The 144,179-nt window shown below is 41.0% G+C and overlaps 2 protein-coding genes across 4 annotated transcripts; one reads left to right on the forward strand and one right to left on the reverse strand.

The window, feature by feature from the left end:
- Nucleotides 1-5,371: 5,371 nt before the first annotated feature.
- Nucleotides 5,372-79,769, reverse strand: LOC122558716 (solute carrier family 66 member 2). Of its 3 annotated transcripts, none has more exons than XM_087995751.1 (5): nucleotides 79,467-79,769; nucleotides 78,518-78,958; nucleotides 67,552-67,685; nucleotides 38,591-38,807; nucleotides 5,372-10,797 (listed from the first exon to the last, which is right to left on the reverse strand). In XM_087995751.1, the coding sequence occupies exons 2-5, from the start codon at nucleotides 78,733-78,735 to the stop codon at nucleotides 10,623-10,625; spliced, it is 744 nt and encodes a 247-aa protein (XP_087851877.1). In that variant the 5' UTR covers nucleotides 78,736-78,958; nucleotides 79,467-79,769; the 3' UTR covers nucleotides 5,372-10,622. The 3 variants fall into 3 exon arrangements, with proteins under 3 accessions (XP_087851877.1, XP_087851876.1, XP_087851874.1); XM_087995750.1 differs by having other exon boundaries at nucleotides 79,261-79,769; XM_087995748.1 differs by having other exon boundaries at nucleotides 79,192-79,769.
- Nucleotides 79,770-91,374: 11,605 nt separating this feature from the next.
- hsbp1b (heat shock factor binding protein 1b) lies at nucleotides 91,375-113,565 on the forward strand. The gene is made up of 4 exons (XM_087995752.1): nucleotides 91,375-91,507; nucleotides 103,534-103,600; nucleotides 109,661-109,758; nucleotides 112,504-113,565. Exons 1-4 carry the CDS (start codon nucleotides 91,463-91,465, stop codon nucleotides 112,513-112,515), a joined length of 222 nt encoding a protein of 73 aa, XP_087851878.1. The 5' UTR covers nucleotides 91,375-91,462; the 3' UTR covers nucleotides 112,516-113,565.
- The last annotated feature ends 30,614 nt before the right edge of the window (nucleotides 113,566-144,179 follow it).

Below are 144,179 nucleotides of genomic sequence, written 5' to 3' on the forward strand. Positions count from 1 at the left end.
GTGTCACTCTGGACTTAATTGAGAATTACTTCCCTTCGACTTGGCGACATGGCTGTTTACTTAAGGCACATGCAGGCCATTTTCTGCATAAGTTGCTGGCACATGGTGTAGGTGTGAGATTGATTTCATATTGTGCGGTACAGCAGCATGCCCACCTGCTTGACTGATGACTGCTAATAAGTGTGACAAGCTGCCTGGCTTTGTGCGTGTGATAAACTTCCAATCAAGACAGAAGTAGTGATCCTTTAAAGTCAAGCTGAGGTGCTAAAACACAAAGAGGCAAGGCAACTCGATGCCAATGGAACATCCAGCTGAGTGCAAAGTGAGTAGCTCTAAGACAGCAAGCCAGCAACTCTGAGGTGCAGACTGTCAGATTTATGAACTAGATGCCTGACGTTGTGCTCTAAAGTGCAGCATGGATGCATAAAAGCTACTGTTAATTGTTTGGAAATGTGGCATGAGGGCAGTGAGGCTAGTACACATCAGATGCCAACAATATGCATGTAGAGTACATACAGGCACTGCCTAGTGGTATTATTGCTGGACTGTTAATCCAGAAACCTGGATTCAAATCCTGCTACGGTAGATGGGGCATTGTGAATTCTGTATAAAATTAATAAAAAGGAATCAAGAGTCTACTGATGACCATGAATCTATTGTTGATTGTCAGGAAGAGTCCACCCGGTTCATTAAAATTCTTTCGGGAAGGAAACTGCCACCCTACTTGTGACTCCAGACCCACAGCAATGTGGTTGGATGTTAACAGCCCTTTGGGCAATTAGGGATGGACAATTGCAACATTTAAGAGGCATTTGGATGGGTATATGAATAGGAATGGTTTGGAGGGATATGGTCCGGGTGCTGGTAGGTGGGACTAGATTGGGTTGGGATATCTGGTCGGCATGGATAGGTAGGAGTTTTTTTGGGATTAATGGGATTATACATTTACTATATGCTTCAAACCTTTGAATTTGTATTAGAAATAGTTTTGATAATTCTATTCCATGATTGTTTCTTTTGGAATAAACTTCCTTTTTGATGTTGAAGTAAAAGCTGCAGCATTGCATGGATTTACTTGAGCGAGAGACCATTTTGTTAAAAACAAAACAGATAAAATTCTGCTCCATCAGGGTGGGCTCTTGACTGGGATATGACTTCTCTGATAATGGCATCAGCTAGGGTCATAACAAAATTTTGTTCCAGAAGAAACTACCCCATACACCCAGAAGAAGGAGCTTACTGGCACAACAATATTCAAACGTAAAAATAATTGAGACATTTTGAGGACAGTGCTAACAATTTCAAGGAGCTATGCATTTTGGAAAAGAGCTGTGGAGGCTAGTGCTGAGATCAGTCAACCAGCGATAGCTGTGAGATTTACTTTTACATATTGTTTATTCCTTTAATTCTGTTCTTTCATCTCAGCACCACACGTATTACATATTTATTCAGTACTTGGTATCTCACTGCAAGCAAATCCTGGCTTGCTCCTACCAGTTGGTAACAGAATGTTCTCTATTAAAATCAGAAACACTGTGGGGTATGTTTATACAACTGGTTGAGAATAATTCAATTACAGGGTCTCATGCTGGAGCTGTCCTTGGATTTGAACTTAAGTAGCTTCAATTATACACATGTCCTGCCTGCATGTGAGTGATATAATAATTCATATTAAAAATAGGTCCTGTCAGGTTAACAGAATTACCATTTGGAAAAGTTATAATGGAATACATTTAGCACACACCAGTACAATGTTTGATTTGTGGCTCCACTCAAGCTTGATTTTTCTCAGTTCTGTGGAAATGGGTTTGTCAGCAAGCTACCTGTAAAATTGGGAGGATTGGCATCCTGACGGAATCCCGCTGATGGGAAATTTCCCATGGTTAGGTGGGTAAGAGAGTTGGAGACAGCAGAATTGCTTCCTACAAAGATATTAATCCTGTAGAAGCATTCTGTAAAATGTATGTATGCAGTATAGGGTTAATGGTCACATTAATGAGAGTTACCATGCATATCATTTGGTGCAATCATTGCCTACTAAGTAATCTTATGTTATAGTAAAGGTCTTAAAACTTTAAATCTTGCCATGCATTGAGCAGCTTGAGAAGTTGTTGGAATGATAGGTAAGAAATGCTATATAAATATGCATTCACCAAACTTAAAAATTACACAACACTAGGTTATAGTCCAAAAGGTTTAATTGGAAGCACTAGCTTTCGGAGCGACGCTCCTTTATCAGGTGATGAAGCTAGTGCTTCCAATTAAACCTGTTGGACTATAACCTGGTGTTGTGTGATTTTTAACTTTGTACACCCCAGTCCAACACCAGTATCTCTAAATCTTCACCAAACTTGACCACCTATGCAAGCTCATTAGACTTATTATATTAGAGTTGCCAGGACCTCACTTCTACTTCCGAGGAATTGACCTTACTGGCCACCTGTCTCTAATCTCTTTTGAATTCATTGTGATTTCCTAGCCTACAGTGGAATTATAGTATTTCTCTTCTTGTTGACCTCCACTATTAAAACCTCCTTTTCGTTGTTTTGAATCATTGCAATAATAGTTAGTAAAAGTTAGTTTTATAGTTTAAGTTACAGTTCACTACCTCTGGGGCAGACTGTATTTAAGAACAGAGGCTGGATACATAATTTATTAAAAAGTTTAGGCCTTTATTCATTAGTGTTGAGAAGAATGAGTGGTGATCTTATCGAAACATGTAAGATTATGAGGGAGCTTGACAGGAGAGATGTTGAGAACATTTTCTCATTTGTCTGGGAATCTTGAACTCTGGCACATAGGTTCAGAATGTAGAGATTCTGTTTTAAAACTGAAATGAAAAGTCTGGAATTTTTTATCCTTGAGAGTGGAGACTAGATCACTGAAAGGATTTAGAAAGGAGATGATAGATGTTTGAAATATCAGGGATTTGATGGGCTAAGCAGAGCTGGTGCACGAGAAGTTGAGACTTGCGGCAGATCAGCCATGATCTTGTTGAAAGGTGGGCTAGGCTTCAGGGGCTGAATGGCCTAATCCTGCTCCTTATGTCATAGCGTTATTATTAATTCAGATGGCACAAAGAGGCAGCCAGTCAACGCAGCAGATACTTGACCCTTAAATACTTTATCTTAAATCAAATCATGGGATAGGAGCACCAAATGTATGAGCTGCCAATCTCCACAACAACCAGCAGGTTGCAATTTTAAAAAAGTTTTATTTCATTCCCTATGTTTAATGCATCAAGACCAAACTGAATGCATTCTTAGTTCTGTTTCAATTCAAAGCATTATTAACTTAAATTTAACTCATATTAGGGTTAAATTACTTTTGAAGTAGAATGGTGCTGGAAAAGCACAGCAGTTCAGGCAGCATCCAAGGAGCAGGGAAATCGACGTTTCGGGCAAAAGCCCTTCATCAGGAATACAGGCAGAGTGCCTGAAGGATGGAGAGACAAATGAGAGGAGGGTGGGGAGAAAGTAGCATAGAGTACAATAGGTGAGAGGGGGTGGGGATGAAGGTGATAGGTCGGGGGGGGAGGGTGGAGTGGATAGGTGGAAAAGAAAATAGGGCGGTAGGACAGGTCATGGGGACGATGCTGAGCTGGAAGTTTGGAACTGGGGTGAGGTGAGGGAAGGGGAAATGAGGAAACTGGTGAAGTCCACATTGATGCCCTGGGGTTGAAGTGTTCCGAGGCAGAAGGTGAGGCATTCTTCCTCCAGGCGTCGGGTGGTGAGGGAGTGGCGGTGAAGGAGGCTCAGGACCTCCATATCCTCGGCAGAGTGGGAGGGGGAGTTGAAATGTTGAGCCACAAGGCGGTGTGGTTGATTGGTGCGGGTGTCCCAGAGATGTTCCCTAAAATGCTCTGCTAGGAAGCGTCCAGTCTCCCCAATGTAGAGGAGACCGCATTGGGAGCAACAGATACAATAAATGATATTGGTGGATGTGCAGATAAAACTTTGATGGATGTGGAAGGCTCCTTTAGGGACTTGAATGGAGGTGAGGGAGGAGGCATGGGCGCAGGTTTTGCAATTCCTGCGGTGGCAGGGGAAGGTGCTAGGATGGGAAGGTGGGTTGTTGGGCGGGGGGAAGCATGGACCTGACTAGGTGTCATGGAAGGAATGGTCTTTGCGGAAGGCAGAAATGGGTGGGGAGGGAAATATATCCCTGGTGGTGGGGTCTGTTTGGAGGTGGCGGAAATGTCGGCGGATGATTTGGTTTATGCGAAGGTTGGTAGGGTGGAAGGTGAGCACCGGGGGGGTTCTGTCCTTGTTACAGTTGGAGGGGTGGGGCCTGAGAGCGAAGGTGCGGGATGTGGACGCGATGCGTTGGAGGGCATCTTTAACCATGTGGGAAGGGAAATTGCGGTCTCTAAAGAAGAAGGAGGCCATCTGGTGCGTTCTGTGGTGGAACTGGTCCTCCTGGGAGCAGATACGGCGGAGGCGGCGGAATTGGGAATATGGAATGGCATTTTTGCAGGAGGTAAGGTGGGAAGTGGTATAATCCAGGTAGCTGTGGGAGTCGGTGGGTTTGTAAAAAATGTCGATGTCAAGTTGGTCGTCATTAATGGAGATGGAGAGGTCCAGGAAGGGGAGGGAGGTGTCAGAGATGGTCCAGGTAAATTTAAGGTCAGGGTGGAATGTGTTGGTAAAGTTGATGAATTACTCAACCACATCGCGGGAGCACGAGGTAGCGCCAATGCAGTCATCAATGTAGCGGAGGAAGAGGTGGGGAGTGGTTCCGTTGTAACTACAGAAGATGGACTGTTCTACGTAGCCAATAAAGAGACAGGCATAGCTGGGGCCCATACGGGTGCCCATGGCTACCCCTTTGGTCTGGAGGAAGTGGGAGGATTCGAAGGAGAAATTGTTAAGGGTGAGGACCAGTTCAGCCAAACGAATGAGAGTGTCGGTGGAAGGGTACTGTTGGGGACATCGGGAGAGGAAGAAACTGAGGGCTTGGAGGCCCTGGTCATGGCGGATGGAGGTGTAGAGGGATTGGATATCCATGGTGAAGATGAGGCGTTGGGGGCCGGGGAAACAGAAGTCTTGGAGGAGGTAGAGGGCATGGGTGGTGTCTCGAACATATGTGAGGAGTTCCTGGACTAGGGGGAATAGGACATGATGCTGCCGATTTTGCCTGTCCTCGGATGCTGCCTGAATTGCTGTGCTCTTCCAGCACCACTGATCCGGAATAGGACAGTGTCAAGGTAGGTAGAAATGAGTTCAGTGGGTCAGGAACATGCTGAGACAATGGGTCGGCCAGGGTGGGCAGGCTTGTGAATCTTGGGACGGAGGTAGAACCGGGCAGTGCGGGGTTCCAAATTGCTTTTGGAAAATCCACAATTAATGATTCACTGATATGACCAAAGATCAATATTTTTACAAAGTGCTTTAATACAGCAATCTGATACTGTTATCCATATTAACAATGGAATATTAAGCATGACATCAAATGCAGCATTCTCCTGCTATTTTGCACAATGACATTTACTTGTCTGAACAAATTTCTTTCTTCTTTACAAACCAGTACTTGAAGATAAACAGGATAGTTTATATAAACATTATCAAAAGTTATGTTGACCCACAGGATTCAAAAGAAACAAAGATACTTATTTGCATAGATTGATATAAACTCATCTGCAATGTTTGAGCACACATCTGAAGAAATTCTGAGAATCTTAGCTTGGGCTTCAACAGATAGGATTGATAACATTGTAGCTCAATAACATGATCAGCTCATCTGACAAGGTTAGCAAAGTTGGCATCTTCACAAAACCACCTCCTGCATTCTTCTGAGTAACACTTACTGAACTGTGAGACATAACTCTAGGGAAAAGCTCATTGGTTCTGTTGTATACAACAGGTGGTATTATAGAATCCAACCAGAGAAATCTAGAAATGTCATAGATATCTCACAGATTAGACTCCAGTGATACTGGCAGCATACAAAGCAAAACTGGACATCATCAAGGAAGTCTCAGATTTTTCACTGCCAACTGTTTGTTCTGGCAATCCTGTTTCAGCCAGTGATAATTAGCTAAGTAGCTGAAATTCTCTACAACATGTTCCAAGTAATAAAATGACAGAGAATTTCATCAGTGGAAACTAGATGTGAAGCACCACCACTTGGAGATAATGTAGATTCACGCAGCTGAGATTAAGTTTTAGTTGTGCAAGATATTTCTCTTGGCATAAATCAGATGTTAGCTTAACTTTGTCTTGTGTTGTTTCTGTCAGTATAACCTAAAATCTGAGAGTAGCCACTGCCTGAAATTCACTGCGGTATCCAGTAGAAATATGTACAAACTTGTTCAGTCACCGTAAGTTGTACATTGTATCAGGAATGCCTTCAAAGAATACTTGTTCTGTATTAAAGCATCTTTAATTATTATCAAGCTGAATGTAAAAGTCTATCATGCATAAATGAATGAATAGCTGAACTAAAATGCTACATTGTTATATTAAAGCTAGTCATTTTACATGATTTTTTTTTTAAGCGCCTGGCTACAATTTCAGAATGGGTCGTGAAATCAATCCTGCAGTGATGGCAGATATTTATTTATGATAACAACATTTAAAAGGATAGAACCAACATGTTTCAGATTATACTGACAGGAACTACACAAGAAAACTGTTTCTGCATATTGCAAGAATCTGTACATTAAAACAGCCAAAGAGGATCAACATCCTTAAATTATTAAAAGGCTTTGGCAAAAGAAATGATGGATTAATGTCAATCAATGACAAAGCACATCAATATATAACATTCTTTCAGTTGTTAATGTAATATCATCTTTACTTATAGATGCATGTATTAGGTAACAGTCCAAAGTCAATCTGTAAAACAATAATTGGCATTGGCATCTTAGGTAAATTCACTGTCAGTGTATGACTCATGTTCACAAAACATAATTAATTATGTAATAGAAAGTCGCCCAGCCCTGCTGGATTTCAGTGAAGCTGAACCTGAGAATCACTGACAGGACATTCTGTAACAGCATAAACTAAGAAATCAAACCTTTCTGAATGGTGAGGAAAAAAAATTCACCATCTATAATTGCCTATGCACAAACCATCTAACTAACTTTTGCATTGCACTAGTAGATTCTACTTTATTCATGTAACATAAATATATATTGGAAGCATACTTTTAAAAAAATATTTGTGCAAAATGTTATAGATGAAAATAAATGAAAAGCCGACGTAAGAACCCCCAAATTATAAATGTTTCAATTGCAAAAATTACTCTGGTATTTCACCATTGACACAGTGTAGCACTAACACTCTCACAGTTGCAGTGGTAGGCTGGTGCTTGGTTAAGTTAGGGAGCATGAGCTTGACTATAGGCACCTGCCAAGTTCAACTGATTTCCATCTGGAAGGTCAGAAGAGGGGATGGTTATGAAGCCCAGGACCAAACTTCATTCAGAAATGATGGTGTTGCTCTTCAGAGACCCATGCAATTCTATCAGTTTCATCGATCCCTTGGGGCTAGTTCCTCTGGTAATCCTCATCTCTGGCAAACTGAAGGTTCTTATGCCTCATATAACGGGCTACTCACATCCAAATTTGCACTGGTGAAATCTGGAATGAGGAACTCACAACACATTGACTTCCCATTCACAAATGAACCTGCTTAGAAATACTGGTTGGGAAGGGTCTAGCCTTAAAAAGGATAAATGGGATTTCCCCAAATGTTTAGGCATTTTTCAAATGGATCCATCAGACTCTTCCCAAAGGAATAATGATAATTTGGTGAAGCAGCTGAGAATATCCTGCATTTCATATCCTGATGTAAAGGAACTAATCAGTTATGGAAAGAAGTTTAAAACAAATGTTATATTTTCAAATTGATACCATGACATCAAACAGCACCAGGGAAATGGGTAAAATTGATGTGGATTCTCAAACAGTAAAATGTTGCAATTACAATTTTAGGATTTCACAATTAGAATTAACTTCTTATTAATAGTTTGATCAGATAATAGAACTCCACATAATGTACTCTGGTCTGTTAAAAGTTAAGGCAAAGGGAAATATGCTGATACTGATAAATTAAAGTAGTAACAGTCTTTTAGTTAATAAAAAAGCAAAATACTGTGGAGTCTGAGTTCTGATGAATGGTCATTGGCCTGAAAAGTTAACTATATTTTTCTCTCTGCAGCTACTGGCTGACAAACTGAATATTTCTATTTAATTCATTCATTGGATGTGGGCATTGCTGGCTAGGTCAGCATTTATTACTATCCCTAGTTGCCACTGAGCAGGTAGGAATGAGTTACCTCTTGAACTGCTGCAGTTCATGTGGAGTAGGTATACCCACAGCAATAGTATTCAGGAAGTTCCAGGATTTTGACCCAGTGACAGTGAAGGAACATGATAAAGTTCCAAGCTAGCATGGCATCCAAGTGTCCAAGTTGGCAGATGGTGGTGCAGATGATGGTTTTCCCATGTATCTGCTTCCTCTATCCTTCTAGGTAGTAGAGATCATGTGTTGGAGCATGCTAGCTAAAGATCTGAGTGAATTGCTACCATGCATCTTGTAGATGCTACGCACCACTACCACTCTGCTTTGGTGGTAGAGGGAGAAAATGTTGATGATTGGACTGCTTTGTCTAAATGGTGAAGAGCTAGTTGAATGCTGTTGGTGCTGCACTCTTCCAGGTAAAAGGGGGATGTCTCATCACACACTGAACTTGTGCCTTGCATAAGCTTTGGTAAGTAAGGCAGTGAGTTCCTTGCTGTACGTTTGCAGCATCTAACCTGCTCCCATTGCCACAGTATTCATGTGCTACTGTAGTCCCAGTGTTTTATTAGACTTCTTTTTTGTTATTTCTTTCCAATTTTTGCTCACAGCTTAAAGTGAGTGTTAGAAGCAAAATAAAAAAAAACAATGCTCATACATAACTCTGAAAGTCGTTGAAGGCTGATGAAGGGCTTATGCCCAAAATGTCAACTTTCCTACTCCTTGGATGTTGCCTGACCTGCTGTGCTTTTCCAGCACCACACTTATGACTCTGAGAGCCCTTGTTCTGAAATATTGAGGGCGAATCTCAATTGTTGGCTGTCCTTTCTTTGCTGGAAAAAGAAATGGCCAGCAATTGAAAATCAGTTTGATGGGTGGGAGTGGGAGTTGGCTGGGAGTGATCCAATGGAATTTTCAGGCAGCCCACCTATTGTGTGAATATGCTGCCCACCTGAAACAGGCAGGAGAATGTGTGAGTATGAGAAATGGCTGGCTCTGGGACTCAATGGTAACTTTTAGGTATGCACCACTGGTAGGGGGTGCTATGAAGCCTAATCAGTGCAGTTCTTAGGAGACCCCTGGTAGCAGTTTACAAAACAATCCAACAAACCAGAGTGACGTCCACACAGTATTCCTTGTGAATCTACCATCAGCTGCCCTCCTGCCCCATTTGAGACCCACCTTTGAATCAAGAATCCACCTCGTCTCACCAAACTGACCTAATCTGATATGCTACCTCAGCTCATAAGTCAATCTATAGCCATTCTGTGCCTAACAAGCATCGCATTTTAATGAGGCTAAGGCTTGCATTGACCTGGTTCTCACATTGGCAAATGCAGGAAGGCAGCACAGTCACACATACATCTTTTCTGCAAACTGGAGGCAGACAGTCACCTCTGAACATAAAAGAAAAAAAATCCCTAAATTCCATCTCAGACAGACAAGAAATATTTCAAAAGAAAACAAGCTTTGGATCTAATGACTGAAGTATTGTTCGAGGCACAATGTGTAGAGTATTTTTGAGCCAGAAGTGGTACAATGAGTGTATTTATGTTGAACTGTTAAATTAGTATCTAAATAAGAGTTAGTTTTTTATAACAGAATGTTCTTTTTGTTGTCTTAACAGTTTGACAAAAAGGAGGCTTTATTTTCCTTTAGGGTACTTAAAAAAATATCTGACTAAGCTGGAAATATCTTTTAAAACACTTTTCCAATAAAAATAGGTTTTAGAATCTGAACTGTTTTCAGCAATGATGCCCATTTTTATGACACTCGTTATTCAAGGTTACTATTCCAATTATTCACTCAAAGGCTTCACTGCGCATTTATATTATACCAAATTAAATTTCATGTTTAGTTGCTGTACCAAATGGCTGATTACTAACCAATATACTGCTTGGGGAATGGCCAAGTATAAAGCTGCATAATTGATTTTTTTAAAAGAAGACAATGAAATACAAAGAGAAAGTAGAAATGGAATAAAACAGTGGAGAGGTCATCAAACAAGACTATTTTCAGTATTTCAAATAAACATGCGACAATCATCATGTCAGACCTTAATGCATCATTTACAATGGTGAATACTTCTCTGTTCTTGTTGCTGCTGTTCTCATTGGCTGATAGCTAAGTGATGAGACATTTAAAGACATCTTCATACATGTTGGAAGTATGATTTGGTTTATGTTTGGAAAGTTTGGACAGCAACAGGAAATAAATTATGGCAGAAGTTGTTTTTTGGTTAAGGCACTTTGGATACTTTCAATACTGTGATAGCACAAGATATTCTTCCATAGAAATGGCAAGAAAAACATATTAAAGCCACACTGTGCATCATATTTTGCTACCCAGGCAGCCATTCTCTGTCACTATGCAATCTTGTTACATATATTTTTCATGATCTCCTTGTCCATAGATGAACACCTGAAAGAAAATTGCAATGTCAATGCAAATCTGAACAGTTCCACAAATCCAGAATTGTACTGGAGTTGCATTAATAATGAAGTAGGTTGTCTTAAAGATATCACCCAGGGTCCACAACAACACCATCTTCACACTGAAAAGAAAAGATTTGAAAGAAGTGAAAATTAATATGCTGCATTCAAGTAATGTGATTTGTCAAATACTAATTTAATATAATATTAAATGGCAATTACAGCAATTTGTAAATTATGTAGTACTGTTAACATAAGAAAATTATTAAGACACTTCAGGAATTAAAAACAGATATGAGTTTCTTTTAAAAAAATCCTATCTTAATCAAACCCACTCCATTTTTGCGATTAAAAAACTTATCCCCATAGAACCTCGCAACACAAAGGAGGTCATTCAGTCTATTGTGCTTATGTTTGCTCTTTGAAAGAGGTATTCAATTAGACATACTCCTATGCTCTTTTCCTATAACCTGGAAATTGGCTTTATAGGTATATATTCAATTATTTTCTTTGAAATATATGACTAAATCTGCTCCCAATTTACTTTCAGGCTGTGCATTCTCGATTATAACATCTCACTGTGTAAAACAAATCCTGCTTATCTTATCTCCCTCCTCTGGTTCTTTTGTCAATTATCTTGACATCCCATTGATAATACATTACATATGTCATACTAGGATTTCTGCATTGTACCAGAGTAATAAAACTGACCTTTACATCTCTGTTTTTCTAACCTTTTCAGATTTCATGTCCTTCTAATAATAATACATCATCCTCAATGGTTCTTGACCCTATTGCCCTGCCATTTTTTTTTATTTTGAGGTATTAGTTGAGGAAATGGAACTTCAAACAAGATGCAGAATCAGTGCTTCTTCACTATCATGCACTTACATCCCCCACTCTCCTAGTAGTAATTAAATTCACTCCCAAAAGCTTTAATGCAAAGTGTTAAAAACAAAATATATGATGCAGGAGACAAAATAAGTTTTTCAAGAATTCCTCTTCGATATTCTGAGGGCTATTTTTTGATTTTCCAGGGCTACGTTTTCATTCTCACCTAATTGATGAGGTGATGCAATGAGTTAGTAACAATACTACCATATTTGTCTTGACATATGCAGTAATTGGATTCACAGAAAAGCAGAACTATGGATGATGTTTGTTCACTGAGCTGGAAAGTTCATTTTCAGACATTTTGTTACCATACTCGGTAACATCATCAGTAAGCCTCCGATGAAGCACTGGTGTTATGACCTGCTCTCTATTTATGTGTTTAGGTTTCCTTGGGTTGGTGATACTATTTCCTGTGGTAACATCATTTTCTGTGGTGATATTATTTCCTTTTCTTTTTCTCAGAGAGTGGCAAACAGGGTCCAAGTTGATGTGTTTGTTGATAGAGTTCCAGTTGGAATGCCATGCTTCTAGGAGCTAGACCTAGAAGCATGGCATTCCAACTAGAACTCTATCAACAAATACATCAACTTGGACCCCATTTACTATCCTCTGAGAAAAATAACATGAAATGACATCACCACAGGAAATTACATCACCACAGGAAATGGTATCACCAACCCAAGGAAACCTAAACACATAAATAGAAAGTGGGTCGTAACACCAGTGCTTCAGCAGAGGCTCACTGATGATGTTACCTTGTATGGTGATGAAATGTTTGAAAACGAACCTTCCAGCTCAGTGAGCAAGCTTACATACAGACCTGAGCTACAAATCTTCTCAAAGCTCACTAACAGAATTATAGTGATTCATCAATATTCTTATTAATAACCAGCTCCTCATTAAATTTAATGCCACAATACAAGGAAAGCATTAACTTCCCAAACAGAACAATCTTTAAATCAATATAAGGCAACAGGTTTAGCACAGAAATTTTATTTTCAAAAGAACTCCCACACACACACTTCTGCATACAAAAAACTATCACCTGAAAGACATTTTCTTAAGATCACAACTAATGCAATTCCATCAAATGTGCACAAAACTGCAAATTTTTTTTCCAGGCACTTACAACCTTTATATTGCATCTCCGATCTTAATCCCAGATTTAAATTTAGTAATTAACCATGTTCAATTCAATAGGATACAGTATAATTTTCCCAAGTCCAGTAGCTCCTGAACATAACGTAGTATTAAACTGGAGATTCCACATTTATTTGCAAAGAATTCACGGTCTCATTGATTTAAAGTTAAATTGGATTTGAGTTAGCTGAGTATCTCATTGATGACAAGTTCACTCTCCTCTGCAGGCTACCTGCTACCCCTCTTGTGACCTCCATCTCCCCCATAACATTCTTGCAGATTGCCTCTCCTCTCTGGTCTCCTCTTGTAGCCTCCTTCTCCCTCCCTAAACTTCTTAGCAACTGCCTTCTACCTTCCACCTACACTCGTCCTGACCAGACTTACCATCATTACTTACCTAACTGATCGCTGCTCCTTCATGGACAGGTTGCTTCTGTCCCATGCCCTCTGATGAGCTTATCATCAGCATGCATTGGAGAGAACCACCCTGTAACTATGGAAGCAGTATCTCACCACTTCCATTCCATTTGAGGCAGCGGATTTTCCCAATTAATCATCCCATGTGTGAATTCGTTTTGTGGACTTTCAAATTCTCCCACTGTCCCCATGTTTTTTCATCTCTGATATAAATCAATAAACTGCAGAATCTGGGCTAATGTCAGATTACACAAAGACTTACCATTCAGTTCAAATATTAAACTCTCTGACTTTGCTTTTTTTATGCATTGTCTGTCACCAACATCAGAGATTTAATATTACAATGAAAAATAAATGTTTCTCTATAGTTCATTACGACAATAATCAAGTGCAACTGCAGTATCAAAAGAAAATCCTACATCGCTGCTCACTACCTTTTTCGATAGTTCTGGAGATTTAATTCATCAGAAAGGCACATGGGGGGGTTGAGCACAACCCTGGTTATTTCTCAGTCACAATGGTCAATCACTCTTGCAACACAAGACACATTATTCTCTTTGGATCAAATCGGTTCACTATTACTTTTCAAATTTAGCTCAGCCTAAAATTGCTGTTGTTTGTGACAGCTACGACTGTAACTATACAGTGCTGTTAACACAGTCAAACATCACAAAGTGCTTCACAGGAGCAGAATCAAACACTGAGCCACCTAAGAAATATGAGGATAGGTACCAAAACCTAGTCAAAGATTGATTTAGACAAAATTCCAGAGCTCAAAGCCTTGGCAGCTATGGGCGTGGCCACCAATGGTGCAGCAATTAAAACTGAGGGTGCACAACAGACCAAAATTGGAGGAAGAAGTTAGAGGATTGTGAACTCGAGAAGATTACAGAGATAAGATCAGCTAATTCATTCATTGAAGGAATTGAAACAAGGATGAGAAATTTAAAATCAAGATTTGTTTAACTGGGAACTGAGAGCAACAATGATAAGGAACAACTGCAATTTTAAATTGAAATTTCACAGGTCCTCTTGTACTATTAAATGACGTTTACATAGCAAGATCCAGTATGGATTCAATCACTGTCAAAAGAATGATTAGCTTCTGATCATCTTGGGGCAGATATATTGTTGACTCATTTATCTGGCTCTAGCCCAGTTAAACTTTAAATTTTTACTGAATTAGAATCTGCAACATTAGTGACCTTGAGAATGAATGAGTTTCACAAGAGCTCAATTTGCCATACACCATACCTGTGTAGAACGATAAAAATCCCAGGAAAATAAAGTTTCTGCAAATGTGTGTGAGAGCACCTCAGAAACAGATGCTTTTGATGGCAGTGACAATCTTCTCCACATTAATTTCTCCTGAACTTGCCCAGAGATGTGTATTGCTCTTCGCTATACCTTCTGCACAATCTAATTTCTTGTGAAGAGTTTTTGACCTTCATAAACATGTAACCAAATCATACTTTCATAATTTTGATTGGTAACATACATAAAATCCTTAGAATGGATGCACTTTCAGCTGTGATAAATGTAGGTGGACTTTACAAGGATCTTGATTTATTGCCTAGTTGATATTAAATGTCACCAGAATTACTACACCAGATAAAGCATTTCAAACTATACGTAATTACCTTTACAAATGCAGTAGCAAACTACTAGATGAAATGGATAAATTATAAAGGGTTACACAAAACATACAGATTTTCATGCTATCTAAAGTAATATGCGCCCTGAACAATTTTTCTTCACAAAATTTATATCCTATTATCCACTCCTAAAAGCACTGAGACCCTGCAAGGGAAAAGTGTTTTTCCAAAACAATACTTAATGTTAGATCAGATTCTCTACAGCATGGAAACAGGCCCTTCGGCCCAACAAGTCCACTTTGACCCTCTGAAGAGTAACCCACCTAGACCCATTCCCCTACCTTATTTACCCTGAATAATGCACCTAACACTATGGGCAATTTAGCATGGCCAATTCACCTGAACTATACATCTTTGGATTGTGGGAGGAAACCCATGCAGACATGGGGAGAATGTGCAAACTCCACATAGACAGTCACCCAAGGCAGGAATTGAATCCAGGTCCCTGGTGCTGTGAGGCAGCAATGTTAACCACTCAGCCACTGTGCTGCCCAATGTATTTTAGTATGACAGATAATATTACTGAATCCAATGTTCCTTCTCACACATGCACACTTCCTACAGAGAACACTGAAAGACTGGCATATTTTCCATTTGTAAGTAGTGCATGCAGAGACCAATGAAAGTGGCCTAACATCATCCGGGTTGTGATGAATTAACTCATCAGATACCAGGAATCAATACAGACCTTTTGACTTAGCTGCTGACTGGAAGATCCAACAAAGAAGCCAGCAAAACTTTCAATGAATGTTTCAATTGAATTATGGAACACAACAATGTTAAGGCTGCAAACCCATGTAGATCTAATATTGAAATCATCTCCCACTTGTTCATCGAAGGATTGTGGTATTTCTAAGGTGCCTGTATGGCATTGAAAACACTGTCATGAAGGCAAAACGCTGTCAACATTAGAAATCTGAATGAAGGGCCTTATTTTGTTGCTGCATGCAATAAAGTTTAAATTATTGTTGCAATACTTGATTGATAGTGAAATGTCTTATTAAGTAGCCGACTCAAAGGTAACTTGTGATGTCTTACCCACAACAGAACAAAAACACAAAACAGCACAGCAATAACAGGCATGACTTCAAGATTTATAGTATTTACAATGTAGTTAAAGACTCATTTACATCAGTGATGGATAATAGATTCAATAGCTTAATTTTACCTCCAGGCCAGATGTAATTAGTGACTCAACTGCTGTACAAGAAATGCAGCATGAATTGTTTCAGCCCAAGTTTCATTTAAATCCACTAGTGTCTAGATTAGAGTGGTGCTGGAAAAGCATAGTTCAGGCAGCATCTGAGGAGCAGTAAAATCGACATTTCGGGCAAAAGCCCTTCATCAGGAATAAGAAAAGCATAGGCTTTTGCTGCTGTGCATCTGCTCACCCTTTCCACTCCACCTCCTCACACATTTTCCTGGGACATTATTGAACTGGATCGGTTGCCATTTTTGTCACCTCCCCAGTCTCAGTAAGCAGTCTCCTGATGAAGGACTTTTGCCCGAAATGTCGATTTTTCTGCTCAAATGTTGCCTGAACTGCTGTGCTTTTCCAGCACCACTCTAATCTAGACTCTGGTTTCCAGCATCTGCAGTCATTGTTTTTACCTAAATCCCACTAGTGACTTCCAAGCCTATTCTGGCTGTGAAAACACTGGGAAGTCGCAAGAGAAAAAAAAAATCACATGATCAGGAGACTGCTTACTGAGACTGGGGAGGTGACAAAAATGGCAACCGATCCAGTCCAATAATGTTCCAGGAAAATGTGTGAGGAGGTGGAGTGGAAAGGGTGAGCAGATGCACAGCAGCAAAAGCCTACACTTTTCTTATCAGAAACTGTGGAATATCTGCCTGGGACTCACAAGGGAAATGAAGAAAAAACTGCTTTGATTACATTTTTGACCTCTCTTGGGTTCTAATCTTCCCTGCTATTTTCACTTGGCAGGAAATTTACTTTGACTTCTTACCTCCAAATTAAAATTAAAATTGTGCCCTGACAATGTCAACTGAGTGACTCCTTGAAGCATATAATATTTCTTAATTCACTTACAAGATGCGGGCAACACTGGCCAGACCCATTCCTGTTTATCCTCAACAAGGTATTTTTTAAGCCACCTTACCAACTGTCAACACATTTCGACTTGCTAAAGAAATCTTGGTTTACTTTTGCAATATTTATGAAAGTCAAAGGCCATAAAAGTTTGAAAATAATTATCATTTAAGTGCAACAGGGTTTTCAAAGTTTTGGAAATGATTGCTGCACTTGCTGTCTCATAGGATGTATGGAAAAACCTGACTTGTAGATACAAGTCCTTCTGTATAAGGGCACAGAAAAAGAAAGAAAAAATCTGTTTAAAGTATTCTTGATAAAGTGCTACTGATAATGTATGATCCTTGCCAGTAATATTCTAGCAAAGTTGTAATTTGAAGAATTGGACACATTACACAACGCACTTGTTTTACTTCAGGCTCCAGAAATGAGGAAATACATGGAAAGTATTGATGTTTCATCTGTAGTACTTTAGAAGCAACTTAATATTCCTTTAGGCTCCTTGCACTTCCAAGTAGGTCATTAGTCATGGTTAGATAAGTAGAAATTTAGCACCTTCAGTTTACATCTAATGAAAAAATGTCAGGCTAATTTAGAGTTTGTATTTCTACTCCCTTTAAAATTCTAAATTAAAGAGCTGAGAGGAATTTTAACTTGGAAGAACTGCATGGTTTGAGTGTAAATGGGTGAGGGGGATTAAAAGTGGGAAAAATATAAGTCTGTCAGGAAGCAGGTAGGTCTAAACTCTTGCCTTCCACATGCATTGGGCCATTTGTGTTCAACTTTCTTCAGGGAGGTAGGTTTTCTTTTAATTATACATGAAGTACAGAATTGGAGAAATATTTCACCAAAATTCAGATTTAAGGCTGCATTCCTGGCTTTCCCAGTTTTCCTGAAACCCAACTGTAAAAGCAAAATGGAAACACAACAGCAACCAATTAAAACATTTGGAGATGCTGCAATAAATACTCAGTACTCCCGAGATTTTACTTGCTACGCTTTGGACACTTTTTCAAATACTTTTTCAGAATGGGTGTCCTCCCAATTGCCTTTGATTGGAGGTCAGACAGTGAACAATATGATCAGCACAAGCTGCATCAGGAGCTTGTCATTCAGAGAACTGTAAATGGACAGAGTGGGACTGCAGCTTGCAGGAGGTACTGCATACAACTCAGAATATACTGGTAGAAGCTGAATTTTGTTGACCTGTTAGAACAGGGGCACTTCAGGGGACTCAGGGTGTTGTCTTGATTGGCAATCTGCAGTTTCCCAGACATAGATGTGCTCACTACTTGACTTAGGGCCATATTGTCTAGTGCCTGTTAATGTCATCACTACATTCAACCAACTTACCTCTGAATCCTTCCAGCTCTCTACAGTTGACATATCCAATATATGTTTTCTCCCTACTTCTAGCTTTGTTAATATATCAGGCATACAATCCATCTAGTTCATGTTGCCACCCACACTAAAACCCACACCTCCATCTTCCTTATCCTCACCAAGCTCAGTTGGCTTCCTATGATCAAAAGAAATCATGTAAAGATTATAGTGTTCACTTTAAAATTCTTCCCTACCACTGCTGATTTCCTCTAGTTCTGTGTGACGCTGGAATCCTGGTGTCCTCCTATACAAACCTGTTTCTCATCTCACTACTCCATCACTGGGTTCCCCTCTTCAGGTCCCCTTTCCATTCTCTGAAATATTTTCTTTCACCATCTCGACTACTAGCCTTTGCAATGTTCCCAGAATTGTCCTTAATACCGTCATCTTCCACTCTTGCAACCTTCCTGACACTTGCCTCTTTCTTCCTCCACTATTCCAAATGAGGATGTACTTACTTCTGCCATTCTATAATACACTCTGCAATATCTCTCTGTACGTACTGACCGTTGTTTAAGTAGCCACTGTTTTCAAACTTCTTGGCCTGTAAAATTCAGAAATGATAGCATGAATAAGTTTGAGCTCCAATTCTGAAACAGAAGCCATCACTATGCTACATGAAAATTAGGCAAAAGTGAGGACTGCAGATGCTGGAGATCAGAGTCTAGATTAGAGTGGTGCTGGAAGGGCTTTTGGCCGAAACATCGATTTTCCTGCTCATCGGATGCTGCCTGACCTGCTGTGTTTTTCCAGCACCACTCTAACCTAGACTACATGAAAATTAGGCAGATCTTCACCATTTTCCATTGCATTCAAGACTCATATATAAAATTGCCCATTTTGGAAAATAGAGTTGCTGGTGTTTCTGGACATTAGCTGCTGGTTTGGAAAGATATTGTCACTGTTCTGAGATTAATGGTGTTCAACTGAGATTAAGGGTAAGCACCTTGGCTCTGACAGTGTACGTTTATTTGACATCAAACCTTTTACCAGCATGTTAGACCCTGAGCTGTAAATGATTGATTTGAGCACTGTATATACAAATGCTCCATTTCCCAACACTGAAGAACATCGAAATCTCAACTTCCATAATAAAATTACACTGAGTTGGGAGTTTTCGGTCAGTCGTGAATTAAGGGTACTCGCAACTGATTTCAAAGAAAGCCATCTACAATGATCAAATGATCTCTGTACCTGATTAACATCTATCCTAATTACCTTTCAGGGAAGGAAAACAGCTGCCCTTACCATGTCTGGAGTACATGTGACTCCGGATCCACTCTTAATTGCCTTCTCAAATGACCTAGTAAGTCATGCAACTGTGTCAAACTGCTACAAAGTCTATAAAAAGGGAGTGAAGACAGATGAACCATGCAGCATTGGCTTAAGCATTGGACACAACAATGGCAAATCCAGTCCTGTTGACTGTGCAGTGTCCCCCTTACTCATATCTGTGGGGTTTTCTCAAAATTTGGAGACCTGTATCACAGATTATTCAAGTAACAGCCTTATATGGTTATGCTCATTGATTCATACCTTACAATGTTCCAGACACTCTCGTTCAAAACCCTGAAAGTACTGCTCACACCCCCAGCAGAGACCAACCAGAGTTAGAGGCACAGTGGTATTGCCTTAAGAGTCATCAACATGGATTCCAGATCCCATGATATCTTATGGCATCAGATTAAGCATGAGAACGAAATATCCTGCTGATTACCACTTACAACTAATCTCCAATCCCCTCAGCTGATTACTCAGTGCTGCTCCTCCTCATTTAACATCACTTCGAGGAAGTAATGAGTGCGGCAAAGTCATAGCATGTGCTCAGGGTGGGGAACTTCAACATCCATTACTGAGACTACTTCTATACACAGCACCACTAGTGATTGAGCTGGCTGAGTGCAAAAGGACTTGGATTCAAGACTGGGTCTGGAGGAGGTGAGGAAACCAACAACAGAGAAAAACATACCTGATCTCATCCTCATCAAAATGCCTGTTACAGTAGTCTCTGTCCATGACAGTGTATGTAGGAGTGACTATTTCACAGTCGTTACAGTCATTGTGGAGACAAAGTCAATCTTCACAATGAGGATACTCTTCATCGTGTTGTGTGACTTTGATCAAATTCACCAACTCTAAAAAAACAAAAGCAGAAATTGCTGGAGAAACTCAGCAGGTCTGGCAGCCTGTGAAGAGAAACCCAGTTCTGAAGAATGGCCAATGGACTCGAAACATTAACTCTGCTTTCTCTTTACAAATGCGGCTAAACCTGCTGAGGTTCTCTAGCAATTATTGCTTTTGTTTGTTTCAGATCTCCAATGTCCACAATTCTTTGTTTTGTTCTAGCAACTCTCAAATGGGCATCATTGAAACACTATAGGCCATCAGCAGCAGCAGAATTACGTTCATGTACAATTTGTAACCTCATGGCTTGGCACCACTATCACCATCAATCCAAGAAATTACTCTGTTTCAATGAAAAATGTAGAGTAGCATGCCAGGTGTATCATCAGACATCAGTAAAATGAGGTGACAACCTGGTGAAGCTACAATACAGGATTACAAGGGGTACAAACGATGGAAACAGCAATAAGTCGACAAGGCAAAGCAATCTCACCACCAATGGATCATATTCTAAGTTCTACAGTCCTGCCATGTCCAGATGTGAATGATTGTGGACAATTAAACAACTAACATGAAGACTTCATAAATATCCTCATTCTTAATGATGGGGTATCCAGAACATCAGTGTAAAAGACAAAGCATTTGCATCTATTTTCAGCTTGAAGTGCTAACTGGTTGATCAGTCTTGGTTTCCTTCTCATACCCCCAGCATGACAGATGCCAGTCTATAAGAGCATAAGAAACAAGAACAGGAGTAGACTGTTCCATCCCTCAAGCCTAGTTCACCACACAATAGATCAAGGCAGAGCTGACATTCCTCAAATCCACTTTCCTTTCCTTTCTCCAAAACCCGTGATTCCCATACTGAACAAGAATCTGTCAAGAATTAACCTTAAGGTTGAGATAGACAGATTCAAGGACTCTACCCTTTGTGTGGCGTTTGTGTGGAGCCACAGAAAATGGGGGAGATACTAAATGAATATTTTGCATCAGTATTTACTATGGAAAAGGTTATGGAAGATATAGATTGGAGGGAAATAGATGGTGACATCTTGCAAAATGTCCAGGTTACAGAGGAAGAAGTACTGGATGACTTGAAATGGTTAAAGGTGGATATATCCCCTGATCAGGTGTACCCGAGAACTCTGTGGGAATCTAGAGTAGTGATTCCCAAGCCTCTTGCTGAGATATTTGTATCATTGATAGTCACAGGTGAGGTGCCGGAAGACTGGAGGTTGGCAAACGTGGTGCCACTGTTTAAGAAGGACGGTAAAGACAAGCCACGGAACTATAGACCGGTGAGCCTGACCTCGGTGGTGGGCAAGTTGTTGAAGGGAATCCTGAGAGACCGAATGTACATATATTTGGAAAGGCAAGGACTGATTAGGGATAGCCAACATGGCTTTGTGCGTGGGAAATCATGACTCACAAACTTGATTGAGTTTTTTGAAGAAGTAACAAAGAAGATTGATGAGGGCAGAGCAGTAGATGTGATCTATATGGACGTCAGTAAGGCGTTCGACAAGGTTCCCCATGGGAGACTGATTAGCAAGGTTAGATCTCATGGAATACAGGGAGAACTAGCCATTTGGATACAGAACTGGCTCAAAGGTAGAAGACAGAGGGTGGTGGTGGAGGGTTGTTTTTCAGACTGGAGGCCTGTGACCAGTGGAATGCCACAAGGATTGGTGCTGAGCCCTCTACTTTTTGTCATTTACATAAATGATTTGGATGCGAGCATAAGAGGTACAGTTAGTAAGTTTGCATATGACACCAAAATTGGAGGTGTAGTGGACAGCGAAGAGGGTTACCTCAGATTACAACAGGATCTGGACTAGATGGGTCAATGGGCTGAGAAGTGGCAGATGGAGTTTAATTCAGATAAATGCGAGGTGGTGCATTTTGGGAAAGCAAATCTTAGCAGGACTTATACACTTAATGGTAAGGTCCTAGAGAGTGTTGCTGAACAAAGAGACCTTGGAGTGCAGGTTCATAGCTCCTTGAAAGTGGAGTCGCAGGTAGATAGGATAGTGAAGAAGGCGTTTGGTATGTTTTCCTTTATTGGTCAGAATATTGAGTACAGGAGTTGGGGGGTCATGTTGTGGCTGTACAGGACATTGGTTAGGCCACTGTTGGAATATTGCGTGCAAGTCTGATCTCCTTCCTATCGGAAAGATGTTGTGAAACTTGAAAGAGTTCAGAAAAGATTTACAAGGATGTTGCCAGGGTTGGAGTATCTGAACTACAGGGAGAGGATGAACAGGGTGGGGCTGTTTTCCCTGGAGCGTCGGAGGCCGAGGGGTGACCTTATAGAGGTTTACAAAATTATGAGGAATATGGATAGGATAAATAGACAAAATCTTTTCTCTGGGGTCGGGGAGTCCAGAACTAGAGGGCATAGGTTTAGGGTGAGAGGGGAAAGATATAAAAGAGACCTAAGGGGCAACATTTTTACGCAGAGGGTGGTACGTGTATTGAATGAGCTGCCAGAGGATGTGATGGAGGTTGGTACAATAGCAACATTTAAGAGGCATTTGGATGGGTATATGAATAGGAAGGGTTTGGAGGGATATGGGCCAGGTGCTGGCAGGTGGGACTAGATTGGGTTGGGATATCTGGTCGGCATAGACGGGTTGGACCGAAGGGTCTGTTTCCATGCTGTAGACCTCTATGACTCTACCCCCACAGCTCTCTTTGGCAAGGAGTGCCAAAGATTCACAACCCTCTGAGAGAAGAAATTCCTCCTCATTTTATTCTTAAATTGGTGCTACTTTATTCTGAGACTGTGCCCTCTAATCCTAGACTCCCCCATGAAGGGAAACATCCTCTCAGCATTTATCCTGTCAAGCCCCTGAAGAATCTCTGTATGTTTCAATGAGATCCCCTCTCATTCTTCTAAACTCCAGTGAGTAGGGTCTCAACCTGTTTAGCCTTTGCTCCTAAGACAATCCCTTCATACCAGGGATCATCCCAGTGAACCTTTTCTGAAATGCCTTCAATAAAATTATAGAATTCCTTAAATAAGGTGACCAAAACTGCCCACAATACTCCAGATGTGGTCTTACCAGCACCTTATACAGTTGGAGTGAGACTTCCCTAATCTTATACTCCAACCCCCTGGAGATAAGGGCCAACATTCCATTAGCCTTCCTTATTATCTGCTGTAGCTGTTTATAAGTTTTCTATATTTTGAGCACAAATACCCCCAAGTCCATTTGTGCTGCAGCTTTTTGTGGTTTCTCCCCATTTAAATAATCTGTTCTCCCTTCCAAAATGAACAAAAGTGCATTTTCCCACATTATACTCTATTTGCCTATTTTTTGCTATCTTGCTTAACCTATAAATAGTGCTCTGTAAATTGCCTGTATCTGCTTTTCTATATAGTTTAATGTTGTCTGCAAATTTGGGTACAGTACATTCACTTTCTTCTCCCAAGTCATTAATATAGTTTACACGTTTGATCCACTTCATGATATTAAGGCAGTGGATGCTGCAGAGCTTATGAGCCTCAAAAGCTTTTCGGCAATAATTATCAAAGGTCAGCTCCAGAACTAGCTGTTCCAGTACAGCTTAAGGTATTGGCATCTGCCAGGCCATATGGAAACTTAAATACTGCAGATGCTGGAATAAACACAGGGAATCCTTGGAAACTCAGCACTTCTGCCAGCATCTGTGGAGAGAGAGAGAGAATTAATATTTTGAGTCTGGTGTGACTCTGTCAGAACACTTTGTTCAATATGGGAACTCGCCCAGCTATCTCAATACCACAAAAGTGTGTGACAAATGCAAGGCAGTTACCGCTCTATCTACCTGCTCTCAATCATCAACAGTGCTGTCAAGCAAAACTTACAAAGGAATAACCTGCAGACTGACACTGAGTCTGAGTTCTGCTAGGGCCATTCAGTCCTGATTTAGTTACAGCCATGGTCCAAACATGGACAAAAGAGCTGTATTCTGGAGGTGCAGTGAGGGTGAATGCCCTTGATGTCAAGGCAGCAAATGATTCAGCGTGGCATCATGAAGCCCTGGAAAAAGCTAAAGTCAACAGGAATCAGGGGGAAAACTCTCCACTGGCTGAAGTCATACCTAGCACAAACAGGATTTATTCACACTTGGAAGTGAATTGACTTGTAAGTGATAGGTAGCATGGGTTTGTGCAGGGAAGGTCATGTCTCACCAGCTTGTTTGACTTTTCTGAGGAGGTGACAAGAATGATTGATGAGGGAAGGGCAGTGGATGTTGTGTACATGGACATAAGTAAGGCATTTGATAAGGTACCATGGCAGGCTTATACAGAAGGTAGAGTCTCATACGATCTGGGGTGAGCTGGCTGGATGGATTCAACACTGGCTTGGTCATAGAAGACACAGAGTAGCTATGGAAGTGTGCTTTTTGGAAAGGAGGTCAGTAACTAGTGGTGTTCCACAGGGTTCAGTGCTCGGACCTTTTTTGTTTGTAATACATATACATGATCTGGAGGAAAATATAGGTGGTCTGATTAGTAAGTTTGCAGATGACACCAAAATTGGTAGATTTGCAGATAGTGAGGAGGATTGCCAAAGAATACAGTGGGATATATAGATAGATTGCAGGTTTGGGCACAGAAATGGCAGATGGAGTTGGATCTTGACAAATGCGAGGTGATGCATTTTGGAACATTGTGTTCACTATATATTATGCAATAAATACCAGAACCCTTAGGAGCACTGACATACATAGGGATCTGGCTGTACATGTCCCCAGATACCTGTAAGTTGCAATACAGGTGGATAAGGTGGTCAGGAAGGCATACAGCATGCTTGCCTTCACCGGCCAGGGCATGGAATATAAAAGTTGGCAAGTTATATTCCAGCTGTAGAACTTTAGTTAGGCCACATTTGGAACATTGCATGCATTTGTGGCTGCCACACCGATAGAAGTATGAGGATGCTTTGGAGAGTGTGCAGAGAAGGTTACCAGGATGTTGCCTGGTCTTGAGGGTTTTAGTTATGAGCAGAGGTTGGATAAATTCAGATAGTTTTCACTGGAAAGGTGGAGGCTAAGGGGTGACCTCATAGAGGTCCACAAAACTAAGAGAGGCATAGATGGAATGGATATTCAGAGACTGTTTCCCAGGGTGGAAAGTATAACTATAAGATGGCACAAAATCAAGTTGAGAGGAGGAAGGTTTAGGGGAGAAGTGAGGGAGAAATTTTTCACACACATGGTGGTGGGTGCCTGGAACATGCTGCCAGTGGAGATGGTGGACACAGGTATATTAGCAACTTTTAAGCTGGGAGGCGAGCAGAGGGATGGAAACAGCATAAAGTCAGTAAGTAGCAGGTCTAAATAAGGATTAGGAACTGGTACAGGATTGGTTGGCCAAAGAGCCTGTTCCTGTGCTGTATTGTAGTATATTGTATAAAGGAAGATGGTTGTGAACTTGGAGGCTAATCATCGTCAAGAATGATTGAGAACAAAGATATCTCTGCAGGAGTTCCTCGGGGTATTGTCCTTGACCCAACTACCGTCAGTTGCTTGATCAATGACTTTCCATCAATCATAATGTCAGAAGTGGAAATATTTGCTGATGATTGCACAATATTCAAAATCATTTGTGACTCCTCAGATACCAATGCAGTCTGTGTTCATATACAGCAAGTTGTGAACAAAGTTTGAGTGTGGGCTGTTAGGTAGCAAGTAACATTTGTTGTCCTGCCACAACATGCCAGGAGATAACAGCTTGATCAAGAGAGAATTGAACCATTTCCCCTTGTTTTTCAATGGCATAATTATTGCTGAATCTTTTGCTATTAACATCCTGGGGTAACCATTGACTGAAAACTGAACTAGGCTAACATACAAATACAGTAGCTACTATAGCAGGTCGATGATCTGAATCCTGCAAAAAGTAATTCACCTCCTGTCTCCCCTGTCCTATCCATCATCTATAAACTATAAGTCAGCTGTCAGATGGAATGTTCTCCATCTGCCTGGATAGCCGCAGACCAAACAATATTCATGAAGTTCAATACTATTCAGGATAAAGCAGAACATTTGCTTGGCATCCAATCCACCATCACATTCACTCCTTTAACCAATAACACACAATGGCAGCAATTTGCACCAGGAGTCATTTCTTTTCCCCCTCTGAGGTCTGCTCTTGAGATTTTCTCAAGCATTACATTTTGATTTTCAGAGGACAATTTTCATTCTCACTCACTGCTTTGTTTGATGATGCAGTCATTACCAACATTACCTCCGACACCTATGTTGATAAATGGGGTATTTGAATTTGCATAAAATCAGGCTTATAGAATTCAACATTGTCCACAATAAACATCACTGCTCCCTTAAACATACAGCTACAAAACATAAAGAAAGTGTTAATTTCAAGGCAAGTAGTAATTAAATTAGTACATGACCAGAGACAAAGGTTAGCAACAAATTCCTTTTTTCAAGAGATGAATAGCTAACAAACACAGCAATACCGAGGGAAAACAAAACACTATGAACATACATTATAAAGACTGGGCAGGTCAGAACTAAGCAGTTCCATGTTTGTCTCTAACACAGTCATTGTACATCAAGTAATTTTATGATAGCTTCTTTGAGATAATCATAACACATAAACATTAATCTTGAGGACATAAACTGTTCAGTAATAAATTATCCAATTGACAGAATTCATTATGATAGTAATGATCATAGAAGACATTATTCCTTCACTGAAAAAGTTCAAAACTGTTCTCTTCCATTTTCAGCCAGACTCGACTCTTTAGCTGCCATCACTTACATTGTCTCTGCATTTCAATTCAGTTTGCCCCTGTCCTGCATTTGCTGTTAGAACATAGAAGAATACAGTGCAGTATAGGCCCTTAGGCCCTCGATGTTGCGCCAATCCAAGCCCACCTAACCTACACTAGCCCACTATCCTCCATATGCCGATCCAATGCCCGCTTAAATGCCCATAAAGAGGGAGAGTCCACCACTGCTACTGGCAGGGCATTCCATGAACTCACGACTCGCTGAGTAAAGAACCTACCCCTAACATCTGTCCTATACCTACCACCCCTTAATTTAAAGCTATGCCCCATTGTAATAGCTGACTCCATACGTGGAAAAAGGTTCTCATGATCAACCCTATCTAAACCCCTAATCATCTTGTACACCTCTATCAAGTCACCCCTAAACCTTCTTTTCTCCAATGAAAACAACCTCAAGTGCCTCAGCCTTTCCTCATACGATCTTTCTACCATACCAGGCAACATCCTGGTAAACCTCCTCTGCACCCGTTCCAGTGCCTCCACATCCTTCCTATAGTATGGCGACCAAAACTGCACACAATACTCCAGATGCGGCCGCACCAGAGTCTTATACAACTGCAACATGACCTCAGGACTCCGGAACTCAATTCCTCTACCAATAAAAGCCAGTACGCCATATGCCTTCTTCACCGCACTATTTACCTGTGTGGCAACTTTCAAAGATCTGTGTACATGGACACCAAGATCCCTCTGCTCATCCACACTACCAAGTATCCGACCATTAGCCCAGTACCCCATCTTTTTGTTACTCTTACCAAAGTGAATCACCTCACACTTAGCTACATTGAACTCCATTTGCCACCTTTCTGCCCAGTTCTGCAGCTTATCTATATCCCGCTGTAACCTGCCACATCCTTCCTCACTGTCAACAACTCCTCCGACTTTCGTATCATCGGCAAACTTGCTCACCCAACCTTCTCGCCCCTCCTCCAGGTCATTTATAAAAATGACAAACAGCAATGGTTCCAAATCAGATCCTTGCGGAACACCGCTAGTAACGGCACTCCAAGTTGAACCTTTACCATCAACTACTACCCTCTGTCTTCTTCCAGCCAGCCAATTCCTAATCCAAACCTTCAACTCACCCTCAATGCCATACCTCCATATTTTTTGAAGTAGCCTACCATGGGGAACCTTATCAAACGCCTTATTAAAATCCATATACACCACATCTACCGTTTCCCCTCGTCCACCTCCTTAGTCTCCTTCTCAAAGAATTCAATAAGGTTTGTGAGGCACGACCTGCCCTTCACAAAACCATGCTATCGTTGATCACATTATTCCTATCCAGATGTTCATAAATCCTATCCCTTACAATTCTCTCTAAGACTTTGCCCACAACAGAAGTGAGACTCACCGGCCTATAGTTACTAGGGTTATTCCTACTCACCTTCTTGAACAAGGGAACCACATTTGCTAGCCTCCAGTCTTCTGGCACTACTCCTGTAGACAACGAGGACATAAAAATCAAGGCCAATGGCTCTGCAATCTCCTCCCTTGCTTCCCAGAGAATCCTAGGATAAATGCCATCAGGCCCAGGGGACTTATCTATTTTCACCCTTTCCAGAATTTTCAACACCTCTTCCCTACATACCTCAAAGCCATTCATTCTACTTAATTGTAACTCAGTATTCACATCGGCAACAATGTCCTGTTCCTGAGTGAATACTGACGAAAAGTATTCATTCAGTGTCTCCCCAATCTCTTCAGCCTCCACACGCAACTTCCCACTACTATCCTTGATTGGACCTATTCCTACCCTAGTCATTCTTTTATTCCTGACATACCTATAGAAAGCCTTAGGGTTTTCCCTAATCCTACCAACTAAGGACCTTTCATGTCCCCTCCTTGCTGCTCCTAGCTCTCTCTTCTGGTCCTTCCTGGCTACCTTATAACTCTCAATCGCCCCAATTGAACCTTCATGCCTCATCTTTACATAGGCCGCCCTCTTCCATTTAACAAGGGATTCCAATTCATTCTTAAACCAACCTACTGTTGGTAGGTATTAGCAGTAAGCAAGAGAGAGAGCCACCCCCTTATTGAAATAACAGGTTCTGAGTATTCCATTTATGGGGGTGACTTTTCATTAAATGTTTTCCACTGTGATTTCAAAGTTTTTGGCAGCTGGATCCTCATGCCACCCCATGTATTTTGAGCGTTGGTATATACCATGAACAGATGCACTGCAGTAACTCACCAAGACTCCTCAGCACCACCTTTTGAATGGTGACCCACACCATCTAGAAGGACAAGGGCAGCAGATACAAGGAACACCACCATCTCCCCAAGCTCCCCACCCAGAATCACACCATCTTGACTTGGAACTATATTACTATTCCTTCCTTGACGCTGGGTCAAAGTCGTGGAAGTCTCTTCTGAACAGCACTGTGGGTGTCCCTACACCACATGGACTGCAGTAGTTCAAGAAGACAGCTCTTCACCACTTTCTCAACTGGGCAAAGGGAAAGTTGGGGATTGGCAATAAATTATAGTATTGTTAACAACACCCAAATCCCAGGAATTTGTTCTTTAAAAAGGGAAACTTTTGGCATGCAATGATATCAGCAAACAATTATACAAACCAATTATATCGATGTATTCATACAAAGCAAACCAGGAAGATAAATGCATTTAATACTTTTCACTTCCAATTTAAAATTTCAGATAGAAAAATAAATATTTCTGATTGAATTAAGTCAAAAATTAAAACAAGTTTTAAAAAGTTTCAAAATGAAAAAAAAACTTTTAAAAGAAGCAAAAATTATGGACTCTTTAAAATTTAAGAGAAATTTGATGTTCGACAAATATAAAATGAACTTTTCAGGGTCAGGGAGAGTGTTTAATAACAGTTATGAAGTTAGTATGCTGTTAAAAATTCAGTTACAATATATTTAACAAGGTGCAACTGTTTCAAGAGGTTCTGCAGTGTGTCTAACAGACAGAAGGGGAAATTTCTTCAAATCATGCTTGCTATGGAGACCACAGATTCCCAATGCAGCTGTCATTCTCAGTAGAGCAATGACAGCAAACAGTGACAGTTTCACTATCATTATCACTTCAACAATCAGGCCCACTATACTTGTCATCAATATGTGTCTAAAACACAGACAAAAGAATCTACATAATTGGAGATAATCTATAAACATTTGAATGTCTTAGAAAATCTAGAACAGCACAATTATTTAGGAAAAATAATATTGATAGAGTGGAGGAGAAAGTTCTCCAAAAATATTGGGTAGGATACAAGAAACACTTCTTAGTCTCTTTGGTCTGTCTTGTATTTTTATCAGCCAAAGGAACAAACAGAATCTAAATTCAATATTTCACTCAGAGGACTGTGTCTCTATAATGATATGTCATAGAGTTACAATAAGGCATTAGGCAGGGGTCCACTGGCAGGAGGAAACTTTCTAAACCAGGGACACAAACATTTGTTACTATTTTGACAAGAAATTAGCTTGTGTTTAGGGTTCACTTTTTTATTTGATCATGAATGATTTTCAATAAAAATAATTAAGCAAAAATATTAATCTTTTAGTATTTTCCCTCATTGATTCAATAGGTCAGATCTGTGCCTCATGAATAAAGCACAATGTGCAAAATAAAATTAGAATATGCCTTATTTAATTCGTTGAGGTACAAATGTTGTTATTCAACCGTAAAGGAATAAAGCAGATTGCAATTAAAAGATAAAGAATCTCCCAAATATTCATATTTAAGTTAAAAGCAAACTAAGCATGTCAATTCTGGATTGTCACAGGTGAGGTGCCGGAAGACTGGAGGTTGGCAAACGTGGTGCCACTGTTTAAGAAGGGCGGTAAAGACAAGCCAGGGAACTATAGACCAGTGAGCCTGACCTCGGTGGTGGGCAAATTGTTGGAGGGAATCCTGAGGGACAGGATGTACATGTATTTGGAAAGGCAAGGACTGATTAGGGATAGTCAACACGGCTTTGTGCATGGGAAACCATATTTCACAAACTTGATTGAGTTTTTTGAAGAAATAACAAAGAGGATTGATGAGGGCAGAGCAGTAGATGTGATCTACATGGACTGCAGTAAGGCGTTCGACAAGGTTCCCTATGGGAGACTGATTAGCAAGGTTAGATCTCATGGAATACAGGGAGAACTAGCCATTTTGGATACAGAACTGGCTCAAAGGTTGAAGACAGAGGGTGGTGGTGGAAGGTTGTTTTTCAGACTGGAGGCCTGTGACCAGTGAAGTGCCACAAGGATCGGTGCTGGGCCCTCTACTTTTTGTCATTTACATAAATGATTTGGATGCGAGCATAAGAGGTACAGTTAGTAAGTTTGCATATGACACCGAAATTGGAGGTGTAGTGGATAGCGAAAAGGGTTACCTCAGATTACAACAGGATCTTGACCAGATGGGCCAATGGGCTGAGAAGTGGCAGATGGAGTTTAATTCAGATAAATGCAAGGTGCTGCATTTTGGAAAGCAAATCTTAGCAGGACTTATACACTTAATGGTAAGGTCCTAGGGAGTGTTGCTGAACAAAGAGACCTTGGAGTGTCGGTTCATAGTTCCTTGAAAGTTGAGTCGCAGGTAGATAGGATAGTGAAGAAGGTGTTTGGTGTGCTTTCCTTTATTGGTCAGAGTATTGAGTACAGGAGTCGGGAGGTCATGTTGTGGCTGTACAGGACATTGGTTAGGCCACTGTTGGAATATTGCATGCAATTCTGGTCTCCTTCCTATCGGAAAGATTTTGCAAAACTTGAAAGGATTCAGAAAAGATTTACAAAGATGTTGCCAGGGTTGGAGAATTTGAGCTATAGGGAGAAGCTGAACAGGCTGGGGCTGTTTTCACTGGAATGTCGGATGCTGAGGGGTAACCTTATAGAGGTTTACAAAATTATGAGGGGCATGGATAGAGTAAATATGCAAAGTCTTTTCCCTGGGATGGGCGAGTCCAGAATTAGAGGGCATAGTCTAGATTAGAGTGGTGCTGGAAAAGCACAGCAGTTCAGGCAGCATCCGAGGAGCAGTAAAATCGATGTTTTGTGCAAAAGCACTTCATCAGGAGAGCGTAGAGGGCATAGGTTTAGAGTGAGAGGGAAAAGATATAAAGGAGACCTAAGGGGCAACTTTTTCACGCAGAGGGTGGTACGTGTATGGAATGAGCTGCCAGAGGAAGTGGTGGAGGCTGGTACAATTACAGCATTTAAGAGGCATTTGGATGGGTATATGAATAGGAAGGGTTTGGAGGGATATGGGCCGGGTGCTGGCAGGTGGGACTAGATTGGGTTGGGATATCTGGTCAGCATGGACGGATTGGACCGAAGGGTCTGTTTCCATGCTGTACATCTCTATGACTCTATTTGGCAAAAATGTATTTCTTGAAGTTTTCTGATACAACTTCACACATAGAAGAGATATAGATTGTGTTTGAAGATTTTGATAAGTAAGGCATTTTAACAAGTATTAATGTATTGTACTTGATTCCAATTATGATTTGTATCTTTGGAAGGTAATCTACTCTAGAAGTAAATACCTTGAACTTCATAATTTGAGAAAGTTGCAAGAAAGAATAAACTTGATTTGCATACTTTCAATTGAATTTCCTCTGTTTTTTATAAGGAGGAAACACTGTACCATCATAAGCTATTACATGTTAAAAACAAGATGAGATTGGTCTACTGACAGCTATGACTGAACTACATTTAGAAGGAGATTTTTAAAATTACTGAATGGCACTGGAACTAGGTGCAGACATAAGGAAGTATAAGAGAGCTGTCTCACATTGACCAAACTCATGGCTCAGTATGTACATGTAAAGAAGTCTAGACAAGACACCAAGAGATAGCTCATAATGTGCACTTCAGTAACTTGGTCTTATCAGAAGGATGTTAATTGCGCATTTGAAATTCATACAAAAAGTTGTATAGCTGCTATCTAATGTAGAATGGTACAGTGCAGTAATAATAGTGTTCCTGTCATTATTGCTACACTATACCATTCCCCCCACCACCCTCCCCACTCCGGTTCTAACCTTCCACCTCACTCATATCCAGATACAGCAAATTATACTCCACCATTTATGCCACCTACAATCAGACCCCAGCACCACAGATATAATTCCCTCCCCACCCCTGTCAGTGTTCCGCAGAGACTATTCCGTCTGTGACTCCCTGGTTAGGTCCATGCCCCACACCAACCCACCCTCCATTCCTGGCACCTTTCCTTGCCTCCGCAACAGGTGTAAAACCTGCACCCATACCTCTTCCCTCACCACCATCTAAGGCCCTAAAGGATCCTATCATATCCAGCAGAGATTTTCCTACACATCAAAACACCTCATCTACTGTGTCCATTGCTCTCAATGTGGTCTCTATATCGGGGAGACAGGACGCTAACTCACGAACGTTTCAGGGAACATCTTGGGACACATGCACCAAACAGCCCCACTGCCCTGTGGCCAGTCACTTCAACTCCCCCTCCCACTCCCTCAAGGACATGCAAGTCCTGGGCCTCCTCCACTGCCAAATCCAAGCCACCCAAAGACTGGGGGAAGAATGCCTCATCTTCTGCCTTGCGACTCTCCAACCACACACCATCAACATCAACTTCACCAGTTTCCTTATCTTTCCTTCCCCCTCCTCATCCCAGATCCAACCATCCAACTTGGCACCACCCCTTGAACTGTCCTACCTGTCCATCTTCCTTCCCATCTATCCGCTCCATCTTCCCTTCTGACCTATCACTATCACTCTTTATCTGCATCTACCTATTGCCTTCCCAGCTACCTTACCTCCAACCTCCTATTTATCTCTCAGCCCCCTTCCCCCTCCAAATTCCTGATGAAGGGCTTATGCTCAAAATATCAAATCTCCTGCTCCTCAGATGCTGCCTGACCTGCTGTGTTTTTCCAGCGTCACACTTTTTGACTCTGATTTCTCTGGCATCTGCAGTCTTTCATTAACATAATTGCCTGGTTAATGCATTGTTTGCAATTCCAATCTGATGGATTGTTCAATCATAAATCTGCAAGTTTTTACAAAGTGAAACTTGGCACAATGTAGATAAAATCCCAAATGTGTGAGTTGTAACTAGCTCAGAATCAAAAGATTTGTCTATTTGTTGAATGCAGTCTAGCCAAGAGAACTACAATATTTCATCAATATGCAGATGCAGTTTTGCTGAAACCCTCATGTTGGTATCTGTCCCATTACATATCCTCGAATAAAGACAAAATACTGCTGATCCTGGAAATATGAAACAAACACATATGCTTGCAAAACTCAATAGGTCTGACAGCATCTGTGAAGAGAGAAATTGAAATAATGTTTCAAGTCTGATATGACTCCTTCAGAACTGTTCTCAAAACATTAACTCTGTTTCTCTCTCCACAGATGTTGTTAAACCTGCCAAGTTTCTCCAGTATTCTCTGATTTTGTTTTGTTACATATCCTGCCTGGTTTACCTTTATATTGGTTTCAATGGAAAGCAAAATTGAGTGGAGTATCTGGTTGGTGGCTGAACCAGAATGCTGGGTTTACCACCAGTAGCTAAAGTACAACTTTGCCCAATGTATTGTTATTTATTTTTATGCTACCTCATTCCACTTCACTGGAAATAGCAGTACAGATATGTAGTCCAATATCCACATTGAAAACCCCAACTTGCCAATTATCTTCCAAAATTTTCATAACTGAAATCAATGTGCAAGTTCGTAAAGACCATTAATCCATTTATTTGTTTGTTCCCCTCATGAAATTCATACCAAGTGCATGCTTACAAATTTGGGAGAGGTAAGAATCCTCAAGATTTTTATGAGCTATTTAGACGAACACTTGAAATGCCGTTGCATGCAAGATTATAAGTTATTGGAAAACTGGATGAGAGTCTCTTTCCATGCTATAGCTCTACATTATATTTATCACAAATTTATCACTGTTGTCTTGGTATAAGGTCAAGAATGGGGGATGCTCAATTATTTACCAGTTTTGTAAGGCACTGGGAGCTTTCCTTCATCATAATGAATAAGAAGAGTTCCTCTACATATCACAGCTAACTACACACAATATATAGCTTGGAATGAGGTCATACAACCCGAACAATGTCATAGTTTATGTTCTACTCTTGCCTTCTCCTATTCTTCTTAATCTAACTATGATCATTATTCTTCATTTCCTTCTTCCTACTGTTATGATCACAAATGATGTTATTACTGAAGATGTTAGATCCCAGACTGAAATCTAGTTTTATGATTGACATTTTATTTTGTTGGTTTTAAGCAGGCACTGAAACATGAACATGCTATGTTGCAGACCATCAAATAGGAGCTCATTGAAGCAAAAGAAATGGAAGTGAAATAGAATAAACCAAACTATTTACCTATAACATAAACAGTGACATATTATCTATTTGTAACTTTTCACATGCGAACTTCTGTAGAACTTACTCATAATTCAAATTAAGACTGAAAAGATCTCTCTTTTTAAGCTGAGTGTTTCATCTATGCTTAAAAAATAAGCAAATTGAGAAAAATCTAACTCAAAAATTGAGACAGTTATTTACCTTGCTAATTCATTAAATTCCTACAATAAATAAAAACTCATTAGTTCTGAGGACTTGCTCTCACAAACTATTGATTAAAAATTACCATGGCTATAGAAAGACTCAGGTTAATTATTAATTCCCGCAGACACCAGAAAAATCCATATGTCATTTCTTCAAAATCCAAACTTTCAAACTTAACTCAATTGATACTCATAAAAATATATATATTATTCACAGTCAACATCATGCCATGCTATCGAGTTGCCCTTTAGATGCATCAGCATTATTTGTCTCACTACAACCTATGGTAGCGAGGTTCACATTTATATAAGTTATGGGAGTTTCCTTTGAAGTTCTTAACTGATATCTTGGTTGCTAAGTCATATTGATGCCTCTAGTTTCTGTCTCCCACAAGTGTAAACATTCTCAATATCTTTAATCCATGAAAGCCTTTCATAATTTCAGACCTCTATTCAAAGGTCGATAAGACGATCCCTTATGCTTGTCTTTTCAAGATAAAATTGCCCCATATCTTCCATAATGGGTATACATTTGGTATTATTCTTGGAAATCTTTATTTCACCATCTCTTTCTATATACTTTACATAATAAACAGAGTTACAACAAATTTAATACAACTTCTGCACTTTTATGCTTCATTCCTCTAGAAAACAGTCTGACACCGGAATTATTAGTGAAAATGGTAGTCCCAACCCCTCCTGAAAAGATGAGGGACAGCCTATTTTCAAATCTATGGGATGTCCCAAATTACTTTACAGCTGATAGTTTATTAATTAGCTCAGACTGAGACTTTTGCCCATGTCCAGGATGCAATTCTGCCTCTGGGAGTTGCCTGACAATCAGTTAGCCACCAAGGCAGTAAGTCCTTTGAAACTAGTCCAGTTCCACCTAAGTATCATCACTGAAAGTAGGTGGGGTGGTCTCTGGCCCCAGGGAGGGTGTTTGGGGCATGTTATTGGGAGGGCGGGGTGAATAGAGCAGAAATGGGGACTATTTGGGGTACCTCCATTGGGGACGTGATGCCCAAATAGGAGGGATCAGACCCCCATCCCCCTCTACGCACACCCCCCTTCTCCATAGCATATATCAAGACTGTCAGGGTTCATCTAATATGGGCGTCTGGCCCTGGTTGTATTTTATTAGAGCCAGGTAGGCAACAGGCACAACGCCCACCTGTAATGCCACCCCATTTTAGATTTCTGTTTCCCCCCCTCTCCCTAAGACTCCTTACAAGGTGTGGTGACTAGAATTCTGGCTTCTGTTTTGGGTTTGTTTTCATTATGGTCTTATTTACCTGCTGCAAGACTTACAGTGGCTTGTTTATTTTCACTCTAGATCCTTTTGTTCTAGTATTCAATTTAAATTATTAATTTCCAAACAATTTATGACCATCTAAATTTTTCTTACCCCTCACTTATCTATATTAAAATTCATTTGGTAATTGTATGCCCATTCTGCAAACTTATTCAAGAGTTCTTATAACGTATTGCAGTCTCCTCAGTGTTGACTATCACTTTCAATGCAGAGTGATCCCTGATTCAGAAACTGATTCACTGACTCCACAATCTAAATTGGTAAGATAAATTATGAATAATCGTGAGTCCAGCACTGATCCTTGTGCAGCTCCATCGCCCACCCTCTGCCATTCTTAAAAATGATTCTTTACTCCTGTATTTGTATCCATCTCATTGCTTATCATGGTGTATATATGAGCTCTCTCTACAACTGTTCTTTATAACGTTGATCAGCTGCCACCATCCTCTTTCAGGGTAGGGATCCTCAAGATCTGTTGGTCGAGTATCAAGTGTGGTAGAGGAAAACCACTTAGTTGTGGAGCATGAAGAAGTTCTTGTCTTAAGCAAGATGTAATTTATTGCATGACAGCATCGAGGCATAATTACATTGTTTGATGACAGAGACATTACTTTAGAGAACAAGAGGATTATCAGGAAGAACCTGATAGTACAGCTTACTTCTTTGAGATCCTAAGGTGAGCGGCATGGTGGCACAGCAGTTGGCACTGTTGCCTCACAGCGCCAGAGACCCGGGTTCAATTCCCACCTCAGGCAATTGTCTGTGTGGAGTTTGCGCATTCTTCCCGTGTCTGTGCGGGTTTGCTCTGGTTTCCTCCCACAGTCCAAAGATGTGCAGGTTAGGTGAATTGGCCATGCTAATTGCCTGTAGTGTTGGGTGAAGGGGTAAATGTAGGGGGATGGGTTGCTCTCCGGAGGGTCGGCGTTGACTTATTGAGCCGAAGGGCCTGTTTCCACACTGTAAGTAATCTAAACAGTTCTTCCAACCAAGAATGTATGGCAACATCATAATGATGGTGTTTAAGGCACTTCTCAATATTAACCCTTTCGGTAGGGCAGCACGGTGGCTCAGTGGTTAGCATAGCTGCCTCACAGCACCAGGGTTCCAGGTTTGATTCCAGCCTCAGGCAACTGTCTGTGTGGAGCTTGCACATTCACCCCATGTCTGTGTGGGTTTCCTCCCACAGTCCAAAGATGTGCAAGTCAGGTGAATTGGCCATGCTAAATTGCCCATAATGTTAAGTGCATTAGTCAGAGGGGAAATGGGTCTGGGTGGGTTACTTTTCGGAGGGTCGGTGTGGACTGGTTTGGCCAAAGAGCCTGTTTCCACACTGTAGGGAATCTAAGTCAGATCACTATCCATTTCAGTCTGAGCTTATTCATCAGTCTATTATGCCTGATAAAAAGAACCATTTTGGTACTTGAGATATTTTATATTTGCTACATATCTCTGGCCCATGCTTTATGTTATCTTGTAAGAAGAATAAATAATAAAAATGAACATTGCTACTGCTATTTTTTTATGTAAGCAAGCATGTTTAAAGTCTTAAAAAATATTGGAACTTTTATGAGTGAGAATGTTTTTTCACCTCATTCCTGCTGTTGACTTGTTCTTGAAGTTCTGCAAAAGCTGAGGCATTCCTAACATGGCTTCAATGAGGACAGCTGAGAAGCCAAGACTTTCCACGTAAAGTTCAGAGTCAATAAGCAGGTACGTAATAAGGAGGCACAACACAGTGAATGTTAAACAAAACTGGATGTAATCAAGGAAGCGGCTCCACGCCCAAAAATATCTTGGATCAAAATCTATGGAGAGAAAAGAAAAATGATTCTGATCATACATGTACCAACTGAACATCGTTACATGTTATGAAAATGCACAATTAGAAAAGAAATAGTTTTGAAATGATTCTTAAAAGGTATAAAACCAAAATTTTTAAAGAGGTTCTAATTAAGTTTATAAATAATGTATCTGTCGTTATATGTCTTATGCTGCTATATGGTGTTTGATGTGAGGGAAATATACCTTTTAGAATTATCTTAAAAATCTTCCATTATCTAGAGAGTTCTATTTCCCTTGTTTGGAGCAGTCTAGGAATACTGATAGATGGATTGTAGCAGTTCATGAAGGAGGCTCATGACCATCTTTTCAAAACAACGAGGGATGAGAACATATTGCAACCTTGCCAGTAACACTAACACACAAACGAAAATCACAGGTAGTAACTTTATTACTGAATTAAGAATTATGACATAATACTTCTGAATAATAGCTGAAAATGTGTTGCTGGAAAAGCGCAGCAGGTCAGGCAGCATCCAGGGAACAGGAGAATCGACGTTTCGGGCATAAGCCCTTCTTCAGGAAGCTTTTTCGGGCTTATGCCCGAAACGTTGATTCTCCTGTTCCTTGGATGCTGCCTGACCTGCTGCGCTTTTCCAGCAACACATTTTCAGCTCTGATCTCCAGCATCTGCAGACCTCACTTTTTCCCTTCTGAATAATAATTACAGCACAGGAATGAATTATTGGACCTATGTGAATGTGTTACTCTACATCATCTTTATGAGTAAATAGTCTTCAGCACATTTATTATATTCTTTCATGTCCTTTTCCTTCATCTACCTATCCAATTTAATCTGAATATTGTGATAGCTTCTGCATCAATCACTAATGCTGAAAGTTAACTCCATTTACGTCCAACTCAGTTTAAAGATGTTGCTATTGCACAAAAGAATTTCAAGTATGTAACCGTGCTAATTTCAAGTATGTAACAACACAGAAACAGATCCGTAGGTCTAACCAGTTGATGTTGAACATAATCCCAGGCTAAACGAGTCCCACATGCCTTTTCTTGGCTCATATCTCATCAAAGCTTTCCTATTCCTGTAGTTATCCAAATGTCTTGTAAACTTTGTAATTGTACCAAAATCCACCACTTCATGAGGCTGTTCCTTCCACACGCAAACCACCCTCTTTGGAAAACATTTGCCTCTCATGTCTTCTTAAAACCTTTCTTCTCCCCCTTGTCTTGAAATCCCTCATTCTACTGAAAATAAGACTACCATGAACTGTATCTAAACCTCTCATTATTTTATAAACTTCTATCAGGTCACCTCTCAACCTCCTATGCTCCAGTGAAAAAAGTCCCAGCCTTTCCAGCCTTCCTTTACAACTCAAACCTTCCATACCTGCCAACATCCTGTTAAATCTCTTCTGAACCCTTTCCAGCTTAATAATATCCTTCCTCCGTTTTGCCGAAAAACAATTTGTCAAATCTTTTTGGCTTGCACTCATCAGGATAATTCGCAAGACAGATCAAAGTAAAGGAAGAGCAACATTTGTGTGGCATGAGAAGGGACAGCTAACTATAGGCCATATGCTCTAAAATCTGGCATGTCATATCAATATCATATCCCTTCAGTTGCTTACAACAAGTAAGGTAATGACATAACCAATTGGCTTACATCTGCAAAACTCTCAACAATATCTAATATTAGATCTGATTTGCAATTGAATAACTTTTGCTTCATAATCCTGACTCTGAAGAATTATGCTGACAACCAGTTAGTTGGGCTCACTTGTACACAGAAGCTGCATGAACTAATAAGGCCATAAGACATAGGAGCAGAAATTAGCCCATTCAGCCCATCAAGTTTGCTTTACTATTCAATCATGGCTGATAAGTTTCTCAACCCCATTCTCCCAGTAACCCTTAAGCCCTGCATTTGCAGATTGAAGGAACATGTGGAAACATTGCGCCCATTACAATGCAACAGAATAGCTGAAGGAAATTCTCTGGTTGACTACTTAGGGCAATAACTTGACATTTAGAGTCAGGCTACCTTGATAAAATGTAAACAGAGCTTGACAATTAACTGTCAGTCATCATTAGCTAGTGTAATTTCCATGGCAATGCCTCTAAAAATCAGAGTCCACTTGCAATCAATCAGCACTCTCCATTCATGTAGCATAAATCTCTTTTCCCCTTTACTTTTATATTTCTTACAAATTTTCCTGCTGAGCACAATACAAAATTTGTCTTTTTCTTCAGCAGTACTGATATTCTGTATTAGCAACTGAATTAGATTATTTTTCTGATGAATTAGAGATTAAAGTAATTTAATTCTATAGAATGCATTCTGGGCACCTACTGCTCTCTAAAAAAGTTGGTTCCCATGCTTTTTAGAATAATTTTAGAGTATTTCTGCTTTAATTGTGTGCTATCATTATTTCTAATCAGACTGAGAAACAAATGAGAGGCAATTTTTCACCATTGTAAAACACAGCAAAAAACCGAGAGAATTGAGAGATGACACATGATAGGAGGCACTAAAGTTTGGAAAAATATAAAAGAATTATACTCAAGCTAATGAACTCTTGCAAAATGTGACCATGAGCTTTAATCATCAGTCATAAACAGAAACCAATTTTGTGCTGCTTGATGTTCATTGGATTGGCCTATACAAGGTTAGGAAACAGTCTTTTGAAAATTCAATAATGTAGTGACAATGGTTTCAAGCACAGTAGGTCTGATTCAACTCTGGAGAAGATCCATCAATCACTTTTACAGTATTAGGAAAACAAGGAATACATATACTTGCATCCCTAAGGATTCCTTAAAGAAAGGAAATAAAACGATTAGTCAAACCTTGTCAGTGCCATGCATTTTTAATACAGCTGGGGAGAGCTGCCAAATTATACAAGGGTACATTTTGTTGAGCTGCTCGCCCATTGCATGACAGGAGTACATTTTGTGGTTGTAATGACAGTAGAGCTGTCAGTGCTCATCATCATTTAAACTGTGTAGTTGACAGCAACTAATGATGTCTGCACTTGCACAGTTAAAGGTGAACTGCAGAGCTGGCCAGTTCCTCCATAGGATATGCTGTTGAAATTCCCACAAAACCTTAAGAAATTACTGAACAGATAAGAACTTTTTACTCTGTAAAATGATGTTCAAACTCGTTGAATAAAAGCTGTCTTTTTAAAGAAGCCTTAATGAGGCTTTGGTCACTGTGCATAATATCTCCTCGTGCGGCTTTACATCAAATTTTGTTTCAAAACACTCCTATGGAACATCTTGTGGTGTTGAAAATGCTACATAAATGCAACAACGCATCAAGTTGACCATGTACGGCATGCCAATCTAGCTCGCAAATCTCAGAATATAATGTCCAACGTTAGATATGATTGGGCAATTGAATGGTATTTTTTTAAATAATCCAGACTGTGCTAAGAATGCTAGGGGAAAGTGAGGACTGCAGATGCTGGAGATCAGAGCTTAAAAATGTGTTGCTGGAAAAGCGCAGCAGGTCAGGCTAAGAATGCCACAGAAAACCAATTTAAGATTATGAGTCAGGGTCACAGTGTGACATATCTGCCCATTTTGGACCTATTTCATGTCGGAAAAATTAATTCATACAAACATTGAACATTTTTCATTGAGGCCAAGAAAAGGTCATGGAGATTGGCAATCTCTGTTGCAATGTCATGGTATCACCCTGACCAATCAAAGTCGAACCAACGGGTCGGGGATGGGCAATAAATCACCCACAATCCGTGAACGAATTTAAAAGAGGATGTAGAAGCACCATATAAATGCAAAGTTTTGTTTTTGAAGTCAATGCAAGTTTTGCACATTCACCTGAACAAATTTGAGTGTTGAACTCAGGTTGGAATTCTGTGGGTAAATGTTGATGTGAGCAGAAAGAAATAGCCAGTTCTCAGTTGAGTGAGACCTGGAAAATGGTTTAACACCAGCAGCCGAGCTGCACACCTCCACTCCCTTGCCTGTGTGAAAGTAGCGGGAAGTGGAAGCTGGCTGATGGGCTGGAACACAATGTGAAGCTGCAGCAGGCTGCTGCTCGAGATGGACTGAAGAAATTGTTTTTGGACTTGAATGAGCCATGGAGAGAATCTTACAGGGGTGGAGAAAGGGTGGGGAAGGAGGATCCCCTGGCTGACACTGACTAACTCTTCTTATTGTGGTCTGGAGGTCACTCCTATAAATTTGAGGTCCTGCAAGCATAATTAAAGAAAAGTTGATCAAATTCTTTGCTGTAGCATCCGTCTCTTAGCGTGGAGCTGCACTGTTCAATTCTTTTGCTAAAATAACCAGAAAGGCATTAATAAAGTTGTGGTTTAAAATCAAATTTGGCAGTCAGACAAAAGGACTTCTCACAATGGCCCTGCTACTGCTGCCTGATTTTGATTAAATAGCTTGAACTGTGTTGATAGCATCCTTCCAGGCCATTTACTAATATGAAAGAATTCAATGGGTGACCTTGACATATATAAACAGGACCAACACAGGGCAAGGGAATGGGACATATGGCACAGCTTATGCAACTGTACAAAAACAAGTTGGCTCACAATCTGTGGCGAAGGAGACTATAATATGCTGGGGAAAAGGAATTGTGAGTTAAGCCCAAGATCTTTAGCAGAGGTCACTCTTTGCTTTGTTTTCCTGCTCAAGGGTAAGAATAACATCGGGATAGTTTTGAAGAAAATGAAAGGGTCAATCTCAACAAAACATTTATTAAGCTGAAACTTCCCATACTATATTTCAATTTTGGGAAGTTTATGGAGGTTTTCCCTTTACGTTCTGACAACTTTGTCATGCAATCTTCCACTGCTCACTTCAATAGTTATGCAAACTAATAGGTCCTCCTTGCATATTTACATGGTCAGGAGAGGTTAAAGTGCTCACAAATGCCAGGACTTTCTGGCATTCATACTGCTGGCAGCATATTTAACCTTAGCTGAGCATCAGTTCTAAAGTTGCAAGCCAGGAACAACCAATTCAAGTGCTTTGCTTGACCACAAATCAGAAGGAGATGGCTGAGAAAGGAAGTTGTCACCCTGGTTTATGGGCAAGGACTTGGAGGTCATGGTGGATATGGAGTGGTAGAGAGTAGGGCTGTTCCCTGTCCTCAGGAAACCATGGGCACCAGACACTGTCAACCTGTATGGAGGTGGCCAACTACGTCAGTGCAGTTTCCACATGTCAGTAATGCCATAAGAATGCCAATGACTTTCTCCACTCTGTGGTGGTGAGTGCCATAATCCTCTCTCCACTACCTCATACTTACTCTAACTCTACCACTCCATTCACCTTCCCACCAAGTTTCATGCTATACCACCGTCACTATTGCATGCTATATCTTCCTTCAATGACTCTCATCGACACCATCATCCAAAGTTTCATGCCTATACTTCTTCACTCAACAGAGACACCTCACCATCACCACCAACAGCTCTTCCAGCCACCTCCATTCCTCTGTCGCACTGGACTGATGTCACTAAAGCAACTTGACTGACCTACCTGTAAAAAGCTGACTGGTTTGACTTGACTTGCAAGACAGACTATGGCCAACCTTCCATGGCCTCCTCTATATTGGGGAGACGGGCCGCCTACTTGCGGAGCGTTTCAGGGAACACCTCTGGGACACCCGGACCAACCAACCCAACCACCCTGTAGCTCAACATTTCAATTCCCCCTCCCACTCCACCAAGGATATGCAGGTCTTTGGACTCCTCCATCGTCAGACCACAGCGAAACAACGGTTGGAGGAAGAACGCCTCATCTTCCGGCTAGGAACCCTCCAACCACAAGGGATGAACTCGGATTTCACCAGTTTCCTCATTTCCCCTCCCCCCAGCCTGTCTCAGTCAAATCCATCAAATTCAGCACCGCCTTCCTAACCTGCAATCTTCTTCCCGACCTCTCCGCCCCCACCCCAGTCTGACCTATCACCCTCACCTTGACCTCTTTCCACCTATCACATTTCCGACGCCCCTCCCCCAAGTCCCTCCTCCCTATCTTTTATCTTAGCCTGCTGGACCAACTTTCCTCATTCCTGAAGAAGGGCTAATGCCCGAAAGGTCGATTCTCCTGTTCCCTAGATGCTGCCTGACCTGCTGCGCTTTTCCAGCAACACATTTCCATCTCTGATCTCCAGCATCTGCAGACCTCACTTTCTCCTAAAACAATGCTCTGCAAACTGGATTGTGCATTGATTATTTTTAATAAACTTGTTAATAAACCTGTTTGCTAATTTGAAATTCTGATTAATAAACATGTAAACTAACAAAAGTATTGTTCATTCAGTAACTTTTAGTTAAACTGCGCAACACTTTATATCATCTTAACTCAAACTGAACCATAAATACATTCAAAAGCTGCATTCATTAAATTGCATTGGTTAAAACCATTTAATTTGTTAGACTGACTCTCACAATATTATATATTTTTCTGGTTCAAATTACAGAAACAACGGAGCAGAGAAATTGCTCAAAAAAGGTAAATAATTTAGTTCTACATAACTGAAGGAAAATAAATGAAAAATAAGATATCAAATATTATTGGGGAGCTGAAGGGAAGGTGTAACAGCTGCCTGAATAGCTTCTCCCTCCTCATCATCCAAGGCCCCAGACAGAGCTTCCTGGTGAAGCAGCGATTTATCTGTCGTTAGAATTATAGAATCACAGGATCACAGAAATTTGCAGAAAGAGGCCATTCAGCCCATTGAGTCTGTAGCAACCTTCATTCATTCTAGTCTACAGTATTCGCTGTTCACAGTGTGGTCATTTCTACACTAGGGAGATAAATAGACTGGATGACCGCTTTGCAAAACACTTATGTTCTGTCTGTAAAAATTACCTTAGAGCTTTAGTTATCTGCTACTTCAACACACCACCATGTTCCCATGCCAACATTTCCATTGCAGGCGTGCAGCACTGTTCCATCAAGCCTCAGCTCAAGCTTAAAGATCAACATCTTACTTTCTGCAAAGGGACCCTGCAGCATCTAGGACTCAACATTAAGTGGATAACATTAGAGCCTGAATCTATTGTCCACCCTATACCCAGTCCTCTTATAACATGAGTTGCTTTTAGCACAGTCAACTCATGCTCACCCACTCTAAGGCCTATTATCACTTTACACGGTTGGCTTTCAGCATAGACGACTGATTCTCTGCTACCGTCAGCTCTCATTGTCACTCATTCAGCTTCTTTTCTGTTCTCACCTGCCTTATATAATCCCTTTCTGATGAAGGATTTTTACCGAAATATCAATTTTCCTGCTCCTCGGATGCTGCCTGACCTACTGTGTTCTTCCAGCACCATACTCTTGACTCTAATCTCCAGCATCTGCGGTCCTCACTTTCACCTATGTATAATCCCTTTGTTTACCCATCCCTTTCATTGATCAGTCTCTCTCTTTCTTGCTCTCTGTGTTCTATCACCACCTATCTGTTCACATCTCCCTTCTCCACCCCCCCACCCCAACAACCTCCAACTTTGACATAAGCATAAAATTTTCTTCGCTGCTATCTGTTCTGATGAAAAGTCACCAGATTTGAAATGTTAACTCTGCTTTCCTGCCTCAGAAGCTGTCAGATCTGCTGCGTTTTGCCAGCAATTTCTGAATCAGCTCTGATGATGCCCTGGTTACAGAAAAATCCTATTCTGCTATAAGATAACACTGAGGTTATCCACCTGAAAGAAAATTAACAACATTGGATGTGCTCCTGCTTCTCGGAGGCTGCCTGACCTGCTGTGCTTTTCCAGCACCACACTCTCGACTCTGATCTCCAGCATCAGCAGTCCTCACTTCCTCCTAGCATTGGCAAGGCAGAATGAGAGGATTCAGGGTTTAAACCACAGGTTGCAGGTAAACTTGCATGGTGGTCTGCTGGTCAGGTTACCTGATTAAATTGTTCCTTGCCCTGTATCCAAGGCCTGGCTATAATTCTACTACTCACCTCCTCTAATGATGATGATGGCAAGAACAGATGATCCTTCTCACCCTCATTACCTCACACCCCAGTACCATCAAGTCAGAAAGTGTCTTCACATCAATGTCAGTGCCTGACCTGAGAAGGGTACCTAACCAATTGAATTATTCAACCTTGGTACTGGTTGGTCCTCAATGATGCATTTGCCTACAGATGAAATGAATTCATGGAGCCTTTAAGAGAAAATTGCTGACTGCTTTTTACAATAATTTGCATTGATTCTCTCTTTCACTGTCTCACCATGTGCATATTGTGGCTCACATGCTGACTGCAACAACTGTCTACTCTATATGCCATGGCGAAATGCTTGCTCATCACCCTATTGGAAAAGTGGCTTCCAACGTTACGAGGGGACTAAAATAGCGTTCAGCATGTCGTGTCCTCAAGACCCTGTACGTAACAGAGAGGGTGGATCCTGAGCAGACTGTCAAAGTGATTTGACAGAATGCCTCATTGCCAGAACTTTCCAACAAGCACCAAGACATCGCTTGGCTGGTGGTGAGAACAGCACTTAGCTGTGAGATCCTTCTTGTATGCCTGGTCGTCTGTGCCACCATGTGTGGCCCAAAGCAGCTGTGGGGTTCTACAGACTGTCACACATCTCCTTCTGGAATGAGCCTTTACAAAGGAAGTCTGGAGAAAGATGCAGTGATTTTTGTTGAGGTTTGTCCTGAGCAGTTCCGTGACGTGAGACTCTGTGCTCTATGGTTTGTTCCCCCGGGCACACACTGAGATAAACAACAAGTGCGCCCGCACGACCATCAGCTCAGTGAAAGACGCTCTTGGAAAGACTGCCTGAGATGGGTTGGTCATCCAGAGCAAGGAGTTGACCCCAACTGAGTGTTGTGGGCTGGCAGATTCCAAGGTCCAGGACTATGTACTGAAGGACGCACTAAAGCTTGGAGCAGCTGCCACCAAGGCGCAGTGGGGAAAAACCAGTGTATGAGGTCTTCCTGCTGAAGTTAACTGGGGCTCCATTCAGTTATTGGACCATCCCAGTGCCTCAAATGCAAGTAAATACAGTCTTGTACAAATAAGAGATGACTTTGGTTTTTACATTGGATAGAGTCAAACTCAAATGTTTGCTTGTTTTCTTGATATATTGATGTACAGAACTGAACTGTGTTTATGACTATGTGTATATGCAGATATTTTTTATGAATAAAGTATATTTTTGAAGTAAAAGAACAAGAACCATCCCTCGCCCTGTGCTCATAGTACATGAACATTTTAGTCAGTGGTGCTTTGGCTGAAGTCTAGCCCAACTGTTTGAATACAAGTTCCCTCATGGGATTCGTGTAGCTTGCTGTTTGTGGGTTGGCACAGACATGGTGGGCCGAAGGGCCGGTTTCTAAGGTTTATGACTCAATGACACTATAATTTATCTGACTTTCAGTTTTCCCTATGGTCTATTAATTCTCCACCATTCTCTGAACTTCAAAAGAACCTTGTGAGGTTTATAAAATCATAAAGGTCATGGAAAGGATAAATAGACAAAGTCTTTTCCCTAGTGTGGGGGAGTCCAGAACTGAAGGCCATAGGTTTAGGATGAGAGGGGAAAAATATAAATTGGACCAAAGGGGCAACGTTTTCACACAGAGGGTAGTGCAAGTGTGAAATGAGCTGCCAGAGGAAGTGGTGGAGGCTGGTACAATCACAACATTTAAAAGGCATCTGGATGGGTATATGAATAGGAAGAGTTTAGAGGGATATGGGCTAATTGCTGGCAAATGGGACAAGATTAGGTTAGGATATCTGGTTGGCATGGATGAGTTGGACTGAAGGGTCTGTTTCTGTGCTGTACATCTCTATGACTCTAAATCACACATACATCCAACAGATGTGCACATTGCATAGAGGAAAGTCTCATCACCACCTTCTAACAAGCAATTTTGATTTTTATTCAATTTAGTTTCTATGCCCCTTTATTCAACTTAATTATGTGATAATATGGCTGCATATGAAACAAATAAATGTAGCTCCATGTATAGTGGCAGTAATAATGACACAGCCAAGGTATCTTATGATGGTCATAAGATGATATGTTAAATGCTCCTTAAGAGAACTGAATGGAAACTTAAAACAAACTATGTCACAATTTTGCAACTGGATAATGTTAAGGCAATTAGCATTCAGTTTATTATGGAGTCAACAGGACAGCAAGTTCCACCATTCACACATGTGCAGTTATATATGGAAATAAGGAAGTTTCTGTCTGAGTTTGTTCTGTGCTTTCCTCAGAGGAAATATATAAAGGAAAACAAAATAAATACAATAGCCTTTTAAATTGTTAGCGTACGTATCTTTGTGCAAGCAGCATGTTTGGATGGTATCATTGTGGCGATGCTCAGAAAAGATGCTTGTGGTTAATGCAAAATACTGCAGATCCTGGACCTTTGAAAGATAAAGATGAAATGCTGGTAAAATATAGCAAGTCAGACAGGGTTAATTATCTCTTTTGACACTGAGGATACATAGTCCTGTTACTGTTTTTATCTTTAATATAATTTGCTGTGATTAATGATTCATATGTTTGTAATGAATGTTCAAATATTGTCCTAACGCTCATTAGTCAGTGAACTAATTATGCTTCATGAGGTTTTCAGTGTTAGGGTGCTCTTGCTTTATTTCCAAAACAAAGCATCATTTATTTGAATAAAATGGATGTGACAACAGAGTTTCCTTATATTAGGTCAAGACAGTTTGAAGTTATAATTCTGTAGTGATGACTTCAATACATTAACATGCAGCTCACTACACTACAATTTTGCTTTTTAAATTTTTAGTAAGTATATACCTAGTCCAGATACAAATATATGTCTGCACATATCAAGAATACTTTAATAAGCAACTTTAATGCTGATTGTTTGCAGTCAACAACATTACCAAATAAATGATACCGTCATCAGTCCAGTAAAATGTGTTTATCTTGAACACAGAATTGTTTAGTTTTACAATGCAAGCTAATTTTATGCTGATAATTGAATTTTCAAAGTTTTTTTTAAAAGAACAATCATAATTGATGGTGACAGCTGTTTTATTTAACTCAGAAAAGGAATTGAAAAGTCCTGCATACAAAATTAAGTTGAATAGGTTGTTCCACATGGAACTTTATTCGAAGAGTATTTCCCTCCCAATCTTTATTTACTTTGATAGTCAGGGTAGGCACAAGATGTAATTATTTTAATATAGTCAACAAAGCCTTTATAACGTTTGTCAGCTAATAGAACAAGAAAAGATAAATAAATCTGAACTCTGCAAATGTAAAATATATGGATTTGGGAGTGTACAGAGGTAATATTACTTATTTATTAATTGAATCCAGGTAATTCTTTTTAATCTTAGTAATAACAGTATGCTATAAATTCTTAACTTAATGCACTACTGGAGTTTATAGTGACCTGTACAATTAAGTGGTTAAGTGTTAAAGCTTCTTTTGGGGAGCATCAGTTCTGGACTCTATTTCTATGGAGTTTTAAGTTTGACCTCAATTACTACAACTTTTCCCATCTGAGGTGCAACAGACTAGCAGGGAGCTCTGACCTCTTTCTGCCTCCCTCCCCAGGAGATAGAGAGATAACCTCAACTGAATTTCAGAAGCAAACCACAGTGAAAGCAATTTGATTATGCCTTCCCACAGGGGTAAAAGGAGCAACTTCTTTTTTGACTTGCACAGACTTTTAAATATTGTTATAGCCATACACGGCAAGTAATTACCTGTTACACAAACTCACTATGACAGACTGTCACTAAGACAATGATAAACATGCCTGTCAAGCACAAATCACAGTACACATGAGGTTAAAAAGCAGGTTATCCTTTAGAAGATAACTCATAGAACCAAAGAAATGATTGAGCACTGAAGGGGGCTATTCAGCCCATCTTGTCCATGCAACCCAAAGACAGACAGTTGCTCTTTCCACTCCCATCTTCCTGCACAAGGCCCACAGCCCTGCAGTTGACAGAGTGTAAGGTGCAGATCCAGATACTTTTTGTAAGAGTTTAGGGTATCTGCCTCCATCACCAACTAAGGCAACGACTTCCAGACACCCACCACCCTCTGTGTAAAAGGGTTTTTCCTCACGTCCCCTCTAATCCTTCTGCCACTTAGTTTGAATCTATAACCCCTGGATTTTTAACTCTCTGTCAAGGGAAACAGATTCACCCTGTCTATTCTGTCTCTACCCATCAGCATTTTGTATCCCTCACTCATGTCACCCCTCAGCCTTTCTCTCTTCCAAGGAAAACAACCGCAATCTCTCCAATCTCATCTCGTAGCTGGCAACATTCTAGTAAACCTTCTCTGCACTCTCTCCAGAGCAATTATGTCCTTCCTGTAGGGTGCTGACCAGAACTGCACACAATATTCTAGTTGTGGTCTCTCCAGTGTCTTATACCATTTCATTATTATGTCCCTGTTGTATTCCACACCTCTGCCAATGCAGGAGAGCGTTCCATATGCTTTTTTTTTACAACTTATCTACCTGTACTGCTGCCTTTAAGGACCTAGCCACTTGCATGCCAAGATCTCTCACTTCATCTACCCATCTCAGTACATTTCTGTTTATTGCATATTCCCTTTTACTGTTTGACCTCTCTAAATGCACCCCCTCATACTTATCAGAGTTAAACTCCATCTGCCACTTTCCTGCCCACACCACCAACCCATATATATATATAATTTTGGAGCTTACAGCTATCTCCCACATAATCCACTACATGGCTAATTTTTGTGTCATCAGCAAATTTCCCAATTGTGCTCCTCATATTGAAGTCCAAATTGTTAATGTATAAAACAAACAGCAGGGTTCCCAACACGGAGCCCCGCAGAACACCACTTGAAACAGCTTTCCATTTGCAAGGGCATCCATTGACCATTACCCTTTGTTTCCTGTTACTCGGCCAACTTCCAATCTAATTCATCACACTACTTTGTTGGGCTTTTTTGATCAGTCTGTCATCAGGGACCTTGTCAAATGCCTTCCTAAAATCTGTGTAGAAACATCGACAGTATTACCTTCATGTCCTCCTTGTCACTTCCTCAAAGAATTCAATCAAATTCCCTTTGCAAAGCCATGCTGACTATACCCTGACTAGTTCATAGAGTCAAAGAGATGTACAGCACAGAAACAGACCCTTCGGTCCAACCTGTCCATGCTGAACAGATATCCCAACCCAATCTAATTCCACCTACCAGCACCTGGCCCATATCCCTCCAAACCCATCCTGTTCATATTCCCATCCAGATGACTAGTCCATGCCTTTCTAAATAGGAGTTTGTCTGATCTCGATTCTAACAATTTTTCCACCACCAAAGTAAGACTAACTGGCCTATAATTATTTGCCATTTCCTTTAAATGCTTTTAAAACAATGGAACCACATTTGCATTCCTCCAGTCCTCTGGCATCTCCTCTGTGTCTAGTGAAGATTGTAAAATAACCGTGACAGCATCTGCTATTTCCTCCCTGATCTCCGGGGAAACAATCCATCTGGCCCTGTGACTTATCCAATTTCAAGGATTCCAACTCCTCTAACACTTGCTCACTCATTATGATTATTTTGTTCAATATTGCACACTGCTTCTGACAGCTTGATTATAGAAAATCATCAGCTTAGAGTGGAGCAATGTTTCTTTGCTACCAATCCATGCCTTTTGCAAAGAAAAGATGGTCAAAAATGGTAAACAGCAGTTAACTATGACCATCTCTTGGATATCTGAGATGTGGTGTACCTGTAGATGGTTACTTAGGAATGAAAAATAGGTCATTACACTCATAATAGAATACTATTTTAAAATTTCAAGGACAAAGCAGGCTTTGTGCCATAGAAATTCTGTTCAATTCCACTTGACAGTGGGCAGTCTGAAGTCACTTTGAAAACATTGCAGAAGTCAAATATTCTGATTCAAAAACAGTACCTTTTGGATTCTCTATTCAGTATTTATGTTTAATGCTAGCTTTATACGGTTCAAAGGAAATCAGTCTGCTTTTCCTGATGGAAAACCATCATAATTGATTTCCATCAAACAGAGTGGAGTTTCAAGCTGATTCTCAGAAAGGTAGTTGTTCATGAATCAAAGTGTGACCACTGTAAAACAACTTGAGAACTCAGTCAGAGATCATTCTGTTCTGAGTCTTAGTTTGTAGGCACAATAGTGTCCCCAATACACTCTATAAGCAAGATGAACATGTTCAAGATTTCAGATTTGGGAGATAAAAATCACAAACAAAATACTTCTTGTAAACATTCCAAAATGCTCGTTATTTTATGGCAATTTCTCTAACCTGTTAGATTAGATAACAAATTGTGCACATGAGAAACACACTGACTGAGGACATTGAGCCCAGTTTTAAATCTGTGTCAATCGGCAGATTGTGAAAGAGTTAAAAAGTTGGCTGAATTTTTGATGGGTTTTGTCTACTGAAGGCTGACGGCAAGCTGTAGGATATGGATCTATAACTCTCAGACTTCAAATAAGGCTTGAGACGAAAGGGACTTTTTGCCTCAAAGAATAACTACAAGTAATCAGCGGAAAGCCTTCCAAAAATGAGCACCAAAGAAATGTAAATACCTGGTTCAGGGCCTAATATTTTAAGGTCTTGCACATTAAGATTTCTGTGATTTGGAGCTTCATCAAGTGAAGTGTAAAGACAACCAGTTTAAGATGAATGATGTACGATACAAGGTTAGATACATAACTTGTTGTTTGACTCAATTTAGCCTTGACTAGCCAAGACAAAATTTAAAAATAACCTAGCAGAAACGTCCCAAGGAATTGGATAGGTTTTGTAAAATACATGACTGAACAGATTTTGCATGACCTATAGAAGAGAAAGAATGGCCAAACTGACCTTTCATATTTCATGTTTTCATGCCTGCAGCATTAATGATCATCTTAATGATTAACTTTGTTGAACTGTCTCCTATCTCCCCTATACATCAGCCAGCTTCATTAATCCACTATAATTAGTCCATTTCAATAAAAAACACAACACAATTTAAATTATCATGCATTCTCATGCTTTCCGTGACACTGTGACATCTCCAGACATCTGGTAGATCTCTAATTTATCAAATCACATTTAAATAGAAGTTACTGCTAATCCACAGAAGTCAAAAGATCTGATCTTGCCTTTATTTTTCTATAGACTCCAAAGAGTAGGCTGGTTTTGAATAAATTGTGTATTATTGATTATAACCTATTGTAGTTATTACAACATATGATGCCAAGTCTTTTATTTGTAAATTAAATTAGACAGTCACTTGAAATTGGTAAATAAAATCACTGAAGTCTCAGAACTTATTATTCTGCTGGTTCTCAGAAGATAAGATCCCCTACAGTGTGGAAACAGGCCCTTCGGCCCAACAAGTCCACACCGACCCTCCAAAGAGCAACCCACCCAGACCCATTCCCCTACATTTACCCCTGACAAATGCACCTAACACTCCAGGCAATTTAGCATGGCTAATTCTCTTAACCTTCACATCTTTGGACTGTGGGCGGAAACCAGAGCACTCGGAGAAAACGCGAGCAGACACAGGGAGAATGTGCAAACTCCACACAGGCAGTTGCCTGAGATGGGAATTGAACCCATGTCCCTGGCACTAGGAGGCAGCAGTGCTAACCACTGTGCCACCATGCCACTCCAAGTTCTCCATGTAAGGATTTGGGTATGAAATAACTTGTATTAATTTAATGCACTCTCAACATAGCATAAAATGCTTCACATTCATTTATTTGATTTCTGAAGTGAAGTTTTGTGACCGAATGTGCTAACCAATTTGCAGACAACAATGTCAGCAGCAAACAAGATAAATAATCGATCTTGGTAGGGTTTGTTGAGAGAGGAATGCCAATTCAGACACCTTTTTCTCCACCTTCTCCTTCTCCACCTTTTTTAATAATATACATAATCATGTAGCGTTCGTAATTTTCTGTGGAAGGGCAGTCAGATTCTACATTGAAAAATGTTTTGATATAGAAAAGAATTCATATTGATAATTTGAAATGTTAAAGGCTTTGTAAGATGCTTCTACAAACTGGATAGTGCACTTCATTGTACATAAATGAGCCACAGTTCCAAAAGAACAGCAGAGTAGCTGTTCATCACCTAATAAGAGAGGCCCCAAGATATAAATTTGTGCCTGAGCTCTACAGTTCCCTCTCTGCCTTTCTCTCCTCCTCTAGATAATCCTTAAAATCTCTTTGTTTACCTATCCTAATATCTCCTTAATAAAGACAAAACATGCTGGAGAAACTCAACAGGTTTGCTAGCATCTGGCGAAAGAGAAACAGAGTTAATGCTTTGAATCTGATATTACAGTTCCTCAGAACTGAAGAAATATGGCAGAGTGATGGGTTTTTTTGCTAGAGAAAGAGGGGGAGGAGAATCAAATGGATAAGGTGATAAAGGTTCTCCAGAGCAAAAGGCAAAGGGATGCTAGTAATAATAAAGAGGAAATATAGATGAAGTAGAGGTGTGAATAATCTGTTAGTGGTGAAAGAAAGGCAGCTCTACTGAATGCGAACAAGACACTGGAAATGGGGTGGGGAAGTTTGCGCAGGAGGGAGAGGGAAGTAATCAAAATTGAGGACAAGGTTCATGTTGTGGAAGTGTTGAACACAATCCTGAATGCTCTAAAGTGCCTTTGGAAAATCAGTTATTTCTCAACTTGCAGAAATGGCGGATGATGATACTTTGAAGGCAGAGGATGGAGGGATGGAAAATGATGACAAGAGGAACATTTATTGTTGTTCTGGGTGTGAGGGAAAGAGGTGAGTGCAGGAAATGGGTCAGAACTAGCTGAGGGCCCTGACAGTGGTGGGAGGGGCTGGGGTCAATCCTTAATTGATGAAAATGAAAGACATGCTGAAAGCACATCTCTGGATGGTGGCATCATTGTAAAGATGTGATAGAGGTGGCAAAACTGTGAGAATGGAATAAAGTCCATACAGAAAGCAGGATGTGAGGAAATGCAGTCAAGTAACTGTGGGAGTCAATGGCTTTGTAACAAATATCATCCCCAGAAATGGAAACATGGAAGAGAAAGGAACAGTGAACTAAGAGATAGATTAAGGGAAGGTGAGAGAAGGATCCAAATTGGAAGCAAAATTGATTAATTATGCCAGTTTCTGAGAAAAGGAGGAACTGGTGTTAATGTTTATGGTGTTAATGCACCTGTACAAATACTTGCTGAAATTGTTGCTCTTGATCATTAGTCAGTGACCCCTATTCGAAAATATGAAGGTGAGGATTTTCAGTTGGTACAGCCAAGCTCTGATGTTCATAGCCTGCCAACGCTGATATAATTGATAGATGAAGAATGTCCTTCAGGAAACAATAATAATTAAATATATGTGAAAAAAGGTACCAAATGGCTAAATCCTCAAAGTCAACCTTCCTCATAAATCATCATTTCTGAACTGTTCATTAATCAAAATATTAATGATTATGCATTTTGCAAATTTTAATTTTAAGTGTTCAATATGACATTTGCACCCCACCCCCCAACCTTGTTTGCTTAATTATCTTGCTTAAAATAAGCCAAGTTTAAACATCTACTTGACAACAACACGTAAAACTAGGAAAAAATGTGCAAGAACCCATGAAAATAAAAGGTTTCCCCTTCCAAAAAAATTTTAGTAAACATGAAACTTAACGCAGTCTTTGAGATTTTTGCTGTAATAAGAAAATTAGGGCAGGTTTTGCACTGACACATCATGTATTCTAATCGTCAGTGAATCCCCAACTCCATTTTCTTCATGAAACTATTATAAATTCCAATGATTCTTAAGCCAGAAAATTGAACAAGCCTTGAAAGCTGGCATGCAGGGAAACAGAGAGTACATTATATGCAGTTTGCATTGACTCTGGTAGTTTGCATGTTTTATTCATGCAGCCTGCTGATGATAATCATTCAGAAAGGGACCCACTGAGTCCATATCTGAGGGAGGCAGAGAACCTCTTCAAAGTGGGCATCCTTTGAAGAGACTTTGCAGTGGAACAGGCTTCTGCAGTCAATGCTACACATTGACCGGACACCTGTTTGACAGGTTGGATGCCAGACTTGTCTTAAAGATCATTTAAAGGCTTCTAGCACCCCTTAAAGGGAAATGAAAGTCAGGCACAGACAACAGGAAGAGCACCCCTGGACAAGCCTGATTGCTTGCCCTCTGTTAAGGGCCTTCTTATGGCACAGTGGTAGTATTCCTACCCCTAGACCGGGAGACTTAGGCTCGGATCCCACCTACTCCAGAAGTGTGTACGAACATAGCTGCACAGGCTGATTAGAAAAATTGATTTAGTTAGTTTGTTTTTAAAAAATGGAGGGACCCTCTTGTGGTGGAGTGGTAATGTCCTATCCCTTGACCTGGAGGCTGTGGTTCTAATCAGCCTGCTTCAGAGGTGTGTAATAGCATCTCTGAAAAGGTTTGATTACAAAAATAGTTTAAATTAAAAAAAACAAGAGAGAAATGGCGAGGGGTTGTTTGGTGCAGTAGTAGTGTCTCTATCTCTGATCCAAGAGGCCTCAATAAAGTGTAATTACATCTCTGAGCAGATTAGAGTCAAGGAGTCATAGAGATGTACAGCATGGAAACAGCATGGTCCAACTCATCTATGCCAACCAGATATCCTAACCTAATCCAGTCCCATTTGCCAGCACACGGCCCATATCCCTCCAAACCCTTCCTATTTATGTACCCATCCAGATGCCTTGTAAATGCTGCAGTTGTACCAGCCTCCAATACTTTCTTTCGCAGCTCATTGTGCACCATCTGCGTGAAAAAGTTGCCCCTTAGATCCATTTTATATCTTCCCCCTCTCACCCTAAACCTATGGCTTCCAATTTTGGACCCCTCCAATCCCAGGGAAAAGACTTTCTCTACTTATCCTGTCCATGCCCCTTATGATTTTATAAACCTCTATAAGTTCACCCCTCAGCCTCCGGTGTTCCAGCTTGATTGGAAAATATAGAGAAATGTGGCATACAGGGAGACAGTAATGTAGTGGTGTTTTCAGTGGATGAGTAATCCAAAGGCTGATCGAGAAATAAATTCAAAAATCAGATGACACCAGGTTATAGTCCAACGGGTTTATTTGAAAACACTAGGTTTCAGAGCACTGCTCCTTCATCAGGTGTTAGTGAGAGAGAGGAAGACTTTAGACGCAGAACTTATAAAGAAAAGATCAAAGGATCATACAACTCATGCGGATGAATTGAACACACTTAAGATGTCTCTTAAATCTTTAATCAGTTAGAATGGAGGTGCAGGTTTTGATTGATTGATATGCAAATCCCAGAATTTCTTTCCAGTCACTGTTCTGAGACAATTTGCAGATTTGTGTTTGCATATACATCCTATTATGTTCAAAAAACACACTGTCAGTCAATGTGGCATTTTATAAACTCCTACTTTGGAAATAAAACCAGGTGAAGACACAGACAGACTCCAAACAAGACCTCAGGCCTAAAATACATTGTCTGACCAGAGGTGTCACCTCCTTTATTTTCATAACATAGAACATAGAACATTACAGCGCAGTACAGGCGCTTCAGCCCTTGATGTTGCGCTGACCTGTGGAACCAATCTGAATTCAATCTATCCTACACTATTCCATTTTCATTCATATGTTTATCCAATGACCATTTAAATTCCCCTAAAGTCGGCGAATAGAAAATTCCTGTTCTATTAACCTTTGTGGCAACTTTCAGGAATCTATGTACATGGACACCGATATCTCTCCGCTCATCTACACTACCAAGAATCTTATCATTTGCCAGTACTCTTTATTCCTGTTGCTCCTTCCCAAGTAAATCACCTCACACTCTTTCGCATTAAACTCTATTTGCCACCTCTCAGCCAGCTCTGCAGCTTATCTATGTCCCTCTGTAAACTGCACCATCCTTTGGTATTATCCACAACTCCACCAATCTTAGTGTCATCCACAAATTTACTAACACATCCTTCTATGCTCTCAACGAGGTTATTTATAAAAATGACAAACAGCAGTGGCCCCTTAACAGATTCTTGTGATATATCATTAGTAACTGAACTCCACAATGAACATTTCCCATCAACCACCACCCTCTGTCTTCTTTCAGCTAGCCAATTTCTGATCCAACCTGCTAAATCACCCTCAATCCCATGCCTCAGTATTTTGTGCAATAGCCTACCATGGGGAAACTTATCAAACGCCTTAATGAAATCCATAAACACCACATCAACCTATTTGGTCACCTTCTTAAAGAACTCAATAAGATTTGTGAGGCAAGACCTACCCTTCACAAAACTGTGTTCACTATCCTGAATCAATTTATTCCTTTCTAGACGATGATAAATCCTATCTCTTATAACCCTTTTTCAACTTTTTACCCACAACCAAAGTAGGGCTCACTGGTCTATAATTATTAGAGTTGTCTCTTCTCCCCTTCTTATCTTCCAGACTTCTGGCACTATTCCTGTAGAAAATGATGACATAAAGATCAAAGCCAAAGGCTCTGCAATCTCCTCTCTGGCTTCCCAGAGAATCCTAGGATAAATCTCATCCAGCCCAGGGACTTATCTATTTTCACACTTTACAGAATTGCTAAAACCTCCTCCTTGTGAACCTCAATCCCATCTCATCTAATTGCCTGTATCTCAGTATTCTCCTCAACAACATTGTCTTTTCACAGTGTGAATACTGACGAAAAATATTCATTTAACACTTCCCTTATCTGCTCGGACTCCACGCACAACTTCCCACTACTGTCCTTGATTGGCTGTAATCTCATTCTAGTCATTCTTTTATTCCTGACATACCTATAGAAAGCTTCAGGGTTTTCCTTGATCCTATCTGCCAATGACTTCTCATGTCCTCTCCTGGCTCTTCTTAGCTCTTTCTTTAGGTCCTTCCTGGCTGACTTGCAACTCTCAAGCACCCTAACTGTGCCTTCACATCTTATCCTAACATAAGCCTTCTTTTCTTCCTCTTGACAAGAGATTGAACTTCTTTAATGAAGAAGTTGTCACCATAATTTGTCTCAGGACAGTGACTGGAAAGAAATTCTGGGATTTGCGTATCAATCAATCAAAATCTTTACCTCCATTCTGAGTGATTAAAGATTTAAAAACCATCTTATGTGTGTTCAATTCATCCGCATGAGTTGTATGACCTTTTGATCGTTTCCTTATAAGTTCTGTGTCTAAGATCTTCCACTCTCAATAATACCTGATGAAGGAGCAGTGCTCCAAAAGCTAGTGTTTTCAAATAAATTCGTTGGACTATAACCTGGGATTGTCTGATTTTTGACCTTGTCCAACACAGTCCAACATCGACACTTCCACATCATGATCGAGAATTAGGCAGAGAAAGATGATTGCAGAGTCCTACAGCAGAGCCAACCCGAGGGGCTGAATTGTCTATTCATGCTTCTAGTCCTTATGTTATCAGCTCCAGTGGCTGTGGAAAGAGGAGGCCAAATCAATGTCAGCAACACATGCCTAGCAGGAGCAGATGTTTATTGGAGGCCCGGCTGTCAAGTGACAGTTTAGCAATTGCATGGAAAATGCCTAGGCAAGGAGCCATGCTTCACATCAAAGCCATAGGTTCAACATCTACCTTTCTTTGTTCAGCAGTTTGGTCAATTCCTAACATATGAGGAATGTTTGAGGACTCTGGGTTTATACTCGATGGGGTTTAGCAGGATGAGGGGTAATCCAATTGAAATATGCAGAACATTGAATGGCCTGGACAGAGTGGATGTTGGGAAGATATTTCCATTGGTAGGAGAGACTAGGACCTGAGGGCATAGCCTTAGAGTAAAGGGAAGACCTTTTAGGACGGAGATAAGGAGAAACTTCTCGAGCCAGAGAGAGGTGAATCTATGGAATTCATTGCCATAGAAGTCTGTGGAGACCAGATCATTAAGACTGAGATAGACAGGTTCTTGAGTATCAAGGGTTACTGAAGGAAAGTGGGAGAAAGGCATTGAGAAACTTATCAGCCATGATTGAATGGCAGAGCAGACTCAATGGACTGAATGGCGTAATTTCTGCTCCTATGTCTAATGGTCTTATGGTTTAATTAGATTTTGCAAGCTGTTACAATCTTTAGTCTCCCTCAATCTTTTATCCCATTACTCCTGCTCCCATTACAATTCAATCTTCTGGGGTCAACGCCTCACTGCATTCTGTCATCATGACCAAATCCTTTAAAAGTATAATTCAAGGTGTCAGGGCGAAGATGTTACTGTTCCAATGCTTCATCAGTGCCCTATTGCAGTCTGCTCCAGGCTATAAAGGAATGTTAGGAAGTGCTCTACATGATTAATGAAAACCTCTAGAGGAAGCAGCTTGAAGAAATGAATTTGTGCAACATGTACCTGCTGGCTTGCCACAGTCATGCGATATCTATCTCTACTGTCAATGCTTGTATTATAGTCTATGGCACTAAACAACATGTTATTTGAAACATGATGCCAGAAAGGTGATGATGTGATTGAATAAATTTTGAGGGCTGTGAGTTATCTACTGGAAAAAGAAAAACAGTGACAAATAATGAAAGCCAAAGCCTGCAACGTTGAAATGCTGGCTGAGTCAGATTGCTGTGAATTTTCCATTTCCCAATTCTATGATAATGAAAGAGGATATGAGACAAAATTGGAATTTATTTCAGTCTCAGTGGAAAAAATATGAAACAGCTACAAATTTAAATACAAACCCTGAAAAAATACTTGGAGCATCCTGTTATCAATGCTGGGGAAAGTGCTACTGCTGTATTGAACTCCAAACTTCAATGAGGAGCAGAGAATCCAAACAGGAAAGAGTTTGAAGGCTTGGAAGACATATTTTGAATCCTCTATTATTAAAACCAGGGGACTGCTCCTTCCACAAAGAGAGAGAGAGAGAGAGAGAGAGTAGTTTAACCTGAGGGTCACCACACTTCAGGTAAAGGGAGAGGTTGAGAAGGAGGAACCTTCGTGGTAACCTTAGTCTGTATGAAGTTAAAAATCACACAACTCCAGGTTATAGTCCAACAGATTTATTTGGGAGCACTAGCTTTCAGAGCGCTGTTCCTTCATCAGGTGATTGTGGAGAATCTGATGATGGAGCAGCACTCTGAAAGCTAGTGCTTCCAAATAAACCTGTCGGACTATAAACTGGTGTTGTGTGACTTTTAACTTTGTACACCGCAGTCCAACACCAGAACCTCCAAATCATCAGTCTGTATGGGAAGTAAAGCCACATTGTTGGTATCACTCTGCATTACAAACCAGTTGTCTAGCCAAATGAGCTAACTGATCTGCAAAGCCTCTGAAATGCTATTTGTGAATGGTATGTGTCCAATAGGGGCATGCTCAGGAGGTAAGGCAGAGAAATGATCAGTAATGATGGCACTGACACATTCAGCTGAATTCTGACAGTCTTGCTGAGTGAATGATGATCTCATGAAAGATAGAATTGTCACAGGTATAAGAGATTGTTAATGCAAACTGAATTACTCCATACTCAGATTGGAAGAAGCTCATGTACAGTGTCTTTGTTTGTGAGCATTTTAATCAATGCCTGTTTTGGAGAAGTGAAGAGACTGTTGACCACAAGGCTCTTTAAAGCATCTTCCTTAAACCATTTCAAACTGCTCCAAACATCTGCAAATAATGTTACTTCTTTTGCAGAGATATCATATGGATATGATGTGGAGGTGCTGGGATTGGATTGGAGTGAGGAAAGTCAGAAGTCACATGACACCAGGTTATAGTTCAACAGGCTCATTTGAAATCACAAACTTTTGGAGTATTCCTCTTTTGTCAGGTGAAGTGGAGAGGACTGCCCAGGCACAGAATATGTAGGCGGAGAGACATTGGCAAGATAATTCCAGGTAATTAAGAGTGTCAACTAGGAGAAAGTGAGGACTGCAGATGCTGGAGATCAAAGCTGAAAAATGTGTTGCTGGAAAAACGTAGCAGGTCAGGCAGCATGCAAGGAGCAGGAGAATCAACGATTCGGGCATAAGCCTGAAGAAGGGCTTATGCCCGAATCGTTGATTCTCCTGCTCCTTGGATGCTGCCTGACCTGCTGCGCTTTTCCTGCAACACATTTTTCAGCTCAATTAAGAATGTCAACAGATAAGTACAAATAGTGGAGTTTTGACAGGGGGAATAACAAATCTTTGCAGGTGATGAAAAGTGTCAAATGGTGTGAGTAAAGTATCAGCAGCTGAGTAACAAATGAAGGGATGACCTATGAACAAATTAATTAGGCAGAGAGATAATTATAAAATATCAAAAATGAGATGGTGCGAGAGATGAACCCAAGTGGCTGGAACAACATGATAGGTATCAGAGTCACATGCCTAGGGTTTAACCAAAGTAATAAGTAACCAAGAACTGTACAAACAAATTAAAGTGGGGAGATGATTACAAGTTATCAAGGTAATGGTATCAAAACAGAGCAGTAAGGAAGATTTTACAAACACAGACAGTGTGAGGTTACATGTAGTGTGTTCTGAACCCACGATCATGATTGAGGCTGTCCACTTGAGTACAGAACTTGGCTATCAGTATCTGCTCTGTGATTCCACATTCTTGCGTATCTCAAAGGCTGCCTTGGAGGATACTTACTTGAAGATTGGAGGCTGAATGTTCTTAACCGCCAATGTATTCCCTGATTAGAAGGGAACACTCCTGCCTGGCAATTACTGCGCAGTGTCCATTCATCTAATCACCCGGACATGAAATATAAGCAAGGGAAACAGATGTACATGCTTTCAAAAGCAGACCTCCTCATGAAGAAAGTTAATGATGTGAAGACATTGCGAAATCTTCTGGTTTCAATGAAAAGAAACAGCTTGACATGCTTTGGATAGCATCAAGCCAGCAGAGACGTTGAATCCAAGACACAAATGTTTTGCTCAAATCAAGAAACCTTTGCCACAAAATGCAACTCTCCAAATGCTGCAGAAAGAAGCACCAAGGACACTGTTGCTATAAGAGAGCGTTAAACATATGGAGATGAACTGATAGACTAGGTTGGGATCTTGTACGGAGGAAATAAAGTCATTGTCCTGATATCTTGAATGATTTCCGTGCAAGCCATCACAGAATTGAATTTACTCTCAGGAAGGCAAGTGCTTTACTGGCCAAACATGAGCATTGAGATTAAGGACCACATCAGTCACTGCATTGAGTGTAATGAATACGATATCAAAATTATGTGGTGAATGAATTTGGCGTGGCACGATGGCTCAGTGGTTTGATTCCAGCCTTGTGTGGCATTTGCACATTCTCCCTGTGGCTGCATGGGTTTTCTCCAGGTGCTCTGGTTTCCTCCCACAGTCCAAAGATGTGCAAGTCAGATTAGTTGTCCATGCTAAATTGCGCTAAGTGTTAGGTGCATTAGTCAGAGGGAGATGGGTCTGTGTGGGTAATTCTTCGGAGGGTTGGTGTTGACTTGTTGGGCCAAATTGCCTGTTTCCACACTGTAGGGAATCTAAGCAAACTAAAAATCCACTCAGGATGTGCCACACCCAGACAGAAGATGGATGAAGCTTGGCGAGGATTTTTTAACACTCACATGAACTGGTTATCTTGTCACTATCAAGCATTATTCTGACTACAGGGCATTAGACCTGCTACTAGTGAGACTCTAGAATGCTGGAAAGCATACTTCAGTTGTTGTGGCATTCCAGACATGGTGGTGAGTCATAATGGCCTTCAATTCACAAATGTAGAATTCAGGTGCTTCTTGAAGAAATGGAAAATTGAACGCCACACATAAACTCAGCACTGTTAAATAGAAAGACTGAGACAGCACTGAAAATTGGAAAAGGATCACGAAGAAATAAAGGATAATAGACTTCTGCAAGGCAATCCTAAAGTGGAGATGCATACCTACTGAAGGCATGGAATGTAGGAATGACATTCCACAGCAAACTACTCTTCCAATAGTGAAAAATATTACCGAAATCAGAAGTAATAATAGTGACAAAATCAGGATGAGAATGACAGAAAACCAAAGTTGACTGCTAAAACTGCTAAATTATTGCTGAGCCTGAAAGCTGCAGAGCCAGTCAGAGTATAATCATTCAACACTCTCTACAAAAGTAAGCTTATGCGAGAACCTTTTAGAGCAGCTGTGTGTAAGTGAATGAAACAATATATCGTCATAACTGTAGACATATATGTACAACTAGAGAAGCTGTTCCTTAACTGCTGGCAGCTGATCAAGGAGATATGATCTCTCCATATGCATTGAGTCCAGTTTCAGAGCTCCAGCAACACCCAACATCAGAAATAGATTACATACAGCAACCTACCATGGCAACAGCAGTTGCCAGAAGAACAAGATTCCTCCAAGTTTCTGATGAACAGCCCAAGATAATGCAACCTGCTCAACTGAAAGATTATGCATGCATTGCATATGTAGACACTTATGAAAGTGAGGATGACTAGAATCAAATCACAGTTTTGTGAACAAATTATTATTTTCCAAGTAGCTGCAAATGGTAATGCATGCATTTTTTTATGAAGAGGTGAATGCTTGAAGAAATGAATTTGTCCACAGTGAACTTGGTGGCTTGCTGTAGTCACGTGACATCTGCAGTAAGTGCTTACACTTAGGTTTGTGGCAATCATTAAACAAATTGCTTGAAACAGACACAGATGTATCATCATAAGCGACAGGATATCACACTCAGCAGCCTGGTCGCATCTCAGCTGCTGATGTCAAGTTCCTGTCAAGCTAAAGTGGTAAGAAAAGAATTAAATGTTTATGAGAACATGAATCTGACATGATATAAAATTCACTTTGCAAATGTAAATATTGCACAATATATTGTTGCCACATTATTTATGAATGCTCCATAATGCTTTATAGGCACTTGAACAGTCAAAGATTCAACTGTATTGGCATGCCTCATACTTGGCACTCATTGATGACTGCAGGTGAATGTTGGACTGTAGAAGACAATGTTGTGCATTTATGATTAGTCTTTATCTAATGTTTATGTATCAGTTCTGCAGACACTTTATTCTATGTAACAAGAAGCAGGTTAAAATGTAAGATTTTGGCAAGACATACAGAGTCGGAGGCTGAGGGGTGACCTTTTAGAGGTTTACAAAATTATGAGGGGCATGAATAGGGTAAATAGGCAAAGTCTTTTCCCTGGGGTCGGAGAGTCCAGAACAAGAGGGCATAGGTTTAGGGTGAGAGGAGAAAGATATAAAAGAGACCTACGGGGCAACTTTTTCACGCAGAGGGTGGTACGTGTATGGAATGAGCTCCCAGTGGAAGTGGTGGAGGCTGGTACAATTGCAACATTTAAGAGGCATTTGGATGTGTATATGAGTAGGAAGGGTTTGGAGGAATATGGGCCGGGTGCTAGCAGGTGGGACTAGATTGGATTGGGATATCTGGTCGGCATGGATGGATTGGACCGAAGGGTCTGTTTCCATGCTGTACATTTCTATGACTATGACTCTATGCAGAGAGAATGTGAGGAAGAACTTTCTTATGCAACAGGTAGCAATGGCCTGGAGCTCTTACCTTTGAGGGTGGCAGAGCAGAAACAACCAATGATTTTCATAAGGACCTAAATAATTTAATGCTGTTGGTTTGCTAACCTAGATTATGATATATGCACTTTACCTGTGAAGCACATAATCCATTGATAATTTAAATATAAAATAGAAGGCAATCCCACTTTGTTTTTGCAGCTCAGTGATAATGTAAATAGAATAGCTTCTTTGTAAATTAATTAGATAGATGCTATAAATTTTTTAATTGCTTTCAGATTAATTAACTTCGCTGATTTAATTCTGCCTTTGGTAACATGGTTATAGTGCATCCAGTGACAATGCATTTTATGGTGGAACAGTAGAACAGATGCCAAGCTGACTATCATTTACAACTTAAAAGCAAAATACATTTAAATTCTTTTTTTGAGTTGCATAGAAAATTAGATTTTCTTTCATCCAGATATTTATCTACCACTAACATTTTATAAATTATTTCCAGGTAGCTACCTTCATCCAATTCAATATTAGTACAGTTCAAATGTATGCACATTGACTAGATCATAGTAATGTTATTTCATCTCATTTGTTTTTGTAATAAAAATACTTAAAATGCAATCAAAAACTTTAGAAATAAACTCAATAAAATTTCATACACAGACCATACGTTTTCAATAAATAATGATTATGTTTTACTGAATAAACAATCATGCTAGTGTTTGCAAAGGCAAGCAAATCTAACATTCTATGAGTACAAACTGTTATCATTTCAAATTGATCATTTTTAGATCACACCACTTATGCCATTGAAAGTTTTCTAATCTTCGTAAGTAGCAGGGACATTCTTTTGGCTTCAATCCATTCTATCAAATGTTGCAAGAAATCTGTCTAAATTATCTTTTGCTGCAGACCTCAACAGCTAAAATGAAGTTTAGCAAATGATATGCCTGTTCTATCTGCCATGTCTGTATAAAGTGTGAGAAGAACTAACTTTCTGAGTACAATGTCAAAGGTCCAGAATTTTGATATTTCAGCATAAAGTCTGGTTTTGTGTGAATCTTTTGTGCAATTCTGAAAAAAGGTAAAGGTTTCAGCTCTAGAGTCAAACACGTTTCACAACAAAAGTGAATTAATACGAATGAGCATTTACTGTCTTTTGCCAACTTAAAAATTATCTCAGCTTCTCTTTGTAATCCCAAATGACAAACATATATTGTAATACATAACAGTATCCATACATGAATGTACAAACCTGTAAAAAGGTGTCTACTGGTGCTCATTCTGGATGAACTCTGTACAGTGCAACACAAGTGTAGCAAGGCCAGCATAGTGATTATTAAGACAATGCTCTGCCACAGGAGCGTTAATTCGAAATGTTTCCCAAACCTGCATAAATAATAATAATGCTAAAGGAAATCCACATGTATCATACAAAGTGTTTAAAATGATTAACATAAAATGACAGAATTATATATAAATATAAAACACCTTAATGGTGAATTGAATTTGTCAGGATAAAATAAAACAGAGTTCCAAAGGAGACTCAAACTGAACTCAAAATGTTAACCTATTTTTCTCTCTACAGATCAGCTGAGTTTCTCCAGCTGCATTAATTTTATTTTAGATTTCCAGCATCTGCAGGATTTAACTTTCATAAAAACAGACAGTCCTGCCTTTGTTCAATTAGCTGACGTCAGGTTGCTCTGTGTTACTGTATGACAGCTAGCCACAAGACACCTTTGTATAAAAGGGAAATACTTAACTGGACTCCGATTTCTATTTGACAATCCCAACTCAAACAGTGAACTGATATCAAACAAAAGCAATCATATTCAGCCAAGATACTCCATGTTGTTGAATAACCTAATAAATTCCTGTTAAAACCTGAATAGCTTCTTGGAGAAATATTGGAGAATATTCAATAAGATGTAAACCATACTCCAGCAACAAGTCAAAACTGGCAGGAAAAAATGTCAAAGCATTAAATAGTTTGTAAAATGTGGGAAACATTACAGCGTATGTGTTTTTTTTGTTTTACCAACTACATCCACATTTTTAAAAAAGAGTCACAGCAACAGGAATCATAAAACAAACTTTTCTTTTTATCTTTCTTTGACAGGTTAAATAACAGCACTAAATTCAAGGTTGACATTCCAGTGCTGTATTGAAGGAGTGATGTGAGAGATGCTGTCTTATGGGTGTAATGTTAACTCGAGTGCCCCACTTGCCTACTCGGGTAAAAAATTGCCTGACATACTTTAAAAAACAGCAGGGGAGTTATCTGATGTCCCGGTCAATATTTATCCTTTAATCACTGTCACAAAAATAACAGTCTGTTTGGCCGTTATCACAATGCTTTTGAGTGAGTTTGCTGTGTGCATGTTAGCTGACAAGTTTTCTATGTTGTTTCTCTGCCTTTGAAGGATTTGTGCTGTCTAGTGGTCATGACAAGCCCTACATAACTACAAGTCTTTCATTTCTCTTTCACAGCACTGCTATCCTATAACTCACAACTGCAATTTATAATGTACTAATGTTTTAATTTCAAAGAAAAAAATTGTGATATGGAAGGGAGCAAACATATTAAACAACATCAATTCTTGACTTTCACAATAGAGTAAATCAGTTGCTTTATTATTACATTATTTACAAAGAAATTGGAACTAATTGTTATCAGAATGTCGAAATGGGATATCACTTTTATTTGTATACTGCAGTCGAGTATTAAGTAACAATCTATCAGTTTACCAGCTACACTGGGAGCAGAAACTTGTACATTCAATGAAGCTCCAGCACAACATGATTATTTCTAATCTTGGGAACTAGATGACATAACTTGATGATAGTGACTGTCTTTGAGAAAAATCACAAAAATCTTAAATTTAATACTGACTTAAACTGTAAAATCATCCAGATCTCTTCATAAAATCTAGGCTAGCTTGTATTTAGCATGTAACTACAATTCGTTATCAGGGGCTTTTTCAGCCTTATGTATAAACCAACTCTCTACTCAGGAGACAGCAACAGTTAGTTCATTATTTACCTTGGTTGAACTAACTTTACTGGCTAGAAGCTCTGATTCATCTTTGTAAAAGCTTAGTTAGTATACATGGTTTTGTTAAGTGGATAAAGTCAGTAACTTGTTGCTGAGCTCAGCTGGTTTGAGCCTGGGAATTTGGTGAGTAAGGGAATTTAGTATATTGAAGAAGGAGGTGCAGTGTAAACAACTGGCAGATTAAGACTAAAATAATTAAGCAGCAATTAGAACTAACACGTTAATAGCTGGTAAGAGGAGCACAACTTCAGGAACTTCAAAAAGCACAAAAGGAGAGAGAGTGCCATACAAAGGGAGCAAGAGGAGGAGTGAGAGCAAGAGATGAAGAAAGAGTGAGATCTATCAGAATTTTGTCGACATCACTACTTGAATAGTGGAATGTCTCAGAGAAACAGATAAGTGATTTGTTGAGGAATATTTCACTTGTTTTTTTACACAAATCCTCTAATCTCTTGAGTAATTGCAAAAACTGAAAAGCACAAAAATGACCAATTGACTGAATATGAAGTGGAGGGCTCTGTGCACAAATGGCTAAATTAACTCACAACCTTTAGGATTGGTGTCATAATCATGTTGGTGTAGGCAAACAGAATTTTGGTTCAAATCCTTAAGTGGATGGTCCACAATCTCTGGTCATTCTCATTGGCCTCAACTGAGGATGTTGAATTAATTTAATATCTTTCATCTTAATTTCTAAGACTTTTCCTTTTCTATATGACTTATTTATTTTCTCTTGGTAATACTTTTCCTCTGTTTCTCTGGTGAAAAAGGTGCTGCCACTTTTGTCACATTCCTTTAAGTAGCCCAGTCTTCCTTATAGATACCATTCAGCTCCCCCTGCACTTGGGGCATTTCTTTGATCTACACCTTGAATGGCCTAAAGTGATCAATGAAGTTGAAACCCACTGTCTTAGTGTTTTGGTGGGCTTTTGGGAAAATGATGATGTTGTCTTGAGGTCGACCAAACTGCGTCAGAATGTTTCCTTGAGTGTAGATCGATTGTGGGCCCTGATCTCCAACCAAGTAGCATATTGGATTGCCTATTCCCATGTGAGGTCCTCCCTCGATTGAAGGAAGTCTGATAATTTTTCATTGCTGACAACTTCTATGATACGATCTCTAATTAATTTGACCTTTACAGGCTCCAGTGCTGTTAAAACCCTGCCAATTGGTATAAATCTGTCCAAAACACCTCAATCAATTCCTCCTGTTACTGAGATTGTTATTTGAACCTCATTCGTTCCATGTTAAGATTTGTCTTTGGTCTTAAGTCCATATCAAAAACCTTCATCTTCTGTAATGCATTCTTCAAAGCTTTGTGATACTGGAATGATGAATGAATGAATGACGTATTGTCACCTATATCTAGGGGGGGATACAGTTCTGTCGCTACAATCATTTTGAGATAAAAAAGAATAAGAAGCAAGTATGTAAATGGAGTTCATCTTCATTGGCCAGGCTCCAGGACTTCTGCAAAGTCCCTTTTCCGGGTCTACCACAGCCAAAGCCCCTGCTCCAGGCACCAACACCAACATAGTCGATGACCAGCAGCTGCTGAAAAAGTCCCCCCTCCAGGTCTATGCAACCAAGAATCTCCACTCTGCCATTGCTGCAACCAATACTCTGCCACCATTCCAGGGCCTATGAGTCAGGAGTCACCACCAACACCACTCCGGCCAACTTGACTCCAGTGAAGCATCCACAAAGACGAAAGACAGAACATCATCTGCTGTTGGACCTAGAGTACATAAAAATGTGCTGAATCGGTGCCTTTGCTCATTTGTATTATGAGCCTGACACAGTTCTGTCGTACTGGATTTGCAACTTCTAGAGTTCCCAATTCTGGTCTCATTGTGACCCTTCATGTTTTCAAATGGCAGTGGCAATGGCAATGTCCCTGCTATAGCTGCCATCCCAATCATCTGTTGTGCCACACTGACCTAGGTGAGTTCTTAGATTTGCTCGATCTTTTATTCAAAGTCTTCTGATCAGTGTACAAAATTAAAAATCATACAATTTGGTCACCAGATGAAGGAGCAGCGCTCCGAAAGCTAGTGCTTCCAATTAAACCTGTTGGACTATAATCTGTGTTGTGTGATTTTTAACTTTGTATACCCCAGTCCAACATCGGCATCTCCAATTCTGATCAGTGTGTTAGCTTACCAGATCCTTCCTCATCTGTGGCTCTGGCTTCAAAGTCTTCTAAGTTTCATACCTGCCTTTGAAGTCTTCCTGCTAAGTTGCCTTTTATTCAAAGTCTCCCAAGGTTCTATCTGGCCTTCAAATATTCTGAAATTTTCTGCTTTACACTTGAAGTTTTCTGAGGTTCTTTCCTGGTCTTTGGAGTATTCCAGTTTACCTGCTGTGCCTTGTGTGTTATAAGTTGACTTCAGATCCTAGCTCTGGAGGTTTCCTTACTATTGCCACACTTGACACCTCGCTTTCGCAATACAGAACAACCTCGGTTATCTGAACATCACTTATCTGAATTTTGGATTATCCGAACAAGATCTAAAGGTCCCGTAAAAATGTTACATCAATGAGGTGTTACTGATACTGGAGTGACGATCGTGATTGGGAAACCTGAGTGCATCAGCAAGGAGGGTGATGAGTTGACTGCAACAGCATGTGGGATTTTAAATGGTCTAATGTTTATGGAGTGGGGCGGGGGTTGTGGTTGGAAGGGTGGTCAGAAGAGCATTTCAGTCATCAAATAAGATTGCAAATGAATGGATAGGATTTCACTTGATCTGAAATGGTGAGAGTTTTGTCAGAATTGCAATGAGAATTTTGAGTGATTGGTTTCAATTTGAAAGCTGGCGAATGAAATGAAATCAGGATGAGTGCGGAGTTTGTGTTGGGTGATGAAAAGGCTGGTTTTGGTATTCAGTGTTTTAATTACAGGAAATTATGACCAAGCAAAATTGCCAAAAATATCCATATTTACTATATTGTAATTTATTTTAAGATTGTAAGTATTTAAAATGAAAAGTTACTTCATGTTAGATATCATTATTTTGACACTTTTACCTGCTGTGAGGCATAATGTTGCGTCTAAAGATGTATTGTCCAAGATTGATAAAACTAACCCCAAAAATATACATTTAATAGATGCCTCATTTGACCGACCTCCACCTCAATGAATTTAATTTACACAAAAAGTGATTTTATTTGAAAAATATTATGAATTTTTAAGCAATGTCCAGTGTATGTACACATTTTATCAATTAAATGAAATAAAAACTCTGTATGTAATTATGTTCAGTACGACTTTGTTTGTTTACGATCAGATCAGTTATCCGAACAATCAGTTATCCGAACAAAATATGTCCCGCCTGTCTCATTCGGATATTTGAGGTTATTCTGCACTGAAGTTTACTTTGCTGCCGCTGTGTCTTATTTAATGACATCACTGTAAGCAGAGTTCTTCTTAATAATTCTGGGCTGTGGCTTTCAATACATAAATTGTTAGCAAAAGCTAGTTTCACTAGTCTATAACTCATCTGGGCCTTTATCGTCTCTAGTTAATCTTTATATTAGATTAAGATTTTTCCATTCTCTTCAGTACTGCAACAGGCTTTATTTACTTCTATGTGGTGTAGATTGTTGAATATAGCTAGCTAGCATAATGTCCAGGACCTCTCTCTTTACATGTTTCTCTTCTCTCTCGTCTGATCTCTTTTGCTGATCTGCTCTGCTGCTCTCAGAGAAACATCATCGGTTATATTACCAGCATCTTCATATTCCACTATACTACAATTTAATTATAGTAAAATATCTGAGGGCACATTCATAGAATTATTATCAAAGCCGTTTTGACGCTGAGCCCCATTAGGAAATGTTAAGGTGGCCTTTGCCAAAGAGTTAATGCTAAAGGCAGAAAGAAAGTTGATCAGGCTAGAGAGAGAATTCCAGAGCATTGGAAGCTGAAGATACAGCAGTGCAACTGTTAAACTTGAGGATTCTCAAAAGGCTTGACTTTGAGGAGTGCAGGTATCTCACAGAACAGTAACATTGAACGAAATTACACATATAGAGAGCAAAGGTCATTTCCCCCACAAAGGCTGTACTTTGTGATTTTTCCTGAGAGTTTTTATTGGTTTACAGGGGCTCTTTTTTCATTCTCACAACACATTAATTCAGTGATGAAGCAACTTATTGGTGTTACCTTCTGTACTTGTGTCACATATGGAGTATTTTGACTCACATAGAAACAGAATTAGAATAATTCATCAATATCTTCAATAATGAATCCTCCATTGACAACACAAAGGAAAGCACACTTCTATAATTACAAATCCTTACCTTTGTCAAACTGCAAAATTACAGCTAATGTATTTCTATTGCATCTGCACCACACTGGAACTTGTAGGCAGTTGCTTCCCTGTACATTGCATCTTTGATCTTAACCTCAAATTTACCAATTGACACCATATTCATAAAAATAGCATCCACTATGTTTTTCCCCACATAAAGGAGTGGATAAAATAGACATGGAGCAGATGTTTCCTCTTGTGGGACATTCTAAGATGAGAGGTCATTGTCTGAACATAAGAGGTAGCAAATTTAAAACAGAGTTGAGGAGAAACTACTTAGAGTCATAGAGTCATAGAAATGTACAGCATGGAAACAGACGCCACTATGTTCATAAGTTCATAAGTAAAATATAGGAGCAGAATTATAGCAGCATTCAACCCATCGAGTCTGTTCCACCATTCGATCTTGACTGATATGCTCCTCGCCCCAATTTTTCTGCCTTCTCTCCATATCCCTTCAACCCATTACCAATTAAAAATCTAACTCCTCCTTAAATTTACTCACTGTCCCAGCATCCACCACACTTTAGGATAGCGAATTCCACAGATTCACAACCCTTTGGGAGAGTTGATTGAGTTTTTTGAAGAAGTAACAAAGAGGATTGATGGGGACAGAGCGGTAGATGTAATCTATGTGGACTTCAGTAAGGCGTTCGACAAGATTCCCCATGGGACACTGGTTAGCAAGGTTCGATCTCATGGAATACAGGGAGAACTAGCCATTTGGATACAGAACTGGCTCAAAGGTAGAAGACAGAGGGTCGTGGTGGAGGGTTGGTTTTCAGACTGCAGGCCTGTGACCAGTGGAGTGCTACAAGGATTGGTGCTGGGTCCTCTACTCTTTGTCATTTACATATTGATTTGGATGCGAGCATAAGAGGTACAGTTAGTAAGTTTGCAGATGACACCAAAATTGGAGGTGTAGTGGACAGCAAAGAGAGTTACCTCAGATTACAACAGGGTCTTGACCAGATGAGCCAAATGGGCTGAGAAGTGGCAGATGGAGTTTAATTCAGATAAATGCGAGGTGCTGCATTTTGGTAAAGCAAATCTTAGCAGGACTTATACACTTAATGGTAAGGTCCTAAGGAGTGTTGCAGAACAAGGAGACCTTGGAGTGCAAGTTCATAGCTCCTTGAAAGTGGAGTCGCAGGCAGATAGGATAGTGAAGAAGGTGTTTGGTATGCTTTCCTTTATTGGTCAGAGTATTGAGTACAGGGGTTGGGAGGTCATGTTGCGGCTGTACAGGACATTGGTTAGGCCACTTTTGGAATATTGCGTGCAATTCTGGTCTCCTTCCTATCGGAAAGATGTTGTGAAACTTGAAAGAGTTTAGAAGACTGAGAGGGGATCTGATTGAGACATATAAGATTATTAAAGGATTGGACACTTTGGAGGCAGGAAACATGTTCCCGCTGATGGGTGAGTCCCGAACCAGAGGACACAGCATAAAAATATGGGGTAGACCATTTAGGACAGAGATGAGGAGAAACTTCTTCACCCAGAGAGTGGTGGCTGTGTGAAATGCTCTGCCCCAGAGGGTAGTGGAGGCCCAGTCTCTGGATTCATTTAAGAAAGAGTTGAGTAGAGCTCTCAAGGATAGTGGAATCAAGGGTTATGGAGATAAGGCAGGAACAGGACACTGATTAAGGATGATCAGCCATGATCATATTGAATGGTGATGCAGGCTCGAAGGGCAGAATGGCCTACTCCTGCATCTATTGTCTATTGTCATAAAAGATTTTCAGGGATGTTGCCAGGGTTGGTGGAATTGAGCTATACGGAGAAGTTGAATAGACTTGGATTGTTTTCCCTGGAGTGTCGGAGGCTGAGGGGTGACCTTATAGAGGTTTATAAAATCATGAGGGACATGGATAGGATAAATAGACAAAGTCTTTTCCCTGTGGTGGGGGGAGTCCAGAACTAGAGGGCATAGGTTGAGGGTGAGAGGGAAAAGATATAAAAGAGAGACCTAAGGGGCAACCTTTTCACGCAGAGGGTGGTACGTGTATGGAATGAGCTGCCTGAGGAAGTGGTGGAGGCTGGTACAATTGCAACATTTAAAAGGCATCTGGATGGGTTTATGAATAGGAAAGGTTTGGAGGGATATGGGCCAGCTGCTGGCAGGTGGGACTAGATTTGGTTGGGATATCTGGTCTCTCCCAAACGGTTGTGAATCTGTGCTGGATACTGGGACAGTGAGTAAATTTAAGGAGGAGTTAGACAGATTTTTAATTGGTAATGGGTCCACCTGTGCAACCTGCTTCACCTTCTCCATTGCAGACTGCTTTTTCTCACCCTTCCATGGTCTCATTCTTCAACCAATCTCTACCTTCCTCCTCCTGCAGCCTCATTCTCAACACCAGCCCTGCAGACTTTCTGCACTTTCCTTCTTGTGAACCAAATATGGATGAGAAACAGCCTGTGGTTGGAGCAGCAGCTACAAAGGTGACCATTCTCTGACTGGTCACCCTCTTCAATGCTTGTTCATGCACATTTTAGCAGTTGCCATGGGCAAACTCCAGCCCTCCCCATATTTCAAGCCCTGATAGAAAAGGGGGAGGCCATGGTAGGATTTGAAAACAATTAAAGATTTTTTTTGTGTGTTTAGGAGTCAGCATATGTCTGCAGCTAGGGTGATGGGCGAACAATGGGAGCATGGACTGAGATAGGACATAGGCAGTAGCGTTTAGATGACCTCAGGTTTAAGAAAAGTAGAACACTACAGGTCAGTCAGAAGTACATTGAAATAGTCCAGCGGTCACAAAGGGTACTCCCAAGACATTTAATTAAAGTAGAACATATGCAACTGATGAGATATAAATGTGCTTGAGCATTCATCTTCATTCAGTGTGAATGATGTTTGAAATGTTCTTCTGGATAAGGTAAGTGAGACCAAAATCCTGAAATTTAATTGCAGGGATTCTGAGTGGAAGCAGGCCATTCAGCCCATCAAGTTACACAGACCCTGTGAACAGCATCCCACACACCTGCATTTCCCATGGCTAATCCATTTAACATATATAACTCTGGACACTATGGCAATTTAGCATGGCCAATTCACCTAACTTGCACATCTATACACTATGGGAGGAAATTGGAGTACCTGGAGTATCTGGAGTACGTAGACACAGGGCAAATGTGCAAACATCACAAATGTGCAAACTTACCTGGGGGTGGAATCAAACCCAGGTCCTGGCGCCGTGAGGCAAAAGTGCTAACCACTGGGCCACTGTACCTCCCGAAGGTATAGTGCATGACTGGTATAAATTACAATATTTAAAAGATATTTAGACAAGTACATGGATAGATAAGGTTTAGAGGAATATGGGCCAAATACAGACAAATGGAACTATTTCAATTTAGGGAGTGGTCACGGCACCAGGGACCGGGGTTTGATTCCAGCCTCAGGCAACTGTCTGTATGGAGTTTGCACATTCTCCCTGTATCTGCATGGGTTTCCTCCAGGTGTCCCAGTTTCCAGGATAAATGGATTGGCCATACTAAATTGCCCATAGTGCCCAGGAGTGTGCAGGTGAGGTGGAGTAACTGTGGAAAATGCAGTGTTATGGATATAGGAGGGAGGGTGGGTCTGGGGGTAGATGCTCTCCAGAGGATAAATGTGGACTTGATGGGCCAAATCGCCTGCTTTCACACTGTAGGGATTCCACAATACCTGGTCAGCTTGGATGAGTTGGGCTGACTGGCCTGTTTCTGTGCTGTGTGACTCTGGTTTTTGTTGTTTTGTTTCTTTCTCTTAAAAGTTAAATTGACCCAAATGACTTCCAGATTTGTAATTATTCTGTGATCTCCATATTGTTATGAAGGCAGTTCTGCAGAAAGGCAAAACTATATAGGATACACACCTGCTGATGCGAAATAAAGTCAATGATTTTTAACCAATCTTAAACACTCCCCAGCAGGTAGATAAGATCATGAAGAATGCATTTGGTATGCTTTCCTTTATTGGTCAGAATATTGAGTACAGGAGTTTGGAGGTCATGTTGTGGCTGTACAGGACATTGGTTAGGTCACTTTTGGAATATTGCATGCAGTTCTGGTCTCCCTGTTATAGGAAGGATATTGTGAAACTTGAAAGAGTTCAGAAAAGATTTACAAGGATGATGCCAGAGTTGGAGGATTTGAGCTATAAGGAGAGGTTGAATAGGTATGGGCTGTTTTCCCTGGAGTGTCGGAGGCTGAGGGGGTGACCTTATAGATGTTTATAAAATCACGAAAGGCATGGATAGGATAAACAGACAAAATCTTTTCCCTGGGGTAGGGGAGTCCAGAACTAGAGGGCATAGGTTTGTGGTGAAAGGGGAAAGATATAAAAGGGACCTGAGGTGAATTTCTTTCACGCAGAGGGTGGTGTGTGTATGGAATGAGCTGTCAGAGGAAGTGGTGGAGGCTGGTACAATTACAGCATTTAAAAGGCATCTGGATGGGTATAGAGAGATATGGGCCAACTGCTGGCAAATGGGACTAGAGTGGGTTGGGATATCTGGTCGGCATGGACGAGTTGGACCGTGCTTTATAACTCTATGACTCTATAACATGTTCAGAACAGGTGATGCCACACTTTTTGAACTTGAAGCCAGACCCTCTAGCCTAGAGATAGGCACATTTTCGACACACCACCTTAGGAAACTGTACATGTATTGATAACCATCCTGCCCAGGTTTATTTTGGTTTACTTCAGGAGAGGTAGTACTTAAACTCGGATCTGCTAGCGTGGAGCTGAGGGACACTGTCACTGTGCCACAAAGCGTAACGAGAAAAACTGCGAGTGTGTGTCTGGTGGGTGAATGGGTTCAGAATCGGGGGGGGGGGGGGGGGGAACTCACCAGAAGAAGAGGCGCAGGATATTGGCCACCAGCATCACTAAACACACATGGGTGGAGAAGCCTTCAGCGCTACCACTCTTTTGGATGTCGCGATATTGCGGGATGTAGGGGGCCGCACCGCCAAAGACCATCAGTAAGGAAGCGACCCAGGACAGCAAAGACCAGGCGGAATCCGAGCCCAGCTCAGAGAGGAAACTGTGGGACTCCACATCAGCCATTTGAGGCGATCAAACCCCACCAGAAGAAGCGAAAAGTGCTGACTTCAAGGGAAGCACGGAGTACTTTTATAGATTGAGCGAGCCACAATGACGGGGCTTTGTGGATGTGCTGGATACTGTCATGATTTCACGGTGACTGGTCCTTAAACTCCTTTTAAACCCGCTGGATCAGGAAGTTTTCCGTGTTCCGACGCAGTGATCGCCCTTCTTCCTGTTCTGCAGGCTGAACAGAAAACAATTAGTGAAACAAAACCGCAGCGTTGTTGGTTAATTTCAGTTCGCAGTGATGGGATTTGGTTCAAAACGACCCCCTCCCCAACTGTGTGGTGCATATTGTGTTACTGCAATGGTTAATTGGCGGAGAGAGATTGACGAAGCCCTGTGACCACCCACTGGCAAGGAGACTCCAGCCCGCCTTTCCCTGCACTGGCGAAACAAACTGCAAATTCCGCCGACCTTTCCGCCAGCCGCTGCGACGTCATTGCATGTCCAATAATTTGCCAGGCGATGGTTTATAGGCATCACCTTGGCAAGCTAGGACATATCCCGGAAACTGAACGACAAACCATCCAAAGACCGCACTTCCTGCATTAAACACTGCTAACCGCCCGTGCACGGTTAATGTGCACTGCTAAACCCCAATACATCTGCTCTCTGCAGACCGTGAAAATAAAACAGCTTTATATCCAGGAAGGCTGCTGTCTCCTTGGGAGTTACCACTTTCTAGTCACCTTCGTTCACAAACACATTTTCTAAACTTGTCAAGTCTTGTCAGGCGCTTGGCTGGATCAATTTGTACCACATGCAGCCTTAGTTATCGTTTACACTTCCTCTGCAGTGACTCACAACCCAAGGCGGATTTAGTGTGGTAAACAGGACCCCACTTTAATTGTTGGGGGTATTAACGAGCTGAGTGTGTGTGTGTGTGAAAACAGCGTTTCATGGAATCATCCCTTCGGCCCATCGAAACTGTACCGCCCTCTCTGCACTGATCCCATTTCCCAGCAGTTGACCCATAGCCTTGAAGGTGATGACATTTCACTGTATATAGGTATGACATATCTATTGGGAGATGGACCAGAGCAGTGACCCCAGTTGTTTTCATTAGGCCAAAGCGGAATGCTTCAACTGCCGGAAATCCGATATTTAAGAACAAAAGGGGAAATACTCCACAGGCCAGGAAGCATCTGTGTCAACATTTCAGCTCCGTGACCTTGAAATACTGTCGGACCTGGCGAGTACTGTATTTTGCTGCTCTGTGAACTGGGACTTTCTCCTTAACTTGTCCTTGTTTGCCCCTGCGCGTTGACTCTTCAGTGTCACTCGCTGTGAGAGAGAAAACGTCAACCAGACAGTGCCCGCGTTGGAAAACCCTGCCCCCCCCCCCCCCCCCCCAGCCGTGTCTATTTATAAATATGACCGTGTTGTGCAAATTGACGAGTGATTACAAGATCCGGTGTGCCAATTTACTCTGCTGTGCTTGAGTTAATGAAATACAGTTTCTCTCTTTACAGATCGATGCTGCGGTGCACAGAACTGTGGTGGGGCAGTGTGTACCGTCCCTACCGCAAAATCAGAAACCCCACGTTCCAGTCCTCGTCCCAGGGATAGAGTGTTCATAACGTGATTAGTCTATGGCCGACAGAGGGAGTCTCCTGATCAAATATCTTTTGCCCTTCAGGCTGCAGCCTTTCTGTGGGGGTTGAAACTTTATTGCTGGAACAGCACAGCAGGTCAGGCAGCATCCAGGGAACAGGAGATTCGACGTTTCGGGCACAGGCCCTTCTTCAGGAATGGGCCTGAAGAAGGGCCTGTGCCCGAAACGTCGAATCTCCTGTTCCCTGGATGCTGCCTGACCTGCTGTGCTGTTCCAGCAATAAAGTTTCAACTTTGATCTCCAGCATCTGCAGACCTCACTTTCTCCTTTCTGTGGGGGAAACTGTTAGAGGAACAAATACTTCATGTGTCATGAGACGGGTCAGTTTCTAAATCTGAACAGATTACTGTTGAATATTAACCCTCATGCTGTCCTTTCTACAACGAATATTAACAGACAACTTAGACGTTTTAAAAACCGGGAACGGTTGTCTTTAGGTTTTTCATGGTCTCAATCCTCTCTGATATTCATTGAAACACGATTTGGAGATGCCGGTGTTAGACTGGCGTGTACAAAGTTAAAAATCACACACCAGGTTACAGTCCAACAGGTGGAGAGCAGCGCTCCGAAAGCTAGTGCTTCCAAATAAACCTGTTGGACTATAACCTGCGTTGTGTGTTTTTTATCATTGAAACACAGAATTCTTAAGGATTGACCGAGTTAAAGCCGAGAGATGTTTCCCCTTACAAAGGGGTTTAGGAACACATGGCACAGTCTCAGAAGGAGGGGGGGCACCAATTTCAGACTAAGACCAGTAGGAATTTCTTCTCTCAGAGGATTGTGAGACTTTGGAACCCCTTGCCAGGGAAAGCTCCTTGTGTATGTTTAAGGCTGAGATAGATCAATTCTGGTTCAATCAGGGAATCAAGGGTGATTACAAAGGGCGGGAAAGTGGATGTCAAGAGTGTGGAGCTGGAAAAGCACAGCAGGCCAGGAAGCATAGCAGCAGCAGGAGAATCAACATTCTGGGCATAGGCCCTTCATCAGGGCTTTAGGCCGAAAAGTCGATCCTCCTGCTTCTTGGATGCTGCCTGACCTGCTGTGCTTTTCCAGCACCACACTCTTGACTCTGATCTCCAGCATTTGCTGTCCTCACGTTTGCCGAGGAAAGTGGACGTGAAGAACATCCATCAGCCATGATCCTACTGAATGGCGGAACTTGCTGAAGGGGCCGAACGGTCTACTTCTGTGTCTATTTCTTATGGTTTTATAATTTCTGCCGATTTCACTAACTTCAATCGTTCTGGCCTCTTGAGTAATCCAGGTGGGGTCCACAGTTGACTTTGACTCCTGCTGCCTGGTCTCCACGCCCTCACCCACAATACCACCCCCACCCCACAAACGAAGCGATTTTTTTGCCCATTTTTCTTTCACGATGCTCTTTAAAACCTACATTTTAGGTTTCTTCATGTGGCTGGTGTCAAATATTATCGGACAACATCTACTCGTTAAGCGCCTTGGGGAGTTTCATTATGTGGCTATTTAAACGCAGACAGGCTATTGTTGCTCAGCAGCTTCCGCGATCATGGAATCAGAATGTTTCAGATTATTAAAAAAGGCAACAAACCCAACAATTGTGCCTAGAATAAGAGAAAAAAAATCCATAACTATACATTGAATATTTGTAAACTGTGCTCCATTCTAATCGATTATAAATCGATTAGGATCCGGTCAGTTCCGCTAAGATTGGGAGGCCATTATTTACTCTCTGAACAATTCTCCATCTCCCAAAATAGCAAACCATAATCCTGAAGCGTGTGAAAACTGTTTTCGCATTCCTTGTGCTAAACCTTTCCAACAACACTGACAGAATGAAGCATTGTCAAATTGCCACACAAATGTACTCAGGACCTGTAAAAGATTATGGAGCTATTGCAGCCGATCGGGTAAATTTGGCTAAACCTTAATGTGTGAGGAATTTCCTCCTCGTACACCCACTGAGAATAATATTTAATGCCTTTATCAGATGCTATGTGAACTATGTCGAAACTGTCACGTGTCCCACAGAAAGCGCATGCAAGCTTGCAAATGTTGATTCTGCTGACTGAATTGTTTACTGACTCAGTGAAAGTTCATAACAGCTTATGCTTGTAAACACGGCTGAACTTGCTGATCATTGAAGCAACGCGTTCTAGCAACGTTTTCCTTGCATTAATTGACTGCAAAGAAGTTAACTTCTCAAATCAATCTATTTAAAAGCAGAAAATAAACTAAATCTTCCAGTGTACTTTCTGTAGCACTTGAACAAAAATGTTTTCTAATTAGATTGGAATAGAAAATAAACAGATGTATCCTTTAAGGTTGGGTGGTGCAGATGTTATACATGCGTGAACTGAAAATGTCTATCTCTACACCAGCCATAGTGAAATTAATTTATTATCATTAAGCTACTTGTAATAATACCTTTTCCACAATTAAACCTATTTTGTTTTCGTGCTGTCTTAAGCAGTTGCCCTTGCTATACGTAGATTAGGAAGATGGCCATTGGTTCAGATGTTGTTACAGAAATATGCTTACACTTAGACTCAGTAACCAGGAGCTGCTATTTCAAAGGGAAACATTGACTCGATTCTCTTCAACTACTTTTATTAAACACAGAATCTCCGCATGTCCTTTTAAAAAAGGAAATCTGCCACCTTTCCCTGGTCTGGCCTACACATGACTCCAGGTACAGTACAAAGAAATGTGTTTAATTCTTAACTGCTGTTTGAATAGACTGAGCAAGAACCCCTGCCCCATGGGCTGGTAGTACCTCTCCAGGGTTTTGAGATACCTGCTGTGTTTGGCCCATGACTTTGAGCCATAAAGGAAGATGTGTAACATACGGCTAGGTTGACCATGAGCTTGATGTAGGGTTTGTTTCTATTCCTGAGGTGACCAAAGGCTGCGCTCACACAATTAAGGTGGTGTTAAACCTCATAGTCAATGTCTACCCTTGTTGACAGCAGGCTTGCCAGATAAGGATATATCAGACCAAACTCCATCAAAACATTTTAAGAATATAACTGAAACCCCAACATTTTCTTATTTTTAAACGCAAATGAAAGGCTATGTGTTCTGGATGCAATTTGATTGGTCAAGCTACCAAGGTTGAAGTAAACCACACTTTATTCTGACATTATAGTTAAAATACAAACAAAATGAAGAAGAAATAGAAAAACTCAACTGTGTTGGAAAAATCAACAGAATAATAGATTATTTAACTACTCAACAGCAACTGCTCCAATAGAGTAACATCCCATAAACACACCCTTGGCAAAGGCAATTTCAATAAAATAGATTGTCTCACATGGAGTTCTTCAGTCCAGGTGGAAATAACACCAAGAGAAAACTCTGAGAGAGACAGAGAACTCAAGCATTTTGCTGTAGCAGGGAGAGATGTATAGTGGCTTCCAAACCTCAATAGCTATTGAATCTAAACTAAAATCCTGGTTCTGTGGGATCTTCACCCCACTCCTTCATGCTGCCTCTATTTTTTCAAATTTAAAAAAATCCCAAGGACTCATAAGCTGTTTACTTTATTGGCTTGGAAAAGATTGCTTTTCACCTCTGTCTCAACTTCTCTTCATAAAACAAATCAAGATAAAATACATCTCTTAAAGCCATAGTGTCATCACATGGAAAGCTGACCGTCTTGAACAAGGCCATGTTGTGGATTTTCTTAACAGGTAGGGAGTGGAAGGTTGCAGTGGAGTGTTTTGGAGCAAGCTGCTGGTGACCTTTGTCCTATAATTGTTTAGTGCAATACCCATACTTTTGTTTACCTCAATGAAGGTGTTGACAACAGCTTGGAGTTCATCCTCTGAGTGTGGAAAGACCCAAGCATTATTTGCATACTGTAGTTCAATAACAGAGAATGAGATGGCTTTGGAGCTGAACTGAGGACAGCATTGGTTGAACAGATTCCTGTTTGTTGTGTAGAATAACTCCACTCAAGAAGCAAGCTTGCTAAAGGTGAAGTGGAGCATTGCAGTCAAAAGATTGAGAAGGGCATTGATGTCAAGACACAGCTTTGTTCAATCCAAGTATATTAGAAATTGGCTTAGTGCTGGATTCATTGCTTATGATCACAGCTTATGCATTATTATGGAAAGGGCTGAAGATAGTGAGAAACTTCGTGAGCAGTCAAAATGAAGGAGGATGCTCCATAATCCCTCACAGTGGACCTTACGAAGGCCATGTACAAAGGTTGGTGTTGAAGTCTACATTTCTCTTGTAGTTTCTGTATGGTGAAGATCATGTTCATTCTGCCCCTGGAAGGCAGAACCCACATTCAAACTCATTGGAATGAGCTCTTCAACCTCAGGGAGAAGGTTTTCGAGTAACATACTTGCCATACCTTTCCCTGTGGTCAACATCAGAGAAATTTCTTTACAGTTACTGTCATCAGACCTGTCATCTTCATTGATGATGATAATGATTATAACATCCTGGCAAGCTCCTCCTTGCAAAAACAGGAAATAAAGGTATGTAATCATTTTAATGATGTTTTTACACCATATTTCAGTGCTTTGGGAGATTCCATCTGTTCTTGATGCCTTTTTGTTCTTTAGTAGTCAAGTGGCCTTTTTTACCACGTGCCAGTTAAGGATTGTGCCGAGATGGTGGTGGAGAGCATACTGTGGGATGGAGTTGGAGATGATTACATTGAAGACAGAGAGTAGAACCTTATGGAGATCTATGTGAGGTGGGCTATGATGAGATTTGTGGCAGAATCACAAGGCTACCTCAACATAGGAAGCATCTTGCTGTATCTTTTATGTTTTTGCCAAGGAGTATGGCAAGACTCTTGCTAAGCTTGCCAAGGGCTTGTTAAATTCCTTATTAAAACTGCTACTCACTTCATTGATGTTCGGCTTCCCATCTTACCAAATGCAATGAATGAGCTAGATGTCGAGAATTCCTGATATGGAACTCAGAGTGGTGTTTTTGGTATGAAATGGCAAGAAATTACACTGCACCTTGTGACTAGAATACATTCAAAAACTTTGATGCAACGTTTCATTTGATTTATTACTGTCACGTGTACCGTGATACAGCGAAAAGTGTTGTCTTATGTGCTTTACATCCAGATTGTACTATACAAATGCTTCAGGGTTACAGAAAAGTGCAAGATACAATGTTATAGCTGCCAGGAAGATGCAACGAGAGATCAACGTTAATGTTAAAGACATCCATTTAAAAAGTCTGATAACAGTAGGAAAGAAGCTGTTCATGAATCTATTTGTATGTGTATACACACTTTTATATCTTCTGCCTGATGGAAGGGAGTGGAAAAGAGTATAACCAGCTTGCGAGGGGTCTTTAATTATTTTGGTTGCTTTTCCAAGGCAGTGGGAAGTATGGATGGAGTCAATGGATGCTAGGTTGGTTTGCATGATGGTCTGGGCTGTGTTCACAACTCTCTGTACTTCCCTTCGGTCTTGGGAAGAGCAGTTGCCATACCATGCTGTGATGCATCCAGGTAGGATGCTTTCTACGGTGCATTGATACAAATTTATAAAGGTCTTTATGGACATACTGAATGTCCTTAACCTCCTGAGGAAGTAGAGGCATTGCTGTGCTTTCTCGACCATAGTATCAATATGGTGGACCAGCACAGATTGTTGGTGATCATCACTCCTAGGAACTGGATGCTCTTGACTATCTCCACCTCAACACCATTTAAGCAGACAGCAGTATGCCCTCCACTGCACTTCCTAATGGCCAGCTCCTTCATTTTGCTGATGTTGATGAAGAGACTGTTGTCTTTACACCATGCTGTTAAGCATTCTATCTCTTTCCTGTACTCTGTCTCGTTCTTGTTTGAGATCCAACCTACACTGACAGTGTTGTCAGAACTTGCATATGGAGTTGGTGCAGAATTTGGCCACACAGTCATGTGTGTAGCTGGCTTTTGTAGTGGGCTGAGTATGCAGCTTTGTGGGGCGTCGGTGTTGAGGATTATTGTGGAGGAGATGTTGTCACCTATCCTTACTGACTGCGATCTTTTGGTCAGGCAATTGAGAATCCAGTTTCAAAGTGGGGAGCAGAGACCTAAGTACTGGAGTTTGGAGATGAGTTTGTTTGGAATTATGGTGTTGAAGGCAGAGCTGTAGTTGATAAGTAGGAGCCTGATGTGGGTATTGTAGTTGTCCAGATGTTCCAGGGATGAGTGTAGGGCCAAGGAGATGGTATCTGCCATGGACCTGTTGCACCAGTAGGCGAATTGCAATAGATCAAGGCAATCTGGTAGGCTGGAGCTGATGATAGCCATGACCAATCTCTTGAAGTACTTTATAATAATGGATGTCAGAACCAGCAGGCGATAGTCATTGAGGTATTGGGATGATGGTGGTCTTTCTGAAGCAGGTGGGGACTTCACATTATAGTAAGGAGAGGTTGAAGATGTCTGCAAATACTCCTGCCAGCTGGTCAAACAGGATCTGAGTGAATGGCCAGGGACTCCATCTGGCTGATTGCTTTCTATGGATTCACCTTAAGAAGGCCGATCTAACGGTTGCGGCAGTGGCCTAGGGTACTGGTGCTTCTGAGGCTGATGGATTATCATTTCACTGCCCTTCTATTCAAAATGAGTGTAGAATGCATTGACCTCAAAAGGGAGAGATGTACTGTTGCCTGTGATTCTGTTTGACTTTGCTCTGTAGTCCGTTATCTCGTGTAAGCCTTGCCACAAATGACAGGTGTCCATGTGGTTAGTCTGGGTCTTAATCTTATTTTTCCTTGGTGTTCCTGATGACCTTGCAAAGGTTGTACCTGGATTTCCTGTATATGTCAGGGTCACTCAACTTCAACATCCACTGACCTGCAGGCGAAAGGCAAAAGTGATGCTGATGAAAGGCTCCTGCCCGAAACATTGATTTTCCTACTCCCCGGATGCTGCCTGACCTGCTGTGCTTTTCCAGTACCACTCTAATCTTGATGCTGATCTCCAGCATCTGCAGTCCTCACTTTCACCGAGCTGATTTTAACCTTACTACAAATCCTACGAATGCCTACCTTGAAGAAGTTCTCCTCCTCTCTCTACAAAGATCTCAGTGAGTCTCTCTCTCTCTCTCACTGCAACCCCCCAGATCATCTCCACTGTCCTGAAGCTCTTCAACCATGTCCTGAAACAGACTCACTACCACAGCCACATCTGCTTCCTCAGTGCCTGCCTCCACAACCAACTGATCCCACATGGACTGCAAACTATATTGAAACCAGCACAGTTTGGATCCGAATAGGAGAACCAGTACAGACTACAACTTCAAAACCACCAGCAACGGTTCTTCTGAATCCTCCACTCCACACTCACAGCCATGCGCTGCCACCTAATCTCTCTGCAGTCAGCTATGCCTCAACTGAGGGCCACACTCTCTCAGAACTGCAAAGGACCCCTTCTGTACTATATCCTAAGAAGAACTCATACTCTCAACAAACAGAATTTCTACATCATTTCAAACATCAAAAACTGTAAGTACAACAAACTTTTATGTACCCACCTCCATAACCAGTACTCCTCAAACCTTCCAGAAGCTTCCCCCGCCCCCCGGAACTGCTCGGCCGCCATTAGCCATGAGGCCGCGACAGCCACCATCCCCACAGATTCCTGATGAAAGGCTCCTGCCTGAAACATCAATTTTCCTTCTCCTCGGATGCAGCCTGACCTGCTGCGCTTTTCCAGCACCACTCTAATCTTGACGCTGATATCTGACCTGCACTTCATTGGGAGTGGATCCTTGGGTTCATGGACCATAGGTAGTCTTGACTACTCTCAAGAAATCATCCATGTTGTCTTTATACAGAGAAATAAAGAGTACTGACATTGTCTATTGGATTATAATTACTTGTGATAGCACACACTCCACTGGTTCTCGAGATAATACAATGAAATTCAGCATCACAACTATGTAAATAACAATATTTATCTCTAATACTCCTTAATTTCAAGTGCAGGAGTCACACATTAGAACAATCACTCTGTGTGCAGTATTTTATATCAGTAAATCCTTAGCTTTGTTTCAATTTGAAGATTACATGTAATACTGCATTACCCTAATGCTAGATACCTTTTCATTGCACAATATAGCAGCACTGTCAAGGAGCAAATTCCCAATCTTTTATCTCTGTTGGAGAAGTTGAATATCATAGGGCTGTTAAAAAGAGCAGGGAGAAGATTAATTGAGAACAAGTAAAGAAACACTATGATATAAGACATTAATCTGTACAATGGCCTTATTCAGGACTGTATTTTAACCTTTGAATTATGATAAGGCATCAGCACCTTTAGGGACAGGCAATAAATGCTGGCTAGTCAGTGAGGCTTAAATCCCATAAGTGAATAAAAAGATTGACACATTTTCTCTTCAAGTAGAGGAATAGAAACATAAACAATATTTAATGCATCTTATTCTTTTCCTCCTACTATGGAAGCCCATTATTACTGAGAATTGTTATTCAAATCACTGTTTCTCAGTGATGTGAAGGAGGGGGAACTGTAAATGACACATCCATTTTCTCCTGCTCTGCTGTGTCAGCTTGTCCAGTAATAGTGCTGGATGGCCAATTAGTAGATGTTCCACAGGAAGGAAGAAATACGAGGAACAAAGGAGGGGACCTTGTACATTTGAAACTGTCAGCAGGGACATCTTGAGGCAGAGATAATGCAATGAATGGGAAATCATTCATGGTTACAAGTTTAAAGACCCATTGCTCTCCAAATCTCTCATAATTGAAGATTCAATAAAGCTCAAAACCTTCACCAACAGAATCTACTGCTACATTCAGCCATTGTGCTGCTTGCACATCTTTTCTTTCTGTCCTTGTGCCACCTTGTCATTACTGCAGTAAAGTAGTCTCAAAGATTTTCATGGCTGACTCCAGAAAAGATTACAGTAGGCACCAAAAAAAGTCAGATGGTTGGTTCATTAACAAAGTCATTGGCTTGTTAATTAGTAATATTCTGAATTACATGAATAGAAAAGGTTTAGAGCGATGTGGGCCAAATGCAGGCGAATGAACCCAGTTCGGGAAACTTGGTCAGCGTGGATGAGCTGTACTGAAGGGTCTGTTTCTGTCTCTATGACTTACGATTGGCAAGTGGTAATTCCCTGCCAATTTTCTTGGCTACTCACCTTGCATAATTTTGAAAACTGGTATAAATACATCACCAAGTGGAAAGCCAATAAAGTAATATTTGCAAATGAATGGTATCATCACATTGAACCTTCATTTTGAAGAATAAAAGATGGCTTGGACCAGTATTGATAATTTGGAAATTTTACTGGATTTTCCTTTTGGGCATGTTCCTGATCCAGTGGCATCAATCTTGTTTTAACTTTGTGGAGGAGTGGTGTGTCTGATTTGCAAGTGTACTATCCAAGCCATTAACCCTGTCAATCCCATTTTCCTGCCTTTTGTGTGTTACTCTTTCCAGATGTCAAAATAATTTCGGTTTAAATGTTTTTTTTAATATTGTGGTAAAATGCTCTATGTTCTGCTGACATTTTATATGAAAAATGTTTTGACTTTCTCTTTGTCTTCTACTTGCTATTTAATCACTAACCATGACAAAAATTCTTCCTTCCCACTTGAAAAATTCCCAGCTTCCCTTGAATGGCTACTTCTGTCCTCTATTTCCTTCCATTTCCTGCTCCCTCTTTTCTCTAACCCACCATCTCATAATACCCACTCATCATCATTCACATTCCCCTATTCTTCTCCCATTAACTTCCTTCTTTGCCACATCCTGCATGTCTAAGTATTTATTGTGTGGATCTATTATTCAATATGAAAGCAAATTCAACCAGGTGGAGCACTCATTTAAAAGTGGAAAAATGATGTTCTGTGTGCTCAGTTATTCCTTGCTGTGAGAAACGAAGCTCACTGTTCAATAATTTCAGTCCGAGTCAAATTCTGAAGCAGTCTTTATTCATACGGTCTTGCAAGCCGGGTGACCACAAAGTAGGCACATCGATCAGGAGGTTACATTGCAATTTACACAGTTCAGTTGAGTCTCTTGGTACTCTCCTTTTACTTCATATCTGATAGTTGTATTGCTCTGTGCAGCTGCTAATCTAATCAGCTTACCACATCTGTCTGTGGCTTATTGTTGGCGTGCAACCCCCCCCCCCCCCCCCGCCTTGATAGCTGGGTCTTATTACTTTTGCTGACACAACACTGGGTCTTACTTTGTTATCTTGTTCATACTAACTCCCTATGTGCGTGACAATTGCAACTGTCATGTCAATACACCTGTCTCTACCAGTCGACCACCTCCCTTTTCGGTTAGTTATTTCTTGGTATACACCCACGTGATTCCGCCTTGTAATTTTTGCAGAAGCAAGATACAGCTACTTGTAACTGTGCAAGCATATCTAGCTTAACATTCGCCCCTCCCCACGACTCAACCTTGTGATTTTTGCAGAAACAACAACCTTTGCAAGCCCCTCTCTCACTTGCTTAATTTAAATATAACATCACAGGGGAAAACCTGGATTTGACAAATCTTGGAAATGAATATACTGGCTTGTACTAGACAGCGATTCTGAGGAACAAGATAAGTCAGATCAGTATGCGTCATTTCTGAGTTTTAATGGTTTTTCCCTCTAGGATATTGGATCAGGGCTCCCTGTGTGCCTTGGATAGATATGCATTTTGAAAGCAAATACGTGATTATTTCCAAATGTGCTTGGGTTGGAAGGTATGGCATGTTACAATACACCAAGTAAATAAGGCCAAAGTGGAATATTGAGAGTTGGTGGGAAAACCAGACTCAGCGCATTGTCAGGTAAAAACAATGACTGCAGATGCTGGAAACCAGATTCTGGATTAGTGGTGCTGGAAGAGCACAGCACTCCTCGGATGCTGCCTGAATTGCTGTGCTCTTCCAGCACCACTAATCCAGAATCAGCGCATTGTCAATTCACATGAGGGAGTGCGGCGAGAGGACTACAACACCCATGATGCAGCGGGGCGCGCGCGCGGATTCTCGCGAGAGCACGGTGTTGTCGGAGTGGGCAGGGTCACCGTGCTGTGGGTTGTTGTGGTAACCGAGCAACTGAGGACTGAGGCTAAATAACTGCCAAGATGTCGGAAACGGACCCAAAGACAGTGCAGGACCTGACCGCAGTGGTGAGTGAGGGATGGCGGGAGCTTAAGGTGCACCCTGGTAGTGGGCGAGCAGCGCGACTGGAGGCTCAGGCTGTGCCGGTCAGACTAGGCCTCAGCTTCCTGACTCTGTCTCCTTGGTGGCAGCTTCACCCAAACACAGACTGTCCCCTGTCCCAATGGGGGGGAGGGAGGAGAGAGCTTCACCCAAACACAGACTGTCCCCTGTCCCAATGGGGGGGAGGGAGGAGAGAGCTTCACCCAAACACAGACTGTCCCCTGTCCCAATGGGGGGAGGGAGGAGAGAGCTTCACCCAAACACTGACTGTCCCCTGTCCCAATGGGGGGAGGGAGGAGAGAGCTTCACCCAAACACTGACTGTCCCCTGTCCCAATGGGGGGAGGGAGGAGAGAGCTTCACCCAAACACTGACTGTCCCCTGTCCCAATGGGGGGAGGGGGGGGGGAGGGAGGAGAGAGCTTCACCCAAACACAGACTGTCCCCTGTCCCAATGGGGGGAGGGAGGAGAGAGCTTCACCCAAACACAGACTGTCCCCTGTCCCAATGGGGGGGGGGGGGGGGGGGAGGAGAGAGCTTCACCCAAACACAGACTGTCCCCTGTCCCAATGGGGGGAGGGAGGAGAGAGCTTCACCCAAACACTGACTGTCCCCTGTCCCAAGGGGGGAGGGGGGGGGAGGGAGGAGAGAGCTTCACCCAAACACAGACTGTCCCCTGCCCCAATGGGGGGAGGGAGGAGAGAGCTTCACCCAAACACAGACTGTCCCCTGTCCCAAGGGGGGAGGGGGGGGGGAGGGAGGAGAGAGCTTCACCCAAACACAGACTGTCCCCTGTCCCAATGGGGGGGGGGGGGAGGAGGAGGAGAGAGCTTCACCCAAACACAGACTGTCCCCTGTCCCAACGGGGGCAGCTTCACCCAAACACAGACTGTCCCCTGTCCCAAGGGGGGGGGGGAAGGAGAGAGCTTCACCCAAACACAGACTGTCCCCTGTCCCAATGGGGGGAGGGGGGGGGGGGGGAGGGACGAGAGAGCTTCACCCAAACACAGACTGTCCCCTGTCCCAATGGGGGGGGGGGGGGGGGGGAGGAGGAGGAGAGAGCTTCACCCAAACACAGACTGTCCCCTGTCCCAATGGGGGCAGCTTCACCCAAACACAGACTGTCCCCTGTCCCAATGGGGGGGGGGGGGGGAGGAGAGAGCTTCACCCAAACACAGACTGTCCCCTGTCCCAATGGGGGCACCTTCACCCAAACACAGACTGTCCCCTGTCCCAATGGGGGCAGCTTCACCCAAACACAGACTGTCCCCTGTCCCAATGGGGGGAGGGAGGAGAGAGCTTCACCCAAACAGACTGTCCCCTGTCCCAATGGGGGGAGGGAGGAGAGAGCTTCACCCAAACACAGACTGTCCCCTGTCCCAATGGGGGGAGGGGTGGGGGGAGGGAGGAGAGAGCTTCACCCAAACACAGACTGTCCCCTGTCCCAATGGGGGGGGAGGAGAGAGCTTCACCCAAACACAGACTGTCCCCTGCCCCAATGGGGGGAGGGAGGAGAGAGCTTCACCCAAACACAGACTGTCCCCTGCCCCAATGGGGGGGGGGGGAGGAGAGAGCTTCACCCAAACACAGACTGTCCCCTGCCCCAATGGGGGGAGGGAGGAGAGAGCTTCACCCAAACACAGACTGTCCCCTGTCCCAATGGGGGGAGGGGGGGGGGAGGGAGGAGAGAGCTTCACCCAAACACAGACTGTCCCCTGTCCCAATGGGGGGGGGGGGAGGAGAGAGCTTCACCCAAACACAGACTGTCCCCTGTCCCAATGGGGGGGGGGGAGGAGAGAGCTTCACCCAAACACAGACTGACCCCTGTCCCAATGGGGGGAGGGGAGGGGGGGGGGGAAGGGAGGAGAGAGCTTTACCCAAACACAGACTGCCCCCTGTCCCAATGGGGGCAGCTTCACCCAAACACAGACTGTCCCCTGTCCCAATGGGGGGAATGAGGGAGGAGAGAGCTTCACCCAAACAGACTGTCCCCTGTCCCAATGGGGGGGGGGGAGGAGAGAGCTTCACCCAAACACAGACTGTCCCCTGTCCCAATGGGGGCACCTTCACCCAAACACAGACTGTCCCCTGTCCCAATGGGGGCAGCTTCACCCAAACACATACTGTCCCCTGTCCCAATGGGGGGAGGGAGGAGAGAGCTTCACCCAAACACAGACTGTCCCCTGCCCCAATGGGGGGAGGGAGGAGAGAGCTTCACCCAAACACAGACTGTCCCCTGTCCCAATGGGGGGAGGGAGGAGAGAGCTTCACCCAAACAGACTGTCCCCTGTCCCAATGGGGGGAGGGGTGGGGGGAGGGAGGAGAGAGCTTCACCCAAACACAGTCTGTCCCCTGTCCCAATGGGGGGAGGGGGGGGGAGGAGAGAGCTTCACCCAAACACAGACTGTCCCCTGCCCCAATGGGGGGAGGGAGGAGAGAGCTTCACCCAAACAGACTGTCCCCTGCCCCAATGGGGGGGGGGAGGAGAGAGCTTCACCCAAACACAGACTGTCCCCTGCCCCAATGGGGGGAGGGAGGAGAGAGCTTCACCCAAACACAGACTGTCCCCTGTCCCAATGGGGGGAGGGGGGGGGGGGGAGGGAGGAGAGAGCTTCACCCAAACACAGACTGTCCCCTGTCCCAATGGGGGGGGGGGAGGAGAGAGCTTCACCCAAACACAGACTGTCCCCTGTCCCAATGGGGGGAGGGGGGGGGGGAGGGAGGAGAGAGCTTCACCCAAACACAGACTGACCCCTGTCCCAATGGGGGGAGGGGAGGGGGGGGGGAAGGGAGGAGAGAGCTTTACCCAAACACAGACTGCCCCCTGTCCCAATGGGGGGAGGGGGGGGGGGGAGGGAGGAGAGAGCTTCACCCAAACACAGACTGTCCCCTGTCCCAATGGGGGGGGGGGGGGAGGAGAGAGCTTCACCCAAACACAGACTGTCCCCTGTCCCAATGGGAGGAGGGAGGAGAGAGCTTCACCCAAACACAGACTGTCCCCTGTCCCAATGGGGGGGGGAGGAGAGAGCTTCACCCAAACACAGACTGTCCCCTGTCCCAATGGGGGGAGGGGGGGGGGTGGAGGGAGGAGAGAGCTTCACCCAAACACAGACTGTCCCCTGTCCCAATGGGGGGGGGGAGGAGAGAGCTTCACCCAAACACAGACTGTCCCCTGTCCCAATGGGGGGAGGGAGGAGAGAGCTTCACCCAAACACAGACTGTCCCCTGTCCCAATGGGGGGGGGGGGAGGAGAGAGCTTCACCCAAACACAGACTGTCCCCTGTCCCAATGGGGGGAGGGAGGAGAGAGCTTCACCCAAACACAGACTGTCCCCTGTCCCAATGGGGGGAGGGAGGAGAGAGCTTCACCCAAACACAGACTGTCCCCTGTCCCAATGGGGGGGGGGGGGGAGGAGAGAGCTTCACCCAAACACAGACTGTCCCCTGTCCCAATGGGGGGAGGGAGGAGAGAGCTTCACCCAAACACAGACTGTCCCCTGTCCCAATGGGGGGGGGGAGGAGAGAGCTTCACCCAAACACAGACTGTCCCCTGTCCCAATGGGGGCAGCTTCACCCAAACACAGACTGTCCCCTGTCCCAATGGGGGCACCTTCACCCAAACACAGACTGTCCCCTGTCCCAATGGGGACACCTTCACCCAAACACAGACTGTCCCCTGTCCCAATGGGGGCAGCTTCACCCAAACACAGACTGTCCCCTGTCCCAATGGGGGGAGGGAGGAGAGAGCTTCACCCAAACACAGACTGTCCCCTGTCCCAATGGGGGGAGGGAGGAGAGAGCTTCACCCAAACACAGACTGTCCCCTGTCCCAATGGGGGGAGGGAGGAGAGAGCTTCACCCAAACACAGACTGTCCCCTGTCCCAATGGGGGGAGGGAGGAGAGAGCTTCACCCAAACACAGACTGTCCCCTGTCCCAATGGGGGGAGGGAGGAGAGAGCTTCACCCAAACACAGACTGTCCCCTGTCCCAATGGGGGGAGGGGTGGGGGGAGGGAGGAGAGAGCTTCACCCAAACACAGACTGTCCCCTGTCCCAATGGGGGGGGAGGAGAGAGCTTCACCCAAACAGAGACTGTCCCCTGTCCCAATGGGGGGGGGGGGGGGGGGAGGAGAGAGCTTCTCCCAAACACAGACTGTCCCCTGTCCCAATGGGGGGGGGAGGAGCGAGCTTCACCCAAACACAGACTGTCCCCTGTCCCAATGGGGGGAGGGAGGAGAGAGCTTCACCCAAACACAGACTGTCCCCTGTCCCAATGGGGGGGGGGAGGAGAGAGCTTCATCCAAACACAGACTGTCCCCTGTCCCAATGGGGGCAGCTTCACCCAAACACAGACTGTCCCCTGTCCCAATGGGGGCAGCTTCACCCAAACACAGACTGTCCCCTGTCCCGAGGGGGGGAGGGAGGAGAGAGCTTCACCCAAACACAGACTGTCCCCTGTCCCAATGGGGGCAGCTTCACCCAAACACAGACTGTCCCCTGTCCCAGTGGGGGCAGCTTCACCCAAACACAGACTGTCCCCTGTCCCAATGGGGGCACCTTCACCCAAACACAGACTGTCCCCTGTCCCAATGGGGGCAGCTTCACCCAAACACAGACTGTCCCCTGTCCCAATGCAGGGCAGCTTCACCCAAACACAGACTGTCCCCTGTCCCAATGGGGGCAGCTTCACCCAAACACAGACTGTCCCCTGTCCCAATGGGGGCAGCTTCACCCAAACACAGACTGTCCCCTGTCCCAATGCAGGGCAGCTTCACCCAAACACAGACTGTCTCAGTCCTAATGGGGACAGGTAGCATCAGGACTTGCAGTAATCAATGTTTCAGATCTAACCCTTCTGTAGGACTGAGGGTGGATGTAGAAGGAGCTGCAGGTAAAGGGGGAGGTGGGGGCTGGTTGGTGAGTTGGGGATAGGTGAAGACAGGTAGCGAGTATGACCTGGTTGGTCAATGGCAGAGTGCAGTGGAAGTGAGGGGGAAGGACTGTGAAGGGAGGTTATTTGAAATTGGAGAACTCAATGTTGAGTCCTTCGGCTGTCGGGTGCCCAGGCAGAAGGTAAGGTGTTATTCCTCCAATAGGAGCTCTGGTTTCTTTTGACAATGGAGGAGGCCAAGGATTATCATGTCGGAAGGAGAGTGGTTGGGCGAATTGAAATGGGTGGTGACTGCAGTGCTCGGTGAGCCATTCTCTGAGTTTATGTTCAGTCTCCCTGATGTAGAGGGGACCACACTGGGAGTATCTGATGCAGTAAACTAGTTTGGAAGAGAGGCAGGTGAACCTCTGCCTTACCTGGAAGGACTGTTTGGGGCCCTGGATGGTGGTGATGGAGGGTGGTGTAGGGCAGGTTTTGTACCTTTTCTGTTTGCAGGGGAAGGTACCTGTGGGTTCGGTGGTGGGGTGGTGTGAACCAAGGACAATCGGAGGGAGTGGTCCTTGGGGAAGGCAGAGAGGGGTGTGAAGGGGAGGATGTTCTTGGTGGTGTGGTCTATTTGGAGTTGGTGAAAGTGTTTGAGGATGATGCATTGGATGCGGAGACTGGTGGGGTGGCAGGTGAGGACAAGGGGGACTCTGTCTTTATTGAATGGGGTGAGGTTAGAGCGGTAGAATGGAGGTGGTGTGGCAGACAGCTGTCTGGATGACAGAGGGAGGAAAAGCACGTTGTTCAAAAAAGTTGAACGTCTAGGATGCTCACGAGTGGAATATTTCCTCGTCCAAATAGATGGGGTAGAGGTAGAGGAATTGGGAGAATGAGATGGAGTTCTTGCAGGATACTAGGTTGGGTGAGGTGTAGTCCTGGTGGGTCTGGGAGTCTGTAGGTTTGTAGTCCATCTGGAAACTGTCACCGGAGATGGAAATTATGAGGTTAATAAAAGTGAGAGAGGTGTCCGAGATGGACCAAGTGAATTTGAAGGCAGGGTGGAAGTTTTGTGCAAAGTTGATGAACTGCTCCAGTTCATCCTGGGAGCAGGATGCTGCAATGATGCAGTCATCAATGTAACGGTGGAAGAGTTGGGGTACAGTGCCTGTGTACATACTGAAGAGGGACTGTTCGATATAGAGGCAAGCGTAGCTGGGGTCGTCCTTTTGATTTGGAGGAAATGGGAGGAGTTAAAGGAAAAGTTATTGAAGGTGAGGACCAGTTTGGCGAGGTGGAGGAAGGTATTCGTAGAGGGGGATTGGATGGGTTTACTGGAGAGGAAGAAACGGAGGGCCTGGAGGCTATCATTGTGGGGTATGGACATGTATAAGGACTGCACGTCCATAGTGAAAAGAAAGCGCTGTCTACTGGAGAACTGGAAGTTGCTGAAGATATGGAGGGTGTGGTAGGATGTAGGTGGAAAGTGCCTAGACGAAGGGGGAGAGGATGGAGTCGAGGTAGGACCAGATGAGTTTGTTGGGCAGGAGCATGCTGAGTCGATGGCGGATGGATCCCCACATACGTTTGGGACACTATCGACGCCCTCCACCTCCTCCAAGACTTCCATTTCCCTAGCCCTGAACACCTCATCTTCACCATGGACATCCAGTCCCTTTACACCTCTATCCGCCATGACCAAGCCCTCCGTTTCTTCCTTTCCCGATGTCCCCACCAGTACCCTTCGATGATACTCTTATTCATTTGGTTGAACTGGTCCTCACCCTCAACAATTTCTCCTTCAAATTCTCCCACGTCATCCACACGAAAGGGGTAGCCATGGGCACCAACAATGTCTATCACTTCAATGTAATCTAAAACTAGTTGCTAACATATAGTTAACAAGATACAGTTCGCCCTAAGAGACTTTTCCAGTTAAACCAGGAAGCGGTTTCCCTCTCACTACACGAGACCAAGTAAGATCCTTAGTTTTCTATACTTAAAAAGTACAGTGGCAGCAAACTTCACAAGCAGAAGCTCATACAGCGTAATGTGTTGACATTCACACCTCTTATCCATACTTACAGTTTACTTTACATATGAAAATTAAATGTGCTCTGATTTTGTCCATTTTTCAAGTTCCCAGCATGCAGCCGAGGTACGCATCAGAAGTTATTTCAATTGGCTGCATTGATTCCAAAGCCCACTTCATATAATAGAAACAACAAAAATGCTGGAAGTGTTGAACAGATCACAGCAATTGTGGAGAGAAATGGAGTTAACTTCCAAACCAGTGCCTTTTCATAAGAGCTGATTGATCTGATTCATATACGTTGATTCTGTCTTAACATATGCTGCCAGACTTGCTGATCATCACCAGAATGTGGGTGGCACAGTGGTTAGCACTGTTGCCTCACAGCGCCAGAGACCCGGGTTCAATTCCCGCCTCAGGCGACCCTCTGTGTGGAGTTTGCACATTCTCCCCATGTCTGCGTGGGTTTCCTCCAGGTGCTCCGGTTTCCTCCCACAATCCAAAAATGTGCAGGTTAGCTGAATTGGCCATGCTAAATTGCCCATAGTGTTAGGTGAAGGGGTAAATGTAAGGGAATGTGTCTGGGGTGGGTTGCGCTTTGGCAGGTCGGTGTGGACTTGTGGTCGAAGGGCCTGTTTCCACACTGTAAGTAATCTAATCTAATCTAATGTTTTTATTTTAATTTCAGATTTTCAGCACTTGCGTTTATTTTTCCCAATTTTATATGGCTGTAGAATGATAGCATGTTCCAGTGTAGAAACAGATCATTCGTTAAATCTCATTTCTGCCTTTGTTAAGCTGCTTAGTCTCTCAGACTCCCAAAACCTTTAAGGTTCCTCCTTTTGAGCAGGTATCTTTAGCTCTTTAAAATAGCCCACTCAAAAAGATGGGAAAGTAAGTGGCAATAAAGAAATATGAAATTTACAAATGAGTATGGATAGGGTAGGTGAATGGCCAAAATTTGACAGATGAAGTTTAATTTGGAAATGCGAGTTAATTATTTTGGTTGGTGGAATATAAAGGCAACTCATTATTTAAATGAAGAGAAATTTTTAGAGTGCTTCAGTGCGCAGAGCTCCCTGTGTCTTCATACATGAGTTGCAGAAAACTAGTATGCAGGTATAGCAGGTAATACAGTACAACACAATACAGCACAGGAACAGGCCCTTCAGCCCACCAAGCCTGTGCTAATTTTTAATCCTTATTTTTCCCGCTTCTTATTGCTGATACACGGTTTCTATCCCTCTGTGTTTGCCTCCCATTCATGGTCTATCAAGCTATATCTTAAACATTGCTAACGCACCCGCTTCCACCACCTCCTTTGGCAGTGCATTCCAGGTACCCACTACTCTGAAACATTTTCCCTGTGCTGCCCCCCCCCCCCCCAAACCTTCCCTCTCTAACCTTGATTCTATGCTATATTTTAGTTAACCCTTCCGCCCTGGGAAAAAGGCTTCTGACTATCCAGCCTATTTATGCGTCTCATAATTTTGTAAATCTCTTATCAGGCCGCCACTCAAACCCCATATTTCCAGTGAAAGCAATCCGACTTTATTTAATCTCTCCTCATAACTAAAACCCTCCAGACTAGCAACATCCTGGTAAACCTTTTTTGTACCTTTTTCAAAACATCTATGTCCTTCTGGTAATGTGGCCACCAGAAGTGCACGCAATATTCCAAATATAGCCTAACTAAAGTTTTATACAGCTGTAATATAACTTGCCAATGTTTGAAATGTCTGAGACCGAGATGTTGGACAGGGAACAGGGTGGTGTGTTAAAGTGGCAGGCAACAGAAAGAACAGGGTCTTTTTGGGGGGCAGAACATAGATGTTCTGCAAAGCAGTCACCCAATCTATGCTTTGTTTCCCTAATGTAGAGGGGATCACATTGTGAGCAGCGAATGCAGTAGACTAGATTGTGAGAAGTGCAGTTAAAGTGCTGCTTCACCTGGAAGGTATGTTTGGGCCCTTGGATACTGTGGGAGGGAGGAGATAAATGGGCATGTGTTGTACCTTCATTTGCATGGGAAGATGCCATGGGGCTTTGGGAAGATGTTGGGAGTGAAGGAAGAGTGGATCAGGGTGTCCCGGAAGGAATGGACCCTGTGGAAGGTGGACAAGGGAGGGGAGGGGAATGTGTGTCTGGTGATGGCATCTCGCTAGAGGTGGTGGAAATGGCAACTGGTGATGTCCTGGATGTTGGGTAAGGACATGGGGAACCCAGTCGCTGTTGGTGGGAAGAGAGGGGCTGAGAACAGAAGTGTGGGCAATGGGTTGGATCTGGTTGAGGGGCGTGCCACAACGGTGTTGGGGAATACTTGGTTGTCGAAGAAGGGGGATGTTTCAGAGGCTTCCTCATTGAGGTTGACCTCATTGAAACATATGCAATGGAGACGGAGGAACTGGGAGAGTGGAATGGAGTCTTTACGGGAAACAAGATGCGAGGCTGTATGATCCCGATAGCTGTGGGAGTTGGTGGGTTGAGAGTGGATGTTTGTGGCCAGTCTATCCCCAGAAATGGGAACAGATGTTGAGGAAGTGAAGGGAGGAGTTAGAGATGGTCCAGGTGAACGTGAGGGTGGGGTGGAAATTGGAAGTGAAATCGATAAACCTGTCCGGTTCCGGAAGAGAGAGGGATGCAGCAGCAATGATATTATTGATAATTTGGAGAAAGAGCTGTGGATGGGGGCCAGAATAGGACTGGAACAAGGAATGTTCCTCGTACCTCATGAAGAAACGAGCATAACTGCGGTCCATGGGCGTATCCATGGCCACATCTCTGACCTAAAGAAAATTTAGACGAGTTAAAAGAGAAGTTGTTGAGGGTGAGGACAAGCTCGGCCAAATCCACCACCCTTGTTGTGTAGAATTGCTTCCTGACATTTCCCCAGAACAGTCTGGCCTTTATTCTTAAACCATGCCCCTAGTTCTAGAATCCCCACCAAGTGGAAACGGTTTATCTATATCTAACCTGTATTTTCATGTTGATATCTTGAAGACTTTGATCAGGCCACTCCATAACCTTCTAAATTCTAGAGAAAACAAGACTAATTTGTATAATCTCTCCCCAAACCTAACCTCAAGTATCATTCTAGTTAATCTGCACTGAAGCCCAGCCAAAGCTAATATGTCCTTAATGCTGTGATGCCAAAAACTGAATACATTTACTTTAACTAGGATCTAATCAGGCCTTTATATGACAAATGTATCTTGCATCCCTTTGTATTGCAGCTCCCTCACCTTTAAAATAAAAGTCAACATTCCAATGCTAATTACTTTTTGTATGGCTTTTTACTTGTCTTACTCATTAGCTTTCAGCTATCTTACGAACCAGTGGCATCGATGACTTTAACTATCACAGCCTTCATAATTTGAAAACCTCATCAAGTTCATGTCTCTACCTTAATTTTCTGTTTGATTGAATTAGGACCAATTTCACAAGTCGGTTTCCATATTGTAACCCCTTATTTCTGTTGACATCTTAGTGAATATATACTGCACATTATTTGTTGCCTTTCTATCTTTAAGTACACAGTTGTCAAATTGCTACCTAACTAATGCTTACATAGGTCAGTATTGTGACCTTTTTATTCTAAACATCTATAAGTCAAACATCTCACTTTCTGTAATTAACGTCCCTATTTGAATTGCCACCATTTGTCTGGTGTATCTGCATATCAAGATTTTCTGCTTAATATTTAATGTCTTAATGTTTCTAATTTAAGCAAATTATTAATGCAAGGTGTATTAATGTTTCTAATTTAAGCAAAAAATAGTGCTTCAATATATTTGCATTTATTTGCACCTGCCACTTATCTGCTGGTTATGCTAATCAATGCCCCAGGTCTTGTAGCTAGCTTTCACAGAATCACAGGCGGAGTTTATTTGGCCTGTTCTTCAAAAGACCAGTTTGCCAATTACTATTTCTTGGCCTTCTCCCTGTTTACTTCTGGCCTTTTCAAATGATAATCCAGATCCTTAAAAGCGGAGATTGAACCTGCATTAACCAAAGTTTCAGGTAGCACATTCCAGACCCCTCACATTTGTTGCATGAAAAAGTATAATTTGCTTTACTCCATATTCTGAGGTGCTTAGCACGTTTAGGTATTGTCTCCTGAATTTCCAGGTCATCCCTAGTAGAGACCTTAATGAAACATCACTTAGCACAACTTGCCTGCTTTTAACCTTGTCATTTGCTTGAAAATATCATCTCTAACTATGGAAAGAGGGAAATGTTAGCACATGCTACAACTTAGACACATACTGTCATTTTGGAAATTAATTGAATTCAAATTTACTGCGCTTCCTCACTCTATTCTCTTGCTTTATTCAAAGATTTGTTTACATTTGACCTAACATGACAAGCTTTTGGAAATTAATACTGGCTGGCCCTGTTTACCCCATGCACGAGCCTTGGCTCAGTGACCATTCTCATTTTTGAGTCATGCAATTATGGATTTAAGGTCCACTCTAAACTTTAAGATCAGAATCGAAATTGACATTTCAGTGCACTACCAAGGTCTGAGGTACGCAAATCAGAATTGTCATATATAATTGTTTTGTTTAACTCTTTAAATATTTAGTAAGGCTTTGGATAAATGTTTACAGTATCAGGAAACTTAACTTTAATGAATAAATCTGGAATATAAAAATAATCGTAATACTGTATTGATGACTATGGCAGCTGTTATCCATTGTTGTAAAATCCCATCTGGCAACACTGATGCATTTTAGTGAACAAAACTTGACATCCTTTGACTTCAGGGAGGAGAAAGTGAGGACTGCAGATGCTGGAGATGTGTTGCTGGAAAAGCACAGCAGGTCAGGCAGCATCCAAGGAACAGGAGAATCGACTTTTCGGGCATGAGCCCTTCCTGATAGCCTCTTAACTATCTTTTGAAATGGCCAACAAACCAGTCATTTCAAAAGCAATTAAGGATAATCAACAGATGCTCACCTTGCAAGTGAAGTCCACATCGCATGAAAGAATAAAAAAAAAGAAAATGTGGGTGACTGATGCAACCAGTTTCTATTAAAGAAGTTACAGCTTTAAAACAGATAATAGCATGGTTAATTTATATTTTTCAGGTTACTACACTGCTCCAACAGATGCAAGACAAATTCCAGACAATGTCTGACCAGATCATCGGTAGAAATATCCTTTCTTTCAAAGACAAATAAAGTTCCAAATGTTAAAGTTAATTGATATACGGTGGGAAGGGATTTCAAGTTTAATGTGAAAAAAGCACCAGCATAGACCAGTTGGACTGGATGAGCCGTTTCTGTAAATTCAATGTAATTTTGTAATGCACGCAAATTCCAAGGAAATCTTAGTAGTCTTATATTAGAATTTATTACTTATAAATTTTGTGCAGATGTTAACACAATTTTCTGCACCGACTCCAAGACCAAATCTGGGTGATCTTCTTGATCTTAGAGATACCTTACAAGCCTATTGTATTAAAGGTTGTCTCTGAAGGCAAGATTGTTGTTGTGGTAGTCCTGTAGCCCAATGCTGTTATGCTACTAGCCTGTTCAGATTATCTTCTGACATGAGAGATTATATATAGCAATGGAGGCAGCTCCACAATATAAAAGAGACATTGGGTTGCACCTAAAATAATACTATAATTTACTGTAGGTGAAAATTTCATTTTAAGTACATTTAAATGTGGTAAATTGACACTACTAGCAACCTGTTGCTGTACTATGCTCTCTGCCAAATCCAAAAGTAGAAACTAAATTGCTTTGAAACAATACAGAAGAAGATAGCTTTAGTGTAAAGTGATTATTTAGTTACACATACAGGTTGACCAGCATGGTTGTGTTGTATGTGTGATTGAGCATGTTTTTTTTGTGATTGGTTGAATTAACTGTGGAAATTTTTCTCAGCTCCAGCACTTGATTGTGAATACAAATTTGGTATTGCTAACTACTTTATAAGTTTTAATTGGAAGTTAAAGTCCGATTTGTGCACCTGACATGGAGGAAATTTGGATTAAATTGACTAAGCAGAATTCCTCTCCCTACTTGCTAACACTTTGAATGTACTCCTGCATACAATTGGAGCTCTAAGTATCCAAATTATCTGACCAGAATGTATTATTCAATGTTCTTGTACATCCAACAGTGTGCTGTGCTCAATGGCAGATGATTTACCTAGAACTGTACATTTTAAATAGGAGATTATTTGAAGTTTCAGCAGCATCTTGATGAATATAGAGAAGCCAGCATGTATCAGTAAATTCCGTGGTTGTACCAAGATTGACTTTGTTATGTCAGGAGATTTTTCTTAGTTGAAGAACATCAGACAGTCTTAAGTTGATCTGTTGGTTGAAATGAGCAATTTCACGATCACGTCAGTCATCATGTTCAATTACAAAATTAAACCAGAGTTGTGGAGTATTTTAAATTAGCACACAGCACCACGTCTTTTCAAACATCTAGGAGTCTTTTTATCATGATATTGGGAAGACAGTCTCAACTGTTAACTCAGGAGGCTTCTTCAACAATGCAGAGTTTCAAAATGTTTATATGCTATACTGTAATCGTTGCTGCTTTCAACAGGACTGCTATCTTCAAACAAAGGACAAGTTAGGACATTACAATGATAACACAGGATGAGCATCATTGGGTAACCTAATTAAAGAAATGGAAGAAATCATTGATGCAGTCAATAGCATAGACAACATGCATTCACTTCTGTCATAGAAACCAGGGATACCTTGCCTAGATGAAATGCATTATTTCATTCGAGTGCCTGTCCAGGTAAAGTAGGTGCTAAGCACTGATCCTTCAGAGGATCTCCTGAGGAGATGTTAGTGATATTGTGATTTGGAAGTGCCGGTGTTGGACAAGGGTGTACAAAGTTAACAATCACACAATACCAGGTTATAGTCCAACAAGTTTATTTGAAAGCACTAGCTTTCAGAGCGCTGTTCCTTCATCAGGTGGCTGTGGACCTTGTATGAAGGAGCAGCACTCCGAAAGCTAATGCTTCCAAATAAACCTGTTGGACTATAACCTTGTGTTGTGTTTTTTAACTTGGTGATATTGTTTATTGAAAACCATTCAAAAGCCTGCAAAATTGCTTTGCAGATTGTACTGTCTGAAAATCATTTATAACCCCAATAATTGTTGTTTGGTTTGGAAAATAAACACTTCACTAGATTAGCAAAGAAAAATGCTCTATGCAAAAATATTATTCCTGTTTTATTTTGCATTGTTTGTTTGCGCTGAGGCATGGTTTCTCTCTGCAATAAGAAGTTGTGTTTATATAGCACCTGTAGCATTTCAAAACATTCCGAAGTGCTCTACGGAGCTTAGGTAAAGGAGAAGAGATTGGGAAGAGAAACCAAAATCTTGGTCAAAGAAGTGGGTCTAAAAGCGGAAGAAACAGATTGGAAAGCAGAGGGATTACAAGAAATAGTTGCAAAAAGTTAGACAGTTGTGTTAGTTCCCATTTTTAAAATATTGGTTTAAGAATCTTTTGAGCTTCTTGAAATGTTGAATGTGAGATTTGCCAGGTTGCGCCAGATAGTTTGAATGTTATCCAATAGACAGCCGTACAGTGCAGCGACGATCACATGCTGCTGTTTTACCTCTCAGACCTGGGTTTGAATCTAGCCTGGACTCTTCGAAAAATGAAGCATTATCGATTGTAAACTGAAAAAAGTTGGGCAGTTTGATTCCATTTCTAGTAGAGATTAGTTTGTAGCACAACCTTTTCCTCTATTAGATATTCAGTGAAGATGTACAATTGTACTCACAACCCTGAAATCCCATACTATAATCCCTGTACACCCACAATTCTGAAGCCAAATTCCAAATGATCGCCATCTCCAGATTTGCTGTTGACACGACTGTGGTAGGATGGATATCAAACAATGATGAGTCACAATGCAAAAAGGAGATAGAGGAACTATAGACCAGTGAGCCTGACGTCAGTGGTGGGCTTTTTTCCTCTGGAGTATCGGAGGCTGTCCTAGTGCACTGAAACCTGCCTCTTTCTCAATGTAGTCAAAAGAACTGATCATTGACTTCAGAAACGAAGGAGAACACCTCCCCATCTAGATCAACTGAGTTGAGCGTGAGAGGGTTGACCGCATCAAGTTTCTAGAAACGACAATAACCGACAACCTGTGTTGGACGTCCCACGTAGATGCAATGGTCAACAATGCACAACCATGTCGCTTCTTCCTCAGGCAACTTAGGAAATTCGGCATGTCCAGGAGGACCCTGACCAACCTTTCCAGTTGTACCTGGTTTCACCTAAAGCATTCTAAAGCATTCTATCTGGTATGATAACTGCTCTGCTCGGGACTGTAAGAAAATACAGAATATTGTGTGCACAGCCCAGGATATCAGAGAAGCCAACCTACCATCCATGCACTCCATTTACACTTATCTTTGTTGTGGAAAGGCTGTCAACATCATCAAAGACCCTTCCCACTCCAGTAATAGTCACCTATAACCTCTTCTGTCAGGCAGAAGATACAGAAGCTTGAACACATGCACCAAACAGGTTCAAGAACAGCATTTTTCCTGCTGTTATTAGACTGATGAATGGACTCACTTCAAATAATATTAATCTAGTTAATGTTGATCATGCTTAGAGCACATTCTGTAAGGTGTAACCTGTATGGCTCACTCTGTCCAAGCACCCTATCATCTGTCCTTATTTATGATCTGCCTGTACTGCTCACAAACAAAGCTTTACACTGTCCTTAGGTACACATGGCAATAAATCAGATTAAATTAACATCTAATTCTGAGGCTATTCTCATGGCTAAAGTGGAAAACGTAAATGTAAAATTGATTCTGAAGTTTGGAGTTTTTAGGGATCTTTTAAGAAGATTTTGGTTTATCCCATGGAAATTGGCAAATTTTTTTGGACTTGACATAAGGTTGAGTACTCTATTTCCTTTCACTAATGATAATTAGAGTCATAGAGATGTACAGAACGGAAACAGACACTTCGGTCCAACCCGTTCATGCCGACCAGATATCCCAACCCAATCTAGTCCCACCTGCCAGCACATGGCCCATATCCCTCCAAACCCTTCCTATTCATACCTCTATCCAAATGTCTTTTAAATGTTGTAATTGTACCAGCCTCCACCACTTCCTCTGGCAGCTCATTTCATACACGTGCCACCCTCTGTGTGAAAAAGTTGCCCCTTAGGTCTCTTTTATATCTTTCCCCTCTCACACTAAACCTATGCCCTCTAGTTCTGGACTCCCCAACCACAGGGAAAAGACTTTGCCTATTTATCCTATCCATGCCCCTCATAATTTTGTAAACCTCTATAAGGTCACCCCTCAGCCTCCGATACTCCAGAGGAAAAAAGCCCACCACTGACGTCAGGCTCACTGGTCTATAGTTCCCTGGCTTGTCTTTACCACCCTTCTTAAACAGTGGCACCACGTTAGCTAACCTCTAGTCTTCCAGCACCTCACCTGTGACTATTGATGATACAAATATCTCAGCAAGAGGCCCAGCAATCATTTATGTACTTCCCACAGAGTTCTAGGGTACACCTGATCAGGCCCTGGGGATTTATCCACCTTTATGCGTTTCAAGACATCCAGCACTTCCTCCACTGTAATATGGACATTTTGCAAAGTGTCATCATCTATTTCCCTACAGTCTATATCTTCCATATCCTTTTCCACAGTAAATACTGAGGCAAAATACTCATTTAGTATCTTCCCCCATTTTCTGCTGCTCCACACAAAGGCCGCCTTGTTGATCTTTGAGGGGCCCTATTCTCTCTCTAGTTACCCTTTTGTCCTTAATGTATTTGTAAAAACCCTTTGGATTCTCCTTAATTCTATTTGCCAAAGCTATATCATGTCCCCTTTTTGCCCTCCTGATTTTCCTCTTAAGTATACTCCTACTGTCTTTATATTCTTCTAAAGATTAACTCGATCTATCCTGTCTATACCTGACATATGCTTCCTTCTTTTTCTTAACCAAACCCTCAATTTCTTTAATCGTCCAGCATTCCCTATATCTACCAGCCTTTCCTTTCACCCTAACAGGAAAATACTTTCTCTGGATTCTCGTTATCTCATTTCTGAGGGCTTCCCATTTTCCAGCTGTCCCTTTACCTGCGAACTTCTGCCGCCAATCAGCTTTCAAACGTTCTTGCCTAATGCCGTCAAAATTGGCCTTTCTTCAATAAATGCAGTCTAACTAATTAGTCCTACCTTGTCCGTGCCTGTCCTGACTGTTTGACTCGCTTATGTTCTCAACTGTACCAGTCTCAGATTGATCTCTTTCCTTACTATCTCCCTGGGTTCCTCCCCCCACTAGTTTAAATCCTCCCGAGCAGGACTAGCAAATCTCCCTGCCAGTATATTAGTCCCCTTCCAATTTAGGTGCCATCCATACTTCCTGTACAGGACCTTCTACCCCAAAAGAGATTCCAATGATCCAAAAATGTGAATCCTTCTCCCATTCGCCAGCTGCTCAGCCGTGCATTTATCTGCTCTCTCTCCTCCTATTCCTGTGCTCACCAGTTCGTAGCACTGGGAGTAATCCCAATATTACTACTCTCAAGGACCTCCTTTTTAAATTCCTGCCTAACTCTCTGTAATCTCCCTTCAGAGTCTCAACCTTTTCCTGTCCTATGTCATTGGTTCCAATGTGTGCAATGACCTCTTGCTAACCCCTCTCCCCCTTGAGAACATTCTGCACCCTCTCTGAGACATCCTTGATTCTGGCTCCAGGGAAAGCAACACACCATTCTGATTTTTCGCTGCTGGCCACAGAAACGTCTGTCTGTACCTCAGACTAGAGAATCCCCTAACACAATTGATCTCTTGGAAGCCGACATACCCGTCATTGCATTACAGCCAGTCTCAATACCAGAAACTTGGCTGTTCGTACTACGTTCCCTGAGAATCCATCACCCCCTGCATTTTCCAAATCAGCATACTTGTTTGAAATGGGTATAGCCACAGAAGACTCCTGCACTAGCTGCCTACCTCTCTTATCTTTCCCCCTGCCATAACTGCCATCCATCACATACTGTTGCTGTTGCAAATTCCTCATTGCTTCTAACTGTCTCTCCAATCGATCCATCCGATCTGATAAGATTCGCAAGCAACAGTATTTATTGCAGATAATTGAATGAGCAAATTTTCAAACCTTACTAATAAAAGCATACAACTTTTCCAAAGAAAGTGATATTTCTTTGACATCTTTCACTTGATGAGATGAGTGCTCGCATTGATGACCTAGAGAAGAACATTGCTGACCTCATGACGCAAGCAGGAGTTGAAGAAATAGAAGGAGGAGAAAACAAGGTAAAAATATTAAACGGTTAGAAAACCCTTTCCTTTCTTCTCCCGTCCCCTCTACTCACTCCACTTGGTTCAAGTTTGAAATCCTTTGAATGATTTGTTAAGCAAATTGCAGTATTCACTTATTTGATTTTGGCTAGTTAATATAAGTACAAACTTTAACATCTAGAGGAACCTGAGAAGTTTTAAAGCTCGTTGTGGATGCATTATGTACACACATGCATTGATTTCACTTGAATCAAAATCTGTACATTTGGCCAATATTTTTGGTATCTTTGCTGTGGCCTTAATTAGATTAGATTAGTTACAATGTGGAAATGGGTCCTTCGGCCCAACAAGTCCACACCGACCCGCCGAAGCGCAACCCACTCACCTACATTAACCCCTTCACTTAACACTACGGGCAATTTAGCATGGCCAATTCACCTAATCTGCACATTTTTGGACTGTAGGAGGAAACCGGAGCACCCGGAGGAAACCCACGCAGACACTGGGAGAATGTGCAAACTCCACACAGTCAGTCAGTCGCCTGAGGCGGGAACTGAACCCGGGTCTCTGGTGCTGTGAGGCAACAGTGCTAACCGCTGTGCAACCGTGCCGCCCACTATAATATTTGAGACATGATTGTGATCAAATGAGCTTTTAATTTCAGATTTTTACTGAATTCAAATTTCACTATTTGCTGTGGTGGTACTTGAATCCACATTTAGTGAAATTTTAATTCAGTAAAAATCTGAAATTAATAACTCATTTGATCACAATCATGTCTCAAATATTATAGTGGGCGGCACGGTGGCACAGTGGTTAGCACTGTTGCCTCACAGTGCTGTCAAGTGCCTTCTGCTGAACCATCGGAAATTATTAAAGGGTTTCAATGGAAAATTTAAAATAAAAGTTTGTAGGGGAAGTTGATAACTGGCATTATAAATTGAACTTAAAAAGTGAAAGATACTAAAATGTTTACTTCCTCCAGCGATTTGATAAGTCTGTTGAACAGGTAGTTCAGTCACATAGACAGTCAAGTCCCAGATTTGAATCCTTGTCTGACAGTTTATCTGTGAGAAGATTAAAATTGCTTTTAAGTTATGACAAAGATAAATAACTCCTGACTGTAATTTCATGACTGCTGAAAGTGGGCTAAGGATCTCCTGTGATGCTGATTTGATTGAATAACTGTTTAATCACTGTCCAGGTTCTCTTGCATGACCACTTTGACAAGATGACAGGGAGTGATAATTGACTAATATGGTATTATTCAAACAAGGAACTGAACTTCTAAGAAAATGAGTGTGGGAGAACCTTGATTCAGAGTGAAATGTGATTTTTTTTTTTACTTGGTGTGCTACTATCCTGCTCTTCATTTTGTTGCTATACTTTCTTGATTGAAGACAAGCTAAAAATAAATGTTATATAAATAGTGCAAAAAAGTTGCATCTTAACAATATTTTTATGAAGTAAAATCTGTTTAATGGGTGACTGGTACAAATTGCATTGTTCCTGTTAACTAAAAATGTTGTGTAGCCACAAATTGATGTTAAAGACATATTTCTGGCTCTGTTATAACAAATACTGCAAATAAATTCCAGTTGACATTCCATGAAACCTACAGTCTTATGATATGATATGGTCCATAAAATCATTTAGTATAATGTGTAAATGGTCAGCAATCTACTACAGTTCCATAAATATGTTGTGTTTTAATATTAAAATTAATGAAAACATTGACAAAAATAGTACTGACAAGATCTTGACACCAGTGGACAACTTATTCTCAATTTAAAGGAAATGAGGCTTTAGAGGGAGGTAGTGTGGTAGTAATGTCACTGGACTGGTAATCAAAACCCCAGGTTAATGTTATTGGGACATAGGTTTGAATCTCACCATGGCATGTGGGAAATTTGAAGTCAATGAAAGTCTGTAATTATAAAGAGAGGCTATTGGCAATCAGGCTATCAGTCCAGAGGTTGGTGGGAATCTGGAACTTGCTGCCTGTAGCATGACAGGGGCAGAAACCCTCGACATTTAAGAATTATCTACAAGGCCAAGTTCTGGAAAATGGAATTAAAGTAGTTGTTGTTTTTGACCAGTGCAGACTTTATGGTCTGAACTTGATGACTGTATGAAGTTAGTAATTGTTGCAAAATTCCATCCACTACATCTTGGGGGAAGTTTATCTGCCATCCCTACCTCTGCTCATCTGGATGTGACTTCAGACCTACAGCAGTATAGTTGAGTCTAAACTGCCATCTCTGCAATTAGGGATGGACAATAAATGATGGCCTAGCCAGTGATACCTTCATCCCATGAATGGATAGTTTTTAAAGAAGTTCTTTTTTGAAGTTATGATGACTTTAGAAATGAAATGATGTTAGTGTCCACCTTTCCAATATGTATGATTCATCTCATGTTCTGTCTTTCTGAATTTGACGTTTTCATGTAGTAAGGTGAGAAATCAACCACTCTTAAAAACTAAAGAAAAGGAGGCTGTGTTTTTGAAGCTTGTTGCTAGGACCAGGGCACTGAGAGTTAAGTATAATGGTAAAAGCAAATAATGTACAGTTTGCACAGGCACTAATTACTGAATTATGGAGCACAGCTCTCAAAGTAGCAGCAAAAAATTCAGAAATTCTACGTAATTAATGGAAATTGACATTTAATCAATGTAAACAGAGGCATGGTAAGCACTTTAGGCTGCACTATTGTTTCCATGTGTTTTACCAGTTGTAATATTTTCTTTTCCTTCCACAGGCTCCCAAATAACCTGAAAAGGATGATGGAAGTCTTTGTCTTTACACTTATCCAATCTACTTACTTAATTCAAGAGTTTGTGCCGTGCTAAAATACATTTTTTATATTGAAAATAATGGATGTACTAACAGCTGTATTCGAATTGTCTTTGTAAGAAAATGTGTTGCTTAAACTTTAGTACACGTTAGGAAGTTGTGCAATTGTTTACAAATTGGGTACCTGTTAAATATTTCTAAGGAGAAGACAATTTTGATGTAGCTAATTAAACTCCATTTTCTGACAAAAATTTTAAAAGTATTTTTCATTAAATTATTCGCACTACACTGTTTTGAAATTAAGTTGGTTTAAGATCTCATTTCAACTATATTTGTGCCATTGTTGCTATGTTTTCATCCCTTGATGTTTTCAGTAAAAGACCATGAAGGCCCAATTTTCCTTTTTTCTTGATACTATCAGAAGCCAGTGCAGTGTTGTCTTACAGAAAACTCCATACTTATTGGGCAACTCCTAAGTCTTCATAATGTAATTGTTGCTAACCTGGTAATGCCTTGATGGATGGCACTTAATGTGATTAATTTGCCAGTTGTCATTGTAAGTTTACTCTAAATATTGGCTTTCTTGTTTTTCTGAATATATCTTGGGTGAGATTGCTCTAACATATGAGTGCCTGTGCTTAGTCTTAGTGGGTGCCATGTATTTTTCAATGTGATTAACATATTATTAGGTAGCAATTATAATCAACTTGTAGGCAGTGACATTGTTAGAGAAAATTCTAAGTGGTGAAGGAGTAGAATTTTCATTGTTTTAAGTTATAACACACGGATTTGTTTTGAAAAGATTTCATTGGATACAAATCTTTTTTTGAATGCATTGAAAATCTATCTGCAATAGAAGGTCTGGCATATTTTAATTAGTACAACCTATTTCGCTCATTCTAGATTTTTAAAAGCATTGGCTTAAACTATTTAATTGCAACAGATATGTTGATTTAATATTTGCTTATTAAACACTTGATCTTCTGTACAACAATGTATCTCATTAAAAAACAGTGTGAGTATAGAAGTGTTTTTTATTTCACTTTTTGGTTCTGACTTCTTGTGTCTTGTACTTTATAATGTGTTTCACTTTCATCTGACATTCTCTGTCATACGTTCATGCTTTGCTTAAGCAGAATGTTTAGAGATCATAAAATATATAAATCATTAATCCAGGGGTCAGCTTAATCTAAAGGTGATGGGCAACCTAGTGTTGATTTATGTGTTATTTCAGTTTACTCTGCTGCTATTTATAGTCTTAATGTTGTGTGTTATTTGTATTGTTCTTGCAAACTATCCCCAACAGACATAAAATAAATCATCTCAATATAATTTCAAAATAATTGAACAGCTAGGCATTTATTTAAGCTTTTTAAAATCCTTTCTACTTATTCATATTTATTCAGTTTCTAACAAGCAACTATCGCGGTTAATTTTATGTAAGAAACTGCACACTTATATTTTGAACTTAGGACTACCTTGATATTAAGAAAAAGTCTTGAAAGGGTTAAAATGTGTGATTGTTGACTTTGTTGAGAGGCATTGACGATGTTCAGATTAAAAACCTGAACAGTTATAGAATCATAGAGGTGTACAGCATGGAAACAGACTCTTTGGTCCATGCCAACCAGATATCTCAACCCAATCTATAGGGTAGTTCACATTACCAACCAAATATGCAGAATGATTATAAGATTTGTACTTTAAACGATGTAACACTTATTTGTCAAAATCCTTATGTATAAACCTAAATGCACAGCTAAGCTACACAACCAAGATACTGCAAACTTAACATTTCTGCAACCTTGAGAGTTTGTGGTGGCTGTTCTTTACATGTCAGAAATGTTTCCAACTACTTCATGTAGAATGAATTACTTTGAAGTTAGTGATTTTACATAAACTCGAATGTTTAGCCATTTTGAAAATACCGACATCCTTATAAACGATAATACACTTGAACAACTGGTTAATCATTTTGGTGATGTTGGCTGGTAATTGACATGGAAGTTTCTGCTCTTTGAACATTATTCACCAGGGGTGACATGGTAGCTCAGTGGTTAGCACTGCTACCTCTGCACCAGGGACCCAGGTTTGATTCCACCCTCGGGCGATTGTCTGTGCGGAGTTTGCACATTCTCCCTGTGTCTGTGTGGGTGTCCGCTGGGTGCTCTGGTTTCCTCCCAGAGTCTAAAGATGTGCAAGTTGGATAGATTGGCCAGGCTAAATCACCCATAGTGTTCAGGGATATGGAGCGTAGGTGCATGAGTCATGGGAAATGCAGGGTTACAGGGAAAGGGTGGGGTGGGGGGGATGGGACTGGGTGGGGTGCTTTTCAGAGGGTCAGAGTGGACTTGTTGAGCCGAATGGCCGGTTTCCACACTGTAGGAATTCTATTTTTTTAAAAAGTTATGGTTTAAAAAGACCTGTTTTTGTCTCATCCAAAATGTACAACTTTGGAAATGCAGTGCTCCCTCACTATTGCACTGGAATCACATTCTAAGTAATGAACTTGAGACCTTAATGTTAGTTTGCCTCTTTCTGACTGACTTGAAACCATGGTTAGTTTAACGAAAGTTGCACTAGTGCGGTTTCCAGATCACAAGTTCTGATATAATTAGGACAAGATGTCTCCATTAAATGGGATGTTTGTTTTTTTTGTTTTAGATAGAAGGGCATTAAGTTCTGATTTTAGAGTATATTTACTTGTAAATATTGACTTGGAATTCCCCGCAAATCTCAACCCATAGATTTAGCTTGAATATATACCCAATGTATTGGTATCAAGTTGTGCTCATTTCCTGTGAGCTTTATTGGAATAGTCCTAAGCATAAAAGTGGCAACATTACTGTAAGCAATCTGGTTTTAAGGAAAGGTCCAAATCCTAAGCATCCATATCCCCTTTAAATGTAGAAATTGAAGTTTACCTTTGAATCATTAGTGCACCGTGCATCGGGCGGCACGGTGGTACAGTGGTTAGCATTGCTATCTCACAGCACCAGAGACCCAGGTTCAATTCCCGTCTCAGGTAACTGTCTGCATGAAGTGTGCTCCAGTTACCTCCCACAGTCCAAAGATGTGAAGGTTAGGTGAATTGGCCATGCTAAATTGCCCGTAGTGTTAGGTGAAGGGGTAAATGTAGGGAAATGGGTCTGGGCGGGTTGCTCTTCGGAGGATCAGTGTGGACTTGTTGGGCCGAAGGGCCTGTTTCCAAACTGTAAGTAATCTAGTCCTAAAAAACTCAGCAAGTTTGATATCATGCAAATGAGGAGGCTGATCAATGTTTGATGTGACTTTTTCTGATATAATGATAGAGAAAAAAAAAACTTCAGGTCTCTTCAGAATAAATTTAGACTCCAATTTGCTTCTTTGCTATATATAGATAGCTTTGACATTGGAAAACAATAACATTTCCAAATTTGCTTATGGGGCCAGACTTACAGGCGATGAAGTTGATTAATTATGACTGAGCAGGACTTCGGCTGGTTGAATAGGCAGATAAGTATCAGATGGAGTATGAAAGGAATAGGGAATGGTAATAGGTATAATGGCACTCTTACCAAAATGTGTGCCAAAACAGAACTATGTTGAATTTTGTATGTGGTATAACATTGAGACAGTGGTTAGCAAAGCACATGGCATTTGAGCTTCATAAATAGGATGGTGTGTGAGAAAACCGGGAAGTTTTATTGAATATTTATAAAGCTATGGTTAGGCCACTATTAGAGTATTGCACAGATTTAAGGTTTTGAGCAAAAGATACGGGGGTTAGGAGGCCAAATGATTTTTGTGATGAATAATAATAGCTCAGAATACTGACTCTATTTTCACCATACTTGTGACAATCCACAATATCAAAATGAATTTGAATGTCCACTTCCAGGAAATAATTTTCCCGGGCTATTGGGATCAAACAGAAAATGAAATTGACTGAATTGCTCTTCAGAGATCTGGCGTAGACTCAGCAGGATGAATGACCTCCTTCTTGGATTTTAATGGAGCTGGTACAATGGTCTGAAAACTAACCTGAGTTATGATTGCAAAGTGAAGCAGTTTTGTAAAAGATGAGAAATCAGTTCACACTAGAAAGAATTTCTGCGATGCAAGTCTGCTCAAGACTTTTCTTAGGAATTGCTAAGTGAGGAGAAGATTAACCATCCTGTTACCCATGAGATGCTGGGGAGAGGGAAGAAAGAATTATGCTAAGTTTGCACATTTTATAAAGTTTGATTATAGAGCAGTGGAAATTGCTTTAAAAATAATTCATGTATATGATGAACTAATGAAAACTGCTCAGGTGCATGTGTGCATTAAAATTTGTTCCTTTTCACTGGATAGCAATCTCTTATTTGCGTTAATACAATTTTTAGCTGGTATTTATGAATCATTGATGTAGAGTCATGCATGTACTTGGTTCAGAAAACTAATCAAAAATTTAGGATGGTGACTGATTTGGATTTTGCATTGCATCAAACATGACAGTTAATAGATGCAGTTGACAGCAACACAGCTGAGTTTTTTTTGGATTTAGTTACGAAATAGGAAATTTGAACAAAATGTCAGGTAGCAAATTATAAACTGTAGAACTGCAGTGAGGTGGAGAACAAAGCAAGCATAAATGTTTGTCAGGGCTGAAAACAAATGTTTTACTGCATCAAAGGACCACGAGATAATGTTCTCATTTACTTACTCGCAGGTCAAAAGATATACCTCATCTTACGTCAGTTTCAGTGCTCCAAGACAATTAAGATGTCAGACCTGCCTAGGTTGTGGTTGCAAACTGAAGTGCATCATATCCAGTTGAATTGAATTAATTTTATTGTCACTATTACAGTGAAAAGTTTGTAAGGTGCCACTTACAGCACAATATTAGATACACAAGGTACCTAGGTATAGATTCTCCAGTGCAAGTTCTTAGGAAAAGAAAATTAGAAAAATAAAGAAATGCGAAGTTAAGAACAACGGTCCTTCCAACCCAGTCCACGCTGGCACCTAGCCTCCAAACAGCTCTGCGCCAGGTCTCAGCTTGAGGTTCTCCAAGCTGATAGGCTGTTCTGGAATCATCTCGAGGCTAGAAGTGTACACTGAGTAGAACCATTACTGAGAATTCACTGCATTAAATATGAGGATTTTCTCTACTTGGCCACAGTTTACCAAAAATTGCCAAAAAGCATAGCGATATAGAAAAAAAACAGACCATTTCAGATGCCAACAACTGATAAAACCTCCTGATCTCTCATAATTTTTTGCCATTGCTTTCAAACCTTTGACTTCTGGTTAATGATCCACTTGGTGTCAAAGATCATTTTAATTGCAGGCTATGCTTTGTGCAAATAAAAATTCAAGTTCCTGCAGTTTCTTCTTTATCGATATTATAATGCAGAAAGCAGGTCCTGTCCTCACAACTGACTACATCAGCAATGACCTAGTGGTGTTTTTGCTCGACTATTAATCCAGAAGCTCAGGAATTCTCGTGGGGACTTGGGTTCAAATTCTGCCATGGCAGATGATGGAATTTGAATTCAATAAATATCTGAAATTAAGAGCATAATGATAATCATAAAACCATTGCTGATTGTTGCAGAAAGGCCAACTGATTTATAAATGTCCTTCAGAAAAGGAAATCTGCCGTCCTTGATTATTCCAAACACAGCAATAGGGTTAACTGAAATGGCCCAGTAAGCTACTTAGTTCTAACAATCTTTATAACATCTCAAAAAAGAAATGGAACCGGACACACCACGTAGCATCAACCTATGCTCTGGGAACAGTATTTGTTAAAAAAAACACAGTCCTGTCAACTTTGCAAAGTCCTTCTTACTAGTGTGTTTAATCGGCAAAGAAGCTGATTAGTCTTGACTAATTAAACCTCTAAATGATAGGTAGAATTTTTAAAAATCATTTTCAATTATTTAAAATCTGTCTTTTCACAGGTGCTCATGGAGAATTATTAAAAATATTTTTAAAATGATAAACCCATCTCAGCTTTTGAAAAATATTTAGCAACATTTTTAAAGCAAGGTGAAAATAAATTCTGAAATGCTGCCGGATGGCACTGATTTACTGTAGTTTTTAAGTTTATGATTATCATAGAATCCTATAGCATTCTGAATGCAATCATGTTTAGTCTAACACTCTGTTTGTTTGTGACAATTAAGTTTCTTGTCTATGAGTTTTGGCCGATATCTTTTTAAACTTCTTTTTCTGTGAAATCAACTTCGATCACCATTTTAGATACAGCACTTCAGATGCCAACAACTGAGCCAAAAAAAAATTATCTCCCATCACAATCATTTGTCATTAATTCCAAATTCATAACTCCTGGTTATTAAGCCACTTGTCAAAGAGAATAGTTTCCTTTGGTAATTATCTTAAAAACTTTTTGTGACCTTGAAAACTTAAAATGGAATTTATTTTAAGGATAGTCCAATCCTTTCCAATCTCTCATAACCAAAATCCCTCATCCCTGGGAACATCTCAGTAAACCGCTAGTATTTCTAAGGCCTTTGCATCTTTCTGAAGCATGGTGCTCAGAACTGTCTATAGTATTCCAGCTGAGGTTGAACAAGTGATTTTAAAGTTTTAGTGTGGTCTTTTTGCCTTTAGATACAATGTTTCTATTTATAAACCCAAGTATAATATATGCTTTCACTTAAAATCACTTTATCAACTGGAAATGCTTCTGTTAAGGATTTATGTATGTGGATATCAAGGCTACTGTTTATCTACTCTTTTCAAAATGATGGGATTTATAGTATACTATCCATATTAATAATCTCAAAGTGCATGGCTCCTCATTTGTTGGCATTGAATTCCATCTGCCAGTTACCCTGAATTCTCCAATTATTCTCATCACAATTGACAGTTTTGCCATGTTTCATATAATGTGCAAATGTAGTAATTCTGTTCCCTGCATTGGAGTCTAGATCATTTACAAAAATTGTAAAATGTATTGGACCCAAAATTAGACTCTGGGAATGTTATTGCAAATGTCCTTCCAGTCTGTTTATTTTATCTGTAATGATGTATCTATTAATTTCCCCAAGTCCAATATTGGCATGTCAGATTTGTAGTTGTCCTATTTATCTCACCTTTATTGACTAATGGTTTAATATTTGTAATTGTCTAGTCCTCTTCCATTGCTGTATCTAATGACAATTGAAAAGTGTAAACATTGCTCCATTTCTACTGTCTTTTCAGTAGCTTAGGTCTAATTTCTCCAGAACCTGAATTAACTTGCGGTGATGCTAACCTTTTTAGCATAACTTTTTTAATACCATTGTATTTATGATTTTTCTTTTGACTTTATTGAAATCATATCAATTTCCTTTGAGAAGACAAATGCAACATATTCATTTACGAAATAAAAATGAAAAGAACTGCAGATGTTGTAAATTAGAATTGTAAATTGTAAATTTACAGCGCCAGAGACCCAGGTTCAATTCCCGCATCAGGCGACTGACTGTGTGGAGTTTGCACATTCTCCCCGTGTCTGCGTGGGTTTCCTCTGGGTGCTCCGGTTTCCTCCCACAGTCCAAAGATGTACAGGTCAGGTGAATTGGCCATGCTAAATTGCCCGTAGTGTTAGGTAAGGGGTAAATGTAGGGGTATGGGTGGGTTGCGCTTCGGCGGGTCGGTGTGGACTTGTTGGGCCACACTGTAAGTAATCTAGAAACAAAGACAGAAATTGCTGGAAAAGCTCAGCATGTCAGGCAGCATCTGAGGAGAGAAATCAGAGTTAGTATTTCAAGTTCAGTGACCCTTCCCCAGCACCCTACCACTATGTCAAGTCAACTCTGATTTCTCTTCACAGATGATACCAGACCCGTTGAGCTTTTCCAGCATTTTCTGTTTTTGTTTCTGATATTCATTTACTACCTTAGCCATATCCTCTTGTTCAAAGCGACAATTTCCCTCTGGATTCTTCATCTCATTTTCCAGCTAACCTTTTACAATGAAAGGTTTTGTCTCCAAATAAACCTGTTGGACTATAACTTGGCATTGTGTGATTTTTAATTTTGTCCGCCTCAGTCCAACATCAGCACCTCCAAATCATTGCTTCATATGACAAATTCACCTCTCAATTCAAATGTACACATTAAACCTACAAATGGGTTGCAACATTCTATATCAAACATTTCAATTGAGAAAAGATTATGCTGTCATTTTCATAGAATCCCTACAGTATTTCAGGCCATTCAGCCCATTGAGTCCGCACCAACTCTCTGAAGAGTTTCCCACCCAGATCCACCCTATCTTTGTAACCCCACATTTCCGAAGGATAACCCACTTAGCCTGCACATCCCGAGGCATTATAAACAATTTAGCATGGCCAATCCAACTAACCTGCTCATCTTTGGACTGTGGGAAAGAACTGGAGCACCCAGAAGAAACCCACACAGACACAGGGAGAATGTGCAAGCTCCACACAGACCGTCATTCAAGAATGGGATCAAACCCAGGTCCCTAGCACTGTGAGGCAGCAATGCTAACCGCTAACCACTAAGCCACCATGCTGCTCTGGTGCGAGGTTGTGAGCGGAAAAGGGATAGTTAAAAAAAAACTGTAATTTTGCATGCATTAAGGTCACATTCACCTCATTATACACATATTTTTCACTATTCAAAAGGTGATTTATGATTCATCCGAACATTTTTAATCTGCTATTTTATTTATAATTTCATCCTTACAAAGAACTTGCTCATTAGTGATTAAATGGCAGAAACTGTTAATAATTAATGTAGTTCAATATAACTTCAGTCCTTTTGACTGCATAATCAAAAACAGCTTGGCTACTTCATTTTGAATAGAATGGCATTTGCTAATGAATTCACACATTTTAAGGTCGTCTCGAAAACCTTATTTATAAATGCAAATTACCATGGACACCTTTGAAGACCAGCTTGGCATATCAATTGATAGCATGATATTATTGAGAGTGCTTATAATATAATGACCTGCACTCTCATAAAAGGAACTATTGATGTTGTATCTACCCTGATTACATTTAAAGAATTAGGTTAGTTAAAGGATTGTTCCTCCACCTTCCAGTGCTTCAATGAATGACTTCAGTCCTCATTTGAGTAGATTGTAAGAAAGAAAACTTTAAACCTTTGGAGAAACATTTGCCTCGATTGATGTCATTTAAAAATTAAAGCTTTCTTGCATTAAAATAAAATATTTATGGTTAACAAGGTGGATGAGAAAGGTCATTTGGCCAATCATAGTTTTTCTATTTCGTCTAATTCTATTGCAATTTTGTTACATTTAATGGTTGAATAAATTATTTCAAGTTTTTCTCCTCCAGACTGCTGTCTGGTAGCCCATTCTAAGTGTTGCTCAATGTCAATAATGCCAGGCTGTAAGCACTTTTAGGGAAGATTTGTAGCTCCGGTTGTAAGTTTGCTCGCTGAGCTGGAGGGTTTGTTTTCAGAAGCTTAGTCACCATGCTAGGTAACATCATCAGTGAGCCTCTGGTGATGCGCTCGTGTGCTGTTCCACTTTCAATTTATGTGTCTTGGTCTGTTAAGGTGGGTGATATCATTTCCAGTTCTTTTTCTCAGAGGTTGGTGAATGGGGTCCAAATTAATGTGTTTGTTGATGGAGTTCCGGTTTGAATGCCAGACCTCTAGAAATTCTCGTTCACCAGTAGCTTTTCAGTGTATTGGAGGTTTGTGGGCTACCATGATGCCAAGGGGTTGGAGTAGTCTGATAGTCATCTCCATGATGTCTTTGATGTATGGTGGCTAAAGTTTCTGGGCATGTTGTGTCTACTTGTTTAGATTTGTTGTTTAAGAATCGGTGGACGGTATTTATTGGGTACTCCTTCTTCGTGAATATGCTGTATAAGTATTTTTCTTCTGCCACTCATAGTTCTTGGGTGCTGCAGTGTGTTGTGACCTGTTTAAATAATGTCCTGATGCAGCTCCATTTGTGGGTGTTGGGATGATTGGTTCTGTAGTTAAGTACCTGGTCTGTGTGTGTTGCTTTCCTGTAGATGCTGGCCCGCATCATTGTAACCCACAAACCTACCAACGCACTGAAACAGCTACTGATGAACCTAAAGGACTCCATACCAACAACCAGTAAAATGAATGTCATTTACAAAATACCCTGCAAGAACTGTAACAAACACTACATCAGACAGATAGGCAGAAAACTAGCCACCAGGATACACGAACACCAACTAGCCACCAAAAGACATGACACACTATCACTAATATCCTGACATATAAATGAAGAAGGACACCACTTTGACTGGGACAACACATCCATCCTAAGACAGCCTAAACAGAGAGATGCATGGGAATTCCTAGAGGCCTAGCATTCAAACCAGAACTCCACCAATAAAAACATTGATTTGGACCCCATTTACCAACCTCTGAGAAAAAGACGCGGAAATGATATCACCCACCTTAACAGATCAAGACACACAAATAGAAAGCAGGACAGAACACCAGAGGCTCCCTAATGATGTTCCCTAGCACGGTGACAAAATGTCTAAAAACAAAACCTTCCAGCTCTGCGAGCAAACTTATAACCTGAGCCAGTCTGTAAGTTAGTTCTTACTAGTTTGAACCAGTCTTCCCTTGTTTTACCCCCATCATTTAAATTTCCATATCAACAACAATCTTATGCACCTCTGGAAGAACATCTCTCACATGCCTTCCTTTAAGGTTGTTAATCCCAAATATCTCTGGTCTTTTCCTATTCTACAAATTAATCACTTGCCTGCAGTGTTTAATGTTATGTCACTTATGTCCTGGCAACCAAAACCACACACAGATCTAAAGTATAGTCAGATCAGAGCACTGTATAATTTGATTGGAACTTACTGTTTCTTCCCTGTAGTGAATGATGACTTTTTAAATGAAAAATGATCACCACAATGCCAAAGGAAGGAAAATTGCTGAACAAGATTTCATGCTTTAAAGCTTTCCCAGACCAATTAAAATGAAAATAATTCAACCATTAAGTAGCAGCAAAGGATATTTCAAATTTATAAATTTTGCTTTAAGTAGTCAATGTGACTGATACTCCTCATGTAGCAAAATGCACCCACACTATTTTGCATACAAGTGTGAGACCACGCGTAACCTCATATTTCCAACTGTGCTTAATGTTTGTGTGATTTCTCACTCTTATCCAATTGTTACAGCTGTTGATTCACATTCACTGGCACTGATCAATTTGAAATCCTCAGATATAGACAAGGCACACATCTAAGAACTCTCTCACTCAGGTCGTAGGAGTTCTAATAGCACTCAATTCTCTCAAGTCTTTTCCAACCTCTTTACACAGAGTCTGGTCGGATCTGGCACCATTTATACACCCCCAACAATACGTATTTGTAATCTGCAATCCCTTTAGTTTCTTGTTCTGGTGTTTATCCTTTGCAACTATGCAATACACAGTGACAGATATTTTGAAAGATCTGTTTTACCACCAAGATCTATTCGAAGACTGCAAAACAGAAAACCGTTCTATTTGAAGAGACCCTTGCCTGTTTACTCTTCAGACAAATTTCCAGTTCTTTTGAACTGTCAATCCGAAAAACATGTTAATCTTCACCCTCCAATTAGCTTTCTGTTGGACTTGAAATATTTACTCTGTTTTTTATCTCCACAGATGCTGCCAGACCTGTTGAATTTTCCAGACCTCCAGCATTCACCGTATTTTGCTTTGCTTTGAGCTTTCATTTTACCCTATACTCTCTAGCTGTTCATCACCATGGTAACTCCAGATCACTGGTCATTTCTTGCAATTTAATGATGTCATAATCAGGAAGCTAATTCATCCTCTTTTAAAATGCTCCTCGACACATTTTGGTACAAAGGAACATTGAATAAAAGAAAATACAGGCTTTCCCCAATGAATAGTGTCATGTAAACCATGGGGTTATATTCAATATCATGTATGGTAAATTTAGGTTTCTGGTCTTTGGTAGCCTCTGGATTTTCCACATGTCGCAGGTTAATAACTAACTTATCCGTATATCTGTAGCCATGGTGATTTCTTCTAAATCAATTTTTTGAAGCTTTTGAGTGAACGGGTTTGTCTGCATTGTTGACTAATGTTTTTTTCGTTTATCTTAGATTGTGTAGCACAAGCTTAGAATGTGACACTTTTACTTTGCATTTTGGACAGTCCTGTGAAGTCCCTGGATAAGGTGGCTACTTAGAGCCATGCTTCTGGGAAAGGAAATATATTTAGTGAACTAGGCTAGGTTAGAGTAAAGAATTGATGTTAGCTGCTGACCAGGCATATTGGGTTAAAATATTGAAAAACATTGAAACTCGGTTATGTGATAGCCTCGTAGTGGCGTTATCTCTAGTTCCTGTTTAAAAGTTGCAGTCACAAGTGTCTACTGAGGTGTTAGACACAGGGACTTTGATGTGAGCATTGTATGAATGGCATTTTAGGTACTGTACCAGAATGTATTTTGGTAACTGTACAAAAAAACTATTCTTTGCTATTTATGAAAGATTGTTTTGTATTTTGGGATTAATGTCATTATACTTTTATTGTTGTTTTAAAATCCTTGAATGGTATTATAAATATGTGGTTTGGTTTATTATATTTTAATTTCTTTTGGTGACAAATTTGTTTTATTGTTGTGACTATGTGTTGGAAAGGATGAACAATAAAGACAGAGAAATTGGGTGCTTATGTTTCAGTGAGAACCCACTTATGTCAAAACCACAACAAATCAAAATATAATCTATCAAGCCAGGTTTCTATGTAGTATCTAACTTTTCTGGTAATAACAGCTTAGATTATAACAATGGAGGGCCATCACACTTCTCTTTTCTACTGCATGTGAGTGAAAGATGTGAAAAGTCATAATTCTAACATTTAAAAGAAACCAAATGGAGAAAAATGCGTTGGACAGTTGTTAGACTAATACTTATCAATACTGTCTACGTTTTCTTATTGCATCGTTTTCTGGATGTCTTTGAAAGATTAAGTAAAAAAAGTGTGTATGAGTTTAAGAACTGACTGCATTCATCAAAGAACGAGGGAATACTTTTAAATATATTTATGTCACACACGTGTGTGCATTGACACATAACGTAAGGTTTGCATTTGTGCTGGCTGATGCCCCTGAAGAATGTACATTCGCTGCCGAAGTATCATGCATCATCCGGATCGTATCAGTATCTTCAAGTGGTTTGCAACTTGCTCTTCACCCATTCAAAGGCTGAACACGTTGGCATTGATACACACTTTCTTCCAGCCCTGGAGCAAAAAATAAACCTTCAAGCAAGCTCACAAAACTTCATGAAGTATTTACAATTATATAACTTCTGGCCATTGAAAACTACCTTCGGGTCTGAGAATTCAGATACACATACTCACACTGCTACTGCCACCTTTTGGCGTAATTTGCTCTATTACCATGTATATCCAACTTCAATCAGATTCTCACCCACACTTATCAAACCAGTACCAGTTGTGTGTTTTATAAATTACCGTTGTCTAATTCACGTCACTAAGAAAACATGCTGATGGTTTTCAAACATATGTGTTGGAGCATCTCCTGTGAATATTAACATACAACCATCAAAATGTCACTCACTGGGGACATGAATTGACTGATTTTACTTTCGTACCTAACTTCTCAAAAGTTTTGTCAGCTACGCTATGGGAAAGCATATCAATAACTCAGAAAATGTATTATTTTTGCACAAGAACAATGTTCAATTAGTGGCTGGATGCAAATTATTCAGAAATATGGAGCCATAACAATCTGGATGCAGTGGGCAGAAAGGGAGTGGATGGAAGTGAGTTGGGTGTAAGAGGTCTCCTTAAAATTACCCCTCAGCCCCTTATGTAAGGAGGGCAGTTTGAAAACCCGTACAACGCAGCATTGGCATAAAAATGCAACGTGGCTCATCAAGAATATTGGCATATTCCACCAAACGGAAGCTTCGTTCGAGTTGTGTGTTGCAAATGTTTCAGTTGAAAATAAATTTCCTTAATCACTAATTGATTTAAGTTAGGCTGACTATCCTCTGCCCCCTACTGGTGATTCCTGATTCTAGCCCAAACGCGAAAGAGGGATAATGTGCATTCTGGAAATAAAAACAGGAATTTGCATATGGAATCATGGTACACAGCTAACGCGTTACATAAATAATTTGCATTTGTCTTTAACAAGGAGATAAATGCTACCCAGGCCCGAGTGACAAGAGGAGGAGATTTTGTCCTGAGAAAAGTTCAAAATTGATAAAAAGAGTTGGATAGACAGCCAAAATTTAAAGTTGACAAGATTTTGGGACTGGATGTGATGCATCCAATGATATTGAAGGAAGTGCGAGTGGATATTAAGGGGGTATTAGCCATGATCTTTCATTCTTCCCTCGACTCAGTGATGGTGCTAGTGTGTAGGAGGATTGCAAACATTCCACTCTTGTTCAAAAATAAGCTGTCGATAAGCCCAACAGTTACAGATCAGATCATAAGCACTGCAGTCGTTCAAGAAGGCAACTCACCACTACCTTTAAGGGCAACTAGGGACAGGCAATAAATGCTGGCCAGGCAATGATGCTGATGTCCCACTTTAAACAGTTTAACGTTTGAGGTGGAGGAGAAACGTCTAGAAACAATTATTCAGGATAGAATGACTAGTCACAGTGAAAAAGGTGTGTCGTTTAGGAAGAGCCAGCATGGATTTTTAAAGAGAACATTATGTTTGATTAACTTGCAGGAGTGTTCTTGCATGTGAATGCATTGGCAATTCTGCAGAAGCAATTTACAAGCATGAGAAAATTCCGTGAGGAAAATAGATGTTGGGACTGTTCTCCTTGGAGAGAAGGCACTGAAGGAAGATCTGAAAAATGTTTTCAAAATAATGAGTTGTCTGGACAGAGTAGCTCGCAATAAATTGTTCCCACTTATAAAAGGGGTTAGAAAACAAGAAGGTACAGATCTAATGTGATTTGCAAAAGTAGAAAACTTTTTCACATAACAGGTTCTTTGAGTCTGGAATGCATTCCCTGGAAGTGATATGGAAGGAGAGCCAGTTGAGGCATTCAAGAGAGCATTGAATGATTATTTGTAAAGAAGCAATGTGCCATGGTACAGAGAAGAGGCAGAAGAATGGCACTAAATCTTAATGCTGATGTAGAGAACAGGTGCAGTCATAAGGGATGGAATGATCATCTTCTGTGCCATAGAACGTGTTTCTGTAAATGACTTATCAACATTGAATTTGGTATTCAAATATTTGTTTGATTGTGTAGATGGTTCTCTTCAGTACAATCATTGTAGCCTGACTTCAAGTTTCAATACCTCTACTTCAGAAAGAGTACCTTTAACAAACCAGCCCTGCAGTGATATCAGAGTCTGGTCTAATTTTCATCTCCATATGTAACCCGTAGCCTTTGTATTGTATTTTAGCTAACAACCATTACAAATTTTACTTGGCTTTCAGCAACAGTTGTGTGCTAACTGCCTTTTATATTGTTTAAAACATGAAGCTGTGCTACTGGATATCTTTAAATTCAAATGATCAAAAATTAAAAGGAAACTACAAACAAACTCAGAGTTCACACACCATTCTGAGGCAGGCCCTGAAGACTGCTTACAACAAGTGATTTTAGAGCAATAGTTTAAATGTGCAGCATAAGATTGGTAGACAGAAAAGACTGGTGATGGGTTATCATAGATTCCCTACAGTGTGGAAACAGGCCATTTGGCCCAACAAGTCCACACCAACCCTCTGAAGAGTAACCTACCCAGACCCATTCCCTATCCAATTACCCCTGAGTAATGCTCCTAACCTATACATCCCTGAACACCATGGACAAATTAGCATGGTCAATCCACCTAACCTGCACATCTTTGGATTGTGGGAGGAAATAGGACAACTTGGTGGAAACTCACACAGGCACGGGGAGAACGTGCAAACTCTACACACACAGTTACCCGAGGCTAGAAACGATCCCAGGCCCCTGGCGCTGTGAGGCAGCAGTGCTAACCAATGAGTCACTATGCCATCCTCTGAATTGGGCAAACTGATTGGGAAATGGGTTGCTGATATCTATATAAAACAGTGATCATTTCCTCAGAGCAGCTCATTGGATGGATATGGGCTAGGAACAGGTAGATGGGAATAGTTTAATTTGGGATTATGTTTGGCATGGGCTGGTTGGACTGTAGGGTCTGTTCCTATGCTGTAAGATTCTATGACTTTATGGCTCTAAGGCTGCAGAGTCCCCAAGTGGAAAATGAGATGCTGTTATTCCAGCTTTCGCTGAGTTTCACTGCACGGCAATAAGTCTGGGACAGCGGTGTTGGCCAAGGAAAGTGAATTCAATTCTCCACTTCACTTGTCTAGATTTGAAACACGCTGTTACAACAAAAAAGGAGGCATACACCTCTTTATAGGGACAGTGGATCATTCTTTTGTGACTTTGTATTTCCTGAAAAGACAAATATTCATAGACCAATTATGCATCTACATTCTTATGCATTGTTGTTCTGTGGCTGAGGCATTGTATTAAACTGTATGAGGTTCCTGTACCCCAACTGATAGATATAAGCTAAATGTATTACAGAAGTTAAGGTTAATCAATTCTATCCTAAATATCCTATCAATGACCCAATGAATTCCAGTTGCTCCCAAACAACCTCTCTGACTCTGTGCAAGGTGTGGACCCCATTCGTAAGTGTTAATTATTTATAAAGATAAACTAAATAATATTGAGTACTTACTTTTTTCTGTCCCTATTCTCTCATCTTTCTCCACTGACCCCCACTCCAACCTCCCACATAATTTTATCCTTCATCCCCCTCTTTATTTTCCTTTCTGTTCCTGATTTGAGATTGCATTCAATATTCTGATTAACATGCCCTGGTTCAGAATGCATTGTTCTTAAAGGTTCATCAATGTGGTCGAGGAGATGCATTCTTGTAGTTCTATGCACACAGATCTCAAATCTCATATCAAAGGTGCTGCACCATTTGGATCTTTACCATACAACACAGACGTTTCTCAGAAGTATATAGGCAAAGACACATTGAGTAACTATCAGATGCAATTCTTTTAAAGCTGACAATAACTTTTGACCTATTATCTGTGCTGAAATGTTATATCTTAGCTGGAGTATTGTGGGGTAATTCTGGACACCACACATTAGGAAGGATATAAAGGTATTGTGAAGGACATAGAGAAGATGTACCCAGGGACTCAACTATGACAATGTTGGAAAATATTGAATGTTTATTACAGCTTGCTAATATAGACAATTGTTATATTCACATGGTATACCTGCATCAGTATCTGGGGCTAATATTAAGTTATTTGGCTCAAAGTTTGTGAGAAGATTTGTAGCTCGGGTGCTCGTTGCTGTGGTTCTGTTCGCCGAGCTGGAAGTTTTTGTTGCAAACGTTTCATCCCCTGTCTAGGTGACATCCTCAGTGCTTGGGAGCCTCCTGTGAAGCGCTTTTATGGTGTTTCCTCCGGCATTTATAGTGGCCTGTCCCTGCCGCTTCCGGTTGTCAGTTTCAGCTGTCCACTGTAGTGGCCGGTATATTGGGTCCAGGTCGATGTGTTTGTTGATGGAGTTTGTGGATGAGTGCCATGCTCCTAGGAATTCCCTGGCTGTTCTTTGTTTCGCTTGCCCTATAATGGTAGTGTTGTCCCAGTCAAATTCATGTTGCTTGTCGTCTGCGTGTGTGGCTACTAGGGATAGCTGGTCGTGTCGTTTCGTGGCTAGTTGATGTTCGTGGATGCGGATCGTGAGCTGTCTTCCTGTTTGTCCTATATAGTGTTTTGTGCAGTCCTTGCATGGGATTTTGTACACTACATTAGTTTTGCTCATGCTCTCTCCTCTTTCTTCACGAGAGAGGAAGAAAAGGACAACCAACTCCCATTCCTAGACGTGAGGGTACAGAGAACACCAAACGGAGAATTCACCACTAAGGTACACAGGAAAGCCACACACACAGACCAAGTCCTGAACTATGAAAGCAACCACCCCAATACACACAAACGAAGTTGCATCAAGACACTATTCAAAAGGGCCACAACACACTGCAGCACACCAGAACTGCAAAAAGAGGAAGAGGAACACCTATACAAGGTATTCGCCAAAAACGGATATCCTCGCAATTTCATCAACTGATGCCTAAGGGAAAGACAACGGGACGAGGACATGCCGCAACCCAAAGGACTAGCCACACTACCATACATCAAGAACATCTCTGAAATGACAGCCAGACTACTGCAACCACTAGGACTTATAACAGCACACAAACCAACAGCCACACTCAGACAACAACTCACCAGAACGAAGGACCCGATACCCAGCATGAGCAAAACCAATGTAGTGTACAAAATCCCATGCAAGGACTGCACAAAACACTATATAGGACAAACAGGAAGACAGCTAACGATCCGCATCCACGAACATTAACTAGCCACGAAACGACACGACCAGCTTTCCCTAGTAGCCACACACGTAGACGACAAGCAACATGAATTTGACTGGGACAACACTACCATTATAGGGCAAGCGAAACAAAGAACAGTCAGGGAATTCCTAGAAGCATCGCACTCATCCACAAACTCCATCAACAAACACATAGACCTGGACCCAATATACCGGCCACTACAGCGGACAGCTGAAACTGACAACCGGAAGCGGCAGGGACAGGCCACTATAAATGCCGGAGGAAACACCACAGAAGCGCTTCACAGGAGGCTCCCAAGCACTGAGGATGTCACCTAGACAGGGGACGAAACGTTTGCAACAAAAACTTCCAGCTCGGCGAACAGAACCACAGCACTTATTTGGCTTCAAAGAGCTGCATATTTCCATCAGCACATGCTTGAAATGGCCAGAGTTAAGACGGAGTCTGAGATCTTTATATTCTTGGGTCATATGCAATGATATGGTGACAATATCATGAGAGCATGTCTCTTAAAGATGTACTGACATGCTGTGTCTCTCAAGGTATACTGATGTAGCACACCGTCCCCTCTCTTTCCAAAGATGTTCAGAAAACAAATGTACAGGAATTTGCATAGGCATGTATTGTCAATTTGACAATTATATAAATAGGTAAAACAGAGGTTACAAGACCAACAATTCAAACTTCCACGTAACACTTTGGTATTTTGACAACTCACCCTGATCTGGTGATCAGACACCTGTCCAGAGTGGTACGCATTGTTCTTTGTTGTATTTTGTTCAACAACTTAGTTGTCTTGCTGTTGGTTGCTGTCACTGAACATTATCATTGTAAAGCTTTCTTCTTCAGTTTCGTTATGCGTGAATTGGTGTGTCATACATTGTTCTGAACTGATGTATGTTCTATTACAAAGTAGCATCATCATCAGGAATAACTGTCTGATTTGGGCTAGTTGCCTATTCTAGAAACTTTTTCTGGTATCCAAATATTTGTATTTCTAACTCTCACTCTTTGCACAATGCAGTATTGTAGTAGTTGTCTACCTTCTCACTCATCTTGTGTCTCTTTCATTTCCTCTCTTTGAAGAAGAATGTCCTGTTTAGAATGGTTGCTGGACAAGGTTGTTTGCAATGAACCTTCCAATCATAAGTTGTGCTGGGGATAGTAAACCCATTGATAGTGAATGAAAATGCAGCAATGCAATGTGAAAATTTTGCTTTATTCCGAGACACTTGATCGTTGAGTTGATAGAACATACCATTCACTCTGCTAGATCTTTTCAATGAGTAGAGTTGGATGATGATTCGACATGGGTCACTTCCCTCCCTCCTCCAAAAATATTTCGTTTTTAAATATTTTGATAATGAACTCTTGTCCATGGTTAGGCATACCTGATCCAAAACATCAAATACATTGAAAATAGCAATCATCATGTTAGGATTGGTTGCTCTTGTTTTGTTGCTACGTCTTCAATCAATGAGAAATTTAGAGACATAATCCATCACTGGATGTAATTTTGCCTGTGCACTGTGAATAAGCCTGTTTCTACTTTCCTTCAAGGGGTGGATAGAACATTATGTGATGAAGAAGCTCCCTCTGCTGCTGGAATTAATGCTTTTGGCATGTCTCACATGTATTCACGAATCATTGAAGCACGTGGTTCATCTCTGACTAGTACACAGATCCAGCTGCAAGCTGTCTTCTGCATTCAATACCCATGTTTCCCTAGAGTAACATAGACATTATATCTTGGCATAATGCTTTGGTGTAAGGACTTGTTTGCCCCTGAAAAATGACTTGTTGTGATGCACCAAATTCATTTCCATATGACCAAAGTAAACAAAAACTCTTAGGTATGTCTTCAATATTGTCAGCCTGTCCCTGGATAATGATCTTTTGCTGCTCATTTAATTACTCACTTTCAACAGTTGCTAATTGCAACTGTGCGCACTGGCTTTCACTAAAGTGTAACATATCAACTTTGAGTAATGTTTTCAACTTCATAGACTAGAGCATCAATGTGTAGATCAGCAGGAATATCTTGTTGTATGCGGGTTGCCAAATAAGCATGTGTAAATTCCACTGATGCCAAGTGCCAGAGATGCTGTTTTGTGCTTTATGTTGGAATAGTTGGCTTGTATAAATGACAGAGTTTTCAAACCAAAAGTAAAAATTTTCTCACCTTGCAAAAGACACATGGCTAAGCATTGTGCGATACATTTGCTTAAAAATCACAGTTTTCCTGTGATTTTAGTATTACCTGTCTGACCAAACCTGCTTGAGAGAATAGAAAGGTACTGCTCACTTTGCCACACATAGGGGGCATCCTTCTATCACTTGACCTGTGAAACAGACCCGTTTAAAAGGTTGAAAAGTTGGTATTCAGTAAAGGTGTTATTGGATGCCCAAATTCATAATTATGTTTTTGCCTTCCATTGCTCTTTGCAGTCCTTGTTTTTCATTTTAAGAAGTAGAATATTGTATAGATGTTTATTTCTTCTCCTGGTTATGCTTCTTTCTCCTTTTCTTTTCCATTTTTCTTTTGTTTTGGGTTTCCTTTATTGATCTTGGTCTATTAAAATGTTAAGAATTGCAGGCTTACAGTAGCAAGTTTCTGCCTGTTGGTGATATTTACATGAACGAAAGATTGATGACTCATTTGGACTTCCCTCTTAGGAACATAGGAACAGGAGTAGGTCATTCAGACCCTTGAGCCATTGATATCATTCAATGACATGGTGGTTGATGTATTCTTTTACACTAAATTGTAAAAAGAAAATGGCAGAGTCGACTGAAGTCTGGACTCAGGTAAGACTTCTTAGAGTAGGAAATCATTTGAAAAAAGAAATTTGCACTTTCCTCTTTAGAGCACCTTGTAATCATGCTATCAGTGCCATTTACCTGCAATTTTATTTTAAAATCAAAACAACAGTCCCTTGACATTGTTTTTAAGAGATTGAGAAGTAGGATACCCGATGCATCAGTAGAGGTTTGTAACCCTCTAATTTTGCCCATATTTGTGATTTTAGCCTTTTTATAATCAATTTGATCCAAAAATAAATGAGCTGTTTCTACTGGCTGCTCAGTGCCCTATCTACAGTTCTGTGTGGCTGTCACAGAAACTGATATTACCAATTGTCCAAACTCTCTGATGACCAAAGTCTTTGTTCAGTTGATTTTCCAAATATTTACCATTGAGATCTTGGAGTATTTTTAGAGATGGCACCATTCCTGACCATGAAGTGTATTTTGCCTTCAGCAGGGCATCTTCATTGATATGGCAATGCGTATTCCTTCCTTGCATCATGAGAAACTAGGACAATGTGGACAATGTGATATTGAAAGATCCAACAGATGTTTATTACAGCTAAGTAAGACGACAAAGGTTATATTAACAACTCATTAAAGTATGAAATAATTAAAAAGAATGATTCACTTCCTTCAGCAAGTCATGCTATAACTGACCTGGGTTAACATGCATCATAGAACCCCTATTGTGTGGAAAAAGGCCACTCGGCCCATCAAGAGATCACTGACTCTCTGAAGAGCATCCCACTCAGCCCCAGCCCCCACTGTAACCTGTAACCCCACATTTACCATGGCTAATCCACCTAGCCTACACATCCCTGAACACAATAGAGCAATTAGTGTGGCTAATAATCTACACATCTTTGGACTGTGGGAGGAAACAGGAGAACCTGGAGGAAACCCACATGGTCACAGGTAGAATGTGCAAACTCCACACAGACAGTTCTCTGAGGCTGGAATTAAACCCGGCTCCTGGCAGCTGTGTTAACCACTTAGCCGCCATGCTACCAGGCTAAGATTTTCACACCTTCACATCATATGTAATGAAAAGGCACATCTATTAAAGGTATACTAACATACTGTGTCTCCTTAATATGAGACATAATACAAAATTGTTCTCCTTGGAATAGAGAAAATTAAGAGCTAACTTAAGAGAAAGGTTTTTAAAAAGATGTGAAATTTTGATAGAATACAAGGGATAAGAATATTGTCTTTAGGATATGAACCAAAAGCTAAACTCATAATTACAAATGGCAAAAGATAGATTCAAAACCATTCACAAAAAATCTATTGTAGACACAAAGAAAAGTGTTTTCACTTAGAAATTTGTTAGAATCTAAAACTGTCTACGTGCCAGCAGACCACAACAAATAATCTCATTTTGAAAAAAAAAAGCATTTTGGATGAAAACAGCAGGAATGACTGAACACTTAAAGACATTGAAAGGTATGGATGAATAGAAGTGACCTAGCGCTTCAAATATATCAATCCCTTAATGTGCAGGTGTGTGTATACTGGGAGACATCATAACAAAAACCAATGTGATGTTAGGTTTTATAATGTGTACGGTGTTCAAGAAAATGAAGAAATGATTAAGCAAGTTAATGATTCCGTCACAGCAATAGTACTGGGTGCAGTTTTGGATGGGTTGTTACAGAATTGTCATTACATCTAACGTATTTTCACCTGAATAGTGCTAGGAATGAGAAACTAGTTATAAGGAAAAGGAGAAAATATTGAGATGTTCTACTGGAGCAAAGAAGGCAAAAAGGTAAACAAATATAATTTAAAAAAACTTGCTAAGGGCTTAAGAGATTAAGAATAGAGGAGGAACTTCAGAGAAATTTATTTGTATTGAACTTTGTTGGAAGAAGGAAGGAGAAGACCACTGCATGTTTTTAGGGAAGATTTGATAAATATTTTGAAATAGTAAAACCTTATAAAGGTTTATTAAATCATGAGGGGCATGGATAAGATGAATAGACAACGTCTTTTCCCTCGGGTAGGGGAGTCTAAAACTACAGAGCAAAGGTTTAGGGTAAGTGGGGAAAGGTTTAAAAGGGACCTAAGGGACTACTTTTTCATGCACAGGGCGGTGAGTGTATGGAATGAGCTGCCAGAGGAAGTGGTGGAGGCTGGTACAATTACAACATTTAAAAGGCATCTGAATGGGCAAATTAATAGGAAGGGTTTAGAGAGATATGGGCCAAATGTTGCAAACGAGACTAGGTCAGTTTAGGATATTGGATCAGCATGGACAAGTTGGAACGAAGGGTCTGTTTCCATGCTTTGTAGCTTTAAGACTCTATAATTCAGGACTATGGGGAGAGAACAGGGGATTAGAAGTAATTTTCTGTTACTCTAACCAAGTGCAAGCACATGCTCAAAGGATTGATTGAGCATCTCCAGGCAATAATCTTAAATGGTAAGAAATTTATCTGTGTTTCTGGAAACTTGTTTTGTCCAAAGTGGCTGCTGTATTTTTCTACACATTCTAAAGCAAAAAAAAAATCAAAGAGTGAAACACTTGGTAACATTTTAGTAACATGATTCAAAACCATTCACATGTAAGTATTTATTTTCCTTAACAGCAAATGCATTTCAAAAACATTTAATTGTCCGTAGAGCACTTTGAGACATCTAGTGGTCCTGAGGCAAGATGTGCAGATCCATGTCATTCTTTTCATCATAAGATGTGAAATTCTGGTTAAAGTTTATTCAGTAAATCGTTAATGAATACCGAACTTGTTTAAAATAGGGAAAGGGATTTGACAACTTAATATAGATGACAGCCTTAATTATTAAGCGTAAGTCATTATGCCAACAGGAAATGGATGGTTATTATGCTCATGAACTGTAACATGGAGTTTACAAGTTCTGTGCCCCAGGGAATTAATTTATCAGAATGTGACAGTTATCTGATTTCACAATGAACCAAGTAATGCAGGACATACATCTCTCAGAGGGTAGTGCAGTGTGGAAAATCTTCTATTTTAATCACTGTAATTGTTACATTACAGGCTTCCTGAAAATAACCTCCTTCTGCAGAAGTGAGTGTTGTCTATTATTTTCACAGAACACAGCTTTACTCTTGAGAAAGCATTCCTTTAAATATATTTTAGATATCATAAATAGACAATCCCTCAGAAATACTATGCTTTATACAACCCTATGTGGACCTCTATCTTATGAAGTAATTGATACTTAGTGAACTGGGCGAAGAGAAAGCTGTATAGGTCTAAAGAGTAGAGAAAGTGCTGAAAATAGCCATATTTATTCCATTTACCTTGGAAAGAGCTCCTAAATTTCAAACAAGGAAATGACAGAGGAGTTAATCAGATATTTTGCATCAGTCTTTATGGTGGGAGATACTCATATTAAAGAATATGGGGAATAGATTGAAACTTTGTTTTGCAAAGGATTTTTTTCTACAGTGTTCTACGTCCAGATAACTTGTTAGTTTTGTTTTCATTCTTCGTCTAACAAACTTGTGTTTTAGGTAATAATCTTTGGATTACTACTTGAGCCATTGGGTTAAGAAGATTTAAGAAGTAAACACGTGGCTCAAAGATTGGTGTGGGAAAATAGGCTTGAATTCATGGAACATTGGCAGCAGCACTGGGGAAAGAAAGAGTTATTCCAAAGGAATGGGCTTCACTTGAATCATGCTGGGATCAGAGTCCTGGCGGAATGCATAACTAAGGCTGTAGATAGGGATTTAAACTAAATATTTGGGGGTTGGGGGGAAGGTGGTTTTGATTCAGTTACATGGAAAATGAGAAAATCAAAGGTAAAGGAGAAGGCAAGATGCAGTATAGTGATGAGGCTGATTATTACCAGAAAATGAAAGGAAGGGACAGAATGTGTGAATGTCATATTGCACCAAGGAAGCATAAAAACATCAGGAAATTCAAAATAGAACAAGCTTAAAGGGTTTGTGTCTTAATGCTTGAAGCATTCAGAATAAAATAGATAAACTGATGGCGCAAATTGAGGTAAATGATATAATCTCACTGCCATTACAGAACCATGGTTACAAGGAGATCAAAATGATAGGGGGTGGGGGGGATGTGGCGGGGGGGAGAGGGAGCGGGCGGGTGGAATCTTATACAAACATATAAAATTATGAAGGAAATTGATAAAATAGAAATAGAGAGGATGTTTCCACTGGTAGGTGAGACTAGGACAAGAGGGCATGGCCTCAAGATTAGAGGAAGCAGGTTTAGAACTGAACTGAGAAGGAACTTTATCACCCAGAGGGTTGTTAATCTATGGAATTTCTTACCCAGGAACGTAGTTGACACTACTTCAGTAATGGCTTTTAAAGCTAAGGCAGAACTTTATTGAAAAATAGAGGAATTAAGGGATATGGTGAAAACGCGAGTAAGTGGAACTGAGTCCACCAAAAGATCAGCCATGATCTTATTGAGTGGCGGAGCAGGCTCGAAGGGCCGGATGGCCCACTCCTGCTTCTAGTTCTTATGTTCTTATGTACTAAAATTGGGATCTTAACATTCTGAGATATTTGACCTTTCAGAAAGACAGGAAGGATGGAAAAACTGGAGCAGCAGCATTATTATAAGAGATGAAATGAGGACAGTTGTTGGAGGCAATATGGGCTTGGATGACTGGGAATGTATTTGAATGAGGTAAAAACCAACATGGGAGAAAAGACATTGGTGCATGTAGCGTACAGACCTCCAAAGAGTAGGCATTCTGCAGGAAAGGATAAAAATCAATAAATAGTAGGAGCATGTAAAAGGAGTGGAGCAATAATTATAGATGACTTTAATCTTCATGTTGATTGGGTTAGTCAAATTGGAAAGGGTAGTTATGACAATGAATTCATCGACTATATTAGGGATTAATTCCAAATCCAGCAATGGAGGATTATGAAAAAAATAATAAAAGCATCAAAATAAACTATGAGAGCAAACCAGCAAGGAATTTAGAAACTGACAAGAGAGCTTCTTTATTTAAAAAAAGAGAAGTTAAAGTGAACATAGGTCCCTAAGAAAATGAATCTGAGGAGATTGCTACAGTGAACAAAGAAATGTCAGAGGAGTTAAGCAGATATTTAGTATCAGTCTTTATGGTGAAAGATACATCCAGCATCCCATTTGTACTGAAGAATACAGAGGAATACCATCACTAGAGAAGTAACATTAGACAAATAATGGGACTAAAGGCAAATAGTCCCCTAGCCCTGATGGCTTGCATTCCCGGGTCCTAAAAGAGGCAGCTACAGAGGTAGTGGATGCATTGGTTGTAATTTTCCAGATATACTTGGATTCTGGAGAGGTACCCAAGGATTGGAAACCTACCAAAGTGATACCCCTATTCAAAAAGGGAGGGAATTAAAAATTGGATAACTAAAGGCTGACTAGCTCTAACATCTATTGAAAAATTATTGGAATCAATCACTAAGGGACTTAGAGGAACATTTGCAAAAGCATAATTGAATCAAGCAGAGTCAGCATGGCTTCATGTAAAGGAAATTGTGACTGATTAATTAGAATTTTTTGAGGAAATGTCAACCAGAGAGGAGAGAGGGAGCGAGTAGATGTGTTGTATTTGGACTTACAGAAGGCAGTAAACAAGTGGATGTAAGGAGTGCCAGATCAGCCATGATGCTATTGAATGGCACAGCAGGCTCGGGGAGCCGAATGGCCCCCACCTGTTCCTATTTCTTACAGTTATTAAAGAAACTGTTTGCCTTGTGTAATTTTGTTTCAATGAATGACCACTACATTAACTTAAATCTGTCAAGCCAGATTTCATTCTGGGATCTGACTTGTCCAGTAATACTATCAGCTGGGATCGTAACAGATTCTCTTAGGTAGCTAACAGAACTTGATCAAATGAGCAGAAAAGTGGATGTGATGAATGTTGGATCAGCCGCGATCCTATTAAATGGTGGAGCAGCCTTCAGGGGTTGAATAGCTTACCCCAATCCTATTTCTTATGGTCTTATGTATTACAAGTGTAGAATGGGAGTGATATAAGTAGTGAGGCTACAGATGGAACAGATATTGAGTCAAAAGGCAGCTCTGGTAAGATCAATGAACTTCCTCAAGCTTTGCAGGCATGGCCTAGGAGGATCCTGGCTTAACCTTCTCAGGAACCTCTTCCCAATGGCAACAAATTTGAGGTCTGGACGGATTTCTATCCCACCAGGTGAAACAGGATCTCTCTCCTCTGGTCCACTGTTGAGATGAGAGCTTTCAATTCATCATCAGAAAATTGGGGTAGCCTCTCTGTAATTCGTGCTGTCACTTTGAGAATTGAAAGTGTACTCTCCCATTGGAAACTAGAGCGCAACCTGTCTTTAAAGGTACTATTTGCTTTTAGGTAACTTGAATGAAACTTGATTTTTTGAACTCACTGAACAGATGTCCAGTTAGAGAATAATGTGAAAAGTTCAGGTTACATTCACAGCTTATCATAAAGTGCCATGTGCGCATGTTTAGTTGGATCCTGTGACCATGGGGACAGGTATTTGAACTGGACACTCTACCCTCCAAGCATTCCAAAACAAGCACAACACATTTGCTGGAGCAGTTTACGAAGTAGGTTTCTAACTTAGACAAGGCATTTAGCTTCAGAGAATACTGGAAGTGAAATCACGAGACAAAGATGCATTGCGATGTGACAGATCTGAATAACTGGATAATGGACAAGGTTGCCCAATATTACAAGTCATATACAGGTTGTTTTGCCATTATGTGTGCTTCGTTGATGCAAATTTGCTATAATGTGATTGATGAATTGGAGGCTACATTTCTATAGCGTAAAATTTGGTTATAATGCAATTCCGGCCCAATTAATTTAAATGGTGCTGCCACTACATAATTTTCTTATAACACAGGATTGCACGAGAACGGAATGACCACATTATAGCAGAACTGACTAAGTTGAGGTGTAAGCTGCTGAACAGAAGAGGTGCTTTAACATTGGATCATAATTTGAAAACAGCAGCTGCCTTAGATACTATTGATAGATGTGAAATTTGCATGAAATTCAGTATCTCTCACTGTCGGTGTGATAAAGACTGACATTAACTGAGTGTTACAATGGAATCCAGGTACGTGTAAGTGCAAACAGCAATGGTTTGAGATAGAGTATTTCATATGTGACAATCTGCAACATTATGAACAGGATGCCTGAAATCCTGTCAAGGGAAAGATATGCACAAAGTGTGAGGGAAAGGACTATTTTATCAAGAAGTGCAGAAACAAAATTGAACAGAGAAAGAAGTGTAGCAAATTGTGCAAAAGGAAGAGAAATAGGAATTGCAACTATGAGTGGAGTTGAAGATGATGAAAAGATGAGGACATGTTAGCAATGATGGATATTCTGTATTTCTGTAATTGGGAGCAACCATGAGAAAGTGCCAACAATTGTTGGTGGTATTGAAATGCTCGTTAGTGTAGATTTAGGCAATGGCAGTCATGTCATTGACAGTATACTGTGGGAAGAACTGAAAACAAGGAAAAATCAGGAGCACATCTGAAAAACGTATACAATAAAAATCCCAATTCAAACTGTTGGCTACTTCACTGCAGGTGTGAGAGACAGGGACTGGAATGTGGAGGCACAATTTATAGTGATTGAAGAGGATGTTGAACATATTCTGAGCAGAGAAACAGCCCAAACTTCGGGTGCTATACATTGGATTGAATGTGAGTTCTGTGAAGTCATACGCAAAGCTTAGAGAAGAATTTGGAACAGTGTTTCAAGGAATTGGGAAGTTGTACAACTGTCCAGTGAGACTAAATATTGATGAAAACATGACACCTTTGTGCAGAACACTTTTTCATCTGTCAGGGAACGTTGAGGCAAAGTTCAAGGCACTGATTGACCAGGACACCAGTGAGTCAGTTACGGTTATGGTTGTGCTAAAACCAGATGGTAATGTCAAACTCTGTGTTTTTATGTGACAGGTGAATGAAATGGGTGTAAGGTGACATAGTCCAATGCCCAATATGGACCACAAGTTGTCAATAAGCAAGACATTTTCCAACTTATATTTAAAATGATGATACTAATACTCGGTACTCCTTTCTGATCCAGGAAGGTGGCAGCTTTTGTCACTTATTACGGATTTTCCTGAAACAAGAGATAGCTACTTGGCTATAAGTTGGTGAAAGAGACAATATTTGAGATGAAATTATTATTCACAGAGTCAGTAGAAATGAAAATGAAAAGAAGCTGAGATTAGAATTGGCAAGATTGCAGTCAGGAGGATTAACAAGAAATGCATTCAAATCCTGGCTGGGTGTAGCAGATTTTCATAGTAATATTCATTTCTAAAACTTCACAGGTGGTGGAATCAATCCATTCAATGCTAAAATGGAAGCAATAGTAGAGGCACATGATTCATAGCATGCCAGTGAAGAGAGGGGGTATCAATCACAGCTCCTCACTAGAGAGGGAAACTGAATTGTTTGTACAGTGTGTGACAGTTCATGCTACATCTGAAACAATAGCAATGAGAGAAATTGAAAGAGAGTTGCACATAGAGGCAACAAGAATGCAACCAGAATTGGATGACATCAGACAGAGAATTCTCAAAGTCTACACTGTGATACAAGATGAACTTGCATGATTTCTCCTGACTCTGTATCTCAACCCAGGAGTGAAAATCGGGGCCGAAATATCACTGAGGGAACCTTTGAAAGAATTGAAGGGTTTCAGTTATAAGGAGAGGTTGGATAGGCTGGGATATTTTTTCCCCTGGAGGGTAGGATGTTGAGGGGTAACCTTGCTGATGTTTATAAAATTGTGAGGGGTGGAGATAAGGTGAATAGCCAAGATATTTTCTCTCGGGTGGTGGTGGTGGTGGTGGGGTGGGGTGGGGTTGGGGGGGGAGGGGGGGTTTAGTATCAAAACTAAAGGGCATAGGTTTAAGGTGAGAGGAGAATGATTTAAAAGGGCAACTTTTTCATCCAGAGGGTGATGTGTTTATAGAACTAGCTGCCAGAGGAAGTGGTAGAGGCAGCTACAATTACATTTAACATGTTTGGACGTGAATAGGAAAGTTGTAGAGGGATATGGGTTAAATGCAAGCGAATGGGATGAGTTTACTTTGGGAAACATGGTTGGCATGGTTGAGTTGGACCAAAAGGTTTATTTCCATTCTGTGTGACTCTATGAATGAGACTTAATTTTTATGTTTTTTTAAAGTGCTCCAAATTCATTCTTACTGCTTATCACCATTATAGTAATTAAAAAACAACATTCCATTTGCAGGAAAGCTACATTTCTCCATTGTGATGAAACAATCCTCACAGTTTTACAAAGTTTTGCTTTATAAATCTTAATTCCATTATGATCATTTAATTTTGAATTTGAAAGCTGTCTGAAAATTTAATTTACAAGTGAAAAGTGAAAGTACTTCAAACTTTCGAGTTTACTGTCTGTGTGAATTCTTCAATGCAGTTAGCTGCTGATTTATTTAATGCAGACATCAAAAGTGACACCTGAAATAACTGCACAGAGGCCAGTATCCTGTTACCAAGTCACCTTTTATTTACATGGAGAGTCCTTGACACTGATACAGTTCCCTCAGAGCCAGGTCTCAGAGTGAACAGAGCCTCTGATACTCCTGTTTATTTATTTATTTTTATTTTTTAACGCCCAAAATCTCCTGTTTATTTTTTTTTCTCTTTCTTTTTTTTCTTTTATCTCCTGTTTATTTTTTATTTTTCTTTCTTCTTTTTTAAAAAAAATTAACCCCCACACTACCACCTAAGTGCGGTAGTGCTTATTTTTTCCGATACTCCTGTTTATGTCTGTCAACCAGCGCTCCCTGATTGGACCAGATTAACAGCCCCAATCAGGGAACTCAATCCATGAGGTCCATCTGGCTGACCTTGCTACAATCACTATAACGCTTTGACTTGGTACAGGTTTTACTCTGCCATCAGAAAAGGAAAAAGCATGCTGCAGAGGACACCAGCTATTTGTAGGCAGAACCTCTGTAGGTCAGCAACAAGTGCTGTTGTTTTGCCATTGACTGCACAGATATAACCCATCATATCAGAAGCAGTGAGTGATCTCAACATTTTACCATAAACATATTTGTCAGTGGTGGTATGTAATACCACATCAGATTGGATTGGATTTTGCTCCCAGCAGTGACAGAATGGTGCCAACTGTTCACCAATCTTCACCAATTTGTATTTTCCAACAATTGCATTAGGAACTCTGCTGCAGTTTTTGGCTCAGTTATTCATAAATCCATAAACTGCTTATTTATATGTTGAACTTTTAGATGACAGATTAAGTTATTTTCTTTACTTGATACACTTCTAACTAGAAATTATTCTGGGCCTGAAATAGATGATTGATGGGAAATGGTCATTGGGTCTCACCAGCGAATTGTCAGGGCAGTCACAGCTGCACAGCTCACCA

The sequence above is a fragment of the Chiloscyllium plagiosum genome, unplaced genomic scaffold (assembly GCF_037043375.1).
Source record: "Chiloscyllium plagiosum isolate Xiang-an unplaced genomic scaffold, Cpla_swu_hap1 HiC_scaffold_17, whole genome shotgun sequence".
Taxonomy (NCBI): Eukaryota; Metazoa; Chordata; class Chondrichthyes; order Orectolobiformes; family Hemiscylliidae; genus Chiloscyllium; species Chiloscyllium plagiosum.

Excerpts from the sequence above, each read along its gene's own strand:
- LOC122558716 (XM_087995751.1), bottom strand. The coding sequence starts at position 78,735 with ATGGCTGATGTGGAGTCCCACAGTTTCCTCTCTGAGCTGGGCTCGGAT. Across the intron at positions 38,808-67,551 it reads CAGTAGACACCTTTTTACAG|ATTTTGATCCAAGATATTTT; the intron begins GTTTGTACATTC and ends TTCTCTCCATAG. Across the intron at positions 10,798-38,590 it reads AAGTCAACAGCAGGAATGAG|TGTGAAGATGGTGTTGTTGT; the intron begins GTGAAAAAACAT and ends TTTTCTTTTCAG.
- hsbp1b (XM_087995752.1), top strand. The coding sequence starts at position 91,463 with ATGTCGGAAACGGACCCAAAGACAGTGCAGGACCTGACCGCAGTG. Across the intron at positions 91,508-103,533 it reads TGCAGGACCTGACCGCAGTG|GTTACTACACTGCTCCAACA; the intron begins GTGAGTGAGGGA and ends TATATTTTTCAG. Across the intron at positions 103,601-109,660 it reads TGACCAGATCATCGGTAGAA|TTGATGAGATGAGTGCTCGC; the intron begins ATATCCTTTCTT and ends GACATCTTTCAC.